Source organism: Polypterus senegalus, chromosome 4, assembly GCF_016835505.1.
Source record: "Polypterus senegalus isolate Bchr_013 chromosome 4, ASM1683550v1, whole genome shotgun sequence".
NCBI lineage: Eukaryota > Metazoa > Chordata > Cladistia > Polypteriformes > Polypteridae > Polypterus > Polypterus senegalus.
Genome location: NC_053157.1, coordinates 66,692,316 through 66,806,211, shown reverse-complemented (window position 1 = coordinate 66,806,211; position 113,896 = coordinate 66,692,316). Strand labels below are relative to the sequence as shown.

The 113,896-nt window shown below is 38.0% G+C and overlaps 2 protein-coding genes across 3 annotated transcripts in view; one reads left to right on the top strand and one right to left on the bottom strand.

Annotated features, from left to right (window-relative positions):
* Positions 1 to 35,222: 35,222 nt before the first annotated feature.
* On the bottom strand, positions 35,223 to 89,405 carry cdc37l1 (cell division cycle 37-like 1). 2 transcript variants are annotated; one of them, XM_039750797.1, is made up of 7 exons: positions 89,126 to 89,405; positions 84,640 to 84,921; positions 81,733 to 81,829; positions 60,437 to 60,552; positions 46,899 to 47,021; positions 44,721 to 44,885; positions 35,223 to 36,202 (listed from the first exon to the last, which is right to left on the bottom strand). In XM_039750797.1, the coding sequence occupies exons 1-7, from the start codon at positions 89,228 to 89,230 to the stop codon at positions 36,092 to 36,094; spliced, it is 999 nt and encodes a 332-aa protein (XP_039606731.1). In that variant the 5' UTR covers positions 89,231 to 89,405; the 3' UTR covers positions 35,223 to 36,091. The 2 variants fall into 2 exon arrangements, with proteins under 2 accessions (XP_039606731.1, XP_039606732.1); XM_039750798.1 differs by lacking the exon at positions 89,126 to 89,405 and adding an exon at positions 88,895 to 89,015.
* A 9,294-nt stretch (positions 89,406 to 98,699) lies between these two features.
* gak (cyclin G associated kinase) overlaps positions 98,700 to 113,896 on the top strand; it is a 137,176-nt gene continuing 121,979 nt past the window's right edge. Inside the window, exon 1 of the mRNA XM_039750796.1 lies at positions 98,700 to 99,029. Within this exon, the coding sequence (XP_039606730.1) occupies positions 98,888 to 99,029 (142 nt within the window). The 5' untranslated portion in view covers positions 98,700 to 98,887. The remainder of the gene's footprint in view (positions 99,030 to 113,896) is intronic.

The window sequence follows — 113,896 nt, the reverse complement described above, 5'->3', positions numbered from 1 at the left end:
CAGTACAGTGTCAGGTAACTCACTTGTCAGGTTATCAGTCAAGTATTAGTATTACATGTACTTAATTTATGATATCATAATAATCATAACAATGGTATTCAGTGTATGTAAGTTTGTATAACAATTTTTATTGACGAAATATAAATAGATGAGAGATTAAAATTGTCTGATTTTTACATAATTATAGACGTTCCATACTTCCGTATAGTATGGGATTATTGGGACAATTTCGGCGCCCCTGTCTGTCCCGTTGCCGTGAGGGCTGAGCCCCTGACGAATATTGAACGGAATGCTGAAATGCTCATTATATTCCATATTGAAAGTTTTATCCGTCGTGATTTTGATATGTAAACATAATCCTTTATTTTTATTGTTCTATAGTAACGGCTGAGACAACAGACGAGTACAGTGTATATACACTATTAGGCAATAACGCCAAGTCGCCAACACACGTCTGTTTTTACGCTTTACAAAACTATATTTTTCTCAGAACATCGTTTTTAATGGTTTCCTTCTCAATCTATCTTGTCTTCAAGCATTTCAGCAGCGAGAGCCCCCTCCGAGCTGAGCACACGCAGCCAGAGGTTTGGGGCCCATTCAATGATGATTGCACCCGGGCCTCTGTGAACCTTGCTACGCCGTTAGTAGCATATATATATTTTGCAATTGCATTCCCTTTTTTGTTACTGAGGTGCAGAACAGAGTTCATTGTGCTTCAATGTTTAGTTTTACTGTTTGACAAATTAGAAATACTGTATGTTCATAAGTACCTTTTATAAAAAATGAAGCCTTGCCTAAAAAACAGTAAGTCTTTTGTATGTATGTATGTATGTGTATATATTCTTTTTTTTATTGAAAGACTACAGTTGTAGTACTTGATAGATGAAACAAAAAAGTAAGATTTAAAGGGACCCATACAGCCCGAGTTAAATATCAGTCAGATGTGTAACCTTCAGTGCTCAGGATGCTTTTTGTTTTAACAAACTGTGACATTCTCACACCTGAATGATCTAATTCAGGGATGTAGGGTTCCAGAACCAATCCCAGCAACATTTGTCACAAGGCAGGAACCATCCCTGAGGTGGGACGCCAGTCCATTGCAAAGTCTACTTACGCTCGACACTCACACTCTCTAAACGAACCTAACACTCACCACTCACACAGCTTTGGAATATGGAAGGAGAAAATGGAGATGATGTGCAACCAGTTGTGGGATTTAAACCTAGGATCCTGAAGATATGAAGTAGCAGCACTAACTGCTACACTGGTGTGCTGCTCAGTTGAGAAAATGATTAATATAATTATAAGGAACAGTTAAATATCTAGATTAGCCAAGTAAAATCAATAAGGATGACCCTGGAATAAATTCAGATTTTTGCATATGCAGTATGTAATTGAAATGACTTTTTTTTACATTATGGAAGCAAATAATAATATGTTAACCTTCACAATTATACTGTACAGAAGAAATTAAGAAGGCTAAAGGGATTCTGGGTTACACAGCACTCGGTCTCAAGCTGAAGTCAATGGATGATGTGCAAAGTCTTGGAGAAGCCATATCTAGAATATTGTATTCAGTTATGGTCTCCATTTTACAAACAAGTTCTAAATATCCAGAGAAGAGCTAGTAGACAGATCCCATGATGTAATTGGCTAATTTGGACAGTTCCTTCATTCATTCTGTGAATCTAATTTGTCCATCACGTGGTTGTGGCATGTCACAGCCATAATGTGCCAGCCTTAGATGGGTCACCACACAGCCCTGCACCTACTTATTTAGGGCTACCAGTTGATCATATATGCACAGACTTGAAATGTGTAAGGAAGCTCGAGGACCTATAGAAACCATACATATACATGGAGAACTTGAAATGCTACTTTGGGAATCTCTCAGTGGAGATAACACAAAAACCTGCAGTGTTTAAACTGCCACCTCCTATGGCTGAGTCATTCAGTCTGAAATTCCCAGAGGGAGACTTAAACAGTTTTTTGTGTGCATGCATCTGACAATAAATCTGAATATTTAGCTGTTTTGGAGAGAGTGGACTTTGTGTTCAAACAAATGCTCCCTCTTAACTCCATAGACCAACTGCCATAGTGAAAGAGGAAGCTACCTGGCAGGCAATGACTGAGAGAAAGGGCCTCTATCGTACTTTAGTAACAGAGAATAGGGAGCGTGGTCTAAGTCCTCTGCCAGGGAGTTACTGTAGCAACAAAGGCCTCATCAATTTCAGCTCTCGTATCAAGTTAATCCAATAATCCGCCTTCAAAGAGAGTCTTTTTATAGTGGGAAAAACACTTCATGCACTATAAATACGATTAAAATTACATTGGGAGCTTTTTGGTCTTCAGCATGATTAGAGTTCATTGTTAAAGAGTGAAAATTCATTCCTAAAAATGTTGCTCCAGTTTGAGGGAGATTGCTTTTTTGAGCTGAAGAGTTTAGGAAACTGTGTGAAGTGTCCTGTGTGGGCAGGATTTATCATTGTTTTACTCTTTTTCAAATTACACTTTTCACGTACTGTCTCATTATTCAATTCAATTTTATGGTATGGTCCCAAGAGAGAAATTTGGTTTGAATGCAGGTTTTACAGAAAGACCACAACGTAACATTAAAAACATCAATAAAGAATACAGGCATCAAACATAAACTTAGTACAAATAAATATACCCTAACAGTGAGAAAAATACTTCTGGTGATTGAATATATTAGGGCAGGTTTATACTTCATGCTCATAATGTATACTGTGACAGATAGGGGCGCTATCGCTCCCTTGAACCCCAGTCCAAGACTCCAGACACCAAGTAAAAGTCCAAAAGTTGACTTTATTTTTATTGCACAGTGCACAAAGCACCCTCCTCTCCACTATACTCATAAATAAACCAATCACCATCAATAACAAACTCTTCATCACTGACAGACGCGTTGCCCTCCTACCACCCAGCTCAGCTCGCCATCTGGGAGCTGTCACAGTCCTTTTAAATTCCCTGACCCGGAAGTGTTCCAATCCCCAGTTCATGTGATCCTTATCACTTCCGGGTCAGATTAAAAAGACCTTTTCTTCATCCCGGAAGTGCGTCACTTCTGCTGTCGCTCTGCCTATGATGCACTTCCGGGTTATAGGGAACATATGATTCTCTATGCCTCCCTGCAGTGTCCTCTGTTGGCCCCTGGAGTATCCAGCAGGTTTGTAGGGAAAAACTCCAAAGTTCATGATTCCCAGCTCCATCTTGCGGCCTGGGGGTATTGGCCGTGATGACAAGCCGGCCATAGACCACAGTACTCTCCCTCAGCGAAAAACCATGTTCTGAAGCATCCAGCCCCGCAAGGGTAGTCTTCCTCCAGGTAGGACCTTGGCTGTGCCTTCTGTAGTATTCCCTGGAGAACCTAGGGGGAATTTCATAACGGTAATCCACCTTATCCCCTGTTCTCCAGGGACAGTTGTGCCAAATATGGCCCGGCCATCGGCATCCGTAACACTGCCTTTGTCCTCCCGGAATTCTCCCTCTCTGACACTGGAAACACTCTGGGGATTCTGTCTCTGCCCCTTTTCTCACCGAGGAGGGTTACCCAGTTGCCTCTGTGTTTTTTACGCCCTTCTAATCAGGAGACCCCCACTTTATTTTTGGGATCTCCTGCTTACTGTGGGGTTTGTCGACAGTTTGGGTCTTTAGGAGCGAATTGTTCCCAGAGACCGCACCATCCAGCTGCTCCAGCTCGATCGTCCCTTCCCCAGGCCACTCTGTAAACGTTTCGGGCTCTCTTGTAGGGCACGCATCCACTTGGCATCCGCTATGGATTAAACGCTGGCCCGAGTCACTCTGCGTCCCTATTTCATTATGTACGGCACCGGCTTTAACTACCTGTACCGCCAAATCATATTAGTCGGGAGAATGTCATCCTAAAGCCGCAAGAATTCATCCAGTTTCCGGATGGGTGCTTCGACCGTCTCTCCCAGTTCTCCGACAATCTTTTTAATCACCGTCAGCATCTGCAAAACACTTTTGACAGGCTCAATAAATTTCTCGAGTTCCTGGACATTTATAATACCATTTAATTCAGCCGGAGGTAGACTTACTTCCTTGTTCACCTTACCATTTGGCCGGGAGCCAATGAACATGCCCGCTCTCGTCACGTGTTCTGATGGCCTTCGCAGAGACTTCTGGGATTTGGAGTTCGTTATCTCAGAGGACTGGGGCGCCTCCTTCGGCAGACTGCGGTCTGTCTCTATTCATTTTTTAACCGACCGATCAGCCATTTCCCGGCCCTCCTTACCTTCTTGTAGGGCGAGCAGTGCTTCGCTCGCCTCCCCCTTCTCTTTCGGAATGTCCGAGTCCATCTTCTTGCAGGCAAAGGTAGAAACAACGGGACGCGGACCTTCTCATTCCCACAATGCACCCGGTTAGGTCACGTGTCCCATGCCGGCACCTGACATGCGGAAGTCTTTTGTATTCCCTACCAGCTCGAATGAGAGCGTACCTCCGTCTTCGGATAGAGTTGCCTGCCTCCCGCAAAGCCTCTGGATGACGTTCTCCAAGGTATGTGCACGGCCCTAAATGAGATGTTTTAAAAATATGTTCGTTAAATACGCCGGCACATACCTCGGTGTTTTTCTCTTCCTCCAGAGGCTTCTCCCGTGCTGCGCAGCCGCTCTGTACTCCCTCCCGGGTGTCAGCCATGGTGAGTAGATCTCCTCCGCTGGTGCTACTACTTGGACTCAGCTTCTTCTTTCCCATAACGGACTTGATAAATGTGGGTTCTGGCGATGTTGTTGTGTGACCTAATGCTGTCGTCTTAGGGTTCCGTCCACAGTAAATTTTTTCCAGGTCCTCTGCCAAACTGACAGCCAGAGAATCCTGCCGGCTACGCCAGCTGTGACAGATTGGGTCTCTCTTGACCCCTTGAACCCTCAGACAACTCATCAGACACCAAGTAAAAGTCCAAAAGTTGACTTTATTTTAATAGCACAGTGCACAAAGCACCCTCCTCTCCACTATACTTATCAAATTAATCACAAATGCAATAAACCAATCCTCCACTCCCAGACGCGTTGCCACCCTTCCACCCAGCTCAGCTCACCATCTGGGAGCTGTCACAGTCCTTTTAAATTCCCTGACCAGGAAGTGTTCCAATCCCCAGTTCATGTGATCCTTATCACTTCCGGGTCAGATAAAAAGTCCTTTTCTTCATCCCGGAAGTACGTCACTTCTGCTGTCGCTCTGCCTATGATGCAATTCCGGGTTATAGGGCACATATGACTCTCTATGCCTCCCTGCAGCGTCCTCTGTTGGCCCCTAGGGTATCCACCAGGTTTGTAGGGGAAAACTCCATAGTCCATGATTCCCTGCTGGCATCCAGGGCACCTCCATGCTGCAGGGAGAGCTCCATCTGGCGGCCTGGAGGTATTGGCCGTGATGACAAGCCGGGCATAGACCACAATACGCACACACATCATGGCTGCCACGCATTGTTTTGATAAGTCCTCTGAGCACATTAAAAGAGATTGACACGACATGTGTGTGAGTTGCAGTACCTGCAAAAATACGAATGATGTGTGTGTTCAAGTTTTGGTACGTGATGGCGGGATCATTGCTTACCATCAATATGTGACAGTAAGCTGCAATGCAGCTCCAACAGGATAAATCGATGTTTGATGAATGGTTCAATGCAGCGAAGCAAATCATTAGACTTAAATGCTGACGTGCAAATGTCTTCATGGTGCTTTTCTTCATTTCTCGCATTGGCAAAAAAAGCATCTCATATTCCCCACTGTAATGATGCGATACATTTAAAGGTTTCACATATCATCTGTATTGCTGTTGCCATCTCTTTTTTTTTTTTTGCACTATTTCAAAACAGCATCAGAATGCAAAAATTTTTAACATCATAGTTCCTCAACTCACAACACATCGAAACTGGATGTTGTTTTCTCACTGTGATGTCTGACACTGACACCTGGTGGGATCCTCCAGATTTACTTAAAATAACATACACAAGTATAGACCATACACTGCTTGCACAGTAGCTCTGTCTTCAAGCTCACATGTCACAAAACGTTAAGTATACCCTCAGCATTAGACGAAATAATTAAACCAACATTTAGACTTGACAGAAGATTGATACAAATGTTAACTGTTCATCCAATGATTGAAGCCTGTGGATGTTTATTAAAGTTGATCTTTTTTAGAAGATTAATAGCAGTTGTGCTGAAGGAGTATTTGAACAGGCAACAACTGGAATTGAGAATGTAGTGGTTGAGTCCTGTTTGAGAGAACACACTTCTCTTTCTATAGTACTTGCTTTTTAACTTTTTTAGCGTTAACAGTTTTTCTCAAAAAAATGTGTAAAAAGCATTGCATTTTTTGGCTTGAAATAAGACATTTTTATTTAATCCTATCTTTCTACTGTACAACGTGTAAAACACTAAAAGTTTGAAGGCAGAAGTGTAGAAGTATAAAATTGATATAATAATAATAACTGATAATATGAACAGCACTCTGCACATGTGCAAATGATACAAGCATCACTTTCACTGCCTGAAGACAGATTCACTTCGTCATCACTGCTAACAAGAGGCGTTTGCTACGAGATGCCATTATGAGGCTGGAAGAAGACACGTCTACATGGTTGCCCAGGTAAGGCTTGGGTCTGACACTTACGTAAAAAATGCCTATACCATTGCCCGAGTAACGCTCAGCACTAACGTTGTTCGCACTTTTACAATCCGAGTAAACCTCAGCTCTTACACAAGATACACCTATACCGTTGCCCAAGTGACGCACTGGTCTTACACTTATGTGAGACATATCACAACTATACCATTGCCCGAGTAACACTCGGCACTAGCGCTGTTCACACTTTTGCAGTCCGAGTAAACTTCGGGTCTTACGCAAGACGCGTCTATACCATGACACACCTATACCGTTGCCTGAGTAACGCTTGGCACTAATGTCATTTGCACTTTTACAGTCTGTTACCACTATCATAGTGACACTCGGGACTAATGCTTTTAGCACCATTTTTACAGTCCAAGTGACGCTCGGGTCTAACTCTAAGGAAGGTAAAAAGGGCCGTCAGATCTGACTGTTGAGAACCTGTTACTTTTGTTTTATAGTTTGGTTTGTTCTTTTTTTTGTTTCTTATGTTACAGTTTCCAAAACAAGGCAACAGAACATAAGTAAAAGTGTAGAAAAGACTTGTGACACTACATAACAAAATCATCAGGACCAGGGGCCTCATATATAAGTGCACAAGTGAGGAATCGTCTGTATCCGTAATTGATGCCAGGAGCTGCTAATCGCCACACCTGTGCCACGTCCCCATTATAAATAGGAGAAGCACAAGTGCGGAGGAGTTGAAAAAAGAAAGACCAGAAACGTGAACGGAGGTAGAAGTAGAACAAGAACAAGAAGAGCCAGTGAGTGAGTGAGGGTAGGCTCGCTGATAAGAACAGGCAGCTGCGAGGAGAGCCCCTCAGAAGTGTTAGTCTGACACCCGGGGGCAACATAAGGAAGCTGGAGTTGGAGGCTTGGGAGGTGAAAGCCCCAGCATGAGCGCCCTGGTCGCTGGGGAGACCAAGACGGTCTGGTGAGAGACCTAAGGAGCCAGGCACCAAAAGGCTACCAGACTAGAAGGAGAAGGTCAGCTACAGGTAGGGCGACTCCCCTGGTGCAGGGCCCGGATGGGAGAAACAGGAGAGCTGTCAGCTAAGGAAGGCACCGGGTTTTGTTTTAAAAAGGACTGCTTCAAGCCATTGTTTAACCTTGTTTTAATGGATTTATTTATTGGATTTTAACCTCCACATTTTCACTGTTTTTAATAGATTATTTATTTATCTGGAGCACTGCACTATTTATTTGAACACTTTTTGGCTTTGACTGTTTTCAAATTAAAACACTTCTGCACTTTGTACCTTCCCTCTTGCTTCGTTGTGGTGTCCTCATTGTTCAGCTCATCCAGTTACATTACCGACAGTGTCGAGTTCAAGAGGCTCCGTGAAGGAGTAATGGGAGCATGGAGCAGACACACTTCGTCACACTTCCACAATGCTATATTGGAATAAGTAGTTTCAGAAAATAAGTGAATTGAAAGTATAGTAAAGGTAGAAATGCATCTAAAAGCCCTGTGTGGATGTGAACTCCTGGCAGGTGTAGTTTTTCTGAGCTCCCCTCACAATATTATAGTCTCGCTTCTCCACTGTGGTTACCAACTGCAAGAAATTTCCCAAAAAAGACTCTTTATTTCCTGGATTGTCTGTACACCTCTTGCAGGGCTGGAATTATTGTTCTTTAGGCTTACCACCCAGTTCTTCCCTAGTAGAAATCTGGGAAAAAACTAATTATGATGCAAATCCCTGCTTCTCCCATACTGCTATAACATGGAAATCCTCCATCATTTCATGATTGAAGGTATCCCCACACATTTTGCTGCACATTTTCTTATTGTTAACTTGCTGCAACACTGTTTTCAATTTAAAGGAACAGAGAACAGGGAAAAAGTACATCCTTATATAAACTTAATAAAAATACAGTAATTTCAATCATTAAGTTACATTTGATCAAAATGAGGGTCACTGTTATTATTGTAAACGTTATTCATTTTGAACATATGAAAAGGCCCTGACAACAGTATATGTAAAGTAATGACGACGTGAGGTGCACATTAGTAGAATCATATCTGAAGCACAATTATCTCTCTGTAACTCATTTTCCAATTACGTAGTGTAACTCCTCTAGGGGGTAAGCCAGCAACCCAACCCGACACAGGCAGACGCTAGAGGCACATTTATAAAACAAAAGATAATTATCTTTTTTTTTTCTTCACCACGTGGGAAACCCCTTCCCCGTTTCCTACAGGCACAACTCAGTCCCACAAACAAAAAAGCACACAATACTTATAATTCTTTTTCTCTTTTGCTCCTCCACTCCTCAGCAAGCTTTGTCCACCTTCCACCCGACTCTGGCTCCCTGAGTACTGTCCACTGGTCCCTTATATAAGGCACCCGGAAGAGCTTCTAGTCCTCGTTGCCCTACTTCTGGCAGCACTTCTGGGTGTGGCGTAAGAACCACCCACACAGGCTCAGGAACATCAGCAGTGCCCCCGGTGGTGCCCACAGATCCCAAAAGGGCTGTATTGGACTCCATCTCCCATGAAGCCCTGCGGGAGTTCGAGGTACGGCTGCCTCGCAAGGGGTGGCCATCTAGTGTTTTGGGAAAGGTAGTGTTCTGTTTACACTGGCTCCCCCAGTCCTTCCATAGCAATGGTGTCCCGGCTGGGCAAGGGCCCCAGCCATCTGTGACAGTAGATAATACAGAAAAGTTGTCATTCATTGTACTCACAGCCTTTTTCTAATAACCAAATTATTCCAATAGTCACCAAAGTGTATAAAAGTCTGAAGCTGGACAATATTCGTAAAGAATGTCTCATCACAGCGTAAACTTAACAGTGGAGCACAATCTGTGTATAATACATTTAGTGAGAGATCTCACAGATCTGAAGGACACCCATAAAGATACCTCCATGACACCCTGAAGGTATATAGCACAGAAGAAACCTGCAGTATCTTTCAGTGTGCACTTTCTGAACTAGCGGCCGAGCAGTATTGCAAACTTAAAAAAATGTATGAATGTAGGAGCCAGAAGGACAATTAGACAGGGCATTAGACAATGGCTGTGCAATAAGATTTGGGGCCAGTGGAGGTGTGGTTGCTCCCAAATGTATCACTGTCCAGTGACTGTGCCATTGACAGTTCTGTTTGTTGATCCATATTTCTGATTTCTTACGTTACACAATATAAAGATTTCCATACATCACTTTTCTTTTTTTGCATTGGCATTTAGTTAAATTTATTTGATTCGGTACCATGCTATACTTAAGTTCAAATAATAATGTAAATTTCCATATGTTTTAAAGGGATATAAGTGATTTTTCATGGCCGTAATAATCTGTTGTATGCGCACAGAATTCATTTTCATTTACCCACTGTATTAAGTCCATTAAACCTGTTCTCAAGGAGATCTAAGTTAATAAGAAACTTTTTTCCCCTTTCTAAGAAGCCCACTGCAACAGGACTTAGTCCTAGTCTTGGTCTGCTGAAAGCCTGCAGCTCTAAGGCACACTGCAACAGACCTAAACCCCAAAGTTAGTCTCATTATCGTAAATACAGTATGTACTAAGAGCAGACTAGTATGGGATCATCTTGAACTTATAGCACACTGCAACTGACCTGGTAAGTCCATTACAGCTGAGCAAGTGATGTCAGGCAGAAATCATTTGTGGATGGTGTGATGGACGCCCCTGGAATGGAAGGATGGGGTAGGACAGCTACTTGCCAACACTGCCTCCCCCAAAACGCTAGATGGCAGCTCCCCTGGAGTGTAGTGGTGCTCTGGATTCCCGCTGGGCATCCTGGGACTTGAAGTTCAGTTTCTCAGCCCTGTTGGGTGCCATGGGTGCTGCCAAGGGGAGTTGTCAAAGAACCTGAGGACTCATCCTTTCCTTATAGCCCGGAAGTACGAGATAGTCACGAGGACGGAAACCCCCCTAAGTACTTCCGGGCTGAAGAAAATGTCAGTTCTTCATTAGATCTATAGTCAAGGACTACTTAAAGGACTGATGGGAACCCAGCAAGGCAGCCGGAGATGGGAGGTAGAGGACAGAGCTTGCTGGGAGGGGAGATTTGATTCATAAATATTTGTGTTTTTGTGTTTAATTATCTGTTTATTGAGGTTGGGGTGTTTTGGATGCACCTTTATTAAAAAGAAGCATTAAAACAACTTCTGGGTGCTTTTGAAATGTGTTATCAGTGTCTGTGTGTCGGGTTAAGCACTGGTATAGCGCCATCTAGGGTTACAATGGGAACACATGACATCTTTGGGACGAGGGAGGTGACTGTAGTACTTAGTCAAAATGTAGTCAGAAAGTGAACAATTTCAGATTTTAATCCAGAATCCAAAGCTTGATGCATAGCTACTACACCACCATGCCCTTCATAGGCCAGTTTAGAGTTTCAGTCATATTCTAAACTGCTTTATCCTGAATAAGGTCATGGTGAGAACCTATCCCAGCTAGCATAAGGCGCAAGGCAGGAACAAACCCTTAACAGGGCTCCAGTCCATCACAGGGTGAACACACTCACATCCTAACCACACACTAGGGACAACTCTGTATTGCCAGTCCACTTAACTTGTATGTCTTCAGACTGAGGGAGGAAACTGGACCACCTGGAAGGAAACCATGCAGACATGGGGAGAACATGCAAGGCAGCAGAGCTACCACCGTGTCACCGTGTCGCCCCAGTTTAGAGCTGCTAGTTTGGAAAAAAATCAACATATTATTTAAAGAAAGAAACTTATCCTCTAATAGGACAAGTTTGATAAAACCTGTTGAATCACTAATCAGGCAGGAGGAAACTTATCCATTTTGTCTGTAGCCTCCTTAGTGTTAGACCCGAGCGTTACACAGGCTGCGAAAACCATACTAAAAGCGTTAGTCCCAAGTGTCACAGAAAGCTAGTGAATCTGTATCTTATGCAAACATTACATGCCAGCTTGCAGAACAAAACATTGCCATACATCCACTCCACCGCTAAATAGACGCAGTCGACCCAACACATCGCGTATCAATCCAGAGCGTCTTATTGGTAGACATTTTATTAATTATACACCTCCAGCAGAAGAAAACAGAGTCCAACTCGTACCTGTGCAGAGTGCCGTTCAAAAATTAATAAATCTAGAAAGAAAATCCGAAAAGAAACACGTTATTATTGTCCCGACTGTGACGTTGGTTTGTGTCTTTAACCGTGCTTTAAGATTTACCACACAAAGGATTCATTTTGAGATTATGTTTAGGCGTTTTTTTAGGAATAAAATGCAACGCTAAGGAGGTTAATTTACTCCTCATTAAATACCAAAGAGGGAACATCCATCACAGCAGTCTGTACAGAATGGTCAAAAAAGTAAGGGCAGTTTTATAAATAACTAAATTTATGTAACAGTGACGATTAATGCACACATTCACTCTGTTTGGTTTGTTGGTTTACACCCAAATGACAAATTGAAACAGAAGTCTATTCTATTACACTCTTGTTCTTTTCATATCTACAGTACTGTGAAAAAGTATTTGCACCCTTCCTGATTTCTTATTTTTTTGCATGTTTGCACAGGAGGCAATTACTTTTTCATATAGGGCCATGTAGGTTCGGATAGTTTTTTTCCCTTAATACATAAAATCATCACTTAAAAACTGTATTTTGTGTTTACTTGGGTTATCTTTGTCTAATATTTAAATGTTGTTTGATGATCTGAAACATTTAGGTGTGGCAAACATGCAAAAAAAAGAGAAATCAGGAAGGGGGCAAATTCTTTTTCACTGTATAATGTTCAGCTATTATCTTTGATGTCTCTGTGCATGTGACGACTGTCCAGTCTTGTTGTTTACAGGACATCTGCTGATCTTGTAATCATCTTCTTGTACATTTTGTGTGTTACATCAACCATTCTCGTAGTACATTCTTGTCTTTTATCTACTTAACCATTTCAATAGTTCTCTTCATGCCATGTCTAAAACAAATGCTTACATATTTCAATGTGGACTACAAACCAAAATACGTAACTATTGTTACCTTCAAATTATTCTCGCACACTAGATGCAATGTAACACAGAGGTTTAAAACTATACGGATCCACATTTGTAGGCATATTTCATTTTTATGTCACGCGATAAATGTTAGGTGAAAGCATGTACAGCAGTAGATAAAACATTTAGAATGTTTTGCTTTATTTTTTATTGGGGTTTACATTACTTAAGCTGTTTTCAAAGGCACTGGTTCATTTGATATTAATCTATCATTTCTTTTATTCACTAGGGAGGTGCAGTGCCAGATGCCTTATTTAGCAGTGTGAGTCACGGATACACAAACAGTAAAAATGACTCCCCGCTGACTGTTAGATCTTCGTTTAATCCAGTAGATTCAAGTGCTTTCGGGGATTTGTGTGTCTGAAGCACCTACACCCTTGACTCCAGTTTCCCTGAATTGCATTTATTTTATTTTCAGTGAATTATCTAGTGAACTACACATACAAAATCCGAGTCACTTTAAATCGCCAACAGTTAATGTGCACGAATTGAAATTTGTAGCTTTGGAGCTGCTTAACACATCACACAACATCACATACAAATAACATAAATAACAGAAGTTAAACAAAATCGTGCAATTATAAAGGAAATGCGCAAATGAAAGCGCCTGTGTGTGTATAATGTGTATAGCGTGTCTGTATATGTGCACACATATTCACTTCCATACATTGTGCCGCCGACCCGGACACAGACAGGCGGACATGTTGTTAAAACACCACCACACGTTTATTCTACAATATTTACAACAATTGGTCACAAAGACCCCAGTTCATTGGTCACTCAGACCCCAGTCACATGCACAAATACCCCAATCACAGTCCTGGCCACAATGCCTTTCTTCGGGCCGCCTCCACAGCTCTCCTGAGCTTCGTCCTTCCTCCTCCCGACTCCAGCCTCGAATGAAGGGAGACGGCCCCTTTTATACAGTCCCCGGATGAGCCCCAGGTGTTCCCGGCGTTCCTCTTCTGGCCACGCCCCGGCGTGGTGGAAGTGCCGGCTGTCCTCCCGGAAGCTCTCCGGGCACCGTCCTAATTCTTCCCCCCAGCACTTCCTGGTGTGGCGGAAGTGCTGGGGTAACAGGTCCCCAAGGCATTGGGGCGACTCCTGGCGGTGGCCACGAGCCCCTACAGGGTGGAGCTTCCATACCCTGTACCCGTGGCCATCAAAGCAACCAGGAAGGCGACCCCCACGTGATCCAGAGTGGGCACAGACCCACATCCGGTCCCTCATGGCGTCATGGCCCCTGGCATCCCTGACAACATGTATCTACACACACACAGAGTATTTGAGAGGGTCACAAACCATCTGATGTGATGTCAGGACCATCCTGGACTGCAGATGACCACAAAAGACAGTCAGAAATGTCAAGATGTTATTGCAAAATTCCAATAAAATATCAAGGCTACTTTCTTGTGAACCTAAGGGTTCCAACACCCCTTAAAGCTATTTATAAAAAGAAAAATAGTTCAGGCTCTGGTACAGGCCATAAACAAAAATAAAGCTTACTCTCCAAATAGAGAAAAAACAGGAGCCTATTGAGCCAGTCACTGAGCCACACAGCTGCTCTATCCCTTGTGCTCTCAGCCACTTGTCCACCACACTGGAGTGCGGCCAATCAACTCCGGACCCCCACCCTCCCCCACCATCACCTCAAGGATTAAATAGAGGAGAGCTTTCCAGCTCTCAAAGACCCCCCAGTAGGGTGACAACAATGCTGATTCAAGCAGGGGAAGTAATGTCACCATCATTAATCAAAAAGAAACATTAAAATTAGCTGGACTACCTTAAAACTTAAATAAACTAACACAAATAAAACATAAAGTCAACAACATTACTGCCAACTAAACAAAAGTATATTTGCTTTGTATTCCAATTTTCCACACAAACATGCATGCGTTAGCCCGGCACAACTCATTAAAAATTGTAATGTGCAAAACGATTCTTTTCAAAGTAGTGATGTGCAAAACAATTCTTTTTAGTGATTCAAATCATTTCGTTCAGTTCACCAAAATGATCTGAATCTTTGAATCACTGATTTGTCCACTTCAAAAACAACAACAAGCCATATTCTAGTTTAAAATCAAGAAGAGTATCATAACAGTGTAACAACTTTAACCACCAAACAAGATAAAAAGAATGCAACAAAATAAGTGATTCACACATGATAGTAACAATAATACTCTTTATTGAATTTCGAAAATAAGTCAAATGTCAACAATAAATAAAAAAAAAACAATTTTACAAACCTTAGAATAGTGCACATATCATGATAAAACTGTGAGAAAATGGATATATCACTCTATTATAATAAAAAAATCTGGGGACAAGACGAGACTTTTTAGCCTGGGACAAGACGTGACTTTTTCAGAAGGATACTTTCACGTCCCGCGAGACGAGACTTTGTGCCAAGAGATTTAACCATGCCCAGGGCCCGGAATAAAAGACAAAGAATAGAAGACAAAGTAGAACGTCGTAAAGAATTAACAAATGTTGGCGCGATAGGTTAGAGGTTAGAGATAATGAAAGTACTAAAATTCGAAAGTCTCAAAAAAATGATAGTAAAGATTGCATTAGCGCAAACAAATGGAAATTATTACTCGGTGAAATAATGGAACAGCGAAAAGAGATCGAATATATTGTTAGGATTTAAACATTAAGTCAAAGACTTGTAGATCATCTAATTCGTGTTGCCATCAGGGAAAAGTAGTGTTTCTTCCCAATGAAGAGGCACATCTGCAAGAATTAAAAGATTTGTTGTTTAGTGAAAGTGAAATCCACATACGCGAGCGGCAGAGACGTGAAGTGGCTGGTGCGTAGCACAGGCTGGGGGGTTGGTGATCGAAGCTAGCAGGGGGTGAAGCCCCCTAGGGACTAAATAAAATTATTTTCAGTTTTGGATTAATCTCCCATCATCAGTGAACTGAACTGAAATTCAATGTACTGTGAGTCTGCTGCCTGTAGTTTAGTACACAAACTTAATACTTTCAGTGAACGAGTTCAACAGTTCATTCCTCAGTTCAGCACACGAGCAAAACAAAACATGCAAGCAGAACTCCCGCTACCTGTTCTAACTGGTGTGGTGGGGCGAAGTGGTGGCTGGGGATCTGCACCAGCAATTGGAAGGTAAACACCACAAATGACTCTGCTCCATTGGACCCTTGAGCAAGTCCCTTAACCTGCAATTGTGCTGGCTGGGACTGGCTCCAGCAGACCCCCATGACCCTGTGTTAGGATATAGCAGGTTGGACAATGACTGACTGACTGACTGACTGTTCCATCCTGGGTATGACATTAATCTGCATCCAGCCCTGCAAGCAGGTCCTGCAACTTTAAGGGCAAACCTGGGGGTTGGTGTCACCCATTGCATGGCTGCACTCGGGTCCTAATCTGGGATCCGGAATTGGTTTATCGTGTGGTGGATGCGGCAATGCGGCGTATCAGCACGTGCTCTTTACCTCTCTCCCTTTCTCCTAACTGGAGTGGGGCATCTTATTATTTATTCAACTACTTTTCTTGTGCTACCTTTGTTTTTTCATCTGGAGCACAGGCAGGACACGTGAGTAAACTGTGGGACACAAAGACTCAGAATCAGGGTCTGGACGGGCATCTCTGTCCTTCAAATATAAGAATATTTAGAGACCCTTTCATCTGTGAGTGTGGTTGCTTTTGATACACTATACTTAGCTTACATATACTTAATTACATTTCAGGAATACACTATAGTGCAGGGGTGCCCACACTTTTTTGGCTTGCGAGCTACTTTTAAAATGACGAGGTCAAAATAATCTACCTACATTAAAAATTATATATATATATATGTACACATAGATACTGTATATATATACTATATATACTGAGTATCAGAGGTGGGTAGTAACGAGTTACATTTACTTGAGTAACTTTTTTAAAAAAAATTTCTTCTAAGAGTAGTTGTGCTGCACTATACTTTTTACTTTTACTTGAGTACGTTTGTGAAGAAGAATTGCTACTCTTACTCCACTACATTGGGCAACACTCGAATCGTTACTCTTTTTCCATTAGATAAAGTCTGACAGACAATTTTCAATCTGCTCTGTGTAGCGTATGCTGTCAAGTTGCGCACACGCCTTCCATTGCATCTCCAGCTCTGACACGAGGATGTTTGGATGTTCCCCAAATCAAGATGCTACAGCTTTGAGGACAGATGTTGCATTTTTCGTTTGAAAGCATTAACTGAGTTAATTGACCGTGGTTTTCTCTTTTCCTTGCAGCTATAAATTAAGCTCATTCAACATGTTGGTCAGATCGGAAAAATATGCCAAGTCTAGCAACCATTGATCGTTATTAAGTTGCTTGTATTCTGCATGTTTAATGACAAGGAGAAACTCCTTTTTTTCCGGCCAGAGGTCTTGAAATCTCAGCAGGAATTTCTCCCTAGCCATCTGTCTCAACGAAGGCCTCTTTTATCATCTCTCCATCATGGAAGGACTTCTTATGCTTAACGATCGAGTGACTCACCTGGAATGATGCTTGGGTGTGTCTGCCTTTGCTTTTGAATTCAGCTGAGTGAAGAATGACGGCTGTCCGATTAACTGCGATTTTAGTTCCCTCTCTTTTCTCTTTCTCAGATCGCTTTTCGGAGGGAAGTCAATTTCGTAGTTTTTATGAACAGTTCGAAAGTGCCTTTCCACAGTTTCCTTCTTTGGAATAGCAATGATAGATTGACAGATCAGACAAACACACTTCGATTGTGACATTGTTTGAAAAAAAATCCTCTTCCAATTCCACATCCAGCCCATAACCAACAATTTTTTTTTTAAATCTCTTCTTTATTTGATATAAATTGGAAGGCTAACTAGATCACTTAGATAGCCGTAGTTTTGCAGTAGCTCGCGTGTTTGACCAGGTGTGCGGGATGACCAGTGTGTTAGAAGAGAAGAGATCTCAGACTGGCCGCCCTGTATGTCAATCAAGTGGCAAATGCAATAGGGAGGATATATGATAGACTAACGTTTAAAAAAATTTTTTTTTGAATGCAACACAATCTACCTGCACTGTCGATCGTGATTGACGTATTGGACACCCCTGCTATAGTGTAACACAGGGGTTCTCAACGTCAGTCCTGGGGACCCCCTGTGGCTGCAGGTTTTTGTTCCAACCAGCTTCTGTTTTTAATTGGAATCCTGGACTAATTAAGTGAACAGTTATTGCCTAGATTCTGTGTTTTAGGAAGAATATAGAAATTGGAAAGCTAGGTTTAGTAAAATAATAATAATAATAATATTAAAATATACTAAGCAGTTACATGGGAAAAATGTATTTTTTTTCTTTTTAACAATATTTTCATCTTGATGTTCATTCTGTTTTTCTGGGTGTTCTAATTGTTTAATTAATCCATTATTTACTAATTAGTGGGTCTGACTCTAAAGTAATTGCAGCCTTTCACGATTCAGTGTTGTTTGCCTGGGTGTCTGCTCTGCTTGTTTTTAATTGTCATTATTAAGATACAACGAAGGGAGCAAACTGCAGAGAGAAAAGGGCAAAATATAATGAAAGCAACTAAAGTGAGTTTAGCATTTAAATCTGTAGCAAAAGCAGAAATATTTCTAAATGTCTTATAAATGTAAAAATCATGCCTCTGTGCTTTCTTAATAGCAGCTAATTAATTGAGATCAGTTTTATCTGGTGTTGTCACTGATTATGAATCTGGTTGAAGCAAAAACCTGAAGCCACAGTGGGCCCCCAGGACAGACTTTGAGAACCCCTGGTCTAACACATAAGTAATAACTTGCTGACTGATCTTTCCAGGTAACTAACCAATTTCAGCATTATAAACGAAGGCTCTTAAGAAGTTTATCAAAATGCTATACTAACAGGTGCTGTGTTGGCTAGCAGAAAAGATATTCCACAAATAGCAGTGGCCGGCAGAAAGTGCATTCTTATTTGGAGCCAAGGATGGTCAAAAGAATATAAATGACTGACACAGACGGGAAACATGCCTGTCCGCCAGAGCTTAGGAACATCCCCATCACTTCCCTGAAGATGGATAAGCAATCATTGAAGATCACACTGAAGAAAACAATTGGACTGAGCTATGGGCTTCTTTCAGCTGTTTGTAGACATGGGAGTAAATGCTGAATGTGAAATCAAGTGAAATATATCCTTTCTTCAGTGCCTCATTTCCTTTTCTTAATATCTCTTCCGTGGTAACTGCAGAAGCATATATTGGTTTATAATATGGCTGCAATTCTAAAAGAATTCATTCCTGGTGAGCATGCACCCCCTGCTGGATACACTTGCCAAATGATCTTAAGTTAGACAGACTTGGCGAAGCTTAGATTACTTGATACTGTAAATCTGCTGCGGCATTTTAGAGGAAAACGTTCACAGGAAACATTTGTTAGGTCTTTTACTGCGATAACAAAAGTCAACATCAAGGAGCTGAAGGCTGAAACATTTTGTAAATTTTGACAGATTGTTTGTTTTTATCTATTAGATGGAAGCAACTATCACTTGAAAGCCAATGTCCCAGCCTAGAAGCACATGGTCAAAATGTGTTAAGATCCCTGTTACCTTGCAGAGATATCCCCTGTGAAGAAAACAGAAACAGTGAAGATCACTTTGAAGTGTGCCACTCTACTGTAGGGTATAACACAAATATGGGACGTGTAAAGAGTGTTGACTTTGCTACACACGTTTTTCGAGGAGCATAACCGAGTCTTGATGTGATGAGCCTATATCTTAGTTCCCAGTTTTCTACTCAAATTCCAAAGAGTCAAATGGTGCAAAACATACAAAAAGAAATGTTTGTAAAACTATGAACATACTATATTTATAACATTAAACTGTATGATACCATTCAAAGTAACAATGTAACAGACCTTGAAATTCTAGAAGAGCTAAGGCCACCACAGATTTGCGTACAATAGAATGCTACCCTTAATTTACGACGATGGAGTCCAAAGGCCAATATTAATTCAATACTGTATTCTTATCAATCCACCACTTGTTCAGATAAATTGAATAACACATAAGAAAAAGTGCTTATTATCCCATAAAATCCAAAATATTCACAATATTTACAACTCATAATGAACAAACAAGACATAGACAAACATAGAAACACCAAGTCCAGAATGGAAGAAGGGATAAATATACTATGAAGAAAGCTTATGGGTGGACGGTGGAGAATGGTCTCCTAACAAAAGCAGCTTCCTCAAAGAAATAATCCACAGTTCTGCCAGAGAATTGCAAATTATATGAAAACTCTGGAGGCGCCTCCTCCAGAGGAAGAGCAACGTTAAACAGATGAGTCTGAAACTGTCCTTCAATGATGCTGTAGAATCAGATCTTTGGTCACGAAGCCTGCTCTCTGGCTGGGAATTCTTCTTATTTTTAATGAAAATGAACAAAAAACGGCCCCCCCAGGCAGTCCTCCCAATGGATTTTTATAGGGTGGCTAATCAACAAACATAATAAACTACAATACCCCCAAAGACCCACCACATCCCACCATTCCCTTCTAGCCTTGATTATTTTGGAAACTTTACACAGACATAATGAACCAAAAATGAACCTTTTGCCCCAAGCAATTGCATGCATTTCTGGCACTGTTTGTCCAGGCAACCACGTAATCTAGCTCATAATTGTTCTTATGAAAAACGATGTTCAGTTAGCTTGCTTGGCCATAGAGGGTGGCTGTCACTATTAAATGCCTTGCTGTAAGCAGAACTGAAGTGTGTGAGCTTCAATTTATTGTGTGGTCTTTGCTGGCATCCAGCAGATAAAGCCAAACAGTCCATTATAGAGATGACATCCGTCAACATTCACAGATAGTTTTAGCCTTCTACTACTTGAGATTGACTTTTGTCAACACCGACCTGGAAAGGGTTAAGTTCACTTACTCTAAAGCCTTAATTCAAAGTTACCTTGTGTACTGTGTGTTTTCAAAACCAGTCTTCAAATATTCTTAAAAGATTAATAAATAATTTTTAGGTGCATTTATATAAAAAGTGTGGTCAAGTGAGGAATGACACAAGTCCAAAGAACAAATATTGGGTTGTCAGCCGGATTGCCCCTTTTAATAAAGGTTTCAAGTGCAAAAGAAATAGCGCACATTGGTGAAGATATATAAAGAAATGACAAGGCAGCAGTACGAGCAGTCAGCAAATGAAAATCTTACCTTTGGGCGGAGTATTTCTTTACGCCAGAGAATAAAGGCAAAATTTTCTCTGTTATCATTGTGTTCAATGTTAATTAACTGACAAGCAACCAGAATAAAACACAAAAAAACACACAGAAAATTGTGCTTTTTGAGTTTTCCGGGGTTCTGTTTTTGTCCATTCTTTCAGAATTTGTGTTTATGGGACCCGTTTGCCTTAAACTCCTGCTGTGTCATTTACACTCCATGGACCTTTCTGTTTAGAAGAGCATTTTTGCCAAATATTTTTTTTATTTATAAAGATTCTTTATTTTCCATGTGTTAAACTAGCCCATAGGTTCTTAAATGCATTTTGGGTGGAGTAGGATCATGGCTCGCCAATTCTGTGCCTGCTGTCTTAGCAGCACTCACAGAATTTCAAAAGCTCTCTGGTCTCAGAATTAATCTGAATAAAAGTGTACTCTTTCCAGTGAATTCTCAAGCATATAATATTAGATTAGATACCCTACCTTTTATCATTGCAAAACAGTTTAAATACCTCGGGGTAAACATTACAAGTAAACATAAAGCTCTTTATCAACAAAATTTCGTTATCTGCATGGAAAAAATTAAACAAGACTTGCATAGATGGTCAACCCTTCATCTCACACTAGCTGGAAGAATTAACACTGTTAAGATAAATATTCTTCCTAAGCTCCTTTTTTATTTCAAAACATCCCAATATACTGTACATTAATAAATCATTGTTTAAGCAATTAGATTCAACAATAACCTCATTTATTTGGAATTCAAAACATCCACGCATCAAAAGAGCGACCCTACAAAGACAAAAGGCAGAAGGCGGCATGGCTCTACCTAACTTCCAGTTTTATTACTGGGCGGCAAATATACAGTCGATAAGAACCTGGACACAAATAGAAGAACATACACAGGCATGGACCACAATAGAAGTAAAATCCTGCAGTACTTCTTTGTATTCCTTGCTCTGCGCTCCAATAAACACACGTTATCGGCAATACACTAATAACCCAATTGTGCTCCACTCACTTAGAATCTGGAACCAATGTAGAAAGCATTTTAAGACGGAGAAGCTTCTATCTGTGGCACCTCTGCAAGAGAACCACCTCTTTCAACCTTCGCAAACATACGCAGTTTTTAATATCTGGAAAAAATGGAATTAACTTGCTTAGAGATCTTTATATAGACAACGTCTTTGCATCCTATGAACAATTACATTCCAAATTTAACATTCCAGCTACACATTTTTTTCACTATCTTCAAATCAGGAACTTTGTTAAACAGAACCTTCCAGATTTTCCTCATCTTGCACCCTCATCCACGCTGGAAAAATATTGCTCAATTTTAAGGAATTAGACTCCATCTCTACAATATATAAAATCATTTTACAATCCCTTCCTTTCAAAGATCCAAGAGGACACTGGGAAAAAGATCTCTCAATTAATATATCAGAAAAGGAGTGGAAAGTAGCAATGCAGAGAATTCACTCGAGCTCCATATGCAAAGCATACAATTATACAACTCAAAATTATATATCGAGCACATCTGTCTCGACTAAAACTCTCAAAATGTTTCCAGGACATGATCCAACCTGCGAACGTTGCAACCAAGTCCCAGCCTCACTAGGTCACATGTTCTGGGCCTGCTCCAAATTAACATTATTCTGGACAAAAATTTTTAATTACCTCTCAGACAGTCTTGGACTCACAATCCCTCCTAACCCATTAACAGCTGTGTTTGGGGTTCTTCCAGAGGGTCTTAAAGTGGAGAAGGACAAACAAATTGTGATTGCATTCACTACACTGTTGGCACGCAGACTCATTCTGATAAACTGGAAGAACCCAAACTCTCCTCTTTTAAGTCAGTGGGAAACTGATGTGTTATACTATTTGAAACTGGAAAAAATCAAATACTCAGTTAGAGGATCTGTACAGACTTTTTTCAAAACATGGCAGGATCTAATCAGTAATATTTTAAAATAAGTTTATAAAGCACAGAGAATTTATTAATTTAGGTATGTTTACAAGCCTTAAATTTTACACCGTTTGGCTTGCTCTCTCTCTCAGGGGTGGGGATCGATCTGTTCTTAACATAATCCCCCCTTGTAGGGGCTTTTATTACAGTTTTTGTGACATTTATGCTAAGGTAATCCAAAATTCATGACATTAGTAAAAATTCAACTAACATTGATGGGATTTTCTCATTTTTATGATTGGTTGAACTCCAGCCACATGACATGACATATATGGAATGTAGGGATGGACACATCAGTGCTTTGGACACCCATGACTGCCTGTTTTTAATTCTGGACCACCAAACTATAGACTCACAAAGTCTGCTGGACTGCCGGATGTTTCGGGTCATTGAACCCTCCTAATCAAAAACAATTAGATAAAAATAAAAGATTTAATTCTTCATGTACAGTTTTAATTTGGTGTCACTTTTAAGGGAGGTCACTTTGCATGCAAGACTGTCGCAACCACCGTGTCACACTGTAATAAGTACACAAGTTTAATATGTCACTGGGCTCTGTACAAACAAATATTTTATAAATCCACTCACATGTACAGCTAACACAAGGCCAGATTTAGCACACAGGGGCTCATCATTTAGAACTGCTAGACAAGCATTAGAAGACAAGAAAGGGACAACTGTGAAATGGGCTTTGTACTATTTCTGTGTGTCAGAGTCAGCATGACATTGGATCTTCTTTTCATTGTTTGGAATGGCATGATTTACCTAAGTAAGAGCTTGTACACGGAAAAAGAGTATAAAGCCTTGGAACATTGCCTGGCACACCTTTAAAGCCGACGGATGGATGGGGGATAACGTCATCCGATCCTGAAAATCCTTCCAACGGAGCAATGAAACTGGCAGACTCTATACACTGTACTCCACTTCGGTGACAGTCTTGTCATGGCTTCTTCGTCTGTTATACCGCGTAAATCGTCATTAGAGCCAGCAAAGGTACTTCTCCTATGTGATTTCTCACTGCCGTATCACCAAGGGAGGGGTATCACTTTTTTATATTATATCTATATAGTTTCGGGCTATGTAACATGCCGCTATTACAAAAGAACTTATTCCAACAAGGGAGCTAGCTCCCCCTGCTGAATTCACACACACACAATAGCGAGCAATATGGAGAAATTATACATCATGCGTTTCAGACAAGCAAAAAAAAACAATAGAGTTAGCTCTAAAACAAATCGTGCAGCGACGGAAAGATTGCCAAAATTTTATTTGATCCTTTGTTACTCACAACAACGTAAATGAGGTAAGAATGAACATATACTTTGTTATGGATAAAAAAAAATATGAGAGGACTAGGTGTGCTGTTCCATTACTGCTTCAACACCAGTTACAAGGCAATCGTAATTATAGCCAGCATTACGACCAAAAAAATGCATTGGAAGAATGTTTTCAGCAGGTTAAATAAGAAAGTTATTCCACAAAGTAATGATGGTGGAAGGGAGGGAACAGCATCAGAACAAAGTTAAAGAATGTACTGTGCTGTATGTAGGAAGCATCCAGAAACTCAAGATTGATTTCATACAAAACTAATAATAGTGGATTCTGGAAGTATTCAAACCCCTTTATGCACACTTTATTGGCTTGTAGATTTATTATAAAATGGGTAAAATTGCAATTTTGCCCATCAATCTACACTCAGAAACTCATAATGATAAAGTGAAAGTGTTTTCATAATGTTTACAAATTTATTACAAATCAAAAACTGAAATCTTTCATTTATATAAGTATTCAGATCCTTAATTCAGTACTTCGTGAAATGCGCTTTTGGCAGCAATTACAATTTCGAGTCTTCTTGGGTAAGGCTCACCTTAATTTGGGCAGTTTATCCCCTTCTTCCTGGTAGATCCTCTCAAGCAGGTTGGATAAGACGCGTCTGTTAACTGTCATCTTCAGGTCTCTCTACAGATGTTTTATGGAGTATAATCCTAGACTTTGTCTGGGCCAATCCAGGAAAGGCAGACAATTGCCCTGAAGCCACACCAGTGTTGTCTTGACTATATGCTTCGTATCATTGTTGTGCTAAAGTCATCTCCCCAATCTGTGCTCATGCACACTCTGTAGCAGGTTTTCTTTAAGGCCTTCTCTGTATTTGGCTGCATTTATCTTTCATTCAAACATCTTTGAATTCTGTATTATATACTGCTCAAAAAAATTAAAGGAACACTTTTTAATCAGAGTATAGCATTAAGGCAATGAAATGTCTGGGATATTGATCTGGTCAGTTAAGTAACAGAGGGGATTGTTAATCAGTTTACTGTAGAATGTCCTTAACCCATCAGCAAGACTGGTATCTGCTCCTTTGGGCAAGGAGCAACAAGATAATCACTGCCAGAACCCTACAAAATGACCTCCAGCAGGCCACTGGTGTGAATGTCTCTAACCAAGCAATCAGAAACAGACTTCATGAGAGTGGCCCGAAGACCTGATGTCCTCTAGTGGGCCCTGTGCTCACTGCCTTGCCCAATGGAGCTCCATTGGCATTTGCCATAGAATACCAGAATTTACAGGTCCACCACTGGCACCCTTTGCTTTTCACAGATGAGAGCAGGTTCACCCTGAGCACATGTGATAGACGTGAAAGGGTCTGGAGAAGCCGTGGAGAACGTTATGCTGCCTGTAACATCGTTCAGCATGACCAGTTTGGTGGTGGGTCAGTGATGATCTGGGGATGCACACACCTCTATAGGCTAGACAACAGCACCTTGACTGCCATTAGGTATCGGGATGAAATCCTTGGAACCCATTGTCAGACCCTATGCTGGTTGAGTGGGTCCTGGGTTCCTCCTGGTGCACAACAATGCCCGGTTTCATGTGATGAGAGTATGCAGGCAGTTCCTGGAGGATGAAGGAATCGATATCAATGACTGGCCCCCACGCTCACCTGACCTAAATCCAATAGAACACCTCTGGGACATTATGTTTCGGTCAATCAGACCTCGCCAGGTTGCACCGCAGACTGTCCAGGAGAGCTCAGTGATGCCCTGGTCCAGATCTGGGAGGGGATCCCCCAGGACACCACCCGTTGTCTAATCAGCAGCATGACCCGCTGTTGTCAGGCATGCATACAAGCACATGTGAGCCATACAAACTGCTGAGTACGATTTTGCTGCAATGAAATTTTGCCAAAATGGACTCGCCTGCCACATTTTTTCACTTTGATTTTTGGGGTGTCTTTGAATTCAGCCCTCTGTAGACTGATAATTTTCATTTCCATCAAACGACATGGCATCCTATCGTGCCTAACACATTACCCAGTCCATATCAGTATAGATATCCGGCATGATTTTTTTACAGTTGAGATCTGATGTGTTTTCAAAGTGTTCCTTTAATTTTTGTCCTCCTGTGATAATGGAGGAGAGAAACCCAACAATGACACGGCTCCCACATGACAATTGTTACAACTTTACAAATACATTTTGCTGCAACAAGCTGCAGGTTCCCTGAAACCCCAAGCTTCCAACTCAGATATAAAGCTGGGCTAACTGAAGGAGTAACTGGACTTACCTGGTGGCCAGCACATTACCACATGCGTTTACTGTTTGTCCACCTCTGTATATGTGGAATAACCAAGGAGTTGTTTTATTCTACTAGTTAAGAACACAAAACCAAAGTCATTAACTCCAGTTTACATTCAGTTTTATTTGAGATAATGCAGGTGCTTCATTATCAAGATGTTTTTGTAACAGTTTATCTGTAAAATATATATTAGGTTTTTTAGCATTTGGCACAAAATTTTCTCATTAAAGCTTTTATACCTGGGTGGCATAACCTTATTTTTTATTCTCATAAATACAGATTACAGAAATCATTCTCTAAAGCGAAAAATAACCAAGGGTTTATGCATTACTGGATAGAAGTGCAACAACCAATTTAAACCAAATGAGTATTAATGCAATTATCCAAAGGCCAAATGACATATCTCCATCTGAGAAATTATGCTACATCATGGTCTATTGCGATGCCTTCAACTATTTGCCAGATAAGACCCAAAACATTTAAGAAACAGTTCATTTAACATGAGTGCAACTTACAGGCATATTTTCTGTGCCTACTGAGTGCGTTTACATGCACACACAAAACAGGAATACAAGTGAGTAAACCAGTTAAGGCAGAAACTTGGTTTCTTAAAAACCCATGTTTACATGCGAGAGTTGGCCTAATGGAGGTCTCCTTTGGCAAAACACTCCAATGTTATAAAAAATGTTCTAAAAATGATACACATCCTCAATGGCTGCCGTGAATTTGAAAACAAGAATGGAGTCGGCTTCTAGCATTAACACTTTATCTTCAGCTTAGAAACATAGATTTTGTTGTTTCTGAAACTTTGAAGCAGATCCTATCAAACAGAGTAAGGAATAATGAGATCACCTAGACATTTGTCTCAGGAAACTTACCTTTGTGGATGCTTCCACCATTACCTACAATAGGTTATATGCACACAGTAGTGCTGATGTACTTCAGGTGAATGCTCAGCCAGCTCAGTAAATTCCATTGTCCATACCATGGCCATGATTTTTGTTTAGTAGTGAGAATTTTCAAGTAAAAAAAGTTTTAATTCTCAGTATACAGAGATTTACAGCTGAACATTGTTGTGTACCTTTATGTCGGGCTTCAAGCAGATACAAGAAGGTACTTAGTTTTCATACATCTCCCTCCAAAATACATGGATCGTCAATATCCAGAGAGAATGCTTTACGGTTAGACCCGATACCCGAGTTTGTAGCCGACATTTTAAAGAAAAAATTTTCACGAGCCAAGTTCTGAGACAGGGCTGTGATTGTTGAAGAAGGGAGTGGTCCCTACATTGTTTGAGTGGAACAATTTCTTGGTTCCACTTTCAAGACCTGGGGATTGGGAGAGAAGAAAGCGACCAAATGGAGAATCTCATACCTGGTGAGGAGAAGGATAAAATCCTCAAGGACAATGACTATGCTTCAGCTCTGGATCCAGGAGTTGTCAACCTAGTGCTCAATGAAAACAAGTCTCTCAGATAAGAGACAAAACATTTCAAGACCCTTACAATGAAGCAGCATTTTGGCATTCACAATTTTGCTGGCTCACAGACACTCACTTTTTTACAAGGTAAGATGTCCAGCAGACTCATGTCATGTATTAAGCTTACTGTACATACATCTTCATATGTCCCTGAATAAAGTTTAAACACTATATATTAATTTTTTTTTTTTTAAAGAAGTCTAATGTAATCACATATTTGTCCCATGTTGATCGTACACCAAGTTTTTAACATGTCTGGATCTTACCTTCGTAACTGTGGATGTAGCTCGAAACATAGTTTGAAGCCCTTCTCCTTTTTAGCTCCTGATGTTTGAATAATGTGACTTATGTTGTTAACCGTAATTCTGGGCACATCTTAAAGCAATCAGGTGAAAAACACCATAGCTAGTTCATTTTGATATCTGTGCCAGAAGTGAAGCAGCTGACTGATGTGGAACTCAGAAGAGCGTGTGCATATAGCCTATTGGCTGCTGGATGTGTGTGCAAAGCAAAAATATTTGCAGACTATGAAATCCTTAGCTGCAACATGGTTAAGGGTTTACATGGCCAAATAACCAGGTTACTCATGGAGAAATCCACATGTAATACTCAGGTTTCTCTAACCAAAATAAGGTTATAGATGGAATTCTTTAAAATGAATTTCTGTGAATAACTGGGTTGTTAAAGTGCATGTCAACAAGGCTACAGCATCCTCTTCTGCTACCCCCACTAGTCCAGTTTGAGTTTCATGCTGTTTTTCGGTATTTTTAGGTATGTCAAACAAATATTCACTTCTCTGCATTTGTCCATCCATAAATCGGGCAAGGTCACTCACACATGGTTCAATTTAAAGGCTTGAATTAACCTAACAAACGTTTTGGGGATGTGAGAGGATAAAGGAACACAGGCACACATTTTCAAACTCTGCTCACATGCATCACACAGTCTTTAGCTGAAGCTGTAATGTTACAAGATCCAGATCTTTGGAGGAGCTATGAAGTCTCAGTATTCACCACTGTTCCACCATGCCATCCACTTGACATTCAATGATGAGGAAATAAACGGAGCAGGAATGCCTTATTGGTAAACATACAAAGTCCACCTCACCCCACCAATATATTTGCTGCTCGTCTTCCATGAACAAAAAATGTGATGGCGTACAATTAACTTTAGAGGAGTTGATTTCATTTGTTAAAGCTTTACTTTAAATGTACACATATTTGCCTGAACTTCACTACAAAAAGGACTCTGAAGTGTGTATTATCTGATTGGCAATAATTTATTAAGATGAGCATACAAACAGATCAACCATTTAGATGTTTTAGAATAGAAAAAACCTTTACTGAATTATAAATTGGGTTCTGAATATGTCAGGTATACATCTATTAACACATTACATGCACCATCTAGATGGGCAGCACACATTATGGATAAGATGGTCTTGTCCAAGTGAATGGCACTCACATGTTTCCGATGTCGGAATCTGAATGGTTTACAGTATGAAACCAATCAGCACAGCAGCTCTGTGGGAAATCATTGGGGCTTTTATGTTCTAAGAATAAAGTTGCTATTGGATATAGAATGTAACAGGTTAGGGCGCAAAAACTTTAAATATACTAACCAATATGTGAAATACTGTACTGAATATTGTAAAAGTCAAAAGTAATTGTAGTTTATAAGTAAAAAACATAAATAAAAAATAACTCTGTGAAAAGCAGTAGTGCTGAACCTGCAATACAGCAGTGAAGCTTTACAGTTCAGTCCAAAGCACTATGTGACCTTGAGAAGGCAAGTTAATCCATCTAGGCTCTGACTATATAAGAAAAGTCAAAACTATGCCATGTTGGTAACTGTCAAATAAATAACACTACTAAAGCTGAATGTATGAAGTGAATGAGATGTATGATTTATGCTCATCAACTTTCATCTCCTTCACAATTTTTTGTAAACTAGTCATTTGTTTTTAACAGCCATTGAGTGAGAGAGAGAGAGAGAGAGAGAGAGAGAGAGAGGGGTTGGGAGCATGAGCTGATTACAGCACATTGTCGCCCCCATCACACAACAAACCACCTGAACTGGGACCCAAGTTCAGCGGGTGACAACTCAGTACCACACTGGAACAGCGAGAGGTTGTTTACAGTGGCTGGAGTGCCAATCCTTCCACCAACCCCCAGGTTTTCCCTGTACGTTGGAGGACCTGCTTGCAGATATTTATAATGAGAAAATTAATGAGGGAGCCTTGACAAATTAATGTCTTTCATGCATTACCTGTAACAGATAATTAAAACTTTACTTGAAATATGAAAGATTAATTTGTTTGATTGGCATGGGGAATCATACTAAATGAAATTTGGCTTGTTCTGCCCATCTTAATAGTTACTTGCAATGGACATTTAGGTGTTAATCACAATAGAAAAACTCTCCTGCTTGTTATATGCTGTATAAGATTCATTTAGAAGTACAGAATGCCAAAAACAGTGATGAGAACAAGATTTGTGGCCAAATTTTTGAAGCTCAATTTATACCTTTTCTATATAAGATATGATAGCAATCTTTAAAGTTAGAATTTTGAATGCTTCTCATTGCCAAATTAATTTATAATTGCTGAAATGGGAAGCTGCTAGAGAAACAAGCAAAATATCTATAGGAGATACCCAAGAGTCAGTAAAAACAAGCAAGTTTTATTTTATATAACACCTTTCTGAGAACACCAATCCAAGCTGATGTACTGTACATATCTACAGACTTTCTCAGGATCAAGGAGAAAGTCAGAAGTGGAAATGAAATTGCATTTTTGGGGTTTAAAGACAAGTTTTGTGTTTTCTATTTATACTTTGCTTTTATTGTATTTAATGTGAAAAAAACTGTTGTATCTGGTATGTTAGTATTATGTTTTATTACTAGAATTCTACTGTAAAGTTCTGCTTTTCAAAAATAATATATAAAAAAAGGTCCAGTGCCTTAGCCTGATAAGCTAACTGATTTATAAATTTAAAACAACTACTATATATATATATATATATATATATATCTCCATCCATTATCCAACCCGCTATATCCTAACTAGATAGATAGATACTTTACAGGGTCACGGGGGTCTCATGGAGCCAATCCCAGGGCGCAAGGCAAGAAACAAACCCTGGGCAGGGTTACATACATATATGTTATTCTTTTAGGAGCTTCTTTAAAAGTAATTCTCAGTAAGTACCATTTTTCTTGTGCTGCTTCAATGGATAATGTAACTGTTTCATAATAAAGTATTCAAACAAATTTTAGAAATTAAACAATATTTAACTCATTGAATAATTTCAAAGAATAATATGGTTTCGAACAATCAACATAAGCTAAATCACTTAAGACATGAGACATGTCATATATAAAGTCAATTTTTTGTGTTGAGTTCTTACTAAAATCACTAATACAGAGAAGATAACTGAAATTCAAAAACTTCATAAATGACAAAAATGTATTGTTTTTGTTAATTACATTTCCTGCAGTGACTGCAGTGCCCATTAAAATTAAAAACAAATCTACTAACAATATAATAAAAATATTTTAAATAAACAAGCTACTTCAGAATTCTGCACAAAGATTCAAAGCTAGAATCACATAGTATGAAACCTAACATCCAGTTAGTTTTGAGTGTTTCAAAAATCTTCTTATTTTATTTTTCTGTTTATTTCTGGAGGTGAGATATGTTGTTAACAAACTGAGCATACCAGACAAGGCCTCTCTATTACTGGGGACAAGGCCTCTCTATTACTGGGAACAGTCTCTAGATGCTTCTGGCTATTCTCCCTTTGGGCTGTGCCCAGGTCACTTCCAGTAGACATTCTCACAAAATGGCCAAAGCACCTCAACAGGCTTCTCTAGATCTAGAGCAGCAGTTCTACTCCCAAAGTGTAAAACTCATCATCCCATCATAGACAATAGACCCTGCATGATAACCACATTTTGAACTGTTTACATCTAAACTCTTTCTTCCAGTTGCTACTTACATCAAAATATTCATGTGATACTTTAATCGAAATTCACAACTTCATCAAATTCCAAGTATAAATAAAACTACTGTTGAACGATGAGCCTTTAACTGCAGGGCCCATGAACCCTGACATGGCATACCTAACAATAAGAAAATACAGTGGTACCTCGGTATATGTCCTTGATCCGTTCCAGATCTTTGGACTTATACCAAACAATTTTTTCCCATAAGAAATAAAGGGAAAATGATTAATCCATTCCCATGAAAAAAAATCCTATTGTTATTGGTATATTATACATTGATGGGGTTGTATAAAATAATTTAAACACTGCTTAATACTAAAATTAATAAATACAAAAGCAATTAGATGAAATAAATGAAAATTTATCCTCATTTTACTTTTTAATAACGTCTTTGTTTTTCACAATCGTAGATACTGTCGTTCTCGGCATATGGTATGCAGCAGCCAAGTCCCAGATACGCATACCACCTTCATACTTTTCAACAATCAATTAAAATTTACGTGAAAAAACACAAAATCACGTGAAAATTCACAGAGAGTTATAGTGCGGGTTGTTCACTGAATGCTAGCAACTGGCGTACTGACGCTTGTGGGACACATACCAAGTTGGACTAATTCCAAAGCGGACATATACAGAGGTACCACTATATATCAAAGTACCCTGATAAGCAGGGTAAGTACTGTTACTAATAATTTATTACTGTCTGATATTACTACAATTACAGAAACCACTGCAAGTAGCTATTACAAAGACTTGTTCTGAAAGAATGTATCTTTCTCATAAACAAAAAACACAGATTTACAGTGCATCCGGAAAGTATTCACAGCGCATCACTTATTCCACATTTTTCTTTGTTACAGCCTTATTCCAAAATGGATTAAATTCATTTTTTTCCTCAGAATTCTATACACAACTCCCCATAATGACAACGTGAAAAAAGTTTACTTGAGGTTTTTGCAAACTTAATTAAAAATAAAAAACTGAGAAATCACATGTACATAAGTATTCACAGCCTTTGCTCAATACTTTGTCGATGCACCTTTGGCAGCAATTACAGCCTCAAGCCTTTTTGAATATGATGCCACAAGCTTGGAACACCTATCCTTGGCCAGTTTTGCCCATTCCTCTTTGCAGCACCTCTCAAGCTCCATCAGGTTGGATGGAAAGCATCGGTGCACAGCCATTTTAAGATCTCTCCAGAGATGTTCAATCGGATTCAGGTCTGGGCTCTGGCTGGGCCACTCAAGGACATTCACAGAGTTGTCCTGAAGACACGCCTTTGATATCTTGGCTGTGTGCTTAGGGTCGTTGTTGTGCTGAAAGATGAACCGTCGCCCCAGTCTGAGGTCAAGAGCGCTCTGGAGCAGGTTTTCATCCAGGATGTCTCTGTACATTGCTGCAGTCATCTTTCCCTTTATCCTGACTAGTCTCCCAGTTCCTGCTGCTGAAAAACATCCCCACAGCATAATGCTGCCACCACCATGCTTCACTGTAGGAATGGTATTGGCCTGGTGATGAGCGGTGCCTGGTTTCCTCCAAACGTGACGCCTGGCATTCACACCAAAGAGTTCAATCTTTGTCTCATCAGACCAAAGAATTTGGTTTCTCATGGTCTGAAAGTCCTTCAGGTGCCTTTTGGCAAACTCCAGGTGGGCTGCCATGGGCCTTTTACTATGGACTGGCTTCTGTCTGGCCACTCTATCATACAGGCCTGATTGTTAGATTGCTGCAGAGATGGTTGTCCTTCTGGAAGGTTCTCCTCTCTCCACAGAGGACCTCTGGAGCTCTGACAGAGTGACTACCGGGTTCTTGGTCACCTTCCTGACTAAGGCCCTTCTCCCCCAATCGCTCAGTTTAGATGGCTGGCCAGCTCTAGGAAGAGTCCTGGAGGTTTCGAAATTCTTCCACTTACGGATGATGGAGGCCACTGTGCTCATTGGGACCTTCAAAGCAGCAGAAATTTTTCTGTAACCTTCCCCAGATTTGTGCCTCCAGACAATTCTGTCTTGGAGGTCTACAGACAATTCCTTTGACTTCATGCTTGGTTTGCGCTCTGACATGAACTGTCAACTGTGGGACCTTATATAGACAGGTGTGTGCCTTTCCAAATCATGTCCAATCAACTGAATTTACCACAGGTGGACTCCAATTAAGCTGCAGAAACACCTCAGGGATGATCAGGGAAAACAGGATGTACCTGAGCTCAATTTTGAGCTTCATGGCAAAGGATGTGAATACTTATGTACATGTGCTTTCTCAATTTTTTTTTTTTTATTTTTAATAAATTTGCAAAAACCTCAAGTATACTTTTTTCATATTGTCATTATGGGGTGTTGTGTGTAGAATTCTGAGGAAAAAAATGAATTTAATCCATTTTGGAATAAGGCTGTAACATAGCAAAATGTGGAAAAAGTGATTCGCAGTGAATACTTTCCAGATGCACTGTACTTATTTATAAATGCAAATAATAAAAATAGAAAATAAAAATTTTTAAATGGGATCTAAAAACATAATTTAAACTTTGTACATAACATACATATTGCTTAAAGTCAAGACAAGGTGTTAACTACAAGTTTTTTCAAAAAAACTAATTTGGAAGTGTAAACAGTAGGCCTACTACCATTTTACTTTTTTTTTTTTTAATTTACATTTAATTCATAATTTTACTCTTGTCATTTCGCCTTCTTGTTGGATCAACAAGGTTCTTAAATCTTAATAATTTTGCCACATTATACAATAAAGCGAAGGCCAACAATTACCAGTCATGTGTCTGAACATGTACATTAACTGCCTCACCTTCTTGTTAAATAATGATTAAGGAATTTGTCATATGGAAGAAACCAATCTTAGATAAAACACCATTGTTCTTCAGCTACCATACAGTCATAGCCAAAAGTTTTTAGAATGACACAAGTATTGTTTTTCACAAAGTCTGTTGCTTCAGTATTTTTAGATCTTTTTGTCAGATGTTTCTTATGGTATACTAAAGTTTAATTACAAGCATTTCATAAGTTTCAAATGCTTTTATTGACAATTACATTAAGTTTATGTAAAGTCAATATTGGCAGAGGTCTGGAAAAAGAAGGGCCAACACTGCAAACTTTGACTCTTTGCATAAACTTGATGCAATTGTTAATAAAAGCCTTTGAAACTAATGAAATGCCTGTAATTATACTGCAGTATACTATAGAAACATCTTGACAAAAAGATTGCAAAACACTGAAGCAACAAACTTTTTGAAACCAATACTTGTTGTATTTTCAAAACTTTTGGCCATAATTGTAGTTCTGAAAGGGATAAAGCTAAGGAACAGTATAACTAGTATGAAGAATGTAGGCTTGCTAAATAACATTTTAAGCAGCATTCTATGAATTAAACAAATATCACTTTAAGTTAAATTGGTTTAGAAAAGTGTATTGAACTAGTCCGTTAATATTAAATACAAGTGGGAAAGAAAGAGGCACACAGAAATGATTTGTAATTGAGTGAGGTGTATGGAAGTCAGGCAGCAGACAGATGGTAACCAGTTCCTCACAAAGGAACAGATAATATACTGCATGAAACACCGAAAGGGCAGAATTGCATGAAGGCATTTATGTTGAGGAAATAGCAAATAAAAAAAAACCATGTATTCTTCCTTTCTATGTGAAAATTAAAACTAAGATTTCTTCAAAATGATAGAAAGTGACACTTTGCTAGGATATATTGTTTCACCAATATACATTTATACTTTTAAAGAACAATTCACATAATTATTATTATAATAATATTATTATTATAATAATAATTATTTTCTTTTCCAACCTATTTTGATTCTAAAATGAAAACTTATCGTTTTAAAAGTAAAATACAGATTAGATTTATGACAACAATCAAATAAAGATTTCTAAACAAAACATTCCTTAAACCTTCCTTAAAAAAACAAACAAAATCTTTTTGTAAAGTAGAGTAGAACAGAGCAGACGAATACCTGTAAATAAAAAATAGAGAATACTGCACATATGTTGGTTTGGTGGGTAAATGGACCATTATTACCAGTACACAAAGAACACAACATACTGCTAACATTTTCACTGGAAACACATAGTCCAGCCCTTACTAATCTCTTCTTTCAGAGCAAGAAGATACAGTATTCAAGGTTTACAGTATGAGTAATATAAAGTGCAGCACTTATACAGGTGCATACCAATCAAAATAAAAAAATAGCAAAAAAATATTTTTTCACAATTTCTCTTTGACACAATGCAAAATAGAATTTTATGCTATGAAGTTTCCATCCATCTGGATTCATCACTAGATTTTGCTTTTAAATCTCTCTCTGGAGAAATCCACAGTCGTGCACCTTCACAGCTCCTTACATACTGTTCTGCAACCTGATGAATTAAAAGGAAGAAGCAGTTAAGGAAAAACCAACAGGAAATACCTCACAAATTAAAAAGAAGTTGTTGTATACAATATACTACTTCTCATTCTTTAATATGAATGTGATAATATAATAATAACATAAAACTGACCATAGCTAAAAAAAAGAAAGATGTGCTATGCTATGCTAGGAATGAGGGAAAGACTCCTATAACGAGTTTTTTTAAACATTAGAACACTCTAAGACGAGAACACGGCATTCAGCCCAACAAAGCTCGCCAATCCTATCCACTTATTTCTTCCAAGAAAACATCAAGTCGAGTTTTGAAAGTCCCTAACGTCTTACTGTCTACCATACTACTTGGTAGCTTATTCCAAATGTCTATCGTTCTTTGTGTAAAGAAAAACGTTCTTCCGTTTTGTGTGAAATTTACCCTTAACAAGTTCCCAACTGTGTCCCCGTGTTCTTGATGAACTTATTTTAAAATAACAGTCTCGATCCACTGTATGAATTCCCTTCATAATTTTAAACACTTCAATCATGTCACCTCTTAATCTTCTTTCGCTTAAACTGTATAGGCTCAGCTCTTTTAATCTTTCCTCATAATTCAACCCCTGTAGCCCTGGAATCAGCCTAGTCGCTCTTCTCTGGACCTTCTCTAGTGCTGCTATGTCATTTTTGTAGCCTGGAGACCAAAACTGCACACAGTACTCAAGAAGAGGCCTCACCAGTGGATTATAAAGGACGATTAGGTGAATGAATGTAAATAATCCACAAACACAACAATGGAATTTGCACATAACATGCATATAGCCTTGACAATAAAGATGTTTATTACTCCTGCAGCTAATAATTACATTTTAGCATTGTTTCATTCAATATTCTGAAAGCCACAATAAATGAGGTGTCAAAATCTGCAAAATGAAACCTTTAATCCCTGTTAGTAGAAAGGAGTCTCATTCAAGGACTACTATGAATCGCACAAAATAAAAAAAAATTTAAAAAAAGTAAAGGAGTACAGCATAAATAGCATTTACCACATGGTAAAATTCACATTTTTCTACAAGTAAGGAAGTATGCCACTTGAGATGAAAATCCTTTTATTCTGCACAGAATTCAGCTCAGAATTGTAGGGCCTACAGCTTATTCCAGGACTGAATGAAGACAGAAACCAACCATGGGTGAGAAGCTACTCTATTCTTTTGCAGTCTCAACTAAAAAAATATGCATATGTCTAGTGACTCATATTAGGCCAAGTTGGAGATGTCAGTCATCATGTACATTATGTCAATAGGATGCGAGAGGAACACTGAAATAATAATAATAAAAAATAAATGAAAACACAGAGGAAATGTACACATTCTACACAAGATGTACCTGGGCAATGCCTGTTGATTAATCTTTACTAACAATAAGCAACAGTCATATAATTTGACAATAATGGTGTAATGTCAAGAAATTGAACTTATAAAATACAGTACATCTTTGTCAACAAACATTATATGCTAATGCATGTCACAGTATTATAATGTCTAGCTATTGACACAATAAACAAATACAAATAGTATACAATACATCAATTGTAATAACAAACTGAGCCAAAAATTGCCACCTTAGCTGAAATTTTGTGGAACAGCCTAGCACAAAAACTATGATGAATTTGAATTATTTTATTGTCTAGCCTCTATATACTATGTTAATAAATTCTGCTATTCAGTCCAGATTTATGTAGCATTTTGCATCTTCTAATGCTAATTTTGTCAAAAAAGAAAAGACACTAAAATCTGAAATTTGACAGAAACTAAGTGTCCATTAGATATGTTGTTTGCATTCAAAAGAGAAAAAATATACAGTAAAGGCCATACGTTCATAAACATCTTGGCTAAAACCTTTTAAACTCAAAATTCTCCATGTTCACACATATCAGGTTACCAAACAGCTCATATGTTAAGTCAGTCTTATCTACTTAACTTCCATAAGACTTTTTTCTCTAAAATGATTAAGAGGTGGATTTATTTCAGCTTTTAACCGCTATGTCAGATTTTTAATGAGTCAAACGTTTACACACACCAAGGTGACTAACTCTTGAGACAGCATGGATGACTCTTTTTTGTAGCCATTTCCTGCCTTGTACATTTTAATGACTTTGTTTCTCACATCAGCAGAAGGCTCCTTTTCTTAATTTTTGCAGTAATAGTCCAACAAAGACAATGGCATTAAAAAGGGTGTTTTTAACTGTATATTCAAAGAGCTGTACAGTAAAGGGCTCACAAGTAATACCTGATTATGTTTAACTATGATCAGATGACTGTCACCTTTGTGATTAGTTTGTCATGTGTGTAAATCTGGAGCTTCCAAAGCACAGAGATCTAAAGCTTTTACAAACACTAACTTCTGAGTTTTCCATCTTCAGTTAAATATCTACAGAGAATGGTTTATTTTGGCTTTGGAAATCGACTGTTACATCAGAGTTCACATTAAAATACTGCATAGATACATTTGTGTGCAAATCTTTTGTCATTCAGAAAATTATGAATACTGCACGCCACTATAAGGGCCTATCTATAAAGCCAGTGCCTTCTTGGGGTTAACACAATGAGGAAATCAAAAGCACTGAGGCAATACTACAGGAGGAAAAGTGTGGATTTCCAAAAATTTCAATGTGCCAGGAGCAAATGTACAATCAATTGTATAACATTTAAAAAAGCTTGGGACCACACAGGCTTTACATTGTTCAGTAAAGAGGTCCAAATTGACCCTTTGATGCAACAGAACCCCAAGATAACACCTAAGGAACTGGTGAAGGAATCTACCACTAAAAGAGCACTTCACCACCATGGCTCGAGAGGATGTCGACCAAGGAAGAAACCATTATTCTAATATAGACATAGAAAGCTATAGTCCATTTTCCAGATGATTACCAGGAAAAAGATGTAGCTTTTTGGAGGAGTTCTATAGTCAGCATAAATAAGATTTGAACTGTTTTGACTATAATGATCAATGATATGTAAGCTAGATGGAGGGTGAGGGGTCCTTAATTTAACGAACATCATCTCAACTGTGAAATACAGGGGAGGCAGCATTATGTTGTGGTGGTGTTGTAATGAAAAAGGGACTGGTGCACCTCATAAAACAGACGGCATTATGAAGAAGGAACTCTATCTGGAAATTCTGAAGCAACACCTGAAGACATCAGCCAAAAAGCCAAAGCTTGGTCACAAGTGGGTCTTCCAACAAAATAATGATCTCATGCATACTTCCAAAGTGGTAACAAAATGACCTGCAGACAATAATGTGACAGTATTGGAGTGGCCATTACAAAGCCTTTACCTGAATCCTATGAAACAAAAATTGTTGGTTGAACTGAAGAAATATGTCTGAGCAAGGAGGCCCACGAACTTGACCTAGTTGTACCATTTCAATTAAGGAATGGACCAGAATTCTGGCAAAATATTGTTACAAACATGTGGAAGGCTATTAAACACTTTAGGTCAAGCAATTTAAAGGCAACACAACCAAATACTAACTAAATGTATATAAATTTTTGATCCACTGAAAATCTGACATACTGATTAAAAACTGAAATAAATCATTATTTTAGAGAAAAAATAATTAGATACACTAATTGACCTAGCACAAGTTGTTTTGTAATGTGATATATGTGAATTTGGGGAATTTTGAGCTGGAAAGTTTTTAGACAGGTGTAGGTAAAAGTATGGCCTCAACTATATTATGTAGAACTAATGTATAATATTTCACTATTAAGCATTGTTCGACTTCACTGTTTAATCTGTAGAGGTCAATGAACAGCAAACACTTTCATATTAAGTTTCTTATTCTATTGCCATATTAATGCCTTGTAAATGCCATGACAGTGGCTTAAGGCTGGAACTGTCTCCCAGAGCATTTTTATAAAGCCAGTTATCTGTGTAGTAAGTGCTTATTTGATAATAAAACTACATATGACAATAGAATACAATAAGAAGGAACACAAATTTCTTTAATCTTCCAAAAATCACATCAACATAGAGATTTCCCAGACCTCTCCACGGCACCTCAGTTATTCCATGTTTAGGTTATATTCCACCAAAATCACATCCAATTTAAATGAATGAGGTAGTAATTAGTTGAAATGTGTGCTACTGGTGTAATATAAAAAGAATAAGTTGGTGAACTGGGTGGTAGCTGCAAATACAGGGGCCTCATGAGGAGAGAATTGGAAATTTCTAAGATAACATTGTTAGTCAGGAAGCAATAGGACCCTCATCCAGATTTTTCAAGATGTGGTGTTCAAGCTATCAAAAGGAGATATGAGGAAACCAAAAGAGGTTTGTATCTGATGAACAGTCCTTAAAGATCACTTTTTTAACCTCCTAAGCGTTACTCCCAAGTGTCACTTGGGCAACTGTATAGACATAACTCACTTATAAGCGTTAAGACCCAAGGATTACCTAGGCTGTTAAAGATAGGTGTGTCTTGCATAAGCAACAGGCCAGAATGTTAACCCATGCAACGGACACAAATTCTCCTAGCCTCATAATGGCGTCTCGTAAGAAACGTTTTTAAGCAGCTCAGGTGTTGCACACTCTTGACAGTGATGATGAAGTCAATCTGTCTTCAGGTAGTGAAACTGAAATGGACAGTGAAATTGAAAGTGATGCTTTTGTCAATCAAACGTGCAGTGTGCTGTTCAAAAGCTGATCAGTCTGGAAAACAAAATCTACAAGGAATCATGCTCCTATAGTCCCGACTGTGATGCTGGATTGTGTATTTCACTGTGCTTCAAGATATACCACACAAACTACACATTTTGACAGTATATACAATATTAGCATTATTTTTTATTATTATTAATAATATTCATTATTATTATTTGTATCATTATTATACTTTCTAAACTTATGACTTTGCACTTTTAGTGTTTTCCATGTTTTACAGCAGAAAGATGTAATGCGTTTTACATGTTTTTTCAAGAAAAACTGTAACACTAAGGAGGTTAAGGAACTGTAGGAAATCCAGCAAAGTGTTATGTGGCACAAAACTCCATGCAAAGAAATCTTATAGGAAATTGTCTTGTAGAGCATGTTCCTGCCAAGAAACCATTCTTGTAGAAATGTAACAAAGTGAAGTGTTTGCAGTTGATGAAAAACAAATTAGCATGGAGCAATAACCAGTGCCACAAAGTCTTGAGAAGTAACGAGTCAAAAATATATTTTTGGTACACAAAGCAGCCACTATGTCAAAAGAAGTGTTGGCAAGAAGTATACTAATGCCTGCTGTGAATCCAGGTGGCAGCTCTGTCATGGTCTGAGTGTGACTATCAGCCAACAGTGTAGGGGACCTGGTCAAAATCAATGGAATGGTGACTGCTGAGAAATATAAGCAGATTTGGATTCATCATATTGTACCTTCAGGAAAATTATTTATTGACAAAAATGCATCTTTCAGAAAAATAATGACTCTAAAGACACTGCAAACAAATTTAAGGCTTATTTAGAGCAGAAGTCTGCATTAGATTTACCATCTCAGAGCCATTACTACAACATAAGTGATGCTGTGTGGGAATACTTGGACAGAGACATCCTTAAAAAATTATACAACAGTGTCCCAAAATTAACCACTTCGGCTTAGTATTACTGTGGTGGGTTGGCGCCCTGCCCGGGATTTGTTCCTGCCTTGCCCCCTGTGCTGGCTGGGATTGGCTACAGCAGATCCCCAGTGACCCTGTGTTAGGATATAGTGGGTTGGATAATGACTGACTGACTGGCTTAGTATTATAAGAGAGGCCACATAAAATACTACCATATTTAAAAAACCCAAGGCACATTGTTATTTGTTTTATTGAATTGGGGTTTATTTTAAGGTTAACACAATGTTATACATTACATTGTGTTCATACAACCAAATAAAAGCTTACTGCCCAGATAACTGAATTTAAAAATAATTTGAGTGTATTTTGTTTTTTCCTGACTATTTTAACTGCTTTTTTTGTGAAAAGGAGACAATAATTCTTTAGACATCAGAACAGTGTTTGACAGACATAAAATGGATGCATAAACCTTTGTGAAACCTTTTCCTCATCCCGCCTCCCAATAAAATTTCATAACTTTGCACTCAATTTAAATAAATAAATTTAAATTGTCAGGCTTGTACTAATTATCCCAAAATTAAACACAACTTCTGAAATGAAGAGTTTCTTCATTATCACATCTGCACCTAAACTAATGTGGAATATTTCTGAATTATTTACACCTTCACAAAGAAGCTAATAATTTAGAAAGCAAGTGAAATAACAAACAAACTGATTAAACAATAAAAAAGTAAAGAGTAAGTCATAAACAAAAACACCTTTGGGTGCATGTTGCTGAGCACATTCGGTAACATCTGCATATCCTGAAGCTGAATACTTTGCTATATTTCCTTAAATGAACAATAAATATTATACTTAGGGCAAAATCAATCAGAACAACTGAGGATGCTCATATTCTTTTGTGGATACCATTTTGCTAATAAATTTCACAACTGAATGTAAAATACATTTAAAAAAATTCAGGCACACAGACTCAAATCACATAATTATCATCAATACTAATTTAAAATTATACAACTCACACAACCGGACTCTTAAACTTATAAACCTGTTGTCAGGAGAGTCTAATGGTCGACAATAGAGTGATAGAGATGTCTATTGAAAGGGAATTTTTAGAGCAACATTCAAACATATAGTCTCTCTGGCTTTGTATGCTATATTTGTTTAACAGCACATTGGCTATAAAAAGTGTTGATCACTTCCACGTTTACCAAATTTCCAAGGACAATTTCATGTTTTACTTTTTTCATTTTTCTGACCCTATATAAATATATATTTTTATCATTTACCTGCCCCGTGTTATTTGTTGTCGTGGAGCAAAAAAAATTAATAATTTCATGCTTTATAAAGAACAGAAAACACAAAGCTTACGATACAACAGACTTCAGTGGAGGCCTTCATGGGGCCAATACAATAGCAAACAATATGAAAATATCCATGAAAAATCTCAAGTACTCATGTTACATAATCCACATGTCAGTTATCCAGTCTTATGCTCGCATTGTCCAAAAGGCATGCAGTTGTGGTTTAAAATACTGTTAAATAAATATTTCCGATATAACAGAATAGTGCACAAACATAAAAAACATTCAGATAGGATCAAGATTTTAAACTCAAGATCTTCCTCCCCTCACATTCACTGGGTAAGAGTACTGACCACAACGCCTTGTTGTCTGCGAGTTTGTACTTTCTCCTTGTGTCCAAGACAGTTTTCCTCCAAGTGTCCAGTTTTGCGTACACATTCAAAGCCAGTTTCACTAACCAACGTAAAATTAATTAGAAATGAATTACTTAACAGAAATACTATTTCTTTAATGTGCAATTTAGAGCTTTATGTCTGCCTTGAATTTTTTTGTGATCAAGCTAGCAATAGGTAATCAGAGGTACGAGACTGTCCAAAAAATGAAACCTCCTCCATAAAGAAAAGAGAGAAAAAAAAAAAAGAAACAGTCAGAAAATACCTCTGTGTACCACTGAGGTCAAGAAGGGCAACCAGTATTCAGCCTAGTACCCCAGAAGTAAAATTTCAGTGGCCACTTAAAACCAAAAGGAAAAGATGCAGAAACCTGAATGTGGTATCTTGAAAGGTGACAAAACAGATTTTTACTTATTTCAACATTAAATGATCTACTAATTACATATAGAGAGAGAGACAGAGACCATGGACTGTACGCCAGACCATGTCAGCTCTTTCATGATGAACCCAACAGAAGATTGTCAGGAAGCACTAAATCATACTTTTTCTCTAAGCAGTAAGGTGGTGGGGCAGCATCATAATCCTGCTAAATGTGATAATACACCAGAAGCTGGAAGTTGGAGTTTCTTTAAAGATATTAAAGGGCTACCCTGATAGAACAGCGCTATGAGGAAGAGAACGCAGGGACTTTTATATATCCTTGTATCTTTTAAAATTTAGTCACATACCCATAATTCACTTACACCAGGCAAACATAGACCACAAAAAGGAGGCAGGTCTGAGTCAGCCTTAATGGTTGAAATCAGCAGGCGATGATAAATCTTAGAATCTTAGACTTGAATAGAATAAATGTATCAATAAAGGATTGTGGTGTATTAAACTGCAGTAAAGCTTGCACTCTTGAATCTGCTCAGCTTCATTCTGAGAGGACACGCTTAGCCCCGTCTTATATGATAACTTTTCTGGTAAATTCATAATTCTGCTATTTAAAATATAACCTCAGAATTAATCTGAAAACCTAATTTAAGTTGCTATCATTTCATGGTCTCCACGAAATAACTAAAGAAGATATTTTCTCTTTACCTTTTCTTTGTCATGGATCACTGACCTGTTTATTAACTGTATATGGTAAACTGTCTATGTCCAACTAGCTTTATATGCATTACAAATAAAATCCACAAAAATACGTATAATTAAAAAAATTAAAAGAAGCAAAGTGTAATGTTGGCAATATAAACTTACTGTTGGTAGAGAATTAAGGACTTGTTTTGAATCCAAGCAACCATAGCCAAGCTGCTGCCAATCTTCTAAACTTGATGGCCTGCCCTTCAATTCATTCTCTTTAAGTCGCCATTTAAAAGAGTCCAACTCACTCTTAAAAGCTTCCAGATAACTTCCATCTCTTTCCTTAAACACAAAAAATAAAATGATAACATGCCAAAATGCTCAATATAAATGTTGAACTTATTTTGTTTCCAATTAACTGGATTTGTGGAATATTAAGGTAGTCAATAACAAAGACCATTTAACAGATTACAATTTATAAATCATTTAAAATATTGATCAGCTTCATCCACAAAAATTATAAAATAGGAATTTAAGCGCCTAAACCTATATTTCATTTTTTATATTCATCTTCCATTTCAAAATCAATTACCCTGCACTTTACAATCACTTACTGTAAGTTAATAAGTTACTATCAATTTTAAATAACTGGGGCTTGTATTATGAATTAAAGAATAGGTTGAATAAAAAAATGTTGAGGAAGTGGACACTTTTTTTGTTTTTTTGTGTATTAGAATTGTATTTCATTCATCTGCAATAATCTGCATTTAGTTTGTGAATTTTGAAGTGTTCGTTACATTAAATGACATTTCTAACTGATACATCATTTGTCAATATTATTGGCACCCTTGAACTCTAGGTATATTGTGTACAATATCCCCTGAAAAGAAGTGGGCAGTAAGCTAGTTTTGGCCTACATATACACTTGCTTGTTTGATACACAGCAGCAGAGACTCAAACAGTAATAAGTAAAAATATCTTGGGGTTTGGACAAAAAGTTGCCATGCTATTATTATTGGCACCCTTTTGAACGATTCATATCTAATCAATTTCATTGGAAGAACATACTAGATTCTCTTTGCAATGAACTGCCATGTCATGAATAAAGAATGTTGGCTATAATACTTTAAAAAGGTCTCTTTCATTAACTGTTATGTATTAACAATGCCACAGATAGTTATCAACCATAAAAATGCAAAAGGGTACAAGCCTGCATGTATAGAAAAGTATATTCTTAAAGTTGATGATTTGCATATACTGTATTCGAAGAGAATCATGAGCATATATGAAACTATGTATTATACCCTAGTGCATGTTAGTATAGCAAGGGTTAAATCACAAAATGGCTTGTGTCTATACAGTATATTTTTTATTTTTCTTAGCAAGCTGGAAACCATCAATATTTCATGATTCAAGGTCAGTTATGTAGAGAGGGCTGACAGGCAGCAACCCACCCCCTCTTCTAGGTGGGGAACGTAAGCCGAGGACTAGAGGTAATGGTGGCAGGAATTGGACAGGTTCAATGTGGGGAGAGGGCCTGTCAAGTGGGCATGATGGATAGAATAGACTGCTACGCTCCTTAGGCTGGGAAATATTGGTGGAGCTAATTAGAGGCAGGACCATAGCAATGGGAAGCTGTGAGTCAGGCAGGGGTGGCAGATGAGCTAGGTAAGCTAAACTCTTGATAAGAACTATAATAAAAGTAAGGTAGCCCCTATGCTAATTGCTCATTTCATTGAATTAAGACGGTCCTGTACTTTTTGTGATTAAACAGTACCATTCTGCCTGCACATCCTGAGGTCTCCAAGTGCCTTCTTTGAGCAGCGTATTTCTGCAACAACATGTTCGGAGACACTGGCACTCCCGCTTTGACAATTTAGCAGAGTATTAAGAAATGTGTTGTTCATTAAACTTTCGTAAACCTCTCAGAATACGGTGAGATGAAGAAAACTGATCAAAGATGTTTTTATAAGGTTGCTGCATTACAAAAAAAAAAAAACACCACATCAATATGATACACACTAAACTGAGAATGGCTCTTTTGGAAAAAGTCAAAGAGGACATTTTTATTTTTTTTAATTCTTCTGAACTGTAGCTGTGATATCTTTCACTTGGATGTTATAGATTGTATAGAGTAAGCAACTTATCAGAAAATGCTATTGGATGGTTTCTTTACAAGTGCCACATATGCATAAACAACTAAACTAAAAGCCGACAGACATGTTTAAAAGGGCCCAAAAACACAGCCAGCTTCTCACACACAAAATAAAACATTATAAAGTCTTTGGGTAAAGGTAACCTTTCTTTTCATTTTCTCATACACTAGCAATAAAAAAAAATAATTCTTTCTCTTACTTTTGCTTTCTGGAAGAAGTATCTGAAGAAACTCCTAGGGTCAACTTTGTGGCTTTTAGCCATTTCCAAAATAAACTGCATCACTACAGCTTGGTGTGCCACTTGATCCATCAATGCATCTTTCTATTAATAAATAAATAAAACATTAAAAAAAAGAGGATAAATTACACATAACACATAAATTTGTTAATTGTGCATTAAATTATTAGTCATACAATGAACTGCATTATTAAGTTAATTTTGAACCCACTTGTAAAACTCATTTTTAATAAGTTGCAAAAGTGCCTCAACCAAATCCTTTAGAAGTCTAGGAGACAAGAAGTGTATTTACACTATAAAGCTATGTCAGGAGCAAAAGATATCAGCATCAAGATTTTTTTTTTTTGCCCCTCAAGATACTACAGCTTCATGTCACAGGTTTGGTTAACACTTGCTCTGTCTCTTGTATCAATACAGCTCTACTGACTAATATTCCAGTAATACCAATATCCAGTATTTCTGTTTTTACTCTTTGTGAAACATTTATCTTCAATTGCTCACACTTCAATATAGCACATAATAGGGCTAATTTGATTGTAAAAAAATGAAATTAAATGAGAACAGATTGATGAAATTGTTTTTAAAATTGTTCAAATGTTCAAATATAAAGAACCTCATCAGTCTGTTCTAATTTAACTCATCTCCTTATATCTGTTACAACACATTATTCCAATATTTTGGAGTCTACATAACAGTCAGGTTTCTTCTTTTAGCTTGATCCTTTTCTTTTGTCTTTACCTGCTTGAAGAAAGACTCAACAGCTTAAAAAAAAGTTACTTTAGGTGTACTAGATTATACTCCATTACAAGACAGATCCTGAATTCATCATGTGCAGAATAGGCACTGCTATGCAAAATGAAACTATTATACATGCATGAATCTATATTATACATGCATATGCATGTGTACCAAATAAAATCATATACAGTTACAATATAATTATGTATTTATATTGGGTCTGTTACAATTTGGATAAATGTACACAGAAATCTGTACATCATTTTACAATACTCTGAAAGAATTAAGGGAAAGTCTCACAACAAACCAACTCAAACACACACACGCAGCAAAACAGGCCCAAACCATGATATTACCATCACCATGTTTCACAGATGGGATAAGGTTCTTATGTTGGAATGCAGTGTTTTCTTTCTCCAAACATAATGCTTTTCATTTAAACCAAAAAGTTCTATTTTGGTCTTATTTATGTAATTAATTTATTTATTTTAGTTTAATAACTTCAAATAAGAACATCATTATAGTATACTATTATTTTGAATTTGACAAACAGAATTTGCTAATTAAATTACAAACTTTCAGCACTAATCCAGAGATTACCTAATTTATTCTCAGGTCTAGGGGAGCAAAGTGTAAATCTAATCCAGCATCTACATGGGTATACTTCCAGGCACTCCAGTCTCCTATCACATGCCAAAAACACATTACTTAGACTACCAACTCCAAATTGGCCACCTGGGAGTGCATGCTTTGTGAATAGTATTCTGTTTCTTGCATTTTAAGGTGTCACTGGAATAAGCACATTCAGCAAATTAATAAAAAAATAAATGGCTAAAAATACAACTAAATGTATATGAACATTTTATCATAAAATGTATGATGTTTGAAAAGAGTAAAAAAAAAAAAAAAAAAGGTAATAGAAAAATTATGTAAAGATTAGTTTAAGGTGGCTTTGAATGCAAAACTATTCAGATAAGGATTTCAATCAATGAACACAGTTTTTTGAGAAATATTTTTCACTCCCGGACAAAAAAAAAAACAAAAAAAAAAACCAAACAAAAACAAAAAAACCACACATATATATATATATATAATTCACTAAGGCAAGACAACCATGGAAAGCACGCCGGAAGGGGCGTGAATTCACTGAGCCGCCGACAAGTAAGACACCGATGGCGCACGCAGGAAGGAGCCATGCCCACCAACTCTAAGACCATTGGATACGACGAAAACTCGCAGAGCCACGCCCACCAACTCGGGCGCGACGACACAGAAGAAACGGCGTCATTTATATTCATCTGTCGTAGAGGCCACATGCACCTGCACGTTGACTGTTCATAGAGGCATGTTTCTCGCGGAGGTAAATCGCCATATGCAGTTTGTAAAACGGTTTGCGAGGGGTATCCCATGGGATCTTTAAAACAATCCTTTACAACTGAGGTTAAAACACAATGAAGTAAGCAGTCTTTAAAAACAGAGTTTTCGGTTACGACGCACGACTGCGTGCACCATAGCAAACCGTTTTACACGCTACATACAGCAACTCGCATCAGCGACAAACATGCGTCTTCTTAGATGCTCCTGCAGAAATACGGAAGACGTTTCCCTGCCCACTAACACTCCTTTTTCACTGGCCCGCTTCTACCCTCGCTCTCTAGGCATTCACACTGCCTGCCCATGTGCCTGGACGCAAAAACTCACCGACCACCCAGTTAGCCCCTTTCGTCTGTGCTAGGAGTCCACATGCACGCCTAAGCCACGTTGACGTTTCATTATTCTTTTCGGTTTCGACACCCGACCGCGTCCACCATAAAAAACCATGCGAAAGGAACAACGAAGCCCCGCCCACAAACTCTACCCCTCCTCCCACGTGCTCCCACCTCAGACCACTGCCCGCCAAATCAAACAGCTCATCAAACACATACTCACTCACTTTGGTCAGTGCTGCAGTCCAAACCCAGCTATGAGCCACGTTGACTATTCTTTTGCCCTCCATGGCTACCGCTTCAAATGTATTTCATGGAAACAACACTTCTTTCAATGTTATAGAAATTCCTGCTTCAGGTAACTGTTTGTTTCTGTCAGTCGGGTTTTTTTGGAGAAATGTCATTGACGAAACTGTTGCTCTCAAACTTCGTAACATGGCTGTTAGCTTTGTTTGCCAACATTGGGATAACTTCGGTGACGTGGTGTCCATTGTTTTTAGTCACAGAGACGTTGTTATACAGTCTGCTCAACAATACGCTGATTACATGAATACGTCCGGAGTCTATGGTGGCTAGGCAGAAATTGTGGCAATGTCACAAATCCTTCCAGCTACTGTCAGCATTTACTTCCAAGAACGTCCTCATGCCTCTCCTCGAGTTTACAATCCGGCCCAGCGTCTCTTCATGTCCCTGCTCTTTAGCGGTCCTTTGGATCATGGGCATTACGAGGTTCTCATGCCTCTCAAATATCCATGTGATTACCTTCTGGTGACATCTTTTGACTCTGTCGGTATGTGCACACCCACTTGCTTGCCACACTAATGTGACGTCACCTGCCCACCCACTCTCCTCTTCCTGAAAAACATTTAAAGACACACTCCCCTGAACACACGCATTCCACACAGGACTTTCAATGCACCTTTTGTTCCAAAAGCTTCAGAGTGCACAGATATCTGAACGCACATTTGAAAAACACAACACTAACCGAATGATGCAATGTGAACATTGCCAACAATGCTTCGAGACAACTCGCGCTCTCAAAAAACACTTACAAACTCATTCCACTCTCACCTTCAATTGCACATTTTGTAACAGCGACTTCACAGGTGAGATGGATCTCCACAACCATATGCAGATCCATTCAACGCAAAGATTTGTATGCAAAATTTGCGACAAACACTTTCACGCACGCAGATACCTTACTAACCATCTCAAAACACATTCCCTGATGAATTCTTTTCAGTGTCAACACTGCTCCAAAACCTTCACACGCCAGAAATATCTCAAAGCACATTTACACACGCACTCCACTGAACAACGCATTCCAAAAGATCTTTGAATGCACGATTTGTTCAAAACGTTCGAGTGCAGAGATTTCTCAACATGCATTTAAAACACACTCCACTGAACGAATTATGCAATGTGAACATTGCCAGCAATGCTTCGACACAACTCATTCCAATTCCCTTCAGTGTCAACACAGCACTAAATCGTTCATGCAAAAACATTGCATTCACTTTTCTGCAGCTTTTCAAGAAGATACCACCTTTCACGTCCAAGAACATAACATTGGCCTACCTACCGCACTATGTGCTTCTTGCAATGCTTTTCATTGGCCAGCAGAGGTCAACAAATCCGGACATTACACTAAGTGTTGTCATGCCGGCAAGGTGTCTTTGCCACCGCTATCCAAGCCCCTCTTTATTGGAAGACCTCTTGACTGGCAAGAACCCGCTGACCCGAAATTACTGTGATCATATCAGGGAATACAACTCTGCTTTAGCTTTTGCGTCAATGGGCACACACATCGCTCAACCATCTGGACAAGGACCATATGCTTTCAGAATCCACGGTCAAATTTATCACCATTTCTCTCCTCTATATAACAATCCTGACACGTCACCACAATACGGTCAGCTATATACCTTCGATTCTGCTGAGGCTACCAGTCAATGTTTGCAAAAGGAATGCAATAGCGCTTGCAGTCACATTTTGTTGCTTCAACTAGACAACATGATACGCCAGGTTAATCCCTTCGCAAAGTCTTACATGCAAATGCATGACATTATCACTCACGGTTACTCTGTTACTGCTGTACGAATGGTGTTCATGGAAAATCCAGGTCTGGATATGAGAAGGTATAACGCCCCGTCCTGTCAAACTGATGTTGCTGCTTTGTTGGTGAAGACGGGGAACCTCCTGCACAACGCGACATTTGTATATATCCAAGGGGAGATGCTTGCAAGCGTATCTCTGTTCTCAATATAAACTGTGACCCCATGGTTTTTCCACTGCTATTCCCTTTCAGAGATCCAGGCTGGCACATACAATTAACCCATGTTGAGTAAAAGCGAACCGCGAAAAGAACGCGAGTCACACAGCTCCAATTTTATGCTTTCAGGCTTGCCATGAGATCTTCATTTAGTGTCTTGCATTCCAGCGGCAAACTCTTCCAGCAATACATCGTCAACGTATCTGTCAGAACAGAAGGTGCGCATCTACATTTCCATCGCTCACATCAACAAGATTGGTCCACCAGTTTTCAGTCACGGACGATTGTGTGTTGGTTTGTTCCGTGCATTGTTATAATGTTGCATTTCTTGCTGATTTATTACATTACCGATTTTTCAAATGTTACTTTTCTCCCTGTGCTTAAAAATCATTAAAAACCGTTTGATTATGCGGCGTATGGTACGCCGCGGGTTGGTTATATAGTATAGTAGCAGAATACCCGCGCTTCGCAGCGGAGAAGTAGTGTGTTAAAGAAGGTACCAAAAAGAAAAGGAAAAATTTTAAAAATAACGTAACATGGTTAATGTAATTGTTTTGTCATTGATATGAGTGTTGTTCTCATATCTATCTATCTCTATATATATATATATCTCTCTATCTATCTATCTATATATATACCCGCGCTTAGCAGCAGAGAAGTAGTGTGTTAAAGAAGGAAAGAGAAAGAAAAGGAAACATTTTAAAAATAACGTAACATGATGTGGTGTTATGGGTCCACAGCTCGTGGAGAAAAGGCCATTGATTTTAAATAAATAATCACCGCACCCGAGGCGGCTTCGTGAGGGGTGGTTGTAGCGAGCCGCGGGGCAGTCGTTGATGTGGGCGTTTCTCACCGTGTGCACAGGTGAGGAACTGCCCACATTCGTGATTGCTCCCGTGGCTAATGCTACAGCTGTAATGGCCCCTCACATTTTAAAAAGAAGCGCGAGTCGGTTTTAAAGAGGGAAAAAGAAAGAAACGTTCGGAGAGTAAAAGAAACGATCGGAGAGGGAAAGGAAAGGAGAGGACGGAGGTTATCGGGAGCAGTAGAGGAAGCAGGTCGGTGAGAGAGAGCCGCGAAGAGCGAGCGGACGGGCGAGCGAATGAGCGCTCGTGGGCAGCTGCGTAGAAGCTGGGTGTTAGGCCGACACCCACGTGTTTGTGTTGAGGTTGCTCCCGCTGAGTGAGTAGGTAGCGGGAGTTCCTAGAGGAAAGCGACGAGCCGCAGAAGGCCGCGGAAAGGCAGCGGAAGTCGGGAGGCTTGGTGGTGGATTCCCCAATATGAGCGACCTGGCTATTGGGGTAATCAAGTCTCGGGGACTGGGATGAGTGCCATACCGAGCCAGGGATCGGGAGGTCTCCAGTCTCGAGCGTGTGAAGTAGGAGGGCAGCTGCAGAGAGCGTCTTGCCTGCTGCTAAGCCCGTACGGGATAAGCAGGTGAGACGCATACAGAAGAGCACCGGATTTGTTTTTTTTGTTTTAAAGACTGCTTCCAGGAGAAGATTTTAACCTTCGTTTTTAAAGGATTGTTGTGTTTATTTATTGGTTTTACCCCACGTTCGTTTTATGGATTATTTATTTAATGAACTGTGAAGAACTGCACTATTTATTGGAACACTGTTTTGATTTGTTGACTGCTTTTAATAAAAGCACTATTGCACTTTTTGTATACCACCCCTTGCTCAATTGTTTATTTGCCTCCATTGACTAGCTCACTCGGTTACATAATCGACGGTGTTGGGTTCAAGGGTTCCCAAACATCAAAGGGAGTGTGGAGCCAGAACCCACATCGTCACACATGATTGTCAACGTAATTGTTTTGTCACTGTTATGAGTGTTGCTGTGATATATATATATATATAGAGCAAAATACCCGCGCTTCGCAGCGATGTCATGTGTTAAAGAAGTTATGAAAACGAAAAGGTAACATTTTAAAAATAATGTAACATGATTGTCAAAGTAATTGTTTTGTGTATTTGGCGGCAGCGTCACAAAGTTGTTTTCGGTAGCTGCATCAGAAAATGTACCACCACGTCTGACACGCCTCCTTTTTACTGTTTTCTCACAGCTTGGATTGCTGCTGTCATATATATATACACACACACACACACACACACTATATTATATATATAATCACATACACACCTATCTACATCATATATACACACACATACATACATATATATAATTTGTGTGTGTGTGTGTATATATTATATATATATACACACACACACATACATATACTTGTGTGTATGTTTGTATGTGTCTATATGTGTGTGTATAGGTTTGGTCACTGAGTGCAAGGGAAAAATAATAAATTATAGTCTATAAGTTATTAAACAGTAAAACATTAACGTTTTAAGAAGTACAGGTACATTGAAATTACATTTTCTATGTGAACGTTCAAATTTGTGCCTCTGGTAATGTGCCTTACCGGCATTTAAAGAAAATTAGTTTTGTGTCCTCTGCAGTGTTAAGAGAGAAAGGCTTTGGTTTGGGATAAAAGGAAAAAAGGTGTAAAGAAAGGAAAGTTGCCTTTTTCTTTTATATAGTATAGAGAGATGTGTTCGCTGACGTTATGATCGCCTTTTGGGGACAGTCGCGGTGGGTCTTGTGTAGACTGGTGAGACGTCCCGCCATTAATCGGCTGTGATGGCACTGTCAGTCCTCCACTCCTGTGCGTGTCTTCATAATCCGAGCTGAGGACCTCATAATCGTATCGTGCAAAAGAAAGTGTGAATCGCCTTAATATTATTTTGCCGTGGTGTAGAAAAGGGGTCCGTGTTTGCACTTGTCTGGGCTATAGTGCAGGGGGAGGATGAAAAAAATTAAAAGTGCTCACTTTGACTTAAGGCAGAAGCGCAGTCAGCGTCTCAAAGGCTGGCACAGCTATGCACGCGCTGGCTGCTCGACTTTTGCTGGGCAGGAGACCCCAGTTTTGCAGACACGCTCATGATATCAAAAGTCTCAGCGCTTTTGGAGGTCATTCATATATATATATATATATATATATATATATATATATATAGCAAAATACCAGCCCGCAGCGGAGAAGTAGTGTGTTAAAGAAGTAATGAAAAGAAAAGGAAACATTTTAATAATAACGTAACATGATTGACATTGTCATGAGTGTTGCTGTCATATATATGCCTGCCTAAATAAGTCACCCTCGCTTTGCTCTTACTTTTTACCGCTCATTTAATCATGGCTAGTGGCGGAAAAATTATAAAATGGAAGGAGGATGGCTTTACCAAAACAATTATTGATGGCGAATCGATTATTCATAAAGCTTGAATTGGTGATCTGTTTTTCTGTGTTAACCTCATATTTTTCATACTTCTCAAACTAAGGTGGTGCGAGGGTAAAATGAATCGGGATGCGTTGATCAATGTAATCGTGTACCAGGAAATCATGCATTGACAAAAGCTCCCTTTGCTTGTAATGCAAAGTGTGATTAAATGCATTATTTTTAACGCGTTATGGAGCACATGCATCAAGCTTCTCAGCTGTGCTTGTGCTAAGAAAAGGAAAGATTTTAAAAATAACGTAACACGATTGTCAATGTGACCTTTTGTAAGTAGTGCCTGGAAGATTCAGTGTGTAGAAACTCTAGAGACCGCGTGTGTATTAACTTGTGGATTTTTCTGTGAGTATTTGGTGGCAGTCTGACGGTTGCTTCGAAGACGGCGTTAGCTGAGCTCAGCTCAGAGCAAATAAGATGAATGGGAGGGAGATGATGACGTGACTCCCCACCCGCCTTTAACTGTCAATCCCCACAAACACAGTCTCGAATTTGCATAAGCACACCCCTTCACCTACAATTTTAACTTAGTTACAAAGTGATCAAAACTCTCGCTTATATCCTCGCCCTCTCATTAAACTTGTATCCCGCATTACCTGTGGGCATGTGAAACGCCAGCGGTAGCCTGTCTATGAACTTAATTTAAAGTTTAGGTTTACACCTTGCTTTCTTTCCGAGGTAGCAGCACTCATGAATATGGTAGTATATGTCACTCGCTCGCTTCTTATTGTTTCGCTGCCTTCTCAATTATATAATGCATGTTTTCTTAAGCGCTTTTTGGAGGTCTTCCTGGTTTTCTACGCACTGCGTTGACAGTCAGTTCACGGATTACGTGGAGGCGTGATGATGTCACACGAAACTCCGCCCCCCACGTCTTTCCAGCTCAACTCTATTACAGTTAATGGAGAAAAATACCTTCCAGTTATGACCATTAGGCATAGAATTTCGAAATGAAACCTGCCCAACTTTTGTAAGTAAGCTGTAAGGAATAAGCCTGCCAAATTTCAGCCTTCTACCTACACGGGAAGTTGGAGAATTAGTGATGAGTGAGTGAGTGAGTGAGTGAGTGAGTGAATGAGTGAGTGAGTGAGTATAGATTAGCAAATTTATTACCTTATAGTTGTTACTGCCATGAGTAACCTGATGTTCTTTCTACTGGGCTCTACCCAACTTTCCTTAAAAGACCAAAACTTTAGAACTCGCCTCAGTGCTGCTCAACAGTCAATTCATAAATGTTTACTATTATCTACCATATACAGATATATTCAGAAAGTAGATGACAAAGTTAATTTGGTATGATTCTAATATTCAAGTTAGTTTCCACAATAATTACTCTGGAGTGATCTGCATTGTAAAATGAATAAAGCTTCTAACATGTTCATCCAAAACTTTTTTGACGTTTCTCTGGTTAAATCCTGTATTACCCGAAAACTGTGATGGCAGTGGCTTCCTTTTTTTGGTGCTGACAATATGGTGTGGATATTGTTACGGGGTAAGGTACAGGACCATGGACAGGATGAGAGAAGTGGGTAATAGGCACTGTTTTGGTTTTCTATTTCATACATACTAATACAATTTGTAGTTATGTTATTTTTATAAAATTTATAAGGAAAATAAGGAAGACAGCTAATGTGGCAAATTATTATTTTTTATATTATTTTTATATTAAACCTGCTTCACTTCAATTTTATCCATTATGCATGGTCAATTAGCAGTCTTAAAAATCTACACAGCATGCAATATTCATTCACTTATTTTATTGTATTAAACCACACTTAACCCAAAGCTGCTCCAGCACTATCAGGAACAAGGCAAGAACCAACCTGCACAGTTTAGCTGTATTGTGTATACTTAGTGATATCACTGTTTCTCACTGGTAACACTCATTGGCATTCAATTATTCATTCACCCATTGTCCATTTGGAGTTGCTGATCAATCCAACAAACATGCTTTTGAGTTGTGGAGTGGAAAAAACCCTCTAATCTCAATATAGGCAGTGACTGAGATCAGAATAAAACCTAATTTCCTGCCACTGTAAGACACTAAAGCTAGCTAATGCACTTGCACCGCTTTTTAAAATATATTTTCATTTCAATAATTAAACAATACAATGTAATCATATTTTAAAACACCACTATTTGTCCTCTGCTGCTACATTACTTTTTCATATTGAGACATGCATGAAAAACATGAAGTACATTTTTAGGAAAAATCAAAGCAAGAAAGAAATCTGCCTTAAAAGATATTATTTTAAGTGTATGGCTTTAATCCGTCAAGTATAACCTTGTAGTGCCATTCCAAAGATGCTTTTGAAAATTTCGGAATCCTTTATAGACAGATGAAAGAGCACTAGTAGTTTTTGACAATGTTAACATGTATTACAAATCCTAAAAGTATGCATTATTAACACAGGTAACACATTAAATGACTTTAGTGATACACTGAATGTAGACAATTTTTTTGAGAAATACAAAAACTCCTTTGCACACTAAAAAACCTAAAACATTGTAAAATTTACATTATCATAAAGGGCTCACTTGTGATCCTTGCCAATAGTCATAAATCAAAACAATACACAGTAGCAGTTTGTCCAAAAATAAACAAACAAACAAACATACATCAATGCAGAGAAAGACAGACCACAGTGACATAACTGCTCTGAATGTAGTAGTAATTACCAAACAGGAGCATCATTCGAAACCAATGTGGTAAATAATACTGTCATTTAACTCAGTAATGGAAACTACGTATTTAGGAAGTGTCAATTCATTTGAATATAAATTGCAACATTCTTCTGGTAGTCACTTGCATGTTTACATGAAGGGACTACCAAAGTAAACAGTAATAAGCAGTTTCTACAAGAAAGTACAGGCAGCCCCCAGGTTAAGTACGAGATAGGGACTGTAGGTTTGTACTTAAGTTGAATTTGTATGTAAGTCAGAACAGGTACATTATTTTAATAAATGATATTGTTGACCAACTGTAACCAAGTGCTCTGCCAATAAATGATGGAGTTTCACCTCTTTCTGACCTTTTTATTAGTTCTAATTTATTTTCAATGGTGATGGATTTTCTCTTCTTTACTGTATCACCAGCACTTGCATCAGATTTGTGTTTCAGAGACATTCTTGAAGGGTGAAGACAAAAGGTTAAGATGAGCTCTTCTGCACAGCACTGTGCACGTTATCACAGCAGGAAGGCACCAGATGTTAACACGTCTGATGTATAGGGTGGTCCAGATCTAATTATGCAATTTTCGTTACACTATAACTTATTCAGTTTATTACATAGAAAATCACCCGAAAAATCCCGGACCATCAAGAAGTGTGCAAACTGACGACATGAAGAATCGTCTTCGCGCCGAACTGGAATCGTCCCTGCATAAATCAAAGTCATTCAGATGATCTGGTTCTGCATAATTAGATCTGGGCCACCCTATACTGACAAGAGAAAACTTCCTGCTATGTGCGTAACAGTACAAGCAGGCTTCCTATTTAGAATGAATGGGGCAGGCAGTGAGGGTCGTTTCACCAGCCCACCTCACAGTCACCTCCACTACAGTATGCTGCCTGCAATGTCCACCGCACCATCACCCCCATTCAACACGCAGCTATCCAAGGCACACTACAATGCTACCTACTGTCGCCCCGTTCACCCTCAATGGCCTCCGTTCAGCCACAACCGGGTCACCGCTTGCAGCATTACCAAACGCCTACCTAAAATGAACAGGCAGCCGTGTGTGGTAGGCGGGCAGTGAAACTGCTTGCCGCTGGGAGCCACCCAAGGTAACGCTACACTGCACGAGCAGCGAAATCACCCCCCTCCAGCCTCCGTCCAACCACCGCTTGCAGCATCCCCAGGCAGAAGGTGACAGCGCGGCAGTTACTGAGGCGCATGCGTTTTTACTAAACTCTCAGACATACGTATGTCAGACTATGGGACTGGTAAACAGCAGAACAATTTGAACAAAAATTTCTGGTTAATACTTTTAAGGACTTGGTGGTAATTAACCTTTTGAAAAACAGTAAGCCTATAATGCCATGCATTGCCTATGACTTTAAAGATTTTTTTTTAATCTTTTGTTCTGTGCTTTACATTATGTCAACCAGTGGAATGAGAGAAAAGGTGAATTAATACTTCAGGCATGGCTGCTCTGGTGCACAGAAAGACAACAATTAAGTAAGCATAAAGCATTGTGCATTTTGTATAAAGGGTCAGTTCAGGCCTGTTCGCACTATAAGAACTAAGCACAAAAGAAACAAAGGACACATTGTTAATAAAGAATTAGAATTTAGCAGGCAGAGGCTTAATAAACCATGCAGTCTAACTATTAATGCCTATATGTTGATACATTGATAGTCTTTTTCTGTATAACAAGGCGCAACTGAATATGCAAAGTCATCAAAGGGTAATAATCTGTGGATTGTGCCCAAACTTACACTAACTGCTGTGTGTAAAGCTCCAAGAGGATTGGAGTGCTTGTATGCTTACTCCAAATTAAATAGTATAAACAATTAACATTTGTTACTCATTTACACAGAGTTTGGACTAAACTAAAACCAACTGAAGTTTCACTTTCCATAGATTATAAAGTCATTCTGGAGAATCATGCCCTTGTGAAAGCAAGTAGCTTCTCCAGCTGATGAGCAAGTTGAGACAAGCTATACTGGAGTTCTGAAAAATAGCCTACACTTAAAAGCAAAATGGCTGCTCTTTCTCGCTGACCAAAATCTGAAAAGTTTTATTGGCTGTGCAGAAAAGGCTGTTCTTCTCAGGAGAGGTATTTTCATTTGAAACATGTCCTAATCAAAATAAATATTAAGAGGACCTGAGAATTTTGCAGATGCGTAAAGCAGGAAAAGTCTACAACAGCATTTCTAAAGGTCTTACTTTGTATTAATCCACTGTAAGACAAACTGTTCAGAAATTGAAGAAACTCCATACTATCACTATCCCTAATACTCTGTCTACTAAGCAAGCATTCTTCAAAGATTATTTAGAAGAATACAAAATGCAATGCTTAAAGAGGGAAAGTAACTCTAGGGAAACAGCAAAGGACAGAAATCTTCTGAACTTGCTAAAGTCTCAGTTTATTAGTTCTCAGTAATAAAATCGCTGAGCACAATCAAAGAAACCACTGGTTTTCAAATGAAACACTGCTACATGTCTCAAGTTTCAAAAAATTCTACCTGGATGTTCAAAATGCTTTTGGGACAAAGTCCTGTGGATGTGCAAAACAAAAGCTGAACTGTTTGGCAGAGTTGCCCATCCACCATAATCTAAACAGTATATAATAATAATAGCCTCAAAGATACCAAAACAAAAAAAAAAGATAAATGACGCTATGGCAAATTTAATGTGTCATGACCCATGTAATGTCCAGTACAGTATAACTGTAATAAGCAACACTTTTAATAAAGCAGGTGTCAAATTAAATATGATTTGCTGCTTTAAATTAATGTATGTCTAACAGTCACATACCTTCTCTGCTTGTAAGTGGAAACACCAGAGAATTAAATAATTAGTAGTCTCATCACAAACAAGGTGAGGATTATCAGAGAGATATCTCTGACTATCTTCCCATCGCCGCAGCATGCCTAAAAACAAGAATACATTAGAGGATAACTGTTAAACAAGAGGAAGAACAGGAATAGAACCTTTAATATCTCAACCATTTTCTCCTTCAAAATACTTTGGTGAAAGCAGTTACTTAATCACAAACACATACTGTATACAAGTAAAATGAAAGGCAGAATTAACTTATGTGCACTAAAACTAACATCAGCAGTAAGTGTCACTCCAAATTTGAAAGTTGCATTACTACTAATTTTGAATAGAATCAACAGAGAGCTAGAATAACGTATCTGATTATACTAGAAGTTAACAAGATTAACCCAAACAAAAAGGTTGAAACAAAAGACTACAACCATTGTGATCCTCCAGATCTTGGATTGCCCACCCCTATATTGGAGTCTGGCACAGGGTTGCCAACAGTTTGTAAATTTACAGACAGTCCATAAAAAATGTACTAAAATTACCTTGTCCATAAATCCATAAACAAAAAAAAATAAATAAATAAATAAATAAATAAATCACTGTCTGTAAATAAAGGTCTCATTTTCAGTGAATTAAACATTCCAATGAGCAATCTTTTGTCAAGAAATTCATGCAGATCTATTTATCTTTAAATTTATCCTATGAGATTACTTAATTATAACTTGTGAAATGCAGATCAATGAACACAGAACTCAGTGTGTCTTAATGGATCAATGTTATCAATCAGTCATCAATGACTATGGGAAAAAGGTCACTGAAGTGGAAAAAATGGAACCTGACAGTGCAGATTACAGTCAGCTTGGATGAAGGACCCTGAATTCATGCAATGGATAAGACTGGAAAACTGCATTCAGCATATGGTGCAAAAAACATTTTCTATTGCATATGGTGGTGGGAGAGATGTGCATAGCCATGCCATGAGTATGAAGCATTATGCAATTACAAAGACAAGGACACAGCAATGAGGGAATAAGTTTCTTGGAAAACAGCACCTTAAAAAGAACGACACTTTGAAGCACAAGGTAACAAAGACATAGCCGAAGATGGCCAACTTTGTTATACGGAACAGTTTACCTTTCAGCGTAATGGATGACCTCAGTGAATACGATGGCGACTCGTTTCCAGACACAAAAATAGGTAAGCATACGAAGTGTAAATGCACCGTCCTCCATGCTAGTAAAGAATGCTTGAAGCAAAGAACTGAAACTGGATTTAGCGAATAGGCTCAGAAAACAGCCGTTTACTCTTTATTGGATGAATCTACAGATATTGGTATATTGCAGAAACCTACAATGATTGTAATTTTATTTTACTATGAACAAGGTAAAGTGCAATATTGCTTTTATCATATTGTACTCTAGATACAGAAAAAGCTCACTCCAAAACCATTTTCAATGTAATACTGAGATGTTCTCAGGAAGAAAGCATTCCACTAGCACATCACTAGAATTGGAACTGATTGAGCTAATGTGATGATTAGGATGAAAAACTCGGAACTTGTGTGATTCAAGGCTACGCAAATTAAGTGGGTTTCACATACACTTCTAATGTCAGGTTGCAGTGCTTTGCTTATCTGAGGAACATAAAACTTTGGCCAAAACATTAGAGCATCTCTGCAGAGATACATTCATCCACTTTTCAAACAATTACAAATGAAGACAGCTTTACTGAGAGTTCCAGGCTTTCACAGAGGCTGATGAACTGAAAATACTTTGCTGTACTAGATGGTTCAGTTACCTTGTGTGTGTGGAAAAGATTCTTTATCGGTATAATGGCCCGATTTGTTATATTAACTCAGCAGATGAAAATGACAGATTATTTACTGTCTTATCCATTGACAAAATATCAATTACTTTTTATTGTCTCAGTGTTACCACTGTTGATTAACTTCAACAAGATTTGCCAGCAAAACTCCTGTACCATCCCTACATTATATGAGGAGTGTGTTATCTTACTGAAAACACTGCTCTCATCCTTCTATATAAAAGCGGTCGGGATTGTCCTTCCGTCCCGTTAGTGGAAAGCGTAGCGGTATTCCGCTTATCACAGACTTACTACTTGCAGCTTGCGGTACGAAGTGATGTGAGCAGAGTTCTGGTGCTCCCATCGTTCTCTTGCTTTTGTGCGCGATGTGCTGGAAAAATAGACAAAATTATGTCTCTGGAAATAATTAATGTTGATGGAGTACAAATGCCTCACCACGTAGTAAATATCAGGGGGGTTCAAAAGGGTGACCTCAATATAGAAAAAAAGTTTAAATTTCATCACAAAAATAACAGAAACTACAAGTATTAAAGTAATACCGCTCAAATACAATATAACCAAATTAATGAGTTTGTATAAAATATCAAATTGATCTACATATTGAATTGCCTTAAGAACTGGTCAACTTAAGTCGGTCGCCTTAAAAGGCGGGTCAGCCTAGTATTAATTAAACGTTCTGCAACAGCTAAATCTGTCTGCTGAAGATCTTACAGAATTTGACATCACAGACTGAGAAAACTATAAGGAGAAGCAGTGCATTTTTACTGGAACACAGCCCAGAACAGCAATACTGGAGGGTTCAGGAAAATAAACCATTTGATAGATTTATGGATGTTGTAATACAGTTCTATTCCAGTTCAGTGACCAGTGTGAAAAAACGCATGTCAGTCAACAATGAAGTATTGAAGCTAGCAAGAGTCCTTCATGTTGTCTAGCTTGCATGCTTCGTTCCACAGATCGTGAATGAAAATGAACTTGACCAAGAGGAAAGGGAATTCCTGGAGTACCAAGTCACAGACATGTTTAATATCAGCCCAGATGTGACAGTTGACCAGTACTGCCACCTAGTATCTCTTGTCTAAACCTTTGGTGGAGAAACACGTTTTCCTACTTTGTCAATGATCACAGAGTGTTTTTTGCTTTACCACACAGCACAGTTGCAGTAGAACAAATAGTCTCACAAATGAATTTGACATTAGAAATCAGCTGTCAGCTGAAATGCTGAATGGGATACTGGCAAGGAAGACAACAATTAAAGACATTATCAGCTTTCACTCCACTGAAAGCATGATTAATGTTGTAAATGTGACCATGTACAGCAATAAACGCCAAGCCAGCAGCTCTGCACCATAGAGTAAGCAATACTGTATGTTAACATCAAAATACTTTGCCAGTGAAGAATATGGCAGGTCAGTAAAACTACAAATGTAAAGTTAGCGATCCTGGTCCGGCATCACATATGGAACTACAATAATGAATGAGAGCAGAAAAAAATAAAAATAACATTGATTGATACCAAATTTAGTCTAACTGAATAAACCAGATTTTGTTTGCCAGAGAACCTTCCACTATAATCCCAAAAGGTGGTAGAGAATGTATCTATAGACAGGGGTGCACATAACTGGTACGCATGTGCGACAAAAATTGTAAATGTGTAACATTATTTATGTCCCTACGGTGCTGGTGAGTACCTGATGGTCAGAGAGGGCATCGACACCTCATGTTGCTAATATACATGGTTTTCTTTTTGGTTTTGATTATATTGTGTTACCAATATGTCTAAAAAACTTCAAACATTAAGCAGCTACTTTGGCGTTTCACTACTTGCAAAGAAACAACAAGCCGAGCCAGAGCAGAAAAAAAAAAAAAAGTTTTTTTATGAAAAGTGGCTCCAAGATGTGCCATGGCTTGAAGCTAATGATGAGCACACTGAAATGTGGTGTAAGTTGTGCCGCTCGCATCCACATATCGCAGACAAAACAAGTGCCTTTTACACAGGCTCAAAGAATTTCAGTCATCTGTTATTTGACAAACATGAAAAGTGCAAGGAGCACATGAATGTAGTACAAGCTATTTCTAATAAACAAGCTAGTCAGGAAGAAATTTCCACTCACCCTCTAGCTAGATGGCGAACAAAGGTAAATGATGAACAACGGCAAGCTCTGTGTAATATTTTTCTCCTTGCCTTTCATAAAGCTAAACACACTTGTCCCCCATCTTCCCATGCTGAAGATATTCCGTTACTGGAGTGGCTGGGAGTAAATGCTGGAACTGCGTATCATTCACATGAGGCTGATGAATTTTAGGGACTGATTTTTGATGGATCGGAAGACATAATTAAAACCGAGCAGGGGATCGTTTTCATTGTGTCTGTGTCCAACATCGGGCAGTTTACCACGGAGTTCCTTGGCCTAATCGAACTGGGTGCTGACCGATCTGCACAGGCTATAACAGACGGACTCGTTTAACTTTTCCAGGAAGCAGGTTTGGACAACTGGAAAAGAAAGTTGGTCGCTGTGTGCACAGACGAGCCTGCTGTTAACGTCTGTATATACAAAGGCATTGTTCCGAAACTACGGAAACTGGCTGCAGTAGGAGACTCCCTTGTGCACATTCTGTGCACCGCACACACACACTAGAAAACTGCAGAACATCAGCTGATCGCAATGTTCCATACTGTGAGACCTTTAATCCCTCCGTGGTCAAGCTGCTGCAGTTTTATTTACAAAAACGTGGAGCAAAAAATACGGCTGTGGTTTAGAAGTTGTGTGAAGAGAACGGGATCTCCTTTGTGAAACTGGGTTAATTTCATAATATCAGATGGTCTGCATGGAGGCATGACACACTGCTAAAAATATCAAGATTACCACCAGCCATTAAAATGCAACTGGCCACGAGTGATAACAGTGCCTTGCAGCATATCTGCACAGACCAATTTCAGTGTTTTCTGGGCAACGTGCTTGACGTTGGCAAGATTTTGAAGACCACATCCATTGTGTTTCAGAAGGAAAAGCTGAGCATTGGAGAATGTAAGGATGAACTCATGGTGGCAATAAGACAGTTTACACTTTTGCTTGTGGCTGAAGGCCACTACAGAGCATATACTGTTTCTAATGCTGATGCTGACAGGGACAAGATAAAAACTTACTCGGGGGGTTAATTGAGGAGTTTGGAATCAGATATGACTCACTGAAATCATGCGATCATTTCTTAGTATTTGATCCTTCAACTTGGCCTCAGGAAATACAAGATTTACATTGTTTTGGCAACACAACAGTTTGTACCATTCTTCAGAATTATGAAGCTACACTGAGTCTTGACAAAGACACAACTGTCACAGAATGGATGCGCTTAAAGCAAACAGGGAAACGCTTGGCAGCATCCTCTGTGAATGACTTGGTCCAATAATACAGATAATAAATACAAACAATCCAGATCTTTACTCCAACATTATCAAATTGGTTAAACTGTCCCTTACACTGCCTTTGAGCAGCCTTAACTTAGCCTCGTGGCCCTGATGCACATCCACCAGTCAAAGAAGACCACAGAGACATTTGACCCAAAACCAGCGGCTGACCTATGGATGGAGACAGCTAAGTGGAGGCTTAACCAAGGAGAGGGAGATGCATCTGCAGCATCATCATCTACCATGCAGGAAGCTGAAGTAGAGGACTGTGAGGTAGACAGCGAGAAGAACAGTGAAGAAGGTTGCACTTATTAAAACCTTACTCTGTATAGAGTGATCAGGTATTTCTGATTCTTACCTCTTTTTAAGCTGCTGCTATATTTTTTAACCTAATTCTTTACCTTACTGTTAAATCTGTTATAGAAATTGTTTTATTTAAATTTTTTCAATTTCTTTGGCAAAACTGTTTATGGTCATGCCAATAAAGCTCTTTGAATTGAATTTGCGTACTCAAACTCCATCTGATGGTACTCACTTGAGTAACTCACTAAAAAAGTAATGTGCACCCCTGTCTATAGAGTTACTGGCTCAGCATAATCAGACAGAAAACATAGCATTATAAGCATTATTCCCAGTTATCTGATTTGTGATAAAACAAACAGAACACACTGGGGACTTAGCAGAATTTCCAAAAAGCTAAGTAAACGGTTTTGAGCTTCTTAAAGAAACTGTCAACAAGCAAAACATATACTGTGTGTATATATATATATATATATATATATATATAGTGAGTGAAATAATGTTTCTGCCTTTGAAAGTTCCTGTAGTTTTAAAAATAAATATATATATATATATATATATATATATATATATATATATATATATATATATATATATATATATTTTTTTAAAAACTACAGGAACTTTCAAAGGGCAGAAAACATTATTTTTCACTACCCTTTTATTTAGAAAGCAAGACATAATAACAAAACACTACACAATCAAGCAAATTAAAATTACATAGCAAATAAAAAACAATCAGTGAAACTCAGAACTCAAAAAATTATTTAAATTATTATTTGAACATGAGCTACACGGTTTGGAAGAGCACAATAACTTTGAAATTGTGGGGTAGAGGATCAAAACTAGCTCAACAAAAAAGACAAAATAAAACCTTCCATGTTTTATTAAAACAAAAAACATTAAATGTTTGTTTTTTTCTAATGAATGACATGAATTTGCTGCTACAAATCTATTTGCTTGCATGATAATGCACTTTTTATTAGAACAGTGACCGCAGTGATAACAAATCACAAAAGATGCAACACATGCTGTTTGCAAGCAACAAGCAAGGAAAAATGTTTAAACAATTTTTACAATATTATTTTATATAGTTTGTTTTCTAGAAAGTAATGTCACAAAACAATATACAAAACAAAGTTAACAACACACTTCATAAATCATATCACTCATTTTGGTATAACAGATTTGAACTAAATAATAAATTAATCAGTCAATACTAACTTCATATAAGGCTTTTAAAATATGCACCACTACACATGTATAAAATATTACACATACATACAAAAGCCGATTCCAACTGTGCATATATTGTCATGCTTGCTTAATCCAATTCAGAGTTGAAGTAGGGTCATAGCCTATGTCAGAAGTTGGACTACAGACCAGTGGTTACTTACATTTCACATCATGAAGACCTTTGAGAGACTGGTCCTCGACTATACGAGTCCTCTTGTGGTAGACCAAATTGACCCACTACAGTTTTCCTATCGGACAAAGACTGGAATGGAGGATGCAATTATCTATCTGCCTCACAAGACTTATTCTCACCTGGACAAGGCTGGCAGCACTGTGAGGATTATGTTTTTTGATTTCTCCAGTGCATTCAGTACCATTCAGCTATCCCAGCTAATGGCTAAACTCGGAGTTATGTAGGTGGATGAGCCTATGGTGTCCTGGAAATGGACTATCAGTCAAGCAGACTTCAGTTTGTGAGACTCAAGAACTGTGTTTCTGCTATCGATGTGAGCAACACTGGAGCACCACAAAAACAGTTGTCTCTTTTTTTCTTCACTCTGTACATCTCTAACTATTAATATGGGGTGTGCATAAAAAAATAACCAGACTGCTCTTCTTGTTATTGCTCTAGGAAGGGGAGGACCAATATTGGTCAATGCTCTCTTATCTTAGATCTTAATTAACGCTTCTTATGAGTTTCAACTTAATATCTCAAACACCAGTCGCTTAAGTTAGCCTTCTTCTTCTGCTACCATCGGAAAAATGTTGTCACCCAAACTTGAACAACGAATCAACTTGAAATTTCTTGTTAAACTTCAACAACTGATGGCGATGACCAGAAAATCAGCAAAATCGTGCAAGGTGACCATCAACTAAGTGTTAGGATGATTAGTGAAATGGTTAATATTGATAAAATGACTGCGTAGAACATTTTGCATGAAGAACTTAACATACAGAAAGTGTGTGCAAAATGGTTCCACAAGTTCTCACTGTTCTTCAGAAGGAAAAATCGCTGAGCAATTTGTTTGGACGCTTTTGAGCAGACTGATTAAAACGAAAAAATATCCCGTAATGGACCACCCATTGTACTCACCCGACCTGGCACTGTGTGACTTCTTTTAGCTTCCAAAAGTCAAAAGCATGTTGAAAGGGAAGCATTTTGAATCAATAGATGATATAATGAAACAAGCTGCAATGACCGCCATGAAAGCATTCAAAGAAGGAGACTTTAAACACTGTGTTGAGCAATGGAACGAGCGTCTCCAGCAGTGTGTGGGTGCAGGGGGAAGAGTATATTGAAGTGAAAAAGTAAATTTTGTAAATTTGAAAATAATTTTAGGTATCAGTCCGTTATTTTTATACACACCTCGTATAACACCAGGTTATGTCACTTGCAGAAATTCTCAGATGATTCTGCATTTATAGGGTGTACTGATAAAGAGGGATGAGACAGAGTATAGGAGTCAGGTGGTCCACTCCAGCAAGTACTTGGGGGTCCACATTAATGACAGGTTGGGCTGGTCTACAAACGAGAGAAACTTTATAAGAAAGGGGCAGAGCAGACTCTTTTTCCTTAGTAGACTGTGTTCCTTTAGTGTGGGAAGTGACATCCTTCACATCTTCTAGAACTCTGTGATGGCCAGTGAAATTTTCTATGCTGTGGTACGGTGGGCTAGTAACATCACTTCAAGGGAAGCCCACCAAATCAACAAGCAAATTAAAAGGGCAAGTTCAGTTATGGGACACACTCTGAGCCCCTGGAGGTAGTAGCAAAGGAGAGAATTAAAACAAAACTCAGTGCCATTATGAAAACAAAGTTAACAACACACTTCATAAATCATATCACTCATTTTGGTATAACAGATTTGAACTAAATAATAAATTAATCAGTCAATACTAACTTCATATAAGGCTTTTAAAATATGCACCACTACACATGTATAAAATATTACACATACATACAAAAGCCGATTCCAACTGTGCATATATTGTCATGCTTGCTTAATCCAATTCAGAGTTGAAGTAGGGTCATAGCCTATGTCAGAAGTTGGACTACAGACCAGTGGTTACTTACATTTCACATCATGAAGACCTTTGAGAGACTGGTCCCTCACTATACGAGTCCTCTTGTGGTAGACCAAATTGACCCACTACAGTTTTCCTATCGGACAAAGACTGGAATGGAGGATGCAATTATCTATCTGCCTCACAAGACTTATTCTCACCTGGACAAGGCTGGCAGCACTGTGAGGATTATGTTTTTTGATTTCTCCAGTGCATTCAGTACCATTCAGCTATCCCAGCTAATGGCTAAACTCGGAGTTATGTAGGTGGATGAGCCTATGGTGTCCTGGAAATGGACTATCAGTCAAGCAGACTTCAGTTTGTGAGACTCAAGAACTGTGTTTCTGCTATCGATGTGAGCAACACTGGAGCACCACAAAAACAGTTGTCTCTTTTTTTCTTCACTCTGTACATCTCTAACTATTAATATGGGGTGTGCATAAAAAAATAACCAGACTGCTCTTCTTGTTATTGCTCTAGGAAGGGGAGGACCAATATTGGTCAATGCTCTCTTATCTTAGATCTTAATTAACGCTTCTTATGAGTTTCAACTTAATATCTCAAACACCAGTCGCTTAAGTTAGCCTTCTTCTTCTGCTACCATCGGAAAAATGTTGTCACCCAAACTTGAACAACGAATCAACTTGAAATTTCTTGTTAAACTTCAACAACTGATGGCGATGACCAGAAAATCAGCAAAATCGTGCAAGGTGACCATCAACTAAGTGTTAGGATGATTAGTGAAATGGTTAATATTGATAAAATGACTGCGTAGAACATTTTGCATGAAGAACTTAACATACAGAAAGTGTGTGCAAAAATGGTTCCACAAGTTCTCACTGTTCTTCAGAAGGAAAAATCGCTGAGCAATTTGTTTGGACGTTTTTGAGCAGACTGATTAAAACGAAAAAAAAATATCCCGGTAATGGACCACCCATTGTACTCACCCGACCTGGCACTGTGTGACTTCTTTTAGCTTCCAAAAGTCAAAAGCATGTTGAAAGGGAAGCATTTTGAATCAATAGATGATATAATGAAACAAGCTGCAATGACCGCCATGAAAGCATTCAAAGAAGGAGACTTTAAACACTGTGTTGAGCAATGGAACGAGCGTCTCCAGCAGTGTGTGGGTGCAGGGGGAAGAGTATATTGAAGTGAAAAAGTAAATTTTGTAAATTTGAAAATAATTTTAGGGTATCAGTCCGGTTATTTTTATACACACCTCGTATAACACCAGGTTATGTCACTTGCAGAAATTCTCAGATGATTCTGCATTTATAGGGTGTACTGATAAAGAGGGATGAGACAGAGTATAGGAGTCAGGTGGTCCACTCCAGCAAGTACTTGGGGGTCCACATTAATGACAGGTTGGGCTGGTCTACAAACGCAGAGAAACTTTATAAGAAAGGGCAGAGCAGACTCTTTTTCCTTAGTAGACTGTGTTCCTTTAGTGTGGGAAGTGACATCCTTCACATCTTCTAGAACTCTGTGATGGCCAGTGAAATTTTCTATGCTGTGGTACGGTGGGCTAGTAACATCACTTCAAGGGAAGCCCACCAAATCAACAAGCAAATTAAAAGGGCAAGTTCAGTTATGGGACACACTCTGGAGCCCCTGGAGGTAGTAGCAAAGGAGAGAATTAAAACAAAACTCAGTGCCATTATGAAAAATGCTGCACACCCCAACGCAAAAAAAACAAACAAAAAAAAAAAAATATGCATCAATCGGCAACACAAACTGCAAGTTGCGAGAGTGAGCGTAGTCTATTCTTTGTTGCTCCCGACTCCAATTACAGTGGAACCTCAGTTTGCAAGCATAAATCATTCTGGAAATGTGCTCGCAGTCCAAAGCACTCGTACAGTACAGGTGCTGGTCATAAAATTAGAATATCATGACAAAGTTGATTTATTTCAGTAATTCCATTCAAAAAGTGAAACTTGTATATTAGATTCATTCATTACACACAGACTGATGTATTTCAAATGTTTAATTCTTTTAATTTTGATGATTATAACTGACAACTAATGAAAGTCCCAAATTCAGTATCTCGGAAAATTAGAATATCAATTAAGACCAATGCAAAAAAAGGATTTTTAGAAATGTTGGCCAACTGAAAGGTATGAACATGAAAAGTATGAGCATGTACAGCACTCAATATTTAATCGAGGCTCCTTTGGCCTGGATTACTGCAGCAATGTGGCGTGGCATGCAGTCGATCAGTCTGTGGCACTGCTCAGATGTTATGAGAGCCCATGTTGCTCTGATAGTGGCCTTCAGCTCTTCTGAATTGTTGGTTCTGGTGTATTGCATCTTCCTTTTCACAATACCCCATAGATTTTCTATGGGGTTAAGGTCAGGCGAGTTTGCTGGCCAATCAAGAACAGGGATACCATGGTCCTTAAACCAGGTACTGGTAGCTTTGGCACTGTGTGCAGGTGCCAGGTCCTGTTGTAAAATGAAATCTACATCTCCATAAAGTTCGTCAGCAGCAGAAAGCAGGAAGTGCTCTAAAACTTCCTGGTAGACGGCTGCGTTGACCTTAGACCTCAAAAAACAATGGACCAACACCAGCAGATGACATGGCACCCCAAACCATCACTGACTGTGGAAACTTTACACTGGACTTAAAGCAACATGGATTCTGTGCCTCTCCTCTCTTCCTCCAGACTCTGGGACCTTGATTTCCAAAGGAAATGCAAAATTTACTTTCATCAGAGAACATAACTTTGGACCACTCAGCAGCAGTCCAGTCCTTTTTGTCTTTAGCCCAGGCGAGACGCTTCTGATGCTGTCTCTTGTTCAAGAATGGCTTGACACAAGGAATGCGACAGCTGAAACCCATGTCTTGCATACGTCTGTGCGTGGTGGTTCTTGAAGCACTATCTCCAGCTGCAGTCCACTCTTTGTGAATCTCCCCCACAGTTTTGAATGGGTTTTGTGTCACAATCCTCTCCAGGGTGCGGTTATCCCTATTGCTTATACACTTTTTTCTACCACATCTTGTCCTTCCCTTAGCCTCTCTATTAATGTGCTTGGACACAGAGCTCTGTGAACAGCCAGCCTCTTTAGCAATGACCTTTTGCGTCTTGCCCTCCTTGTGCAAGGTGTCAATGGTCGTCTGTTGGACAACTGTCAAGTCAGCAGTCTTCCCCATGATTGCGTAGCCTACAAAACTAGACTGAGAGACCATTTAAAGGCTTTTGCAGATGTTTTGAGTTAATTAGCTGATTAGAGTGTGGTCCCAGGTGTCTTCAATATTGAACCTTTTCATAATATTCTAATTTTCCGAGATACTGAATTTGGGACTTTCATTAGTTGTCAGTTATGATCATCAAAATTAAAAGAAATAAACATTTGAAATACATCAGTCTGTGTGTAATGAATGAATCTAATATACAAGTTTCACTTTTTGAATGGAATTACTAAAATAAATCAACTTTGTCATGATGTTTTAATTTTATGACCAGCACCTGTATATCAATGCGAATTTCCCATAAGAAATAATGGAAACTCAGATGATTCGTTCCACAACCCAAAACTATTCATATAAAAATGATTAATACAAAATATAAAGTAAAAATACATAAAGCAAATTAACCTGCACTTTACCTTTGAAAAGAATCATGGCTGGTATGAGTGAGTTTCTAAACTCTTGTGGGATTCCACCCAACAGGACGACACGCGGAAGAGCGTCCCAAAGCAATAGCAGTCTCCCAGCGCTGTAGCAGTTCGACGTAAAAGCCAATCCGAAAAGATCGCGAACATGCTATAAGCACCTGCCGTTGATGGGTGATACAAGGAACATTATAAATGCGCAGGGCTCAGTATTACTTTCCCCCCGACCCTGCCTGACTTCTGTGTCTGTGTATAGGAGAATGGTAGATCCCGCTGCAATAAATAACCGCTCTGTTGCGGTTTCAAGCTCAATAAAGCTGGTGTTGCTAAAAGTACTGAGATTCAGGTTCGAGTTTTCTGGTGCAAGACGGGGACTCGCACGTCACAGCACAAACACACACACGCAAGATGTTGACTATATTAGTGACGGAGTTAAGGCTAGAAACTGCAATTAATTACATTGAGCATCAAGAAGAAGCTACAAGAATCAACATAATGATGCTGCAAAGATGGCGAGACTTCACAGCAAAGAAACGTCACTTGTCAGGAAAGCAGACTACGATCAAAAATGTCTTTAAATCATCACAGGACTGAACTTTAAGTACAGTACATACTGTATTTAACGTCACACAATTCTGTAACTGTAAGTTCGTTTTTTCAGTTAATTTATTCTGTTGTTTTGTTGTAAAACATGATTATTAGGTTTGTAATGTGTAAAATTATAACATAGTTTGACATTTAATAGGCTTTTTCTTAACACCTGCCATTATCCAACATTTTCGCTTATCCGACATTCGGCCAGCCCGTTTATGTTGGATAAGCGAGAATCTACTGTACCTTCAGCAACTGAATTATTCAGCAGAAATGTGCCAAGAAACGCAATTGGAGCTCCTTTATACCAACAGCAATACATCAGCATAATGCCTCACTGGGGCTGTGACAGCCAAGTCAGAACCTTTTATTCTTTTGAATTTTCTTGAAAATGGCCCGTTTTATCAAGTAAATCATCCCAACATTCAAATATGTTGTTACCTTTTGACTATGATTTGGTTTGTTTCTTCTTGCAATGCATAAATACATTTTAAAGTGAGTTTGGTTTAACACATGGGTGAGAACCTCTGGTGCTGCTGAGCCAAAACCCCTGTTAACATTAACAGTCCACTGGATGTTTCCTAGATTTAATATTCCAGTTTTTGCTGTTTTCACAAAACCATGTCATACCTTTAGTAACTACTAGCAAAATACCCGCGCATCACAGTGGAGAAGTAGTGTGTTAAAGAAGTTATGAAAAAGAAAAGAAAACATTTTAAAAATAACATAACCTGATTGTCAATGTAATTGTTTTGTGACTGTTATGTGTGTTGCTGTCATTAAGGATTTGATTATCATTATTTCTTTCAATCAGGTTCATATTTGGATACCGTTGTAAAGATAACAGGTTTCATTCATCGAAGTGTTCACCACGCAAATCGCTACTCGTGAATGTCAGATGTTTAACAGGCATTCCTGGTATTAACTTGTGCTAAAAGTACCATGGTGTGACGTAAGGGGAGCTGACTGAAAAAAAGGCAAGGAGGCATGTATTTTGAACGAAAAGGGAGAAGACATCGAAGGAGCGGAAAAGTGAGAAGGAAAAGTGTTTAAATAATAAAGAGCTAGGAAGGTGAATGGATAGAAGCAGCCAGCGGTAAAGCAAGGAAGACTTCGTAATAAGGACAGTTCGGTGCACGTAGAAGGTGTAACAATAAGATTGTTAAGCCTTATGATAATGTTCTCGCATGGAGGATTTAAAGAGACACACTGGCAGAAGTATAATCTGAACCTCTCTACAGTTTCGTTTATTTTCGGGTTGTAATGTTCATCAAATTTACGTATCATCTGGTCTATTGGCGGACTGTGCATCTCACACCTAGGCCTTCAGTAGTGTTCCATCTGAATCAACCTGCCCCTCAAAAACTAATTGATGGTTATAAAAACCATCTTAATATGCAGAAAAACTGTATAAAGAGCCGCTGCATCGCAGATAGATAACTCCTATAGCCACAATAAATGCCTTTATTGAATAGACAAACCAGGGGTGAACAAGTTCCTTTCTACTGCAGCCACAGCCGCGACACACATAAAAAACATCAATATTAACTCATAAACTTGCAATATTATTTAGGAAAATTGCAACATTTTACTCACCAAAAATTCTGATTATTTGTAAACAAAATCCGTCGTCCTCTCTTTCCTCAAAAACAGTTCAATTACTCTGTCGTACGGATTATCCGTGCGCTTCAGTTCCGTCAAAAAGTCCTTTTCTATCGCCATCGAAGCTAATGCTAAAAGTCGAACCTGCCCTGTTGTATTTCTGGCATAAGTTTTAATTCACTTTAGAGCTGAAAATGTCCGCTTGACAGAAGCAGTGTACACAGGAATGGTCATAGCCAAATATACCAATGTGAACAGCTGCCTTATGCTCTCAGATTTTTCTGATGAAGGAAGTCAAGGAGATCAGTGGGAGATTTTCCTCCAAAATCATCCATGGCATACATTACAGTCAGTTCTATTTTTAGCCAAGAAAGATCAAAAACCGCTCCGTGGCTCTTGTGTTAAACTGAAGAAGGCTGCATGCGGAAATTTTTCTTGTATTCCCAAAACTTTTGGGGCTCGAAGAGCGTGACAAACATCAGGTTTTCGTGGTCTTGAAATCTGGTCTGTGTCTGGCAAATAATATTGTCCAGAATCCTGCCATGGAGTTGGCCGTAGTGCGCGTGAGGATCTTGCACTTGGAGCGCTTGCGGTGTGTTCAGTGGCCTCAGAGTTCCTCATATCGGCTTCTATCCAATCAATGGGTCTGAATACGGGGACGTTGCCATACGCCTGCTAGAGGGCCCTACTGACACCAACTCAAAATCTGATTGGTTGAAGCAACAGGTTAATCGACATTTATTCTGTGTTAGAGTGCCTGCACAATGGATTCTGAAGTCCTCTCTGCCTGGCAACAAATGATGGCTGAAATGTGATTGATTAAATGCTTTAATACGAAAATACATGCCTGGAAGCAGCACAACCATTGGAAAAGCTATGAAAGGAAGCAGACAGACTATTTGGAATTATTTAATAAGTATTCATGGACAAAATCTAATTAACATCAGTTTGTGATTCAGATATTTTTACTTATGAATATGCTATGCACAGTCCTTCACCCACAATTATTTACCTTATATAGGCAGGCACTCAATTACGTGGGAGGTGTGATGATGCGAGACACAACTTCGCCTCCCACAGCCATCGAGCTGCAGTCTATTACAGTATATGGACGAAAGTAGGTTCCAGTTATGACCGTTACACATAGAATTTCGAAATGAAACCTGCTTAACTTTGTAAGTAAGCTGTAAGGAATGAGCCTGCCAAATTTCAGCCTTCCACCTACACGGGAAGTTGGAAAATTAGTGAGTCAGTCAGTCAGTGAGGGCTTTGCCTTTTATAAGTATAGGTATACTAGCAGAATACCCGCGCTTCGCAGCGGAGAAGTAGTGTGTTAAAGAAGTTATGAAAAAGAAAAGGAAACATTTTAATAATAACGTAACATGATTGACAATGTGATTGTTTTGTCATTGTCATGAGTGTTGCTGGCATATATATATATATATATATATATATATATATATATATATATATATATATATATATACACACACACACATATATCGGTGCCAGAATCCATTGAGGAAGACAAATTTAAAACATTATTTGTACAAAATCTTAATTTATCTATCCATTCCTAAATAATTAAATGGGCAGGCTATTTCGTATCAGTGCAATATGCTGCTTGTTAAAACGGATGACTCCTAATCTTACGTGCACTTAGTGCTGCGTGGGTATTATGAACTATCGTATTTGTTTAAGTTCTATTTAAATTTGAAATATAAGTAATTTTTATTTGGTCGACAGAAATATGTTTAGTAGGAATGAAAGTTAAATTTAATCATCATTGCATACATTTTTCTTCACCATAGAAATTGAAAGACTAAATCCAACTTCCATTCCTACCAAAGATATTTCTGGCGACTAAATAGAACCTACTGTAGTATATCCAAATTCGAGCTATTGAGCTGTCGCCTGCCTGCCTGCGTCACCCTCGCTTCGCTCTTACTTTTTTTCCGTTCATTTATTGATGTCGAATAAAGTATCTATGATTCCTAAAGCTTAAATTGGTGATCTGGTTTTCTGCGTTAACCTCATATTTTTTCATACTGCGAGGGTAAAATGAATTGTTAAGTGCTGATATAGGCCTATATATATTGAATATATTGAAATAGTTTTACTATCAAATAATGCAAACAGTACGCGGCATGTGTTTCGCCCTAATTCATCAAGCAGTACACACTCACTGCACCCACCCTCGCGAATCGAACCTCAGACGTCAGCGCTAAAGGCGAAGCCTCTCATGTTGCGCTATGGTGTGTGGGTCGTTTATTTGACAGTATGTAGATCGGTGTATATATATATGTATTATTATATATATATATATAACTTTTGAGAATGCAACGTATAGTTTTGTCCAGGAGGAAAGCAATGTTGCCTCAAATCAATGGTAAACTTTTGTAGGGTGTGTCCCAGAGACTTATTAATTGTCATCGCGAAGCAGAGCCTTACTGGAAATTTGAGGCATTTCAATTGAAATGGGAGATCAGAGGGTATAACGGTGATGCCAGCAATACATTCAGAGTGTGGCGCTCTGCTTTTTTTGTGTAGCTGCCTTCACACAGCCTCTTCGATGCTTTATAAACAAACGCCATATAAAGCCATCACCTTGTCAATTGTGTAATGCGTTTTTTGAACAGGTTTGATGTATGGAAGTGATCACTCGTACTGTGTTCAGTAAGTTCTCGTGAGCTGCTATCTTGTGTGATGTTGCGATGTCTACGGCTTAATTTAATGTTATCTAAGACCCGGCACTTAAAAGTTTCTGGCTGCACTCCGGTTGTAATATGACGAAGCTGTGCAAGCTCACTTTTGAGGATGCAAGTATAGTTGTCCAGGAGAAAAGCAATCTTGCCTGAAATCAATGGCATCGTTTTGTAGGGTCTGTCCCTGAGACTTATTACTTGTCATTGCGCAGCTGAGCCTTACTGGAAATTGGAGGCATCTGAATTGAAATGGGAGATCAGAGGGTATAAAGGGGACGCGAGGAATACATTGAGTGTGGAGAAACTCTAGAGACAGCGTGTGTATTAACTTCTGGATTTTTCTGTGAGTATTTGGTGGCAGTGTGATGAAGTTGCTTCGGAAGACGGAGTTAGCCGCGGAGCTCAGCTCAGAGCAAAATGAGGTAAATGGGAGGGGATATGATGACGTGACTCCCCCACCCGCCTTAACTGTCAATCCCCACAAACACAGTCTCGAATTTGCATAAGCACACCCCTTCACCTTCAATTTTAACTTAGTTACAAAGTGATCAAAACTCTCGTTTATATCCTGCGTCCTCTCATTAAACTTGTATCCCGCATTACCCGTGAGCATGAGAAACACCAGCGGCAGCCTGTCTATTAACTTAATTTAAAGTTTACGTTTACACCTTGCTTTTTTTACGAAGTAGCAGCACTCATGAATATGGTAGTATATGTCACTCGCTCGCTTCTTATTGTTTCGCTGCCTTCTCAATTATATAATGCATATTTTCTTCAGCACGTTTTTGAGCTCTTCCTGGTTTTCTACGTAGTGCGTTGACAGTCAGTTCAAGTGATTACATGGGAGGCGTGATGATGTCACACGAAACTCCGCCCCCACGGCTTTCCAGCTCAACTCCATTACAGTTTATGCAGAAAAATAGCTTCCAGTTCTGACCATTACGCGTAGAATTTCGAAATGAAACCTGCCCAACTTTTGTAAGGAAGCTGTAAGGAATGAGCCTGCCAAATTTCAGCCTTCTAGCAATACGGGAAGTTGGAGAATTAGTGATGAGTGAGTGAGTGAGGGCTTTGCCTTTTATTAGTATAGATATATACAAAAATATATATGTAATTATAAATATGGATTACCATTTTAAATGTACCAAAAACAAACACACAAACAAATAATAAACTCAGTGCAAATCTTTAAAACAGCCCAAAATCTATCAAATAATCAAAAAATGTTTATCAGGAAGATAGAAGGCTAACATGCTTAACAAATTTACAAGTAAAATAGACAATTTGCTGTTAAGCTAAAAAGCCTATTATTTGGTAAGCAGCAATTTCAAATTCTTCTTCATCTTTTCTATTCTAATTGAAAATTTGAGCTGCTGTACTTAAAAGAAGCTCTCTTGCTGTCCTGTCCAAACTTAGACAAGCAGTGCTCATTTTCGACAAAATAAAATGGTCAGAATTCATTAAAGTAGCTTTTCTTCCTGTTTTTCTAACTGTACAGGATAACTCTTCCTTTTTCATGGATTTATTACTCCACTTCCTTTAATGTAAAAGCTAAGATTCCAATTTTTCTCTCTCTGATTAAGTTTGCCTTGCTGTCCTCAGTTTATAGGAAACTCTCAGCTAGCTAGCATAAAGAAGCACTACAAGTAAATTATTGTAAAGCTTAGAAAAACTAATACTGAATAAAAGAATCTTTTTTTGTGATGGACCAATTTATTGATCACCAGTCAAGTCTTTTGTAGTGACAATCAGTCAATTTCAATCAGTGGCAGATAGATTGCAGCAGCACTACTACAAACAAAACATAAATGTTGACAAGTTTTCCAAATCTGAGAGAAAATGCACTTAAGATTGCATCAATTTTTGGAACATAAAAATGTACACAAAAATAGAACTGGAAAAAGGGGTCTAGTTCTGTTGTGTTTGTGCCCAAACTATACAGATCTTGACAATTCTGTAACAACTGCATGATGGTTAACAATGTCTCAAAACACAGGCCGCTGTTTGTTTACGGAAGATTACCACTTTGAAAATCTAACTGACTCCAGTTTTGCATAACTTGACTTCATCTTACAATGGCCTATTCCTGTGAAGAAGGCAATTCGCATACAGTAAGTACAAACTTTGTTTTGCTGTTGCTTCCCTGGTGCTTCTATGGAAATGGTTTAACTGTGGCAATAGGAAAAAGGTTAAGCATTAAGTTGGATTCTTTTATTTGCACAGTCAAAGGAAGTGGGGTTGTTGTAGCTAAACTGAGGCAACACCCAATGTCCATACATCTCTCAGGAGTATCATTCCCCAATTCCTTTAGGACTATTTATATGATTTTGTAGCAGAATGTGACAACAGGGGTATTCCAGAAGTGCTGCACTTTTTTTTTTTTAAAAAAGATCTTCCCATAAGCATTAAAAAAAAAAAAAGCTGTCAACTTTCATATATGTACTATTGCATTTACAAAACACCTGCAACTTCATTGTTTTTTTTTGGTATGACCGTGTTTTCTGTGTATAGGAGATCTCTTGACTACATTAACAGAAAGTATAAGACAAAAAGACCACTATGTAGAGAATATTACTTTATATACCACTATAAAGCCAGTAGAGAAAAAACACCAGCTCCTTTATAGGTGTGATATGCAAAACAAAAAAACAAAAAGTCTTCATCCTAAACGTGGAGTTTGTGTTTCCTGGAATTAGCAATGAACATTGTGTTTCAACCATCCCTTTTGAATCAAGGAGTGACAAAAATCTCCCTGAACTTCTAGGCAAAGGAATCAGAAGAAAAAACACAGACAGAAAAACAAGAACACTGCAAACAGGAAAGTCAAATCAGATATGGCGAAAAACACAAAAATGTACTGTTTGCAGTTTTATCAACATTGAAATCCTTGGGTAGAAGATGTCTCAAAATTCTTAGTAGACAGAAAAGATCCAAGACATTTTTGTTTAGTTAGCTACTTAAAAGAGCATGTCTGTTGAACCTATAGAAAAAGCTATGATATTTACAGGTTGCCGGTTATAATCACATTCAGTTTTGCCAGCTGCTATGCACTCTTAATTAACCATTATTTTAGGTCTTCAAATACAATACTTTTTACAAACACAAATTCAGTTACACAGATACTCAAGTCTAACTTTAATTTACACTGTACTGGGTCTAGATTAAACACTATCAATATAAATGCTAACGAATCTAAAAAGTTGTATATACACATTTTTAACATGATAACCAATTAACCCTGAGCATGCTGAGCTATATGTGGAATGTTTTCCTTATCAGACAAACTATAAAACATGGTAATCCAAGTTAAGTAAATCAAGCTCATAATACAAAAGGATGAAACAGCCTGATAACATCAAACAATAAAGTTGTGATTATACAGGCTCCGGCTAGTGTGCATGCATATCTAACAAGGTTCATCTGGCAATATTGTGTCACATTCCCTCCTTTCGCTACCTCAACACAGGTCCTGTTCAATATTTGAACCAATAAATACTGCATCTGATCCAGTGGAGCTAAAGAATAACCTTTATTTTTAAAAACTTGTGTTTTAACTACAGGTGCATTGTGGAACCAAGTCACAGGAAACAACTCAGTATGAAACAAGAATATATTAATGCTATATACAATGGAAATAATCATATATAAAAGAATGTTTTGCAAAACGTTTTTCACTTTCAATTGACGCGGGACAAATGCTACCACAGCAGAGTGTTCCGAGTCACAATCCTATGAATACCATTTTTCCCCCCCAATTTAAAATAGTGTCTACTGTCAATTAATCTTATTAATTCATTATGATCTACTTGAATTATTGTTATATCTTTAGAGGATTATATCAAAAAAACATACCAAATGAAAACAGGAAAACATAGCGTCATTAAGAATGAATTAAGCAAAATATTATGCAGAAGCCTTAAACAAAAGAACAAACTTACCAAAATACTGAATCTGGCTTTCATATTTCTGCACAAAACCTTCAGTTTTGGTTTCTTCACTTCTTGTACTATTTCCATTGTGAACGTTAATAAGGCTCTATGTATAAAAGAAAATAATAAATACATCTTGAAGCATGTTGTATTTGTATTGCTAGGAATCAAGCTGGCATTCCTTGGATATTACAAATGTTGATATGCAAACTGGGACACACATTTGTTCTGTCTGTAATATTCATATATGGCATTTTCAAAACAACAGCCTTTTCAGTTAATTCACTGCAACTGAGGAGCAATGGAAAATTAAGATGTCTTCAAAACTTTAACTTTAATGCTATCTCAAAGTAAACACAACTTATTTGCGGTTGCGCTTTTTTTGTTTTGTCAAGCATAATGTAATGAGCAACTTTCCAATATTAAAATGAGTAGTAATAATAATAATAATAATAATACATTTTAGTTATATAGCACCTTTCCCATGGTCAAGATGCTTAAAGCAAAATGATGCAAATAGTTTCTGCATAGAAAAATAAACAAATAAACACAGGACGTAGAAAAGCATTAAACAGAATAAAAGAAAGAATTAGAGTATAATACTAAATTCAACACTAAAAGAAATGCCTGAACAAATCACATAATTTATGATATAACACACAGACACAAATTATACTGAGCATCTGGACAGATACAGTAGGTAGGCCTTCCTGAACAGATGAGTTTTAAGTTGTTTTTCCAAAAGAATGAATGGAGTCAGCTGATCTAATTAATTTCGGGAGGTCATTCCAAAGTCTGGGCATATTACACCCGAAGGCCAGTCACCCATTGAGTGCAGGTTAGTGTGGGGCACAACAAGATTGCCAGAAACAGAGGACCTTAGTGGGCGAACAGAAGCATAGCAATGGAGAAGGTCACTGATGTAGTCCAGTGGAAGGCCATTTAAAGCTTTGTACGTTATTTATAGAATTTTATACTCAATCCTTTAAGACACAGGGAGTCAGAGGACGCGAAGCAGGACTGGTGTGATGTGTTTGCTATTGCTGGATCGTGCAAGGACACATGCAGGAGAGCTTTCTATTAACCGGAGATGTGATATAAGATTTGAAGGGGCAACTGCCAGTATGGAGTTACAATAATGGATCTGGAATGTGATAAAAGCATGGAAAAGTTTCTCAGCATTCGAAAAGGAGAGGAAGGAGCAAAGATGGGATATGTTATGAAGATGGAAGTAAGAAAGTTTCTTTTATGGGTTTATGTGGGTGGAAAAAGAAAGGGAGAAATCAAAAATGACACCAACATTTCTTGCATTAGAAGGTCACTGAGAGATCACCATCAAGAATGGCTGAAAAGGAGCTCATTTTCTGCAGTTGTGCTTTAGTGCCAATTTGCAGGAATTCGGTTTTGTTGCAATTTAATATTAAAGAGTTATGTTCCATCCAGGATTTAATTTCACCGAGGCAAGTTGTGAGCTGAGAAGTCTGATGAAGTTTCATATTTAATACTGAAACAGAGTTGAGTACCGTCTGCATAAAATTGCTAACCAAGTCCAAAGCTACGAATAATATGGCCAAGGTGGAAGCATGTAGATACAGAAGAACAGAAGGCAGAGGACAGATCCCAGAGGAACTCCTTATGTGACTGGCACTGAAAAGGACCTGCAGTTGCCAAGACTAACAGACTCCTGTCTATCAGTCAGATAGGACTTAAACCACTGGAGGGCAGTGCCAGAAACACCCAGAATGTTCCATATTCTGGACAGTAGAACATCATGTCTGACAGTCTCAAAGGCGTAAGTGAGGTCTAGCAGAATTAATATGCTGGTTTGTCCGGGGTCTGCTGCCATAGGCAAATCATTAGTTACTTGAAGCAGGGCAATTTCACAGCTGTGCTGCGCTGCGCTCTGAACCCAGACTGAATTGGTTCTATCAAATTATTAGTAGTCAAGTAGCTGGCAAGATGATAGGCTACAACTTGCTTAAGAAGTTTTGACAGAAAAGGTAAGTGAGAGATGGGCAAAAACTGTTGAGACTACCCACATCAAGACCAAACTTTAACATTGGGGTTACAGAAGCGATTTTAAAAGTTGCTGGCACAAAGCCGGTGTCAAGAGATGTATTTATTATTGTTGAAACTGTTGGGATTTTGGCATGAAGGCAGGATTTAAGAAGTGTGGTGGGGATGGGGTCCAGTATACATGTAGTCGTTCTATATAGTTATAAGGTTGCAAGGCATGGACGCTACCCAGTGACCTGAGATGAAGACTAACCTCCTTTGGTATGGTGTCTCTTTGGAGAATCCTTGAGTACCACTGGTTTGACCTTGTGTCAAATGAGCAGTTGCTCATGGAGTCCTCAATAAGACACATTACCTGCATTGAGTAAGTGTCAGTTACAGCACTACAGCTATGTGGTACAATTCCTTGAGGGTGATCCGGCTTGCATGATCCTCATTATTAAGGACCTGAGTGGCTGGACCAGGCCAAGGGAACGCCCAAGTAACACCTGGCTTTGGCAGATAGAGGGTCATTTCTGGAAGTAGGACTGGACCGTGTGACTGCCTGAGGGGGTTGCCAACCAGGATCCCAAGCTGTTTTGTCATGTGGTGGGTGCAGCAACGCACTGTACCAATGCATGCTCCCCAACCTGACCTGTAAGCGGTAAACTTTCAGAGATTAAAAAAGTCGGGAGGAGGAGCACAATGCTTGCCAGGAGGAGTGGTGGTGCAAAGAGTAGTGTGCTCCACAAGTGAAGAAAAATAAATCTTTACTGGTTTTTATATGTGCCTCTGGTGTCAGTCTGTGTCGGGTCAGGTGCATATATAGCACCTTTATTACAGCTTATTAAACACTAGTCAAAAATTAACCATCTAAAAATATACCTCAGCTTTCATTTCAGCAGTGAAGAGAATTCTTACCTTATTGAACACTTCCTTGAATAAAATTTCACTCGTAGGTGAAGTTGATTTTCCTTCCCATCTCAACATACTCTCTTTTTGTCTCCATTCCTCTACTGTTTGGTTCAGCTCAGAAGAATTCACTTGTGCAGTTGCTCGTTCTTGCTCATCTGATTCACAATTATGCAATCCAAGATTGCATAACGTTTGCTGGGCCTCGGCAAGCTGCCATTTAGATTCAATTGAACTTGTACTGCACTGCACATTACTTTTAAATGTAAGTTCCATATTGTCAGCAGATGCCTGAAAGACACAAAGTATAAACATACTGCAGAAAGCAAAAAAAATGCCTCAATATTTCTAAGCAGAGAAGCATCTGAATCCATGGTTTGATTTCAAAGCACTCTCCATCTGCCAATATCAACTGAACAATTTGTGAAGATAAAAGCTTTTCAAAAAATAAAATTAAGAACCAAAATGTAAATAGCACCTTCCTTCTTTACATTACACGTGACTGAATGATGCTTTGGAATACATTTTTCATTTGTATGTTGTTGATGAAGTAAAGATAGAGGTTCTATAACTAAAAAAGGGATTACATTAATTAAAAAAGCTCAATTTCTATCAGATATTCTCCACTTTATTTTATCACAGGAACAGGAAAAGAGCTATTCCTTGTTAATAGAGCATTAATCAAAGGTGGAGAACTGAAGACGTTTGATTTTGCTTTTCAATGTGACTTTCTTGTAAAAAAAAAAAAAATAAATAAAAAAAAAAAAATTGGAATGTTAATAGCCTGACGCTACTTTTTGCAGAAGTGCCACAATATTCTTTACAGTGTGGCTCTGCGATTAAGGGGCATTTCAGTTCAGAAATAGCAATGTCCTTGCTTGTAAGACTACAATTAAGAATTCAAATAAGTATATTGTGAGAATCAGAGTCACAACTGGTTTTTAAAATGAATTTATTACTAATTTGCCAAGATGAAAATGAAGCTTGAACAAGACGACTGCAGGTTTGGCCATGAACAGATTAAAATGTGAAAATCTGTGGGTTATAATGTTGTTAAGAATAGTATAAATCTGAACACTGCTATATTTTGTTAATTATTTAATGTCTTCTTAAGTTATATAAAACAGATGTAAATCTTCATTTATGTGTCAGTGATTATTCAGGGATACAGTATAATGAGCATTTTGGATGTCAGTACTTTTCATTTGTGAATATCTGGCACCATCACATGTAATATAATCATGGTCAGCTGATTTGTAAGCATATTAAGTCAAACCATTATATTACAGCAGACTGCTTCTTCATAATCTATCTAACCAACACATTAAAGTTTTTTCTGCAAGACAGAGAAACCCAACAAAATAACTATTAATTATTAACTTACAGACATTACTCAGCAACTAAAGGATGACAGTAATAACACAAGCAACTTGGTCCCAATGTTTAAGCCAGCTAATAATCAAACCTACAACCCTCTGGCGTAAATGCAATATTTATTGTGATATAAAAGCAACAATGATATTTTAAAAACCAATCATTGCTCTGATTCGGAAGAAAAAAAGGATGCATTTGATTCTGAGATAATTTTGTACTATAATGAGACACTACGTTTAATTAAATCTTATCTAAAATGTGCAATCCTATTATTGATCGACAAAGCAAATTGGTAACATTTTTAAGATTCAACACATGTGAATCAAAATTTGAAACCAATTATCAAATGATTTCTATTTCATGTTACAATTTTATAAGTTTGTTTCCACTTTTGTAAATGCTCTGAAATTTTTAAATCTACCAGTATCTACCAAGCAACTGGCAATTTTCAGACCAATTCTGATTTTATGACATTGGCCCATCACATTCACATTACAGTTTTAACATCTTACATTTATAGGAGGTAAATTTTATTAAATTAATATATGACAGATAATGTTAAAATAACATTAAAATGAGTGCATGTTGGTGTATATTAACCTCCTTAGCGTTAGACCTGAGTGTTACTTGGGCTGCAAAAACCGTGATAAAAGCATTAGTCCCAAGTGTCACTCAAGGACCTGTACAGATGCATCTTGCCCGAGCGTTAGAACCAAGAATCACTCGGACTGTAAAAGTCTGTCAGTGCTGCCATTCTTTGGAGAAATTATGTCTGGGTGTAGGTTTTCATTAATTATGAAATATCTACACTTTACCAACAAAGAAGACTTTGATGAGAATACCCATCCAGCACCCAAACTGAAGAAAATTTGGGAGATATACCAGGCCAATGTAGCAAAATTTTGGAGTGTTTACATTCTGGACCATGATATCAGCATCAATGAAAGTCTGATTATAAGGGTAGATTGTCATGGATACAGTACAACGCATCAAAACGGGCAAGATTTGGCATAAAGCTTTACAAGCTTTGTGAATCTAAAACGAGATACATTTGGAATTCGGTTCTGTACATAGTGAAAGGGTCAATGTATGATCTGAAAAACAATCAATAAGACATTGTTACGTCATCAGTGCCAACTTTAATATATGCTCTGCTGGATCAAGGTTACTGTGTAACCATGGACAATTTTCACACTTCACCAGAGCTATTTGACATCTTGCTGCAAAGACTGACGCATATGGAACAGTGCTTCCTAAATTACAGCAAGGTGCGTTAGTAGCTTGCAAAAGAGTAAAGTTCTTGTGCTGAAATGCTAGGACAAGAAAGATGTTTGTCTTCTCAGCACTGTACATAATGCAGCAACAGTCACTGTACAAGCAAAAGGCAGCAAGCAGGTTACAAATCCATGTGCTGTGGTCAACTACAATAGCATGATTTGCGTCGTAAATCGTGTGGATCAGGAATGGACTTTCTAACCCATTATGCAGAGACAACAAAAGAAATACTACAAAAACATTTTCGTAATCTGGTGGAAAAGTGCAATTGTAATGCATTTGTGATATACAAACAAAAAGCTTACAAAACTGTATCTCTTGCATACAATTTACATACAAAACACAGATTACGTTAATGAGCAAGTAAGAACATTTAAACTTCCACAAATAAGTAATTCAGCAAAATAATTAACAAAAGAATTAATCTAATATCATTGAATAATCAAAAATTAACTAATAGCCTTTCTAAAAAGTCCCTGCTTTTAGCTCTTAACCTATTTAGATGTTTATGTGGCATTACAGAGGTACACCCTTTGGAATTTTGGAAAAGTGTGTTGTTACTATATGTTCTTCAATGCATTAATAATACATAAGACAATCTGACAAAACAAATAGCACCCATAAAACTGTACATGGTCATATCTTTATTGAATCTATTGTTAAAACTATCTGGAAGCATCATTGCCTTGAAGCACATGATCAATATTTTGGGTACTTCTGGGAGATGTTTTTTAAGTTTTTGATTTTCAGATTTAACCTGTGGAGAACATGCTCTTACCGATTGCTGCTGTATCAGGTTCACCCTCCTGACAAGCTTAAACTGATGGATGGATGTTTGTCAATGTAGAATCCTAGATATTTTTATTTAAAAAACTTTTTTTGGGGTAAATTTATAATTTTAATGCATTTAATTTGTGATGTTTAGAAGTAATTTTAATTGTACTAGAGGTGCCTTAAATATGCAGTCTTGAAATATATAATTTAATGTTTCTTTAACTTAACTGAATGTAGTATTTGCTGATGTAATATTTCAAAACACAAACTTTTCCTTTCATAAAATAAGTAGCAATTTTAAAAATGAATGCTAATTTCTATTATTATGAATTCGTGATTTTAATAAAGCATTTGTGTTATACATAAAAGAAAAATATTCTTAAAGTTTAAATATCTTGACATAAGAATTTGAAAACACGGCTGGTTTAGGAATTCTTAGTTAAAATGTACTTTTTCCCCATGACAAATTACAAGAGAAAGACTCTACCGACATTTAAAAAATACAAAATCTACAAATCATTCTAATATTCGATCAATCTGCGTCTTAGTTTAATGACTCCCTAAGAGACAATGGTAGTATTATTTCTACTGTATATACAATAAAGGAAAAAAAGGAAAATGTCCATCCACCACATATCAACTTTATGAATAGCTGGAACTGATCAACTGGAAAACAAGGCTGAATAGAAAAAACAATAAAAAGACGCAAAGCTACACATCAAAACAATCTACGCTGTTCAAAGGATACATTAGATCGTAATGATATTCTGTGGAAATTCTGCACTATTGCACAAAATAATACTGTCCCAATCAGGGCATTGATTCTGCAGAAGCTACATACCAAATCTTGTTGTAGGCAACGCACGTGGACATGAACTAAGTAATCACCATGTTTCCAGAATGAATGGAGAAATCTCGTTGATACCACATGTTTACAGTTAATTCTTTACTCACGAATGCACAAGTCTTGCGTTAAGACAAAATATCAAAAACAAAACACCACCATAGCTTTTTGGGCCCATGCATATATACACAATCCCTTCCCTTCTGTTCTGTTCACCGCTCATCTTACCTGCCAGTTAACCGGGGAACCCTGCGGACATAAGAAAGCCTGAGAAGCCGATCTCTCATCCTCCGTGATCGTGGCTCCTCCGCCGCGCCAGTTATGATAGTTCATACTTTCACAGTTCTTTACTACTTGAGGCTCATCAAATACCGCCGTTGTCTGTATTAACTGTAGGCATATTACAATATGCCTGTTATAGATAATAAAAAGGGGCACTAACTTTCAAGCCACCATTCCGCTGAGTCGTGGGTTGGCCGTCACGTGACATGTGTTATGGCCACGTGATAATCACTAAGGTTCGCAATACGCATGTCAGCGAATGTGCTTATTTGCACCAAGCACAAGCTGACCCGCCAATCTGATTAAGCGACTGCGCAGAAAAACTGCTGAAGAAAGAAGTTATCCAGTACAGACTCCGCAGTGTGGCATGGCGAGATGTCGATTTTGTTTTGCGATTTAAAGTATTTTCTCTGCTGTTTTACACGGGTTTCCTGAGGGTCGTTATCCCACTATTTGCCAATAATTGTAAATCAGGATCTTAGATAACAGACATCTATGGAGCAATTAATTTCTAATTAATCATAAACAATAAGGCATACATGTAGAAATATGGTGTTAGCGACTGAAATAAGACTTCCATGATGTAAATGCTTATTAAAAAAAAAATAATTAGATCTTGCCATATTTTAAGAAAGTTTTGAACAGATCCTGAAACCGAGAATTTGATTTTTTCAAATTTCAGATAGCATATAACATCAGTTACCCATTGACTTATAAAAGGTGGGAATCTTCCAGTTGAGCAAGATAAGTCTACATACTAATAGGCAATTACAATCAATTTGCTCTTCTCCACTTTAAGCCCATGTGGGAGCTCACCACACACAGCTGTTATTGGGTTTGGAGTGATTGTGACACCAAGGCTATCACAGCTTCTGCAGTTTTTATCCAATGCCTGTCATACATTATTTAATTTTATATTTTCAAAAATCACATTCCAAAGGTATCGAGTATGGAGTATTAATTTGTTTACATTATGATGTTTTATAGAAAACCAAAGATATTGTTAACTAAAATGAAACTGGACACTCTAAAACAGTAACAGCTGAAAACTGACCTGGGGCCACCAAGTATAAAAAAAATAATAATAAAAAAACAAAATAGTAAAGTGAAGAAAACAGAAAGAGAAGTCATCTTAGTGCCTGACCTTTAGGTTGACATGCAGGGGAGCTGCTGTTCCTCCATCTTGTTCAAGTTCTATTAAATCAAAACCATATTTGTGTAGGGTTGGGTGGGTATGTCACTGCCTGATCCACATGCGGATGTGCACACTGCCTGAGCAATTTGCTTGTAAATGTGCAGAACTTTTACCATTACAACACTGCCAGATCTGCGTTTCTTATTTTATGGCCAGAGTCCCTGTCTGATTTGCATCACTCATGCACTGTCTGAGTGCAACAGTGCATTACAGTACTCACTTAAGCAGTCAGCCAATGGCCTATTAGACAAGTGTCAAAATAAAATGCCTATCTGTGAGAAGGCAGCCCAGAAGAAAACTCAACAAAGACATGAGAAGAACATACAAACATGGGCAGTGTTTAGGTGGGGATTCAAAGACAGACTTCCAGAGCATAGCTAACCATTGTACTGCTAAATTTTAAAACAGTCTGTTAAAAATACATTGAAATGACCATCTATCTGCTGCAGCCAGGTGTTACATGGGCATCCCCTTGGCCTGGTGCAGCTGTTTGGTTCCTGAAAATGAGGATGCTGACAGCTGGATCACCCTCAGGGAAATCACACCAAATGGCCATAGTGCTATATTGATGTTCCCTCACAATGCAGATAATGTACCTCATTCGGGACTCTGTGAGCAACCATTCATTCGAAACAAAGTTAAACCATCGGTACCCAAGTATTCTCTAAAGAGACACAGTAACAAAGGAGTCCAGTCTTCATTTCAGGTCACTGGATAGCATCTATTTCTTGCAACTATATAGCAAGACAGGAAGCATCTGGACTTTAAAGACTTGGATCTTCATCCTTTTGCATACAGTAGATATCGGAAGCACCACACACCCCTTTCCAACGACCTCATGAGCCTCCATACTATCCAAATCCAATTAATGACTTCATAGAAAGAGTCACAAGAGACATGAATATCACTGGAAAAGAAAGTAAACCTCTAGACAAGGTCGTCACTTGTCTGTCTGGGGGTTTCCAACCAGGATCCTGAGCTGTTTCGTTGTGTGGTGGGTGTGGCAACGTGCTGTACCAGTGCATGCTGACCAACCTTACCTGACCTGATTTGTTAAAAAATATTTTGAGCAAAAGCAAGGCATTTGCTTTTAATATACTTGCTCTAGGGTTTAACATTCTTTCTGTAATACGGTTTCACATTCTTGTACTATTGTTTCACTCAGTGCACCCTTTATCTAAAGTAATTTATAGCATTATTTTTTATAAATTTGAAAAACTGCAGGAAAGAAAACCAGGTGGGACAAATATCTTTTCCTAACATGATGTAAAACCACTGGTAGTAGCTGGGACACAAAACAGTACATATTGTATGTGCCCATAGGACAGTCAGATTGAAACACTGGGCAAATGTAAGTCTGAATAGGCAAAGCATCTTGCTGATTTACAATTCAGCTGCATTAGAACAGTTTAAGTTACAAAGACTGGCATCTTCAAGAACCAACTGTTTTTTTCTGCCCCAGTTTCAATTAATTTGTTGTAGGTGATGGGATTAAGAATTTCTATTCACTACTTTTTATTTTCTTTATGTGACCGAAAGATATTGAAAAAAATCAGGTGCAGATTTTGCGTTATTTTGATAGAAGCTTTGGTAGCTTCTTTGCTTTTTCCATAGCAAATAAAAATATTTCAGGATCAGCTCCTCTAAGTATATAAAATTAAATAGGAATTTCTAACCTATTCAGTTCAGTTGTTGGGTTATGGGGAGACAGATTCTGTCATTTTACAACTAAACATGAACCCTGGAGGATGGAATAACAGACCATTGCAGGACACTTTCACACACACATACAAACAAACATACAGGCTGGGGCAGTTTTCAATTGCTAGTCTACTTAACATGTGGATTTTTGAGATTTGGGAGAAATATTTAATCAAGGGTAATGGTAGAGTTTAATATAAACAAATCCCAAACTGGCAGATCCACTTGCAAACAAATTAGCTGAGGAGTATTGGAACCAAAAGTCAAATGCAAAAAATTGGTTCTTCAGCCTCAGCTTAAACATGAGCTACTGAGGTAAGTAACTAGACAGATGTATAGCTAGGAGTTTAGGAAAAGGCTGAGTCAAGACTCCTCATTTATCTGACAGGTAATAACACAGAAGGGTGTTCTAGGGATGCTGGAATCTGTGCCTTTATACAATTGCAGTAGAGCATTAGATATAACTCTGTATATCTGGAAGGAAGCCAGGAAAGATGACACAGCTGGTGTGAGATAGCAGAGATTATCTGATGCTGATTTGCTTATTCCTATGCAAGAGCCCTTACAAATCCAATGCATTTTTAAGTGTACAGAATACATCAATAAATACAGTATATTACAGCTGTACTAGCTGTTGCCTTACGAGATGAAAAGATCCAAGGAAGTATTTTAATTTTATTTCAGAAGACTCCAAAAAAAAAAAAGAATATACTTTTGGATTAGGAGGTAAACTGTATAAAATGACTTTACTTAAACTGATTTTTTTCTTCAGTCTACCTATGAATTACTGTATGTGGATAGCTAGATAGATAGGTAGAAGGCATGGTGGGAATGGTGCTGCAGATATCTGTGATGCTTACTTTGTGGAGCCCCCATATGACCTAAAGGTGCTTCCTACAAGCTATGCCCTGGCACAGGAAGTACTCCCTATTGCTGGCTATGTGATGTGCTCCACCTGCGATGAATCAAATGTAAGTTTCTGTCACAGCCAGTCTGCTCTGTTACAAGATCAGTATTAATGACAGCATGGTCAAGTTCTATGCATCTAGTATAAATTCTAGAGATATGCAGAATGGAGGCAAACAAAGGTTACCCTCTCCTACAAAAAGGATTAATCACTTTTGTCAAATTGGAAGATGGGGCAACATGTGGAGAGAAAAACAAACTATTGTTGTTCCTGAAAATGTCTGGTCCACATGAATAGAATTGTATCAGCAGCTTTACACCAAAATTACTTAAACCTGTCTGTCTATTAAGTAGTCTGAGTGACAGGAGCAAACCTAAGGTAGACCATGAAAGTTCTGGCTGAGGCAGCAAAGGAAGCAAGTTTCTTTCTGTGGCTAAAAAGAAAAGATAAGAGCTGGAGAACACACAGTTGTAAGAACTGTGGTTATATTTCATAAGTGGAGCTAGAGAGTCTTTTGCGATGGCCAAGGAGTGGGGATAACATTGGGTGATATAAATCCTGAAGCCAGAGGCGGGGAGAGGCAGGGAGATGTTACTGCCATTGCCCCACCACCAGGAAGCAAAGAAAGAACCAAGGCAAGTCTAAAGAAAAGGAAACAGGAACTAAATAAAACAGATAGATTTGAAGATGATTAAATGCATGGCGTGGAGACAAGAAATGGGCAACATTGAACTTATGAAAGTACTAATTGGATTCTGAGTCCAGCAGAACGGGGTGCTAGGGAGATATCCACTGTCCCACTACGAAGAGAAGTGAGCAAAACATTAATGAGAGTTGGCTTCCAGCTGTTGGCTTTTCACCTGACCAGAAGACACTAGCGGAGATGCCAGAGGCTCTCTCTTTCTCTCTGTATATATATTAAAAAGGGGGTATTGTTTAAAAATATCTATGAAAAGACATAATGTGAATAAAGTTAAGAGGTCAAAAAATGAAGATTTAAAATGGTTAATGTTAATAATCATGCCAAAGAATGATAACCAAGGCAAGTCTAAGGAAAAGAAGACTGAAAGTAAATAAAACAGATGGATCAAGATGATGAAATAAGAAGCAAGTTAAAAAATAGACCTTAAACTTATGTACCCAAAATTAGTATTGTAGTATGATTCTATAAATGTATACGTTTAGTAGATGAGGAAATCTCTGTTAAATATCAGATAATGCAAAACAGAATAACAGACATGAACAGAGTTGATGCTTTCTTGGCAAATGCAGGGTATACTTTCAAAATATAAAACACAAGTAAATTGTATAACATAACATTGAAAAAGTGATCACACCATTTAAAGAAGTAAAAGAACATCTACTAAAAATAAACAAAGAATGACAACTTTGTAATCAAGGACTAGAATAAAAGAAGGGCAAATCATTATGTCATCATTTTCACTCCACCTTTCCTGATGGGGTTTGTGATGACATGATGAGGTGTGCTGTCCAAGAGATCCAATCCAATCAGCAACTTCTTTCAGTACCTTATAGGAAATTCTCTGACATATTCTCCTTACGAGAAGAGAGCTATAATTCTATCAGCACATCCTGGGCAATGCTTTATACACCTCCAGTGGGTATGGCCAAACCTCCTCTTCACCAAGCTAAGCTATTTGGAAAAACCTACACAAAACTGCCACTGCTACACTTGTGAACTACACCCAAGGTACCTGATATCTTCTTCTTGCGGCAACTGATCATTCCTTATCTGAAGAGAACATACCACTCACCACAATCCACCCATGCATAGTTTTTCAATTTGCTCGCTGCTAAAACTAATGAATTTTTGGTCTGCCAATACTTTTCACTCATGTCTAGAGACTCTATTACTAACAATATATGCAGGATCTCTGTCTTGAAGTTGACAGCTTTCCTTTGCAATGATATCCATCTGTGACTTTAGGGTTGTCTCTGTGACAAGAAACAACAAACTCCTGACCACAGCTCCTTGCAGCTCTCTCTACTATTGTGTCTCAACAAGGTCCATTCAGCCTTTATGTCCTTCAAATCTCCTGATATGCAGGAGATGCTGTTTTGGAACTGAACTTCTCCCAATAGTGATACTCGTTAGTGGTTTCCTAAAAATGCTCACTCTCATTTTCTGAGCCAGTTCACCACAAAAAAGAGATGAACTGACAACTCAGTACCTCTTTTTATCCTAGGATATCGAACACATGACTAGACTAGATGACAGTTAAGAGCACCCTTGTATTCAGATATAGCATTCATTAAAAACAATTTAAGACTAGCACAGAACATCAAAAAACAATCCACCACTCTGGTACAGATATAGCAAGTTGCTCCTCCCAATTACACTCTTCCAGGTATCACCATCATTATTCACATAGTTGAAGTCTCCCAGGAGAACTACAGAGTCCGCAGATGGAATTCTTTTGAGCACCCAAATGCACTGAAATAGCTGTTTGGTATATACATGCAAAAAAATTCATAGTTTACCTTTCTGCAACTTAAGGTTGCATTGAGACAACCCTGTCATCCATTGCAACAAATGTCAAGTATACAACACCTGCCCAGGGTAACTGGAGGGAAGGAGTGAGACCAACCTTGACTGAGAAGTCAGCTGGTTCCAGAACCAATGAGCTGGCAGAGATAAGTTTGGCTATATCTATTCAGTACTTTTCAACCTCCTGTATGATACATGCCATGCCCAAAGAGCAACCAGAAAACCTAGATTCCACATCCCAAAAGCCACTATCTATTGTCAAGATTTATTATGTATGGAGTCATCACCCTCTTACCTGTTGATCTAGTAAGACTGCACCCAGTCATCATCAGTTTCAGTCTATCACACATTTTTTTCAGACCAACTCTGACCTGGCTATGAAGGTGCCCTGGTCACCAGGTGCTGCTGGCCACTCCAGGTCCTGACTCCAACAGTAAGAGTCAGAATTCCTGGTCTAAGAAATGCACGCTCTAATTTAAACCAGTCAAAAGACTTCAAGGTCATTGCTGGATTTTTTATTTTATTTTTATGGAACCCTCTTCTTAAACTAATGGTAACCCTTTCAGGAATATTCATCTTCAACGAACATGGTTCTAAGGATCCCTGAGGCAGGCAAGACCCCCACCATACCAAGGGTACAATCCTGGGAGGTGAAAAAACAAATGTCACAAAGATTTGTATGTTTTTGTTATATATGAAGAACCACTTTAAATTGGGGTTTCCTGTCGTGTAGCCCTCTGCGTTGAGTGGGGATTAAGTGTTGATTTTCATGGTTTTTTGGATTGGATTTATTTTTACTGTGTTTTGTTCTTTACGTGCATAATTTAAGTAAGAGTAACTTTTATGTATAATAACTTTGATTACAAAATATGGTGTGGGATTTCACTAGCCCTCTAACAACTTAACAAAATCAAAACCTGATAAAAGGATTAGGTCAACAACTAGGCTGAATGTGCCACTAAAAAGTACTACTTCTATATGTGATTACCGAATAAGGGAACCATGAAGAAAAATGAGCAAATGGGTAATTTCAATCAAACAAAAATAAAGGAAGGAAGTGGAAAGGGTGTAGATCTAGTTACTTTCCTAATAATATGCTAAAGACAGACATAAAGAAAACAATGCTAAAAATATACATTGATCCATTTTCTGAAACAACTGAATCCAATATTAGCAGTCAGTCCTGACAGCATAGGGCATTCAGCAAGACCAAGCTTTAGATAAATAACCATTCATTTGCAGGGAACACTCTGTCACACATCCACACTGATAGCAGGGCCAGTGAAGAGTAACTACTGTAATTAACCTAGCATGTTGTTTTAAATATTTGAAAAAAAAAAAAACAGATCACCTGAACAAAATTCAGTGCAGACATACTATACGTTTAATGTGTAAACTTCAAAATGAAAGTGACCAGGAAAATATTGGCATCAATTCTCATGGGCACTGTTAGATAGCAGTAATAAAATAGAATTAGTGAATTGGTGGACGTTAAAAAAGACAAAAGAAACAAGCTAAAGTAGTTACTAAGGTTTTAGATGAATGGAAAAAAAATCTGCACCAGACACCAGTACTGACACTTTTACTAAATCATTTGTATGCCAATAGTCACTTTTAGTTAAATATATGGAAATCTTTGTTATGTGTAAATTGTTTTCTAAAGCAGTGCTTCTCAAACCGTAGGCCCAGAAAATGTTGTTTAATTTGAACAATCTAGGAGAAGAAAGTGACAGTCTTGATGGATATGAAGAACTTGAGTTCCTAGAAGTCTGTAACAACTACTCTTTAATCTCCTTTGCTACTAGTGCCCCCTCTTTTCTTTACCATGGTTTCCACACTTTTTCATGGAGAAAAGGTGCCCAGTTTTGTAAAAGCAGAGCTTAATCTCAATACAAAAGTGATCGTCTGTATGCCTATTGACAATTTTAGGTAAATATATGCAAATCTTTATTTTGTGTGAATTGTTTTTGAAGCAATACTTCACATACTCTGGCCCTGCAGCCCCTGGGGGCCTACGGAATAAACTGATTTGAAAATTCTAGGAGCTGAAATTGAAAAGTCTTGATGGATATAAGAACCTTGAGATGCTAGAACAACTACCCTTTATTCCCTCTTTCTAGTACAGTACTGTATTCTTCTTTTCTTTCCTGTGGTTCCTCCTCTTTTTTTGTGGAGGATAATGATGTTTAGTTTTTCAGTTTGCTAAAAGCAGTGCTTTGTCTCAGTTTAAATATTAATCAATGTGTTTAAAGCCCTATTTGGACGGAATTAGTTTTACATCAAGAGGTACCCCTGACTGACTGCCACTCCCAAAGAATTTTTATTAAATTGGACAGGGGTCCATGAGGGTCTTTGTTTTGGGTTGTGGTCTTGAAAGAATATAGTTGGAGAAGTACTGTTCTAAAGCACTCTAATTAGAAAATGTTAAACACGAATAGTGACTGGCAGCTTCCAAATAAAAACTAACATGACATTCTTAAACCTGCTAAATCCAATTCATCGTGAGGGTGTCCAGGGTCTATCCCCATCTGCACTGGGCAGGCAGGTTAACAACCCTGCAGATAACACAAGTCCGTTTCAAAATCCATTCACAAACACTAGGTCAATATAATCAACCTAGCCTGTACTTCTATTTGGATGTTTGAGAAAAATATACATAGGCACGAAGAGAACGCGTAAACTCCCCATACACCATAAACGAATACGAGGTTTGATTCCAAGTCACTGGATCCAAAAGAGGCGAATATTCTAACAATATTCAGGGCAAAGGAAGACTTCACTTATTACATTCAATTCCACAATGAAAAAAACTGTTAGTAAAAACTGACCCGGAAATCTTCTGCTGTCACTTTCTCATGAAAGTGTCCGACGTGCTATTATTTAATCGATCTTTGTATTGGTCCTGCACATAACACACCGTCTCAAGCCAGCCATTATAAGCACGCTAATTGAACAGGATTTAATTTGTAGTTTACAATTTGAAACCGTTTTCATTTAAAAATAATTAAGTTATCTAAAATGTACTTACAGCCAAATTCAAATTTGCGCAATTTACCCATGTATCTAGAGATATCAAATTACACTAACGTGCATATTTACAGTCTGAAGGGGAGGGAAAGCACAATATATTCAGAATATAACACTATTCTCGTGTAGTCCGTCTGTCGTCGACCGCGGGCTTTCATTGTGGCGCAGTGTGTGATGTCACATCCACGTCAGCCTGTCCCGGAAGTGCACGGAAGATGGAGGCTGCGGACTGGTGACTGGAAACCGAGGCAACAGTGCTCTCACGTCCGCCGCAGTAGCAGAGCGCCTGCTTGAGGGGAAGAGAGCTTTATCACAGAATAAAGAGGGAAAGAACCAGTAGCAGACGGATCAACTTTGTCCGTCCCGGCCATGTCATTGTTCCAGTCGGCTCTTGACTTCCTGGCGGGGCCCGGCACCGCTGGAGCTGCAAGCCGAGATCAAAATGATTTTGTGGGGCAAACAGTGGAGATGGGTGAGATGAAACTCCGAATCAAGCGAGTTATCGCCGAAGGTGAGTTTGGTTATACTGTAACTTTAGTTGGTGGCGTTAAAGTGAGTGAAAGATGTTCACCTGTGCTGTACAGGTGTGATTAACAACACAGAGCAGGAGGCCAGTTTGGGAGCCGCGTTAAGTCACTTTATATACCAGATTCAATGGGCGGCACAGGTGTTTCCGAGTTTCCTTACTAGGTCTGGCGAAGGAATGTGTGAGTGGCTCGGTGCACACACCTTGTGTTAGACAGGTGTAACTCAATTCCGTATGACTTCCTGTTTACTATCGCCAGAGGGGAAGGTTGCTGCCAAATCCTGAAACTCTTTGGTATCACTATTGTAGAACTTGTATTTTGTTCGAAAACTACAGATCGCCGCTCAGATCATCTCTGCTCCCTGTGTTTTACTTTTCAGTGAAATTCTGAATAATAAACATGATTTTTTGAGTAATAGTCTTATTCATAATGGCTTTGAATGGCTGCATTATCAATGGATTTTTCTACAAAGAAAATATGATTCATAGTTTTAAACCGTTATCAGTGGCCCCTTTTTACTATAGCTTTTGTGAAAATTGTAACTTTATATACGTTACCTTTGTTTGTTCAAGTTATGTTTTCATTTATAATTTCTTTTACTTTCTTGTGGTGTCGATTTTCTGATTCTCCTAATCATATAATTGTAGAAGGCTAGCTACCACGATCTTGCAATGCTAGACTTTGCAGCATTTGCATACGGTAATTGTGTGACTCAAATATCGAATGTTTTTGAGAAAGAGCACCTGGAGATTCATCCACCGCTTGATGTCTTAACCAGTTTAAAAAAATCGATTCATCATAACGCCAGCATGTTTTCAGTTGCGACTGTGGATGATGGCAGAAGCTACATGTAGAACTCAAAACGTAGTTGTGTTTTTTTATTTTACTGCTGTTTGTATGTGGCACTGTGGAATCCAAAGTCAATAAAGCGTTGTATGTCTTCTTGTGTCTGTTAAATTTGGTGGAACGTTTACAAACCTTCTTTCTTTGTGATTGGTAATTCTAAGTTGTTTTAACTGAATCGAAATTATCTGTATGTTAAAATAAAATGTGTCATCCATCTGTGCTGTCAGTGTTGGGATAGATTGAGAAAAAAATTATATAACCAGAATATAAATTCTTGCACTTGATTAATTAGTCAGAGCTTGGTTGATATGATATATTAGAGTTTAATGAATTTGTATACAATAAAAAACAGTTTCACTTGGTAAGTGAACATTTTTCAACTTAGTAACTTGCAACAGTTCTAAAGACATAGATACCTTTGTTGAAGTGGAGCAATAATGAATTTTCTGTTCTACCTATCATAATTTAAATATTGTGTAATTTTGGTTGATGTCACTTGGGAATGGTAGAGAAAAGAAATGTGTAATTGTAATAAGCATGACTATACCTCAGTTGAACGAAAGAAAAATAAATCCATGCTCATCAAATAGTTAAGCTTGTTTAACCATAAATAAGGAATGTATTTATTTTGTGATTTTCATAATGTCACACATGGCACAATAAATGGAGAAGCCAAGTTTTTAAACTTAAATTGTTTTTTTCTGATAATGTTGAATTTTATATATTAACTAGAGAAACAGGGCCCCATCGCATGTCTCCATCTTTGTCTTTCTTGAATTCTATATCCCACACTTGACGTGCATCACTTGGCGGTAGTCTTTTTCTTCTTTTTATGGTATTCTTCTTCATCATTTCATCTGCCTCTTTAATTTTCTTGATGCTCAGCACATATGACTGGTCTTCTTTTTCTTTCTGCTATGTGACTTAATTTGCAGATTACTTTGACTTAATAAACCCACAAGTGCAGGTCAGCTTGCCAAGATTGTTGCTACCTGAATTTTTTTTTTTACAATTTTTAGAATGTATGAAGTCCTATGCTTTTGATCAAGAGCAAGAACCATGGTCTAGCTCCAGTAGTTACTTGCCAACCACTAGTAACATGGATTTCCTTGATTTTGTCATTCTTGAATTCTGTATCCTGCACTTCTTCCTGTTATGGTGTTCTTTGTCACGCCATTGACCTCTGTGATTTGCTTGATGCTCAGCAGATACTGCTGGTCATTTTGTTTCCACCGTGATCATTTTGCTATTGAAAAAAAGAAAAAAACAACCTCAGGCCCAGGTCATTTTGCTGTTACCTGATTTTTTTAAAATTTTCAGGATGTATCTGTTTATAAGCTTTTGATCAAGACCAAGATCAAGGTTCTAGCCCCAGTTGTTAGCATGTTATTGAAGGACAGCTGGACAGACCATAGCATTTTATATAAGTATCGATTAATAAATAAAGTAGGGGAAGTTTTGATTGGAAAATAAAAAACGAATCTAAAAATGATTGTTTTTTAAATTAAAAAGTTTTTTTTTATTATTTTGTGATGATTTGTTCGCATTTTCTATGGCCTATCCCAGCATTGTTTTGTATAGAAATAAATGCCTATAATTTAAAATCTATTATTAATAATAATAGTAGTAGTAGTATTGATAATGTCATATATACAGTGAAATTCTTACTTTCATGTCTAACTAACGTGAAACACATTGTTAATCTCTTGTGCCATGACAGAAAAGGCAGATCAGTTCCCTAATGTACTCCTTACTCTAAGCACACTCAAGGGTGTTGTTTTTGAAGAAGGACTGTGGATGTTAATGAATGATGTAATGGGAGTTATTCAGTGAAATGTGTCCAGTGACTCCCAGCTATTCATGTACATGTGACAATGTTAACTTTATGATTCTATGCAATGAGGCAGAAGCACTGACCACTGCATTATCTTTCCAGTTTTATGTTTATGTCAAATATAATTCAAACCTTGAACTATCTCAAAAAGGAAAAGAGACCACCATGTAGTTTTCTTAGATCTTTCCAATACCTTTGGATCAATGCCTCACAAGATCCCATGAACAGCCTTTAACTACTTCTGTGTCCCGAAGAACAACACAAAGCTGTGCTGCATGCTTAATCTGCCCTTCGGCACCAAGATATAGTAGGCTATATCCAACAAGGTAGAGTAAGCTTTGGCTTAGGAACAAAAACGCCAACCTGGCAGAAGGCAACCCCAAATGAATGCCAGGCCATGGAATTAGAGGAGGTGCACTGACAAGAAGAAGCAGCCAGATGGTACGACATCCTGCCCTCTTTCAAAAACTTGAATCTCTGGCTGGGAAAGGATCCGACATATCCTTTGTGTACGGCTTCCGCAACCTTCAAGCACATCTTGGAAATGCAAGTGGACCTAGGCCAGAGACTCATTTTCCCATGAGAGATTACAACAACCACCCAGCAACCAGACCTGGGGCCTCATGTATAAACGGTGCGTACGCGCAGACATGTTGCGTAAGAACTTTTCCACGTTCAAATCGCGATGCATAAAACCTACACTTGGCATAAAGCCACGCACTTTTCCACGATACCTCATACCTTGTCGTACGCAAGTTCTCCGCTCGGTTTTGCAAATTGGCGGCACCCAGTGTCAAAGCAATGCTACTGTTCCTGCGTGGTTACTCCTTATTTTCCTGACGTGGCTTTATAAATTAACTGAAACTAACCTCATATTGTTTATTAGTGTAATGCATCTGATTGTAATTAACTTGTAACAATATAATGGTTCAGGGAATAGCCATAGTATTCCAAATACCATAACTGCTTTAGCGTTGTTACTCTAACTGCACCTTCTTCTTCTTTCAGCTGCTCCCATTAGGAGTTGCCACAGCGGATCATCTTTTTCCATATTACTCTCACTGCACCACTCGGAGTATTTATATCACTGTATCTGAGTGTGAATCACAGCAGCAGCTGATCGGAAAGAGTTATCGGTATACAGCTTCAAGAACACACTGTCTCAGCCATGGCAAAACGTTTCAAAGCCTTTCCTGTATGGACCTTGCGGTTCAGAAACAGTTTCATCCCAAGAACTTTAAATGCACTCAATCAAGTGCTCCTTGTAGAACTGTTTGTACTTATAAGTACAATCACCCCACTGTAAACTTGCACTACAGTTATAATATTACACAACCTGCGCCACTTTATAAAGCGCGTATTTACATATGATGACGATATCATTTTTAAGATGAAATGCAGCAAAATATGTTTATTATTTAATACAGATAAAACTTTAACTTCATTTAAATAATCTATATTCTTCACTGGGACTGGTGTGAAGGATAGAATAATTAAACATGTACTACGAAGATATTTCAATGTTCCTTAAACGTTTTGAAGAATCGTCGCTCTAAGCTTACAGATGGCTTAACGTCTATTACTGAGCTGATTGTGTGGCGATCCACAGTGCATAAGATAACATATTGACATTGGACTTTCTTTATTGGACATAGAGTCGCCCATGAGTACTGCTGCAATAAATAATTTCATCGAAGGTCGCACACAATCACTGCACCATGAAACCCATGTTTAATAACGTGCTTTAACCATCATCATGAAAATGATGTCACGTATACATCTCAGTATTTTAGTTATTCAGAGAGCTGTAATATGAATGTAATGGATTCTCTTTTCTGTTGGAGGAAGAGAGTCGGTTTAAGAAGCAAGTAGTGATTCACATACATAGAGCATATAGATGATCACATACAAAACAAAGCATTTAACGTGCTATACTTTAATTACGATGTGATTTGAGAAATTGGTTAATTAAACGATTTTAAGATGAAGTTTATGATGTTCTATTTTAATGACAAAATAAACTACATGATTAAAGTGGAAATTTTGAGATTGAAGTTGACATTTCGTGCTTTTTCCCCACTGTGTGCCTTTTTTTTCTCTGTACCCTAATAAGCTTTCATATGACACTCAGACAGGGGTCTACAACTCGCCTTTTCACGGCAACTTTGATATGTGACTTCTTTTTTATTTCCGGCACTGTGCGACTTTGTGAACATGAGCTTTCAAGTTTCTCCAACACGCTATGTCACTCGATCAACTTCCTTTTGTTGATTATACCACGGTTTAATTAAACAAATAGTATGTTTTTCCTTTGCCTCCACTTGGTATTCGCTGAAATTCTTATATTTTCCCTCTTGCGTTTCCCATTGTCTTTTCACAGAAGGCTAAGCTTAAGGGTGATTTATATTGATTTGCATATTCAAAGAGGCGTAATTCTGGGAGGAGTTGGGGCGTTACATAAAGCGCGTGCACGAGCGTTACTTTTCACGCTGAGTGGGATTTATGTAGCGAAACAACGTGGAAGATGGAGTACGCACAGATTCCTGCATCTGGATTTTTCTGTGCGTAAGCACATTTTGGCTTTTGTGCTTACGTCATGTTATAGTGCGAATTCTACGCACGGCATTGTACATGAGGCCCCTGGTCCTCTGGTCCATGTCCAGTAAACATGCCTACGTCATTGAGCTAACAGTCCCGTGGGAAGATGTGGTCAACAAAACTCCTGAACGTAAGGTAAATGCATTACTCCAAACTATCTGTGGAAGCAGAGGACATACGATGGATGAAAGGTGAAAGTATATCTAGTAGAAGTGGGGTCCTGGGGCTTTGTAGCCAGTTTTACAGTTTCTCAGGGAACTATGTAATATCTTAAGTACAGTACTTTAAATTATATTATTTTGGAATTTAAGGAAATTTTTTAAACAATGGATCCATTGTGTTTGAATCTTGGAATGGTAGTATGAAATTTACAATTTTCTTGCCTTTTACAGAAGGTATGACTCTTCCAGGTGAAGTTCTTGTGGGTATAACTGTTACTTTTAACACATTATTGTGCATTGTAAATGTGCATGCCGTTACTGTGAAATAATCTGCCCATTCTAATTTGGTTTATACACATATACTATACTATAGAACTGAATTTCTAGTTACCATGGCAACCAGATGCCCCAGGTTTGTCATGTTTTAGCTAGCTAGCAAACTGCCAATGTATAGTCAGCTGCTAACAAGCTAAGGTTAAGTGAAATCAAACACTTGCAGGTGATATTTTCAGCACTAATTTATTAAAATTGAGCATTAGATAGAAGTGTAAAATTCTAATGAAGAAATATTGGTGCAGTGGTTAGCACTGGTGCCTCATATCCCTAAAAGTTTGGGTTCAAATCTCAGTCTGGGCATTATCTGAGTGATGTTAGTTGCCATTGTCTTCCTGTGTTTGGATGCATTTTCTGTGAGTATTCAGTTTTCTTCCTAAAGAAGAACATTGGTGGTTGTAAATCATTGCATGTAAATGCTGAGTAATTTTTTAATCTTCCAATTTCAGCATATAAGGTAAATGAGCTCTTTAAATAGCAGAGTTTGGCACTAATCCCTGGATGGCACTGGATGAAGGAAGTAAAAATAGTTAATTAAATTAGGGCAAATCTGTGTGGTATTAGATGTTTCAATTTTTAATGTTTACTTTCTGAGAAATTCTATTATCACTTTAAGAAGTGGATACAGAGTGCAGGCTAATGAAAAATAGCACAGTAACCATGTTTTTACTTTCCTTTATTGTGCATTACAAATTATTAACAAAAACATGGTTTATGTATTTTCAGTCTGTATAAAAACCCTAATTATGTAGCTGTATTTTTCCCAAAATGTTTCACTAAGACTGATCTCTTGGTAATTACTAGTGTTTAACTTCATCCAAAATTTGTAATGTTATTCTAGGTGTTTCATTATTGGTCACCTGGACTTTTAAATATTTTTGGCATTCTGCTAATATTTATACAGCTTCTCAACTCTATGATTACTTTTCTGCCTTTTTAGTACTAACATATTGTCCATAATATAAATAAAAATTGCAGGCACGGGGGGAAACAATGAGAACATTTCAGTCTTGGCATCTTAATGTGTGTGCTGGTTTTCATTGCAGCTGAACTGTTTTGAATTAAATGAGCCTTACCTGATAAAGTGACCTCACTCTAGTAGCATAAATATTTATTTTTTATATATAACGTTTAATGTGTCTCTCATACACTCCCATATTCTCCATGCGTTGTTTTTTTTTACTTCATTGAATTTTCCCACAATTTTATGAAAGTTGTCATAGCATCTAGAGAGTCCTTTTTGATACTAATAAAACTGCAGTTCAAATTTATATGTGTTTAATTATTAAGCCTTACAAATTATGGGCTCTGAGAAAGGCCAAACAGTTTGGGAATGAGACCAAGGTTATTAAAGAAGTAAAAATAAAAAGTGTCTGTGAGTGCATATCTTGTTTGTCCTATACGGGTTATTGAACATAATGAAGATTATATAGGAAATTAAATAGTGTAGCAAATACATTTGGTAATCCTGTCATAAGAGTGCTGCAAATAAATGCAGTAAAACATGTGCTGCAGAACTTTTCATGCAGCTCCTGTATTTTGTGTTCATGTCATCTCAATTCAGTCTTGCAAACATAAATGAAATGCACAAAATGTATTGACATTTATTGCTGAGAAATTGTTAAAAGTCTGGTATCTATTCTTTAAGTTTGGATCAAATATAACTGGGCAATTTGATGTATTCAATATTTGATTTGTTAAACACCAGACATTCTCCTTAACTCTTCTTCCCATGTATGGCAGATTTGTTTGTCATTCATTAAACATGATGCAAGTTTCACTCTCTTAAAAATATAAAATGACTATGTTTTAAGAATAATTTAGATTCATCTTCAGTGGGATTTAAATATGGTGAGAAGTGCTAGGTTAAACACAGTTTAGAAGTTGGAGAAAAAGTTAGAGAAACTGCATTAATTGGATTGGTTACTTATTTAATGCTTTTAACTTCCTTTTAGTGCGTTATTATGAATCTTTGGAATTTATAAAAGTAGGTGTTTAACATGTATTTCATGACATACAGTAGCTAGTTATATAAAAAAAAGTTTGAATTTGTGTTGAATTGCATTTTTTTGTTTTAAGTTAGACAAATATTGTGACATTTCGATTTATATTCAGTCCGCTCACCAATGTCATAAATGGTTTTCTAGATCACAGTCTAATTGGTATTTTTTGTAGATTTTCTGACATATTTAATTTTGATAATAACCAACCAGTTTGAGAAGTGTTACAATATAACATCAAAAAGACAGCTTCTTGTTCCACCCAAGGACCAAAAAATCATGATGTCTTGTGTGTTTTCAACATGCTCTTTATGACTGGCATGGGAAAGGCATTAAATAAATAAAATGTATTATTAATATTGCTAATAAATGCAGTAAACAGTTGTTCTTACTTTAGCTTCATATTGCAAAATTATGAATTTGTATCATATTTATAAAATGTTTTATTTATGGAAAACATTTCTCATACTTAAAGATCCAAATGAATCAAAAAAATTTGAAATCCAGAAATGCATACCTGTGTCAATAGTGTAGTATTAGAAAAATTATCAGAAGCTAAGCAGTAAATGAAAAAAATAAAATTACCATTCCATGTCAACATTTTTTTTAAATAAAAAGGAAAAATAAGAATTTCCAAACTAATGCAAAAAAGGCATTTTCTAAATATAGAGCTATGTAACTATTGCATATTAAGGGAAAGTAAGGGTGGAAGAGAATGCCCTTGTGCTTTGTGTAAGCTAAATACCTTTCTAATCAGAGAGACTTTAACATGTGCTTTAAAGGAGTGAATAAAGTAAACAAATCTAATAACTTTAAGCAGACTGTTCTAAAATATAGATTCCACCAAACAAAAGGCTAAGTTGAATGTAGCATAGGCTAGTTTTGGTCACAACAAGGTTGGCAGCATCAAGAGGCTTGAAGGTTATGGTGCTCAAGACCAGGGAAAACCTCATAAATTAACTAACAGTATTTTGCACTCAGTCCTAGAAAACATTTTGAAAAACCTGGTGTTATGTGTTAATGGCTGTCAGTACAAATGAGCTAAACCAGATGAAGCCTGGTAACACTATATATGAAGTTTTCCCCAGTTACTCAGGTTCTGTGTCTTAAAGACATGCAAGCAGATATGGTTAATTAAAGATTTTAAATACATCCGTTTTATTGTGTGCACGTTGATTATGCATTATGTGAGTTGTGTGAAAAAAGGAGGAATCAAAAGTTGTTTGAATGAAATGATCTCATAGTTATAGAAAAAGGTTTAGTTATATTAATCTTGTCTTAGATATTTTCTTTTTTATTTGTCCTTCAGTTTTTCAAACTTCAAACATTAGCAGCAAGATTGTTTTAAAGTCCAGTTTTAAAAGTTAAACAAAATTTGCATTAAATAATAACTAATCACAAAAATAAAGGAATGCCTGTAAGATATAAAAAAACAACAGGCCTGGGTTAGAGCAAGATGGAACGCCTATGTTGTTGGCACACTGCTGGGCCTCTTGTTGCCAAAATGAACAAAGTTGACTTTAAACAGTGAAGGGCATGCACCTAAGATAGCCATAATGCTCTCCAGTATGCACAGTGAAATATTGAGGTCAGCTATATTAGATGTGAACAGAATTGTTTTATACTAATACTGAACTCTAAAGCCAGCCTGAAATAATTTCTTGAGGTTATTAAATGTTAAATAATCTTCAGATGGTATGTGATAATCTTTGGGAAATTTGGGAAGATATGGAAAGTTAAAGAAGAGTGTAGAATTATTTAGATTATTGGGGTCAAGATCAGATTTTATTTTTAAACTGGAATTATATTAGCTATTTTTAAATTAAGTTGTATTGAATATGTGCATAGGGTTATATTTAACATGTTGTCCCTCTTGTTGAAATAGCATTATCATACCCCCCCATCTCACCTTTATTCTTTCTCTTATATTGGCTGATGGAAAAAAAGTACTTTGGCAGTAGTGGACAAGCAAGTCTATGATAATATTAATTAAGAAAATGGAGGGATGACTAGTGACAGTTTTTTTTTTGAGCCAAAGTAGTGCTATCTAAATATAGATAAGAGGTCTAGCACCAATAGAATAGATATCCATATGCTCTTGAGTCTGTACAGTAAGCACAACTAAGAATAAAGCCTTCCATTTCTGCAGGTTACCAGTAGTTAATTTTGCATGTGTATGTGTTGCAAAACATTTGTAAAATACCAATACTAATTTGCGATGGAAAAGTAAACTGCCCATGATTATATTGCATCCAATTGTAATTTCATCAGTTGTCTGCTGAGAGGATAACACCAGATTAGGGGTTTCTTGATGCCTGAATAAACTAGAGGGCTGATTCTTGACTCACTGGAGACAGCACCAGAAAAGGGGATGATGCCAAAATCAAAGGTCATGTTTCCCATCCTCTCTGTGATATCTAGTTCTGGAGCACCTTTAAAGTATAAGTTCAATATTTTTCAAGTCTAAGTTATTTCTTCACAATCATGATGTATGTTAATTTGCCGCATGAAACTGCATTCTAGAGTGAAGCATATTTTATACATTTAAAGAAATAACTAGTCTGCTCTTGAGTTTTATAATGAAGCTTATGGGTACCTGAGTCCCGATTTGAAAAAAAAAATCCCAAAACAACATACCGAATATGTCCATGTTAAAGGAGTAAAGTAGTAAAGGTTTTGATTTAAGAAAAGGTGCTATTGGAGTTTCTGAGGTGTGTGTGTGGCAACGAAAAGTAAACTGGATATAAAACACGACTGGAGATGATGATAATGAAAATCTTAAAAAACAAAATAAAAAGCACTAAATTATCTCCATGTAACACACAATAGAACTGAGCAAATCAAATTTTGAAATTTCTGGTGTCAAGTCTTTCATCACTGTTTGTTCTTTGCACTGAAGTGTACTTTACTCATTGTTAAAATACATGTTTTTGTAAGAACGATTGTCTTTGGCTTGGACTGAATCCTGTTTAGTTTATTTTTAAAGAATGTGCTTTAAACTTGGGTCAGCATGGTGTTATAGTAATAAGCTCAGGTGCCTTATAGTTCAGACAACAGCTTACATCCGCTGCCTCTTTGTCCAGTCAATAAAGACCTCTATAAATAGTGTGCCTTGATTACTGTTTACCCGTGTTAGCATAGGGACACCTTTGGTTCATTTTTTGAAGTATCAGTGTTGCTGAAGTCATCCCCTGTTTGTGTGTAGGTCATAACATTATACAAAGTGTCTAAGTTTCTACAAGCACCTTGAAAATGGGAAAGGCATTATATAAATAAAATTTATTATTATTATTATTATTACAAATCACCCTGTCATTTAGGAGTGGGATTTTAACCAGTTATATTATGGTTAAATTTTTTGCCAGTAGGCCATTGTGTTTATTCATGTAAAGTCCTGGCACATAGAGTGCCCACCAGGGCCTTGTGGCAAAGACACGTTTTTCCTTGATTTAAGATTACAAATAGAAAAATTCATACTTTATTAAAGTGCACTTTGCAGACTTTGATTTAGTGGTATTTGCATAGATTTATATCACACCATATAGAAATTATAACACTTTTTATACACTGTCTCCCCAATACATGGCGCCATCATGTTTTGGACAGTTGGCATCACATGTTTACATTACTCAGGTGTGTGTCATTTACTTCATTAGTGCAGGCATAATATACCTATGCTTGCTTTTACATTTTGGAGTATGTAGTCGCCAACAAGACTACTATCTGCAGAATAATTCATCAACAGAAATACAGAGGACACACTGCAAGATGTAAGATGCACACTACTAATTAGCCACAAAAACAAGAAGGCTAGATTACAGTTTGCAAAAAAGTACTTAAAAGATTCTGCAGAACTCTGGAAAAGGTCTTACGGGCGAACGAGACAAGGATGAGCGTGTATTAGAGTGATGGCAAGAGCAAAGTGTGGCGATGAAATAGAACTGCCCCAGATCCAAAGTATACCACCTCATTTGTTAACTATGGTGATGGAGTTGGTATTGCTTGGGCATGTATTGTTGCCACAGGCACTAGGACATTTATCTTCATTAATGATGTAACTGCTAATGGAAGTCACTCAATGAATTCTGAGACATCTTGTCTGCTGACGTTCTAGTAAATGCCTCCAAACTCATTGATAAAATAATGATCCCAAACATTATTCTAATGCAACACATGAGTTTTTCAAATCTACAAAATGGAAAATTCTTTAATGTCCAAGCCAGTCACCTGAATTAAATCAAACTGAACATGCCTTCCATATGCTGAAGACAAAATGTAAGGGGACATGCCCTCGAAGCAAGTAGGAGTTGAAGAAGGCTGCATTAGAGGTTTGACAGGACATCACCAGAGTAGATACATAGCCCCTGGCAATATCTGTGAATCACAGACTTCAAACAGTAATTGCATGCGAGGAATATGCAACTAGGTACTAAATATGACTGCTTTAATGCCTAAGGCAAATGAGTTAATTATCAGCAAACAACTAGTCATTAATTAAGAGAAGGGTTAGAATGAAAACCTTCAGTCACAGTAGCGGTTTGCTCAAGAAACAGAGTTGTGGATCCCTGATATAAGTTATCAAGTTATTTGCAGTGATTCTACACAATTGTTGGATTGCTAAATTAATATGCGGTCAGCACTAATCCATATTTAATTATAATTATTTGGAATAACTGCTGACTCCACTACAGGAAAATTTGGTTGAGAATCAGGGAATAACTACTGTGCTACATCTGTACATGTGCATGCAGATTTTCCAAAACTTGCAAAAAAATTTTGCTTCCTGTTCATGCAACATGTTAAAGATGGTCAATGCTACCGAATTCTATAATTTTGCTTTGTTTCCAGTGTTAATCTGTACCCCCACATATACTGACCCTTCCTTGATTTGATATTTCAGTGTATATTGTGTACACTTTACTTTACTTGAACCTTCCTCACAATAAATAATGGACTGGATAAAAAGTGTCTTTAAAAGTAATCAAGTATGCTACAAATAGAGGTTTCCATTAGATGTATTTAATTTGCATTATAAAGGTTGTTCTTCCTGGTAATCTTTCATTTGTCTGTTTTCTGCATGTCTTGAATCAAGATCCATGGTTTTCTATGCAGCCATGTCTAATGTGTATGTTCTCACAATTTGGTATGTGATTCCCCTGTATATTCAATGTTTGTTTGTTTGTTCAGTGAATTAATGTGTTCAACTAAAGTAACGTGAATGCACAAGTTTTCATGAGATGTCCTTTGTAACTATGCATCCTTTGTAGCTATGTCTTTTTTGTGGGTTTATTCTTTGTAGCTTCCAATTAATAATAATAAATCTTATTTATATAGGACCTTTCCAATGCTCAAGACATTTCACAAAGTCTCATAAAGAAACAGCAAGTATATGTAACATTGAATACAGAGGTTTCCTGAACAGAACATTAAAGCAGATAAATATAGGATAGACAAAGGCATTAAACAGAATAAAAGACAAAAAAACCAGAGTAAAATGCAAAGTTCAGTACTAAAAGAATGGCTAGCAAATCACATCATTTGTGATATAACACACACACAAATTATACTGAGCATCTGGACAGAGAGGAAGATTGAAAGAGGAGACAGAATATCCGGTTTAGTTAAAAGCCTTCCTGAACAGATGAGTTTTAAGTTGTTTTTTTAAATGAATGAATGAGTCAGCTGATGTAATTAATTTAGGGAGGTCATTCCAAAGTCTGGGTGCTATCAAGTATGGCCAATAGAGAGCCCTACAATCCGACACACAGACGCAGGAGGCACAAGTCCAAGCACACGTAAGGTGTATTTACAATTTCAGTGTCTCAACAGGCACAAACACACTCTCTTTACTTTATTTACTCTCTTTCATTTCCTCTTCTTTATTTTTCTCTCATTTATTCTCTTTCTCCTCCACTCTCCTTGGCAAGCTTCAACCTCCTCCTGACTATGGCTCATCAAGTAGTGTCTGCTGGCCCATTATATAAGGCACACAGAAGTGCTCGGTAATGAACTTCCGGCAGCACTTCTGGGTGTGGCGGAAGTGCTGTGGTCCAGGGCTCAGCATCTGCTGCAGTACCTCCTGACGGTGCCCACGGACCCCAACAGGTCTGTATCAAACTCCAACTCCCATTTAGCCCTACGGAAGTCTGAGGCACCGCTATCATCGAAGGCAGCTGCCACCTTGTGTTCCGGGGGGAGGTAATGTTCTGGCCACATCTCCTGCCCTGCTGCTTCCAGTGTGGAGGCATCCCAGCTGGGAAACGGCCGTCCATGACACCAGCTAAAGGCCCTGTCACCCATAGAGTGCAGGTTAGTGTGGATTACAGCAAGATTGCCAGAATCGGAGAACTTTAGTGGGCGAATAGGAGCAATGTGATGGAGAAAGTCACTATTTAAGTCCAATGTGAGCCCTTTAAAGCTTTGTAGGTTAATAACAGAATGTCATTTTCAATTCTGTAAGACACAAGGAGCCAGTAGAAGAGAAGCAGGATGAGTGTTATGTGTTCACTGTTGCTGGTCCATGTTAGGACTCTTGCAGCAGAGTTTTGAATCAGCTGGAGCTGTGATATAAGATTAGAAGTGGCACCTGCCAGTAGAAAGTTACAGTAATCTGTGCGGGATGTGATAAAAGCATGGACAAGTTTCTCAGCATTAGAAAAAGAGAGAAATAGGTGAACATGGGATATGTTACGGAGGTGAAAGTGGGAACATTTCTTAATGTGGTTTATGTGGGTGGAATAAGAAAGGGAGGAATCAAAAATGACACCAAGATTCCATGCATTAGAAGAAGGTCTGATGAGATCACCATCAAGAGTGACTGAGAAGGAGCTTTTTCTTCACTTGTGCTTTATGGTTGAGAAGAGTAATGTATATACTCGCGTATAAGTCGGGTCTTGAAACCTGAAAAATCGATCAGCCTGTTCAAAAATGCAACACTTAAATGTTTTTTTTACATCTTCTTGTTTCCTTCAATCTCACACCAGTTTCTCAGACACATTGCGTTTTGTTGCAGCAGCGCAGTTATCAATTTCTTTCACCATTTCAACTTTTAATTTTAAACCGTCTTCATATTTGCTTCT

Excerpts from the sequence above, each read along its gene's own strand:
- cdc37l1 (XM_039750797.1), bottom strand. The coding sequence starts at position 89,230 with ATGAACTATCATAACTGGCGCGGCGGAGGAGCCACGATCACGGAGGAT. Across the intron at positions 60,553-81,732 it reads AAGCCAGATTCAGTATTTTG|GCATGCTGCGGCGATGGGAA; the intron begins GTAAGTTTGTTC and ends TCTTGTTTTTAG. Across the intron at positions 44,886-46,898 it reads ACTTCTTCCAGAAAGCAAAA|GAAAGAGATGGAAGTTATCT; the intron begins GTAAGAGAAAGA and ends TTTGTGTTTAAG.